The sequence below is a fragment of the Chaetodon trifascialis genome, chromosome 21 (genome assembly GCF_039877785.1).
Source record: "Chaetodon trifascialis isolate fChaTrf1 chromosome 21, fChaTrf1.hap1, whole genome shotgun sequence".
Lineage (NCBI taxonomy): Eukaryota > Metazoa > Chordata > Actinopteri > Chaetodontiformes > Chaetodontidae > Chaetodon > Chaetodon trifascialis.
This window is the reverse complement of record NC_092076.1, coordinates 17,152,121-17,296,299: the sequence shown is the minus strand read 5'-3', so window position 1 is coordinate 17,296,299 and position 144,179 is coordinate 17,152,121. Positions and strand designations below refer to the sequence as shown.

The window sequence follows — 144,179 nt, the reverse complement described above, 5'->3', positions numbered from 1 at the left end:
CTGGCTCCTTTCAAACAAATAAGATGGCTATGTTTCCTCACACAAGGCTCAAGTTAGTCTGAATCCAGCCTTAACATTCGGCCAGCAGTCTTGACTGCAAATGTCAGTGTGCTGCTCGGCCATATGATACAAGCAAATCTGTATATTGTTGTTGCTTCAGTTTGTAGTAGATTCCTGACCATCAGCATCACTGATGTTGCGAGAGTGAGACCGATCTACTACTCTTGTGAGATCAGGATCAGGATTAATCACACTTAATTGACTCCTTTCTTTAAAAAAGCAAACATGTCTGTAAATGTCAAACTACCCTTCCAATTTTTAAAAAATAACATTAATAATACATCTTTCTGTTAAAATCTTCAACAAAAACTTCTATCTATGGCTCCAGGCTCCGCTGCAGAGGTCACTGTATATCTGTAAATTCAGCCATATGTGCAGTCCACCGTCATCTATCCTCAGCCGGTGAAGCTCTGCACAAATGTACGTCAGAGGGCTTCCCTTTAAGTCTATCTGTGATCAGCACATGGTCAGTGTAAACATTTGAGGACACCCCACACCCACCAGCTGTCTCATATACAGTACGTTCAAGTGCCAGATGTCACACATACGTACAGTACACATGTGCAGAGGAGCACAATCCCATACATGACAGGAAGAAGCACAGCCAGCTGACCACTCATTCAGCTCTGCTGCTCTTCACTGGAGGTAATGGCTTCCTGCGCATCTCATTTCCTGACTTCAGCAGGAAATTTAAATTTAAAGAAAGGTGCACCACCCCAAAAGAAAGCACACAACATACTACAAATAGTTTTTCATTCCCTGATGTTAGTTATTAGAATTTGATTAATCTCATATCATAATACTCTCTGTAACCGTGTTTTTCTCCCCAATTAACAAAGTTGAAAGTGTGATCTCTGCTTTTGACAATAACAAAGGACATGATACAGAAATACAGATACAGAAATGCACACCAATATGAAGATGTGTTCAAATCCAATCATCATTTGATCTCCTGGTATCTTGTTTACAGTGTTATCATCTATCCTGTGGTTTATCCGACAGTGTGGCCTGGCTGACACTAGAAAGGGGCCCTTTCTATGGGGCTTTAAAACGTGAGTAATGGCCCCTAATTGAGGGGATCATCATTCCTGCGTAATGGCCATGATTTTGATTAACAATAGGGGAGAGACCGGGCTATTGATCAGCGCAACGACCTTGGGAATTTGATCCCTGTTGTTCCAGCTGATTGATTAGAGATCATCTCGGATTCATCTTAACGGAGGAATAAACGTGTCGCGCTGATTTCGGTGTTAACTCTGAGTCACTGTTCAAACAGTGCGGAAGGAGGGGAGGGGGGCGCGATGACGGGCTGCGTTTTGTGGAAATGTTGCGCATGAACAAGCAGCTTTTGAAAACGCGCTTCATTTGCGTCACGGCTCGGCTGTTCGTTTGCTCTCTTGCAACTGGCCTCATACTGATAACAGCCGAGAAGCACATGATGTGGAGCACCGGCGACAAAACATCATAATGGGATAACTTTATTTGGTTGGCTTGCTAATTGGCCCCTATTAGAGAGCAGCGGTTATTATGCAGTAAAGAAAACAAAGTTTCCTTTCTTTCATACTGAATATTCATTCAATTCATATATTAACATCAACATCGATTATTGGCGCAATGGCTACATATTTTATTGATGTATTTATTCATTGTCAAAGGTTTTTATGAGGTCAAACGGGTTATTTCGACACACTGTTTTATAGGCTGGTAGTTTCTATGGCGACTCCTATCAGAAGGATTTATCATTTTTTCAATGATCTTTAAACAGCCTGCAGTAATGACTTAGAAAACCTTCCACATCTCTGCAAACATGCCTCTGCCTCCTGATAAAAGTATGTTTGGTTGACTGGGTCAAATAAGCTAAATGACGTTTAACCTACTGTAAACTGGACATACAAATTAAGGGTAATTAGTCATTTATTTATTTTTATCTTTATAGCCGACTCTCGGGCCATTTTCACTCTTCTTTGTGTTTTCCCCTCGCCATCATCAATCACGGCCCAATCATCTCTTGGTGTTAGGTGAATACAGGGCCAGCCTGTCATCAAAGGCAGCGGGGTCGCCCTTATCACCCGCCGTCCCGCAGGTGTAGAGCTCAGTCCTCTCTCTCTTTCTAAAATGACAGCAGGAGCTCTGCGCCTCTGGTTCGTCCTAGCTATGCAGATCAGATGGGTCACCCTGCTCGCTATCCGACAGGGCGGTTTGGATGCGACGAAGACGGCGAACGAGAAGCTAGACGCTTTGGTCCATCTGAAGGATTTACCTCGGGGTCCAGTGGTGGCTCCTCACAAGAAGGCGCCTCAGTTTATGTTGGATCTTTTTAACGCGGTGTCCGTCTCCGATGGGACCCCGAAAAGCCAAAAGGAGATTCTGGAGGGAAACATAGTGCGGAGTTTCGAGGATAAAGGTGAGTAAAATCTATCAAAATGGCATTAACTCACCAACTACAATTGTTTTGCGAGAGTGCTTGTTGGAAAATATATTGAGTAAACTGCTGGCAATACATCAGCACTATTTGATCAGAGTGCGTAATTGTTATCCAAACGTACAATTACGCACGATTACGCGCGGCTAGCGTTCCTCTTAAACAGATCATTTGTGACATTTCTTTATCAAAACATAATTTGAACGTGTCACTAAAGATGTGTTTGACACTTTTCTACACGCAGGTCATGCTGGAGAGAGGTTTCACTTCTTCAATCTGTCGTCTTTCGGCAGAGACGAGAGAATGATCAAAGCGGAGTTCCGTTGGTTCAGAAAGAAACAGAAGTTTTACCTGGGAAAGTCATATGGGCCTCATTTCTATAAGGTAAAATCTCTTCTGTGTGACATTATTTAATCTGTGGCCATGTAGGCATTTAATTAATGAGTAGCCTAAATTAGAACTTGTGCAAAGTGCAGATACCATCAGAGACCAGAGAGCAATAGGACAGATAATGTCATTTTTCTGAGCAGTATTTTTGTGTAGTTTCACACTGAACAAATAACTCTTGCTTTAGTGTTTGCAATAACTAACCCAGTAAGCCTTTAACTTGATGGGGAAGTGCTGGGACCCAGTTTATTGCACTAACAGCTTCATGTTGTGACTGCTCAGGTGGATCTGTATGAGGTGCTGGACAGCCGAGTGAAGCCATGGAGAGGAAACCTCATCACCTCCAGACTGGTGCCCCTTTACACACAGGGATGGGAAGTCTTCAATGTCACTCAAACGGTCACCATCTCCCTATTTTTTGTTTAACTTGTTGTATTCTTCTATCTTCTGCTCATTTCAGTGCCTTTATACATAAATGTGTTTGAGCTGTGTTTCATCGGAGTGAAGGTTATTCATTTCTCAGCTAAAGTGTTTAACCTGTTCAATCGTGCTCTGAATCTCAGGTGTCAAAGTGGATCTGCAACAGTCAGGAGAACAACGGCATCCTTGTGGTGACCACACTTCCTTCTGGTAACTGGATGGAGTCAGTGACAGACACCAGTGCCTACCTGGTCATATTTTCAGATGATGGGAGAACAGGAGCATCAAACCAGTCCTACCTGGGTAAGGTGATGGCTGTGGTATGAGTGTATTATATAGGGTGGAAGATACTGAGCATGGGCAGGAGAGGGGAGTTTATCTGTCTTTAGTTTCCATTTCAGTACAATAGTCATTATTTGCATGGAACCCCATCTTCTCATTACATGAATTAGTATCATGTCACTTCTATGTGTCTTGTTCTTCTCGTAGTATAATTAACTTTAGACTGAAGTTTTGTTGCTGCTATTAACATTTTATAAATATATTACAGAAACCAAAAAGCCTGAAAATGAAATACTTTGTATTCATGATGCTATTCTAATCTATGATCATCTTCCTCTTTCGATAGGACAAGGCCAACCTGCAGCAGCAGCAGCAGCAGCAGCAGCAGCAGCAGCAGCAGCAGCAGCAGCAGCGGCAGCGGCAACACCTGAGCTCCACAACCACCGCAGCAGGAGACGACGTGCATCTCCAGGTCTCTTGCCCCACAGCCGCTCCCAGTCCTGCCAGCGGGTGCCCCTCTTCGTTGACTTCGAGGAGATTGGCTGGTCTGGCTGGATCATCTCTCCCAGGGGATACAACGCCTACCACTGCAAAGGCTCCTGCCCATTCCCCCTGGGGGGAAACCTCAGAGCAACCAACCACGCCACAGTGCGCTCCATCATGCACGCGCTCAAGCTCTCCAGCGATGAGGTAGGAGTGCCCTGCTGTGTTCCAGACAGACTCCAATCCATCAGTTTGTTATATTTTGATGATGAAGAGAACGTGGTTTTGAAGCAGTATGACGACATGGTGGCGTTAAGCTGCGGCTGTCACTGACTGGCTGTGCACCTCCTGCACTTTTAACACTGGGACAATGAGAGATGGGGAGATGATGGTTTGCTTGAGTTGATTAAAACACTGTATTTCCGTGCATATGTTTAAATATTGTATTATTTTGAGAAATAAAACAGCTATCCCTCAACTATGAATCAGTGCACTTTTGTCTAGCTTAGTTCTTGGATTCCAAAACTTCTCATGAAAGGATGCTTAAATTTACCATAGACTTGTGATGAAAAAATACTGATTTAACAATCCTGAAGCCACAAGTTAACAGAGTGGTGAAAGGTAAAATTAAGAAAGCCTGAAATAAACTGAAATGTAAATAGAATGTTTAAAATATACAGGCTGTGTATTTGTGTATTTGTAATATAGGTGAGAAATAGTGTTAAATGTTCATATTTTATTACTTGAATCATCAAAGCCAGAGCAGTTTGATGCAAACCTCTATAATTTAGTTTCATCTTGACAGACTCTGCTTTTTGTTTCAAAGTTCTAATTTGTGTAATACTGCAGCTGAGTAAATGAAGCCAGCATCCAGGCTCTTATTCACTTTCATCATCTCACTCAATCCTGTCACTATGGTAACTGACCAACAGATGGTGATACAGAGTCTTAGTTAAAGACTTCAAACCTAGATCATAATGAAACTCTGCAGCATCTGTATCAGGTTGGGATGACATTTTGATACACACACAAATAAAATGTGGGCACTTATAGAACCACTTTAAAGCTGTTCCAAAATGGAAACCATCCTTGTAGAGTAATTGTTCACTCATAAATTTAGAATTTTTTTTTTGTTAATCAGCGAGTGAATTGCCAAATGCTAACAAATGTTTGTGAACATGTGGCGTGTTCATTGCTTGCTGAGAGCACTGTACAAAAAAAAAAAAAAAATGTCACCGTTATCTGTAAATTAATGATTATTGAATCACCAGTCATAACTGTTCTAATCATTCATTTAAAAAAAAAAAGTGCTTCAGTAGTTTGGAATATAATTTGTTTAGACGTATTTTACATGAAGAATGACACTGAAGTGAAATTAAAAACACCAGTACAAGTCTGTAACAAACAGTTGTTTTTTTATTGGAATGGATCACAGACACAATATAGCCCTGCTTTATTCTAGTTTAGAAAAGTTCAAATGCAACAAGCTTGCAAAACCAATTCTCCACCATGTCCTCTGCATATTAAAAAACATGAATTGCAATAATGCCAGTTCAGGCTTTGAGACAGTATAAATTAAACGTGTGTTGTATTAAACACGTGGTGGAACTGTTTCAACTTCAGCATGCAAAAGGTTTTCAAAATGTAGTTTTGTGGACGTGATCAGTTGAAAACAATATCATATAAATCAATGGCATATTTTTGAATGAACACTATTTGTTTCAAGTACTACTGAGAGCTTAAGTGACTGCAAACTGTGGTGAAAAAAGAAATCTCAAGGCGAGAAACTTTGCAGGTAATAAAACAAAAAGCCACAATACCCGAAAAGCAGTGGAGACTTCAATACCACTGTCGATGTATGTAACAACCTGACAGCATTTACAATAAATACTCCACATTTACATTCAAGCTAACCCTCTCTGTTTACACTTAAATACATTATGTACATGGATCATCCATGTCCCTTTCATCTCTCTCACAATTGCACATTATGTTACACAAATCCGTCAACCCAGCATACAACTATCATCAATTCACAAATTCATTATCTGATGCCAGTTCAAACTCAAGTCGAACTCGCTCCTCCTCACAAAACTGATTGGGGCATCAGTCGTTTCACAAAGCCCCCACAGTGTCTCATGTAAGTTAAGGCAAGTAAAGCAAAACAAGGATCAGACACTTGAAGGAAAAATCCACCCAAACACTTCAACTCTGTTCAAAATCAAACAGATGTTGGCAATGTACCTTGCATTTCTGGGTCCATTTTGTTGCTCATGGTGTATTTCTTATTCAGTATACAATAGGCCAAACATCCTGTTAAAATATCTCTACTGCAGCTACAATGGTATTTAACATTAGAAGATATTTGAGAGCTTCTTTCGAGAGTTGTCACCTTGCACCGACAATTCAACAATCAAACGGGGAGAAATTCATGAATGAACATTAATTAATGTTGCTTTCTTAAAATCCTTGTGTCAAATGTAAGATATGACTAACTAAGAGTCAGAGTAGACAAGGCAGCAGGTGTGGGAACACCCAAAATAAAAACTTGAAAACACATGAACATAAAATAATCCCTGGAATGCAATGACTGTCACATTTTAAAGAATGATACAAAACAGCACAAGCAGAGGGGGGATTTTTCCTTTCAAACCTCATGTCCTATCAGCTTGGACAGTCTAGCTCCTCAGTGCCGAGAAACTCCCCTAACATGTGCTCGTGTTGAGCGTAGACAGGCTCTAAATATGGATGTCTCTCCTTACAGTGCATTTGCCTTGACCTCTCCAGGTGTCTCTGCTCAAACTCCTCCTGTGTTATGTGAGGGGCTTGGATGGTAGCTTTCTGAGCCATGGGAGACAGAGGCACCGGTACAAAGCCATGGTAAACTACCAGAGGTGGGGTCAAAACCTCCAAGGGGGATGCCTGAGGAACAGCACCCTCTGGTGGCTGGACCGGCAGCTGTACGTAACTTCCCGTTTCAGGATCAAAGAAAGTTTTCGTCTTGACTTGCACGGGCATGTCTACAAAGAAGTACTGCCCTGAGTCGGGATCCTGTAGGAGCTTACGTTGGGTCATAGGAAAGGACTGCGTAACAATGGTGTGCTCAATGCTCGACTGGCGAGAAAGCTGGCTGGTGTGGCTTGATTGGCGGGACAGGTTTGAAGGATGAGATAGTTCAGTGCTGTACGCATCAATACTGTGACTCCTTCTCAATGCGTTGTCTCTGCTCGCCTTGTCTCTGGTTCGGCCTCTCTGCTGAAGTTCGTCCATGATGGATTTCTCAATGCGCTGGGTCCTCGGATCAAGCTTCTCATTGACTGACAAATCGGCACTGAGCCTGCGCTCCACTTTATCTCCTAAATGCCTATCGATGCTTTGTGACCGGTGGAATGCCCTGTCCGACGTGGGTTTCTCACTGATGTGAGCTTTGTACACAGGTACATTACTGATGATGCTATCACTGCTGTAGTGCCTGTGCTCTGGCTTATCTCGAACATGTCTGCTGCTGCTGCGCCCTTGCCTTTCTGTTGCACTCCTGGGTAGTGCTTCACTGTTCTGGTTATTGCTTTCCACTGAATCATGGCTCTGTCTCCGAGTCTCGTGGCCCATGTCTGCCCTGTTGTGATGGCGGTTTTCACTGTCCTGGCTTCTTCTTTCATAGACTAGTTGTTCACCTTGGTTGTTGTTGTTTTTACCATGGCTTTCACTGCGACTGTGATCATCTTCAGTCTTTTCTCTGTGTTTTTTCTCGCTGCTTTTGCTTCTTTTACTGCTGCTGCTGCCTCTGTGCTCAGATTTGTCACTCTTGTGCCTATCCGCTCTCTGTTTGCTGCTGCTTTGAGATGATTTGTGAGAGGTCTTCTGGGCCTCCTCCTTCTTCATCCTTCTATTTGTCAGCTTCATGGCTTTGAGTACAGCCTTTTCTGATTTGGGTAAGACCACTGGTGGTTTGGGCAGCCCTGTTTGGCTTTCATTACCACTGCAGGTGGACCCAGATCGTTCGCTAGGAACCTTTGGAATATCACGGTTTTCCGGCACTTCAACATTCAAGCCCGACTCATCAGCTGTGTCACCTGTGCTGGTTGCAAAGCTCTCCACACCTTCAGATGATGGACTCACCCCAGACAATCTGTCTTCCTCCTGTGGGACAGTGAGGAACGCTCCACATTGTGGCCTCTTCGGGTTGTCACTTTGCAGACTTGAAGGAGACTGCAGCAGGGGAGGTGAACTGTTTGACAAAATCTCTTTAGGTTTGAAGATTTCATGTGGGATTGGTGTGTTACCACTGGTGGCAGGTTCCTGAACCAGAGGGAATTCTGGATGTTGCTTTACTTGATGTAACTCCTCCTCCCCCCTCTCTGAGCCACTCAGACTCCCTCTTGGTGACCAGGGTTGTACAGTTTTCTTCAACTTATTGCTGAAAGTGTTATCTTTGACCTTAAATAAGGCCGGGATCCCCATAGGTGGTGAGAAAGTGTTGGAGGGTGACATTGGTGTCTGATTCTTTTCTTCATGTGTTAAACTTTGATCTGAGGTGGTATTTTCTCTGTCTTTGTTGTCCTTATACTGTATTTGTGCCTCTTTTGGAGGAGATTTTATCGGTCGCTTTATAACCTCCGGCTCACTTTCATGATCACTTAAAGAATAATATTCCACTTCCATCCTGTATGAATCCTGTTGTGCATTTTGTGAAATATTCCGCATCACCTCATCAACCTCCTCCACCTCCCCAATCAAGTTCTCCATGGAGTGGTAAGCATTTGAGTCGCTCTCAGTGTTTCTGTGCAGTGCACTTTCCACAGAGAAGTAGGATGATTTTGAGGACAAGCTGGCGTGATCAGGTGGGCTCTGATCGATGCTAATACCATTTACCAATAGTAAGGGTGATATTATATTCCTGGGGATTTCACTGAGAGCCTCTGCATTCTCATTTTTTTCCTCACTAGCCCTGTTCATTTTGCCCGATTCTTCTGCCACTAAATTGTTCGTTACATTGTCATGCGATGTGTTTAAGTTGTCTGGTCTTAAAGGAGCCTTCCGCTTTACCCTGTACGTTTCCTGTGCCTTGTCATTGTTTTCAAATGTGGCTTCCGTAGTGGGGCTGCTATCTGTTTTCAAGTTATTTGACTTATTTTCATTTCCTCTAAGCCTTGGTGAAAAACACAATCCATTTTCAGATTGTGGGCACCTGTCTTTATCAGCACTGGTTTCATTTCGACTGAGCACAGATTCGTTTGTGAACAGATCACTAGCTACTTCTTGTTTTTCTGAGCCTGTACTCTTCCTGTCTTTTAAGTGTTCTTTTCCATTTTCATGTTTTCCATCTTTGTTAAAAATATCCTCTTCTACTGCATCTTTTAAACTATCTGTCTCCATAGTAACACTGCCATCTCTTCTGTTCCCTCCCTTTTTGATCCTAGGAGGAACTGGAGGAGCATCCCCCTTTTTGCTTTCTCCACTCTCTTCAGATAATTGTCTCACTATATTTCTTAAATTCACCTCTTCTGATTCAGAGCTAGGATTATGTGTTAGTTTATCGTTAACATGTTTAGCTTTACTTTTTAGGAGCATGTTTAGCTCATTACCAGTCTTGTCCATGCCAGGTAGCATCATCCCACCACCTGATACGTGAGCCTCACCAAGTCCAGGCTCAGTTTGCGACAGGATCTGTCTCATGTGATTGTGGTCTCTCAGATCACCTAACCTCTCTTTTAAATCATTTTCTTTTTGTGTAAGAGTGCTGCCATTTTGCTTTTTCCTGGCCTCCATTATAGAATCTTTCATAGCTTTGCTACTTTGCTGTGCCTTTGTTGCATAACTTTCATCTCCGCCGTTCTCATCAAATACTGGACTTGCATCCTGCTCTGAGAATTTATTCCTTCTCCTTTGCCTTTCTGAGATAATCTCTTCAAGAGCCATTTTTGCTTTGTCATAATTGTCATTGAAAAGTGCTTTGTTTACTATGACATTATTGTCTATCTTTGTGAAAGCCTCCTGCTTATTCAGCTCCTTGGCTTTATTTGCAAATAGTTCTCTCTTAGCCGATGTGTTCCCTCTCATAGAAAGTATACCCTTCTTGATATTCCTCAGCTCCCTCGAGATCAAATCATTCTTAGTCCTCGTCTCCTCATCTATGTTTTTTGCACCATTGAGAATAAGATCACCAAGTCTTGCTCTCTCCAGCTCTTTCAAAGCATGCAAATCATTAATTATATGCTCACTGTCTCTCATTTCTCTGAGTGACATCATCTCCTCATCCACCTCTATACTTGTGTTCACTTTCACATTGCCTTCCTCAAACTCCTCCCCTTGTTCATCATCTGTCACTGAATGTCTCTGACATTTTATGTAATTGTTCAGTCTGGCTGAGAATATATGTTTTCCCTGCTTCTGAACAGGTTCATTTTCATTTGATGGTAAATCTAAGTTTGCAACCGTCAAATCACCATTAGTAAGCTTGTCAGCATTATTATGTGTTTGGTTTTTCTCAAGAGGAAGCTGAATATCAGATTTAGCAAAGTTTCTCTTCGGAACCGGTGGGGGCTCTTTCTTGATATGACCTTTTGTGCAAACAGGTTTTGCAGCAGTTGCTTCATTTCCTCTGTGACATGAGACGTTGTTTTCTGGTACTGAACTCTCCCTCTTGCTGCTAAATATTTCTTTTGAACAGGCAACCTTCTTATCTGTTTCCTTCTCCCTCAGTTCTTCTATGTCTGAATCGGGTTTATTGCTGCTATCTGACTGAGCTGCAGATAAGGCTCTATTTTTGGCTGCATTAATAGCTTCTCGTGCTGCTCTGATCACATCCATTGTACTCATGGCTTGGCCATTAGTATCTTTTTCTTTAGAACTAACAGGCTGTGCTCCAAAGTATTTTTCTTTTATCTCTTTTGCAGGTTGTTTTGCTTTGTCTGGTACATTTGGCGGCCGTTTTGCTGCTGATACATTTGATGACAAGCCTTCTTTCTCAAGTGCATGAGGTGAAATTATGGGTGAATAATCTTTGTTGATATTTAAAGTATTTGGTGATAGCCCTGTGTTTGTTGGCAGTGCTTTTGGAGAGAGACCTTTGTTTAGCATGAGTGCTGAAAGTTCATTTGTCTCAGTTGGTTGGTCTGTGTGTATGGGAGCACCAGTGCTCAGAGGGACTTGAAGATATTTCATATCACTGTCTACAGGGCTGGCTTTCTTGTACAAATTCAGGGAAGGGTAATTTTGCTTTTTAGCCATGGGACTCTTGGTCTTTTTTAAGTGTGCAAAGGGGGAGATGGGATTTTCCTCACCAAGGCTACCTGCAGCCTCCCTTTTGGTTTGCAGTAGATTTGATAACAAATAATCACCTGAAAGAGGTCTATCAGTATCTTGCTTAGTAACATCTGTTGCCATGCTGTTAGATTCCAAAACAGGACTGCAAACTGTCTGCCCATCTTTTAAAATTGCAGGAGTGCTAAAGCCAGATCCGTTCCCCTCAGAGCCGGCTTGTGGATGTTTCAGATAATCTGATTGTGGAGATTGGGTGCCACCCCCAGGCACTTCTAAATTTTTAAATTTAGGTGGACTGTAACGGCTTTTCACCCTCTTCCTGTTGTCTTTGAGGTTGAAAAGGATGCTAGAGGCGAGTGATTTGTAGTTGTCCCGCTTGACTGGGGGTTCAGGGGTCAGTTTGGCCTCAGAGTGTGGTCTCAGTGGAAGGTCAAGGGCAGAGGGCGAAAGGACCCCTTGAAGGATTTCTGATGTTTCTGTCGGTTGTCTGGAGGGAATGAGGGGAGTCATGAGCTGGCAGATGCTGAATGGGGTAGATGCCAAAGAGCTGACTTCCTCAATTGCTTTCACCTCCACAGATCTGACTTCCTTTTTAACCAAAATAACACTTTCATCCGCTATTTTTGAACTATTTTCCTGAGGTGGTATCCCAGGCTGATTGACTGGAATCACACTTTTTGCCCTGGACCTGTTGCGTCTCCAGGGGGCAGCACTCCCATCCCCTCCATCTGATGAGCACCTCTTCTCAGCTGGAGTAGCTAAGGGCTTTGGCAGGACCTTTGGTGGAGGGGAGGGAGGGATGGGTTTGGGAGCAGTGGGAGGAGGGGGCTCCACTGCCACTTTGTGGCATGAGTGCACCTCCTCTGTATCCAGAGTCTCTTTTCTGTGTGCCTCAGTCAGTTCCTTGTAAAAACTCATGTCATACCATTTCGGGATATTATCTGTGGGGAGAACTGTGTCCTCTTGGCCAAAGGGGAACCGGTTAAAATCTCTCCATGTTTGGAAAGGGCTAAACTCACTGTGGAGGAAAAAGTTTTTGATGTTAAGTTTCCTTAGTTTGACAGTGGATTTCCCATTTTTGATCTTTGAGGATTTTCCTGAGGGAAGGCCAACATCTTTGACCTTTTTGTTTGATGATCCATCGCCAGAGTGATGTTTTTGATGGTTCTTGTAATGTTCATCTGTGAGATTGGTTTGATAATCCGAGGAGAATTCCGATAGCTCTCTTTGGATGCTGCGGAGAGCAGACTTATCCCAAGATTCCCCCTTAGAGTCTGTTATGCCTCCATTTTTGATTAACATGCCCTCACAGCTTTCCTCCGTGGCACTTAATGCCTTGAGGAAAGACGACATTTGGGATATGTTCTTATGTTGCTGTTTCCAAGGCTGAGCATAATTGTTGCCATTTTTGTTTTGCGCCTGCTTTTTAGATTCCTTATGATGAGTCTTTTTAAGAGGCTCCCCCGCCAAAGGTTTGTGGCAGCTGAAAGGCGAATATCCATACAAGAACTCATCATTGTAAACTGCGTCATCTCCAACGCAGAGACTTCGAAAGGCACGATCGGTGAGAGTGCTGACCTCGCGATCAGTCTCGTCCATGAACAAGTCTGTGAAGCCGTTGGGGAAGCGATGGTGGAGCATGCTCCCCACCCGATGGCTCATGTGTCGCTTTTCCACACAGCTCATGATGTCGACAACTTTCTTTCTGTCTCGTGCATCACCTGTTTTGCCTCTACAGTTGTTGCAGCTCTGCAGGTCCTTTGCTTTTCCTCCAGCTCAAATGGACAATAGGGAAGTGGTGGGATGTGTGAACTTCCTAAAGAAAGACAGTGTAATCAATGTCATTGTTTAAAGTTGTGGTTTTAAACCAGTCTACATACTCAGACATTGTAAGCAGCTCTAATTTCACCACCTTCACACAAAAAGGTTGTTTGATTAATATGATTACTATAAAAGGTTGTGAACTCTGTTGCACTGATGACCTTTATGTATTCAACATGTGCCGGCTTCTGCCATGCTGTCAGGCAACAGACAAACACTTCATACCATGTGCTTGGTTATTTTAAGAACTGTATGGTGCCTTAACCTGTGAGCACTAAGCATACTATTGGTGGCTATGAGTTGCATCAATGCAGTTTGAAGCTGTTTGGTGACTCCTAGTCCATTTATGGGAACATTATTAGAAAAGATAAACATTTCATTTCCATTGCTCATGTGTACATTTCAAAGGAAAGACTCTCACATCACACTGGTCCCTTTCAAATCATATCTTTTTTCACATTTAATGAATTCATTGGGTTAGTATAAAGACAGTTCTTCTGCACAGCTCTAGAACAATATGCATGTGAGCAAGTTTACACTATAGGGTGCAGGAAATGTATGTAAATCATCACAGCTCTTCAGCAGCAGCTGCTCTACTGTAGCTTACTTTAGCTATCTGGGTGAGGTCTTAGAATAGCTCATTAACCCATTTATATGCCCTGACCTGGGAGCATAGCCACTGGCAGATAACTCAACTCTTCAGCTATCTGCAAAACCATGACTCTCCTTATAAGCAGATGAGGTTCATTGAGACAAATATACACAGACATTCAATGATTCAGTAATGTCTTTGCTTGTACCTGTACATTAAAACTGTGTAACTGGGAACCAATCTCAGTTGTCATGAACCAGTCGTGTTAACAGTCAAGGATGATCTGAAGAAAGGTAGATGAGTTTGCATCAGCCAATAAGACAAATCATTATTAATGTTATTATTATAGTTATTGTTATTAGAGCCTAACAACTCTGGTAAAATTACTGGAACTGAGTGATTTTACTGTATCTTGAATATGTCTTACAGAATGTTTTGGCTTTTCAGAAGACTTTGGTCGCCAACAGTCTTCTAGCTCTTATAACCAGAGATCAGTTAGCAACCACGGTACTTTCCCCGCATCTGCTTGTGTATTTATAACCAAAGAATGAGGTGGGCCAGTTAGTTATACTGTACAAAGCTGCAACCATTGGAAAATAATTAATTTTCTCACAGATGTGTGATTATTAGTGAAAATCACATAATCGTAAGTAATGATTTTATAGCAATAAAATGCAGGCATGAGCCATTGTGTTTTAAGTCTGTTTGGGCAGTAATATTTACTTCAGACCTAAAACTCAAATAATCTTATAATTCATCTGGCCATCAGTATTTTTCTTGTCTTTGTAAACATCCATATAATCACACTGCTCCCTCACCTTGGTGATGGATCTTTCATGCTGAGTGTAACCATCCACTCTACACAGTGGTATCAAACACAAATCCTCAATGAAGAATCAAATAATCCACTGCAGAATCACCTGCCAAGAGCAAATTCTAGTTAGTTGTAGTCATTCATGGCAAACAAACTTTTTCTCTTGAAACTGAAGAAACAAAGAAAACTCACCAAAGTGAGTCAAGCCTTCAGATCCATGTTCAAATGCACTGGCGTGACCAGGGTCCTGATAGCGAGCTCAGAAGATACCAAAATAGATGCACAAGTCGGTGTGGCCAAACTGAGCAGCAACACAGCACGCAGCTAGCTAGCTCTCATTGGAATAACCAGTGGGTGTCAAGTGGCAGAGCAAGACGGGCCAGCAGGATGAAATGGACACTGTCATTGGTTATTTTTGTAACTAAGCTGTGAGGGCCAATAGGCTCCCACATGGGCCCTCTCTTTACTGCTAGGCACCTTTGAAAAGATGACAGGGCCTTCATGTCAATGAATCATTTGGGTCTTAGTGGAGACAATACAGAGGGTTGGGATGGATGTAACATTTAGTGTGTGTCTCATTTTGCCTCTGTCACCCAGGGAAACAAGCTTTCTGATATAGCCCATTGCATCACACAACTCCAAATTCGCGTGACAGTCCCTGAAGTGGAGACTGGTGGCTGGAGGCATATGTCTGCTGACTGATATGACTGTGGCAGGGCTGGCCTAATTCTTGTTGTTCAAGCTCTGTTTACAAGGCCGTGTTGTGGACATGAAGGTGTGTGACTGGGTAGTCTAGATTTAGGACCAATGCAGCTGTTGTTGCTGCGAGATTAGGCTGAAATGGAGGGGGGCATTTTGTTGACTTGACGTTGTGAGTCAGAGGAAGTCAATGGACGAGGTCACATGTGAAGGCTGACCCTGTGCATTCCTTAAATGGAGAAAGTGGAGTGTTTACAAAATACTGTGTGGCTCAATTTGGTTTTATATGTAAGAGAACAGTTTATGTAACCTACTGCCTGTATATTTACAGTTAATGCTCACATTTGTTGTGCTTCGAGAATAGGCCAGAACATGCTCTGCTGAGCCTTCCTTGGCCCCAACGACCACTCCATGATTCCATGGCCCCAGCATCCACAGGACTCCATCAAGGTGCCATATTTAAGCCAGTCTATTTCTGTCATGTTGTATTTCATAAGGTAACAGCCTGCCTCTCTGCTGACTGCACCTTCCACACTTCAGCTTATCAGCCAAATGCTAACTTTGCACATGTTTTCATTTGCACAAATGCTGTACACTTGCACAATGTCTCAGTCAAAGTGCACAACTCGAAGGTCGCTTTTAAACTGTTCTCCCTTGATGCAATGGATATAAACATTTATACAAATCATATTTCATTAGCTTTTTGTATTCCAAAGCATGTAATTATTGCACCAGGTGATCATGTACTGTGTCCATTTTTAACCGAGAAAACTCCCTGCATTGTTTTGGGGGGATAGACTTACTTGCTCAGCAGTGTTGGAATATCATGTTGTGAGCAGTGATGGTGTATGTGAGAGCTTTCCCATGTTACTGTCTGCATTCATCTCTTGCCCGGAATAAGACCTCACATGGGCCAACCCCCATCTTCTCCTTGCACACCAAACGTCTTCTTCAAGCCTGTTTCTCACCTTTCTGTTTGCCTCTAGCAAAGCTAATTAGACTCAGTGCTTGTGCCAGCTACCTAGTTATTCCCTGTGTCTTAGACAAAAAGCTAACACATGCTATTATGGGAGTTGTAGTTAAATTCAGACCAATAATCTAACTTTATATATAGTGTATATACTGTATGTTTATTCAGGGATTTTCATGTCACGTATTTGTGCTGTTATGGTTGTTGAAAATGACACTCACTTATTCTCTCACTTCCACACCTGCTTCTTCAGTGCTGCCACTTTTCTTTAACAAGAAGTTTCACCCAAAAGTTTTAATGGGCATAAATTCAGATAAAAGACTACAGTATATCCACAATGCAAATTAATTTAGAGAACACAGATAATAAAGCCAAAGCAGAAAGAAACCTGCCAACATGGTAACAGCAGTCTGCGCCATAGCCAATGAAAGCTCAGACTGAGCAACAGATACCTATTTCACTACAGGTCCATCATCACCACTGTAAGTACATATAAGCTGTAACCAGATCCACACATACTGATATAATGCTAACTAGGGGGAGGCGGGAAGCAGTTATACTCAAGTGTAGGATTTTCACGTCTGTCTAACGTCTGTTTGCAAGACTCCATGAGGAATCATTATCTCTCTCCAAGTTCACTTCCTGGGTCCTCTCTGCCTCCACTGCAATGACCATAGATCACAAGTCACGACTAGCTCTTGATTCAGAAAGCTGAAGACTGAGGGATGGCTGCTAACTTTAACAAACTGTCTTTGCAAAGCAAACTTTCAAATGCAGTTACATGAGTACACACATGATGAGTCTGAATGTTATGGATGGCACCTATGATGGTCTGGTCTGAGTAATAGATAGAATGTAATGAGTGATATTACAAATTACATCTTCTGCTGAGTAATTACTAAAGTAATGTACATTTTTAATGATTAATAATCAGCAGTCAGCTTGATTTTGTGCAAGTGCATACGTTTGTTTTTACATGGAGTCAATCAGTGAGCTTCAATAGAACAAATATGTCCCATAGACTTACTCTGAGGCAAGTTCATAATTTAGGTTGGCCAATGAGTGATCAGGAATAGAGCAGCTCTGACCAATGAAAAAATGCTAAAGTTTACAGCTAACAGTTAGCATGTAGAATACCTGCACAGGGGCATACAGTAAATATAAACAATAAACAGTTATTTCATTGCTTGTCACATTCATGAAAAATTCCCCTACATTTCTGAATGCTGTGACTCTCATATAACTGTGATGCAAAGAGAACAAAAACTGCTTTAAAAGCAGTGAGCAGACAGAAACAGAAATGGGACAACAGACACCAAAGAATGAAGTCCAGTCTGACAGGGTCTGGATTCAGTCTTTGTTTATGCCATTATGACTGACACCCACATGTGTTCTTGCTGGCTGTGAAACCACGGGGAGCTAGCAAGCAGCCTGGCTCATGCTCCTTCATGCCTGCTGAGAAATGGAACCGACAGGCAGATGGAGGAGCTGGCCTTCAGGACTGACAGGCTAGTAAACCCAGGTATGGTATAACTCCAGGACAGCTGAGGCAGATCATGTAGAAGAAATAAGGATTTAGTGACAGTAACACTGTAACTTACTGCACAAATTTTATTCCTATAAAAATATTTTCTGGTGCTAATGTATCTTGATTGCTATAATCATACACAGAGGCAATGTGTTATGATGGTGAGATAACTTCATGAAGATCTTTTGTGTTATATGTCACCTTTATTACTTTTTCTTTGACAACAAAAACTCCTAAAAATTACATATCTTTTCCTGTGCAAAGTGAAATAAAAGTGTCAAATATGTCCTCGTAGAAATGAAGCACAGATGCTACATTATTTTAAAGATGAAACAGGTGTTTCCTCACATGATTTACTTTTGGCGATGATGCACAGGTAGTAAATGTGTTTCCATGTGTTTGGAGGAAATACGTTTTTCCAATTTCAGATATGTAAAAACTACAGACAGCCAGGTCTTAAGCCAACAGGTCCACACAGCTTTTATCACACAGCCAGGCGTTATTTGCCTTGTGTGAGGGGAGTGATGACAGGCCTGCAATAACTGATACCCTCAAGGGCTGGCACCACAGGCAGTTGACCAATCAGAGGAGAGTGTTAGCGTGCTGCAAATGCAGTTACAACATCATCTCATGAAGAAGTCAAGATGTTAAACATGGTTGAAAACCAACTGCCAAGGTATCTCTAAAAAGCCCGAACCCACCGGGTAGTCTGAGCCGAGACCTTGACCTATGATATTTTCTTGGCAGTGATAAATGTAAGGAATCTGCGGTAGCAACATCTGGCCCAGAAATCTTTCCACTGAAGCAACAATATCAGTAGCCTGCACCCAATAGTCTATATCAACAGGCATCAGTGCCAACCACTCACTGCTGCTCGTGAGTCAAGAGGTGCAAACTGAAAATACATGAAATAAATACGTAAAACTTAAATGCTGTGATGTTCAAAATCTGCAGAGATTTATGCTGTGGTTGAAAATATGAATGTATAATAGATACAAAGGAAAAGAGATACAGCTTCAAACTGTGTTGATGCAACTATTTGTGAAGTTCTTGAAACACATTTTCACTTATTGACATTTAACTAAGTTTGAGAACCATGAAACCCAACGCTTCCTTTCCCGGGAAAGAACGACCATACAGCAAGCCAAGTAAAAGCTTTCATGAAGAGGATTGTGGGAGAATCACTGCTGGAATTAGATGATAGAGAAGTGAACCAAACAAAATGTGTTTATCTAAATAAAAAATAGCACTGACCAATACTTGAATAAGAATTTCTCACGAGTTCTGTAGGTCAAAAACTGTGGCTAATAGTCACCAAGAAATGTGAGGAGCCTTGCATTATAGCAACTTGGGGGATATTCAAGATAAGTCAAAGATGTAATCTCTTTATCAAAAAGGCTCGAGCTCAGGAAATTGCTCGTCATTATGCACCAGAGAAGGCGCACAGCACTCACAGGAAGTCAGTAAACTGTGGAGAGACAAGAGAGATGAGAGCATTTCTGATGCGTGGGTGTCCGTCAGCTCTTATCAGGGCTACTCTCATCATTGGTGAGTACGATGGACTTCTGTATGTTGCAGCAAATAATAAACAATATTCCTGGACCTTATGTAGACATGATGTGTTGTGATGACAAATCATGTAGAGTGAGTACAGCAGGCTGTGCAGTGTTGCTGTATGGGCAGGGGTCTAAAAATGAGTTGTGAGCTTTTTGACTGCTTGCAGTGATGATAGTAAAGATCATTCAGTGTCAGCAAGCTCACACTGACAGCTGTTAGTAGAAACGTAAACTATACTAGAAAGCCAAAACATAATGAGTAAAAAAAATTAGTTAAGACAGAAATCTGACTCAGAAAAACCTCACTAACTTCACTCTGGGTTAAGCAGTCTTACTTAATGTTGCTGCAGCAGCTAAAACAGATAGCCAAGGCTGGCCTTGGTGAAAGCCAAAGGTAGAATTGCTTGGCTTCACCCCAGCTGTTAAAAATAATACATTTTTGATGGAGTGAGATCTTGTACCTAGCGTTTGCTTAAACAAATAATGGGACCAGAATCTATCCAACGTCCAGCTAAAACCAGGTCTCAGGAGCTGTAAATCAGTTTGCTAGGGTTAAACTCCCTTTCATGGTCTTAAGGAGTTACATGGAAAAAAGTGTCTTCCCCATTTCCTGAAGAGCCAAAGGTAAAGAGCAGTTTTGCATTTTTTGGAAATAAAAAATGGTACAATAATCAGTCTTAAAGACATAACGTGAAGTCATCACAACCTTCTGTCTGTTGGACAGTTTGCTTTCCAACCTGAAAACCTGAATCTCTTTTTTCTTTCTTCACTGCTTCTGAAATCACTGCTCTCTGTCTTTGCAGACTTTTGACATTCAACAAATCACTGCTTTATTTCCATTTTTTCTGTTGCTTGCTGCTCAATCTTTGTGCAAAATCACAGCAACGCTGATGTGGTATCTGCTGCAAGAGTCACGTTGTCTGCAAGACGTTATTTATATTTGTATCTTGTGAGTTAAAACCTGCAGGGAGCTGTCAGACTTCATGGTCTGGACGTGACACATTATGTAAGAGGTCGGCCGCTGGTCACTGGAAACTTTATCTCCCCCACACTCAAGACACATTAAGCTAAAAAGACCATAGACTGATACATAACACATAGACTGACCCATGACTAGTCACAGGTCCAAACCCTGCAACAGCCAACACTTTACCCTCCAGCTTGTGACCTTCAGCATGGCACTTAACCTGTTCCTGCACTGTCTCTGCCCCTACAAGAAAACATCAGTAAAATGAAATCCTGCAGTATGTTGACTGATAAATGGCCGCTGAAAAGGTCACAGGTTATTCAGCGTCCTTGTTGATTGATAAGACGATCTCTGCTGAGGATGCATTTGCTTTTCCCATTCGGGATCTCATACACAGTCACAACAGGTCCCAGAGCTGCCAGAGGAATGTGACTGGTGGCTTTAATATGGAAGATAGCCATTTGCTGAGCATGTATGCTCTGTTTCAGCAACACCCTGCTCCACTCTCAGTTACAGTCATACCTCAAAACCCACAGTGCTGTCTTACATCAGAATGTATCTGTGGACTTCTGTTCAGTTTCATGTAAAATCTACCACAGGGGTCATAGGTGTCATTACCAAAGAGCCCATTTCCCATAAACTCAACTCAGTTTTGTTCTGTACGAAACATTATAGTTTTCTCTGTCTCTTAATTCAATTTCTGCTCATTTTTTCTGTTGCGTTTTGCTTAAAAAAGGTAAGGCATGCCATCAGCATGCCTGCCAGCAGGCACGTGTCCAGCCAGGTCTAAAATAAGCATGTGAACTGTATGTGTGCACCTATGACTGTGCGTGCGTGCGTGCGTGCGTGCGTGCGTGCGTGCGTGCGTGCGTGCGTGCGTGTGTGTGTTTTAGAAGAAGCACATCTTCTGTCTGTAAGTACTGCTGTACATTTTGTTAATTGAATGAGTCCAGAATTGTGAATAGAGAACAATCTAGTTTAAAGCCCGTAATAGCACGAGTGTGATATTTGCTGTTCGGGCAGGGACCAGAAGTACTGCCAAGACTCCTGCCTGGGTGTCCTTGAGCAAGGCATTTACTTTCCACTGCTCCAGCAGCATTACAACAAAAGTACTGTTGAGTCGAAAGCACATCATGATTGCTGGGTGTTGTGCAACTGTTATTGCACTGAGCTCAGCCTTATCTGATACACAAGAACACTGTGGTCTTACCTCCTTCCTGTTTGTGTGAATGGCCTCTTTTGTTACCTGAAAATGATTTATTGAAAACGATGTGTTTCAGAGTGTCTGCTGAGAAGCGTGCGAGGAGATGGAGCAGACTCTGAAGAAAAACTAGGTGGGTCAGCAGGTTACACTAAACATACAACAGTTTGAAGGTAGATTTCAAGTTGTAACACTGACAACACGGCACATATAATCTAATGGTAGCTTCCACAGTAGCACCAATCATTAAACAAATACATCCACAATAATTTCCTTTATGCTTGTCATTACAATCTGTGCACAGTTTTTTAGATTTTAGAGCAAACCCCCAAAGAATCTGTTTAAATTACAAAAAGATGTTAAATTATTTAACCCAAGTTTTATCTAGCCATTCAGACCTGGTGGGGATTTCTGGGTATAAGGTCTTCTAATCGACTTGGTGTCTGACAAATGCAATGAATATTGATGTTCAGTCATTTTTCAACCTTTGTGGCAGAGCGGCCACAGGGGTCCGCAAGACACATTTTCAAGCTCACAAGATAATTAAAAGAGAGGAAAGCAGAAAAAAACGAATTATCTGTTGCACAAAGTTATTTTCATCTCCTTCTTCTAAAATTTGGTTCAGTCGAACTGGTCAAGTAGACTTTGGTGTGAGAGGTCTAAGGGGCTTTAAAATGAAAATGCTTCATTTGTATAAGGGACTGCCAGTGTTTTACCAAAGAAGTCATCTCTCATGAGAGCATTGGCTCACACTGACCAGCAGTAACCTCCTCAGTGTTTCCTAGACGTTCAGGATTCAAACCGCAAACACTGGTGATGCAATTCAGTTTGTGGGAAAGGGAATGAAACCATGACTGAGACTTTGATCTTCCACAGAGTAAACAAGTTGTGAAATCAAACATCCCCCCCCCCCCCCCCCCCCCCACCCTTCGTGTCCAGCATGTCAGGAGGGCATTTCCCAAACTCATGATCTGTTCTGTCACAGGTGTTACATTGCATCTTGTTTGTTAATGGCTGAATGATGTCAAATGGTTGTTTTTACTCCAGAAATTAAGTATGTTTTGATTGGAAGCGGGATTGGCCTGCTCATGGTCGCTGGATTCTTTATTGTCATAGTCTGCATCATCAGGAAGCAGGTCCAACATAACAGCACAGGTGAGGTGATGTTTAGATTCCTCTGAATTTGTCTTATATCTACAGTAAATCACACGAAAGTGAGCAGGTTGGAGAAAATATGACAGTGTGCTTTGTGTGAAATCTAAACATCATGGTTTACTGAAGAGGTCAAACCGTTCTTCCCAACAGGTGATAGAGTGAAGACACGTTCACAGGTGAGACGTTACCAACACTGACAGAAACAGAAATTTAGTTCTTGTATTTTATGAATTGAAGGAACATGTATGTTTCAGAAGGTACAGGTTTCCATAAACCTTATTTACTCTCGACCACAGCCTCACGAGCACGTTTTGAGCACTCTCGGCCAATCAGAACCTCCCGTGGCGGCGGTGTCCAATGGCATGTGATGTTAAAGGTCAGACAGTGATTTGAGGGGAGCGTGAACCCTGCAAAGGTGGCATCTGGGTGGAAGGTCAACCAGGCGTCACGCTGTCACCTCACGTTTTGTTGCACGCACGTCATTGCAGATCTGTTTTACCTCCTATGATTCTCCCTCCATGACATGTATCATTGTCATTTTCATAATAAATGTCTGAAGTAATAATGCCTTTTGACTTGGCTGTGCAGAGTTGTGTCATTTGAGAAGCTTAATGAGCTACATTTCAGCCATTTCAGAGCCTGATGTGTATTGTATTTAGTTTCACTCCCCAATATCCAACCGTTCTACTGACATGCATACTGTACAGAGATTATTTAGCACCACTCAGCAGAAAGTATCTGCGCTAATAAGCATTTCATACACTTACCACAAGAGGGCGATGTTTACCTCCAAGAAACAAAAAACCTTAAGACTAACAGAGGTCCGGCTTCACATCTGAGCACCTGGGGAAACTTTTAAAATAAAGTCTTTGTACCTTCATCAGTTGTATTTAATCATTGAATCACATGTGAGCAGTGACAGTGTTTTTCCTTCATGCAACATTCTCAAGTTCCATACAAAATATGTGACTTCAAAAATCCTTTCTGCTGTACCTTAGTCTCAGCTCTTGCTTTTTGTAGCACTCTTCCCACTTGGAGGGTCTTTTTGTTTTTTAAAGAATTGGAATTAGCTCTGTTAGCATTGGACTGTGGTTGACGGTGTTGCGGTCCTTCCCATCAGGCATTTCATAGATGCATACAGTACAGAGGGAAGTCAAGTTTACTGTCAGCCCAGTTAAGCATGATGCAGCATCATTCTATGACACAGTTAAACAACATATTAAACCAAAGTTTAGTATAAATATATGTTCATATAAAAACTGATTTCTTTATAACATACTTTTCAAAGTCAAAACATCTGCTGTGTTGCAAGACGAGTTGGTGTCATGTAATTTTGTTCATCTAGAAATCAAAGTCATTATACTATTACACTTAATGCAAGAGCATTTCGTGCTCGGGCTACAGATGCAGTGTTTAGGCACCATATTATCTACAGTGTATCATTCCAATTAGGAGTCTGAGTCCACTGCCAGCTTTGTGAGACTGGCTCCTCCAGCCCACAGACGAATGAAGAAGAACCAGTAAAAAAAGATCTCATCTAATATCCTGGAAACCCAATATGCAAACAGAGAATAATAACTAACAGATGTAGGCATTGTTGAATTCTTACTGCTTACTGTACAGTCGATGAACTACTGCTGCGCTTTCCTCCAGACAAAACCCATCGAAGAATCTATTTGTAGCTATAAGACTCTCCGGAGAACGATGTTGTAATGACATGACTGATTCCAGCTGTTACTTCACCTATTTATTCATCACTGTGCGCTCAGCTGCAGCTTACTTTGTTACGTTTACTGCCTGCTTGCTAAGCGAATGTTCTACAGTGTCTCCATCCTCCAAATGGCAGACAGCCAAGGTTAGCAACTATCTACAGTGTTAGCAGCTAGCTACAGCACCAAAACAAAGTTTACGGAGAGGGAATATTGCACATAGGTTCATTTTACTCACCTTCTGGCCAATGGTGTGAACTTGCTGGTTTTCCTTCATCAAAGAAATGCAAAGTTTCATCTTTGCTGCTGCACACCATTAAGCACAGAGCTGTGCATGAGCAAGGACTCCTGCACTGTGTTTAGAGCCCATGTTTGGTGAACCCCTCACCACATTTTGCACTGAATGCTGGAGGTTAAAGGGCTTTGGTAAAGCGGGGCCTTCTTTGTCGCCAGACTAGAAGCACTTAGGAGGCCCCACAGGCCGTCTCCTCCATTATCTGTAAATCAAAAGTGTTCCAGATCTCCACAGCGCCACTCTCTGAGGTTTGATAAAAGCCAGCAAAGTGCCCCAAAAACCCCAAGCTGACAGACTGCAGTACAAAGATTCACTGTGGGATCCTGTTACATGAGCCACGAGATGAGGGGAGATAGATGGACAGACACACAGGCCTATGCAGACACAACAATTTAACTAATATTGGGTCTGAGGACCAATTTTGAAAGCAGGATGTGCAACCACGCTGGTTTAACACTGGATAACTCTGGGATAAATTAGAAACTTTAAATGCTGAATTGACCTGCGTTGAATGTTTTTCTCCATCATTTCATCGGGAACAGAGATGCTCACGCACAAAGACAGACAGCAACCTTTGTCAGCATGTGTGTGTGTGTTCCAAAATAAAAGCCCTGACTTTGGTCTGCGCCCGCTGTCCTCCACAGCTGGAAGTGTGATTTGGTCAGCGTCAATCTCAACAACACACCCCTCCCTCTCCTCCATCCTGCACAGGAAATTATCTTTCCCACTCACTCGCCAGAAGCAGAGGTGTGTGTGTGTGTGTGTGTGCGTGTGTGCGTGTGTGCGTGCGTGCGTGCGTGTGTGCGTGCGTGCGTGCGTGCGTGCGTGCGTGCGTGTGTGTGTCTCCTCACACATGCTCACCTGTCTGTTTCTGTCTGCCCTGCGTGCATGTGCATATGTTTGTGTGTGGGCACATGAGTCTGCCAAATGTGTGTGTTTTCACTGTGTGACAAGAGGGGGGAGGGGCAGAGGGAGGTTCTGAGTAGAAACAGAGTGTCCAATGTTTCATATTACACTCCTCGGCTGGGGAAAAAAAAGGAGAAGAAGAAGAAGAGGAGGAGGAGGAGGAAACCTGGGGCTTCTTTTCTTCAGAGGCATTTAACTGGGAGTTTATGGAGGCTGCAGCTGTGGAAAATGAAGATCTCCTCTGTGGTCTTCGCTCTCTTCACTCGAGCACTGCTTGGAGGTAGGAAAAGTTTATTTTGCTTCATACCAAAGAAGATGTGGTGGAGACAAAATGTTTTCCACTATTTTTCAGAGGGGCTTTGCAGAAAACATCTGAGAAGCAGACAGGATGTTGGTGTGATGGTTGAGGAGATGGTAGCTAAGATGGTTTGTGAAGTGAAACCTCTTTATACACTGTCCAGTGTCTGCTGGAGTTCATTTACTTTGGATGACAGTGTATGTTGACAACAAAATAACAAGTTTATCAAAGTTGCATGTGTTTGCAGAGATGAGAGGGGCTTCCAAAGTGAAAATTGGTGGTTTTCCTGAGCGTGTTTGAAAGTAAAACAGAGCCTGCAGTCTCACTTCTACATTAATTTATGGTGATTTCAGTGAACCTCTGTCAAAACAGCTTCTTACATTTAACGGTTAGAGAGCTCAACATCAACATGCAACACTAAAACAACACTTTTCAGCTACTTAACTATATTTTCCCTGTTTTGTTCTGTCACTCAAAGCTAAATGAATGACAAAATTGTGAAAATGGCACAGATTATCATTACGTGCAGAGCTGAAAGCATCAGCGTGTCATGGAAAGTGTGGATTATGAAATTGGCTATTGTTGGAAAAACTGATGTGTGATGTATTGTCATGCAACGCACTTCACGGTACACTTAGTTCCTCTAAATTCATGCAACGAATGCTGGCACATTGCCAAAAACAACCGGGCTGTCAGGAAAAAAAGTCATTTGAGCAACATCAAACTCACCAGAGATGAGGACTATGTGGATTTCTGAACCTTTCACTATATTTGTTGTGCCGATTCTGAGTCCGTCATGCTGCTTTGGTGAGCAGATTTGACACCAATATATTTGTCTGAGCAGATTTTAGGTGTTTTGTAGCAATATTGAAATCACAGTTTGAACAGGTCAGTGATTCTTGCCTTTGGAACAGCAGTTGAGTAAACAAACCCCCCCTCAGTCGTCTTACTCACCGCTCTGGAGCTCTTGACTGTATCACTCACTGTCTCCAATAGCAGATGATGTTAGCTCAGCTGTTGTGGAAGTGGAGATGTTCAAACTTGACATTATTTTCATTGTCTAAGTTTTGCCAACTGCTTTTGTCAAGGTGAAGAACGATCTGTTCATTGCTACTGTTCAACTTTGAATGAAGGCTTTATTTCAAACATGTGAGAGTAATACAAAAAATAGCCAACATGGAGACAAAGTCCTAAAAGTAAGACAAAGGGAGGACGGATTTACTCCTGGATCCACCATGTGTTCATGCACTTCAGATTAGCTTAAACCCCTGTGTACGACACACATTTAATGAATTCAACTCTGGTATCATTTGCCATTTACTAAATTAGATTAGGATCATCAGTTTTAAACTTGAATCAACTTAAATTTTAAGGTCATCACATTTCAACCATTTCAGAACAAACCTGTTCAAACCGTGAGGTTTAAAATAATGAGCTCAATGAACATGCCACTGACTGTTCACTAACAAGATCGAAAGAAGATCATTAACAAACTGCTGAATTCTGCTACTTTAGAGCTGTATGATTCATAACATGTCTTTATGGGTGTGTTAATGTCCTTGTTATGGTGCATGAATCTGAATTTTCCAGTCCAGACAAGTGTTTTTAGGTCATGTATGCAAAAATCTTGTTTTCTTGCATATTATGTCCAATAATAATGAACTAATGATACCGGGTTAAATGTGGCTGAAAAAGCAATACTGGTCGTGTGTCGTATGTGTCATTTGACAATCCTTTTCCAGTGAACTCAGTTTTACCTTAAAACAACTAAATAACAATCCAAACAAAGTAAATAAAGTATTTTCTACTAGTTTCAGTGCTTAATTTGACATGATGGGTTTTTTTTGTTTGTTTTTTGTTTTGTTTTTTTACAGTGCAGCCAGTCATTTGTGGCATGGACAAAACAATGGAAAGTCAGGAAAACAACTGCATGTTTTAGAGAGATGCCTCAACTCTGTACTAATCAGAGGGTTGCTTTAACTAGCATGCAGTCAAAACAAGACAGGAGCATGGCTTCACATGTGTCTCATGTGTTTTGTTCAGACCTAGCCTGCATCCATGTCTCTGACATCTTTTTCAGACTGTGAGGGACCATCAGTCCCAACAAATCCAGAAATGATACGACATACTGCTCTGAATAAAGATTCTAAAATAGCATGTATAAATCTTTCTTCTCCAGATTTGTGTTTGGCCGTCAACGTCACAATCATCCCGTCCCCCTTCACAGTGGCCCAGGAGGGTCAAAATATCACACTCTCCTGTGTTGTGTCCCAGCGGCGCCGCAATGCCGCTCTACCAGTGGTGAAATGGACTTTCCTGCCAGCAGGCACAGACCGGCCAGAGGATGAACTCCTCATCGCACGTGTCAACATGAGGAAGGCCCGTTTCTATGGCAACTATACAAAGAGTTTCCCGTGGCCCAAGCTGAAGCTGACCGTGGTGAAGCAGGGGAAGATCTTTGACCTGCTGATCTTGAATGTGTCCAAGGGGGACCGGGGGCTCTACATGTGCCGGGTGCAGGAGTTTAAAAAGCACCAGGACCGCTGGAAGGCCTCGTCAAACTGCACCGCTGCTACTGAGCTCAGAGGTGAGGGCTGGATTCAGTGTTTTATTTAATCTTGTCCTTTTCTTATCACTGGACAGTTGGCCAAGTAAGCGCACTGTGAGCATCACCCTGCTTCACATTTGATGACCACATAAGTGGAGTCAAGACGGAGCCAGGAGAGAACAGAGGACACACCTTTGTAAATGTGCAATAACACTATAATAATGCTCATAAAGTTTCTTAATGGGATGTTTCATCCAAAGTCTTTTTAATGTGAGACATTTGAAAGAAAGCTGACTAAACAGTTTGCAGTTTGAGAGCAGAGGACATGGTTAGCCTGGATTCATTCATTCAAGCTTTTATGCCAGACAAAAATCCTTTAAAGAAATCCAGTTTTCCACTGTCCATACATCTGCTCCATATGTTCCAAACACTCATACAGTATTTTGCTAAATGACTAATCCTGGGCAGAGAGGTTCAGAGCAGTGGAAGAGCAGGACACAGGTTCTCTGAACCAACCACTTCAACTCACCAGTGTGGCAGTGTATCTCACCGAAGTTAGACAAAAAATATGATTCACTACTAAGTTAAAACAAACAAAAATGACAATTAACAACTCAAGAACAACTCATTAGACATCAGTCAGCACAGATTCACATATATCTCTGAACTAATCATTAGATTGTGGGTCATTAACATAATTTCTATCAAACATACCTACTGTTTAGGTCTCACTCCCACATTCTTCAGGAGCTACTTGTTAGCTAATCACTAATTAGCAGTTCCCTCCTGATTTATTCCAAGTATTCTCAGGAATTCGCATAAATTGTCAATGTTTCCAAAATGCTTCTTTAACTATAAGGACATCTTTTCCCAACCTTGGAGTAGGAGTCCCACAATGGTTGCCTAATATGCAAATGGAGTCGCAAGAAAGTTGATTAAAAAAAAATAGTCAGAACTAAAATTGAGGTCTTGAGCGAATAAAGGTGGGGGAGCCTCTGCATTCAGCCGATTCATTCTTGGAAGGAGAAACCAGTAGCTGTCGCCCAGTTTCTCACAGAATGACATCACTGCTTTTGGCGCCGCAGGGCGGAGAGTTAACAGCAATTTCTGCAACCACAACAGAGGCAACGACAAATGCTGTTTTGATAATAGTAAGGCCGCGAAAGGTTTGAGGCAGATGCCAGGTTTGTCTGCAGAGACCTTCCATAGCCCACAGCAAAAAACTGTGACTGCTGTTGAGGACCTCCCAGCTGTATACTTGAAACTGTTTGAGGCTGGAGCTGGACAAGCGTGGAAAAAGAGCCTGGATGCCCTGAGTCTCTCTGTCTCTCTCAGTAATTTAGACCTCAAAAATATGACTGGCTCTGAGGGAGAGGGGAGAGGCGTAACAACTCGTTGTGCCACCACATTTCTGTTCATAGTTCTGTCAAATGCCTCCGCATAGTAGTTTAAAACAAATGGAGCCATGTTTATATGCTTAGAGACCTAAACAGAAGCTCCAAGTAAACTAAACATGTGATAAGAGTGCACTGAAGATGGCAGAAAAAAAACATTTGTCCTGGGGGAGCAGATCTGAGTCTCCAGCAGTAGCATTTTCTCTGACCACAACTGGATGATGTAAGTCATCTGGCTGAGGAGGCAGTGAAGTAGGTTCACCAAGCAAAAGCACTGTCCTGCTTTTAATTTGGGGAGGGGAAATGTCATTGGTTCGGAGCGAGTCTGCAGATTAAAGGATCCTCTGTCTCAATAAGTTGTGGTTTTGACTGAGTGGATGATCTTGGAGAGAGAGCAGAGGCAGAGTGTGAGGTTTCAGCGCCGCTGCTGGCACATGGGACGTTCACACAATGGAATGGATGACAAATCCACTGGTACCAGATACTGCTCTGAAATTCACTTTCATAAAACCGCACACACACTTTAAAAGGCTTTGTAATTTTTTCCTCCCGACTTTTCATTCGTGTCAGATTTTGAATCAAATTCTCATGTTCACCAACAGGCTCGAGGAGCTTCCTGATTGTTTTAGTCTCAAACTTTGGTGCTAATTGACTGTTGACTAAGCCCCTTAGTTACTGTTGCTGTACCCATCAAAGTTTCTGTCCTTGCAGAATACGCACTCTACAATTATGGTTGGAAGAAACAATGCTTCCTCAATTTTAAACAGATGGACAAGAGCAGGCGTCTTTTTTCTAACCAAAGAAGCTTTGTTCTTGTACTGCAGTGTGGAGCTAGTTAGTCCTAGTATTATGATACTAAGACAAACCATCTACTCATCAAAGAAAAGTATGATAAGGTTAATGGAAGATGAGACTGTTATATAAAATTAGATTAGCTAATCCTTTGTTATCTGGACCTGAGTGAATTTGTCGCTTTGAGTGTGTGTGGTCCACCGGCAGCAGATTATAAGTTTGACAGCAGCATGAAGGAAGGATCTGCAGTATCTCACCTTCATACACTGAGGGAGTGAGGGAGGACTTTCAGGATGAGGCCAAACCAATCAGTTTGGCAAATCTGACACTATTTAGGGCAACACTGGCTGAGAGTGCTGGAATGAAACATAAAAAGCTAAAAAGCAGAGCTGCTAATGTTACCCTTAAGTTTGAGAACATCCAGGACCAGCTTCCACACGGAACAGAAATAATACACAATGAATGTGACTGTTTATTATCATTATTTATTTCTTTATTGTGTAACCTGTAATGTAAGTAATGTAATTGGTCAATGATAGCCTAAGGACTACAGTAATCCATGGAAAGCTGTTTCATCAGACACCTCTTTTGGCCAGTTAGGATCCTCCATTTCATCTCTACAGCTGACAAGAGCCAACAAGAGACCACATAGAAATGCCTTGTACTCTTCTTTGATCGAAAAACATGTAGAATATTCATTTTCTGTTGTATAGTTGTTGAACTTTGACGAGGGTGAGGCCTCATACTGTGCTCCCATTGTGTTTTCCAGCTAATAAGTCCAAGATACAGTCATCTGCAAGCATCTATTTGCAAAAACATATTCAGGAGGAAATTAAAAAAAACTTGACTTCTTCTTCTATCACTGAATGCCAGTAGCGCTTAGAGTGATTCTGACTGCTGGGGATAAAACTTCAGAGTGTTACTTTTCAAAAGAAACCACAACCATGATGTACTCCAAATGGTTTCAATTTACTAGGTATGCCTTGGATATGCAATTCAGGCTATTTTACAGCAGTGGTAAGAGGTTTTAATCCATCTTTTACACTTTTGCACGTATTCTAGAAAAATACCCACCACATTCCAAGCTCAGTAAATGCTAAATATCGACCTGTCATGCCTTGTCAGGGTTAATAAGATGACTGGACAATCAGAAAACTCGATTGCTTTGTCCTGTGTCTATATTTGTAAGTCAACAGGAGTGGGAAGTAGTGAGGCGTCCTCTTCCGTCTTTGCTTTTGTTAACTGAGCTATTGTTAATGGTGATGCCAATGCAAACTGTCCAGATATTCTTTTATTCACTGGATTTTCTGTGTGCTTCTGCTTCACAGAGAAAACACTAACAGACACCAAGCCTTTAGCAGCAAATGCAAAAACCTTCATGAAATGGCTGCAGGTTCAGTCAGTAAGGTGTCTCATCAAAGCAGAAAGCAGTTGAAGAGCTTTTATGTGAAATTGCTTGCTTTGAGAGTGGTTCATCTTAAGAATGAATGACTCACAAAGTTTCATCCTTGCAACAATCTAAAGAGAGTTCCTCTTATTTACGCTCACTGGTGAAGTACTGTCAGTGTTCAACAACACTAGAAGTTGCTCACCACATTTTCCATGGAAGCGTTCCTACAGGCTGTGACTTTCGGGGTGTCCACAGCCAAGTCTGGGCCCAGGCAGACACACAGTCCCTACCGAGAGCTGTTGACATTGGCCCTAACATGGAGTTTCCCTCCCAAAAGTAGAGTCAGAGTCCAGAGAGACTCAGCAGAAATGGAACAAGAGATAGTTGTGCTGAGGAAGGTAGAGTTCAAATGTTTGTCTGCAGTGACAGTCGAGTGGACAGCTGGCTCGTGTCTGGCTCTTAACTGTTCGTGGTCAAGGATGTGGGGAACTATTTTTATCCAAGGAAGCGCCAGTCCATTGTGGTTTCAGAGACCTTAATAAAAAAAAGCCTACGGAGACATTTTTGGATGGATTCTGCAATTATGACATGAATGGCAGTGCATGTAGAAAATAAAACTGCGTCATTTCTTTTGGATGTGAGAGGAAGCCCAGAGTTCTGGATGGGAGTAGAATACCTCTCTTGTTTGCTTCCAAACACAACTTCGCAGTCTCTTGCAATTTGGAAATTACACTTGTCACATACTGATTTAGATTTATTTTCTAGTTGGAACCCCACTTTGCTGCTTTGAGCATCACATTTGATTTAAGACCGTATTTTCCCCATATGCCTGTGTTAACAATTACGCTTACATTTGAGAACCTTAATGAAAATAAAAGTTAGATCTCAGTTTGTTAATCCAAATCCCAATCTGAGCCATCAGGATCTGGTTCTGAAAATCCACTATTCAATTCATTCTGTTGTTTATTGAGATCCACTTATTCTGTGTGACTTTGTGAAACTAAACATGTTATTTATTGTCAGATACTGTTCAAAAGAAAAAGAGGATAAGATCAATTGAAGTTCCTAGTGTGAGTTTTGCTCCAAAAATGCTGGACATTTCCCATAATGCAAGTGAATGGCATCCTTTATTAGACACTTCCTGCCAAGTAAATGGCTACATCTTACGAACTTCATACCCCTAGTTTGTCATGCAGGTTGTCATAAACTTGCTGCTTTAAGCCTTTCAAATTCAGGGAAACCAAAATTAAACCTAATGTAAACTAATATATTTCATCACCATTTGATTTATGAGTTCCTAATCCGTTGAAATACAGTCCACGATTTAGGCTGGGTAATTGTAATGGACAGGCTAAAGCTCTAACAACACAGAAAAACTGCACTATTTCTGCCCAGTGCAACAGCAGGGACTGATATTTCTTCCCCATATCCACATCAACGGTTGACAACCATGATAAACATCAGCTCCACATCTGAGGGCTTGAAACCCCTCTGGGACCATTTCTCCTGGTCTCCACTTCACATGAGGAACAGCAGATGACTGAGACTTTATGTGCACAAAAGTGTGTGTTTGTGACGTCAAACTGATGGAATTCCTGTGGTCAGATAACATTAGGTGCCCAGGTGTTTCCACAGTCCGTCTGACACACAAAACTCCCATTACTCTACTTCTTCTGCTATAATAAACACATCCAGAGAGGTCAGAGGGTTTGGTAGAAAAACACAGGGCAGAGCACAGTGTGGACACAGCCTCCTCTTGGCATAAACAAACTGAACTCTTAGGTATTTCTAAAAACACGTGTGGGCGACTGCAAGTTAACAAAGGGCACAGGGCACACGGATGTGGCATGAGTTTAAGTATAGTGACAGCAGGGAACTGTGGGTATTCTATTAGCAGCTTCACGAGGAAAAATGAAAATCAGAAATATCACAGTTCTAGGGTCACACAACAGCTCTGTTGGCATAAAAAAGCACATACAGCATGAATAAGAATCCAGCAAAATAAGCCTATGTTTGTCACCATAAGAGGAGCACAGTCAGCAAATAGAAAGATGCTAATTCTAAAAGGATGCAAAGAGAAAACAGGAAGTGAAAGGGTGGATTAGTCAAAGCTTTGTCAAGACACACAATGTTGCTGTGTGTTTACATTCATCTCTAGTCTTTTATAATACAGTAAATTAGAGCAGTGGCTGACTCAGTTGATGGTTAAGACACAGAGGATCATTATTCACTCCAGTCCAGTATGTGATGTTTACAGTGTTGGATTTGTTGGGGCACAAAAAAAGAGCCACAAATCTGGAATACAGTCAGCAAATGAATGCATCGTTGTGGCTCTGATGAACAAAAAGTAGTGTGTTTGAATGTTTCCACTGTTGTCCGATGAGCTCTTCAGCCTTTCAAAAGAAGACATTTTCTAGATGAGGATAAAAGCCAGTTTGATGGCATACAGTACGCCAGATTTATCCCATTTCTAATTATTCCAACATGTACAGCTGCCACACTGACAGAGCGACACAGAACCTGAGGGGAAAACACTACATGAATGTCACAAATGTTATCAAGATTGACCCTGTGAATGATTTACTGTGAAGAACGTGTGGCTCTTTAATTAATTCAGCTGGCTTTTTAAATTAGCAGGAGAAAGTCTGTTTTTAATCATATTTCATCCTGCAGCCTGCACTTAGACAGTGTTTGTGCCATGAACAAAAAAAGATTATGCACAGTAAATAGCTTCTATACACGTAAATCAGCACAGTCATGCTAATGCCCAGTCTTGCTAGCTATAGTTAGCTTGATTAGCAACAATGCAAAAGAGCCAAACAAACAAAGAAACTTTTTGTGCTGAGTAAAGCAAACTGAGATGTGTAGTAAAATGAAAGTAGTGAAATCTTTCGACATTTCTAATTCCTGTGCTCACTTTAAGTTTGCTGTCAACTCCTTGGATGACAAAGCAAACTATTTGACAAAATATATCCTAGCTAGTAACAAGGTATAAACGAATATGACTCTGGGGCTGCTCCTCACTCTCTACCACAACACCTTTAAAGGCACTCAATCCCCTGTTTTGTTTTCTATTTTTGATTGGTGGCGAATTTTGAAAGTCTGGAAAGCCCAAGCATCATGTCGAGGGGGTGAGAAAATCTGATACTCTGTGTTTTCACTTCACATTTGAACTACGATTTTGCTTTGATTTGGCACCATCTTCCCTTCAAACCTACTCAAATTTAAATAAACATCTGTCAAAAAACGTAATAATCTACAACCAAGATCTTTATTGTCTATCTTCCCTTTAAAAATGACTTAGACCAATGTTTCCAAACAGCAGAATGTAGGTCACATATGGTCAGTGAAGGGTTAGTGGTTTCACAGATGGGGGCCAAATCTAAAGGCATGTTCCCAACAGAGAACCGTCTGAGGACTGGTGGGTCCATAAAAGCCTTTCAACCAACAGTTTTAAGGATAGTATTAAAGTAAAGTGAAAATGTCAATTTATCAAGTTGAGGTTTGAAACAAACTGAGACTGAATTAGAAGCAGCTCATCTTAGTGGAAGTCAAAAGAAAATCCACCTCCTCTGTTGCTGATGTCAGTAGGAGTTGGTAACAGTGCTGCTTAGTGCATGTCATTCTCTAAACTGGCATTGCTGGATGCACTGGCCTGTGAACTGGTGAAGGACGTGTGCGGCCGGCTGGTTTTTGTATATACCCGATTATTGCTGGCCTTGTCATGACATTTAGTTTTAATAAATGTTATCCTAAAACAGAATGAGTAGTTTGACACTAGCCTCATAAGCATGATGCAGCACTTTGTAGAACTCTTCCTTCTCTAGGATTTAATCTTAGTCTTCTCAGAGCTGCAGGCTTGCCAGTAAACACCCCACTGCATTATGTGATGTTTGGCAGTTTAATTCACGCTTAGGCTGTTCTGCACAGCGTTATGCCACCAGTTGTGATTGGTGTTGAGTTAACGCTGATCTTAGAATCAAGCCTTGCTTTACTCAGCTGTCACTCGGAAGGTTCTGGTTACTAAGTGCTATGCTTTTTTAGAGTTCTAAGTTTGGAATTGCTTTGTACACAAAGAAGTCTATAGTAATAATGCAGGCTCAATGCATGCAGGGAGGATCCATGTAATATCTCCAACTGTGTTGATGTGTTTTGGAATCATGAAGCTTGCTTACTGCAACTTTGTCAGTCAGTCAGCTCGTAGCACAGCCAGTCTGCCTGTGGGAAAGTCTCCAGCCGGCGTGGCGAGCCTGCCTGTCGTCAGCTGTTGGTGGTTTTGGGTATTTCAAGATGCTCTGGTGGGTGTCGCTTCACGAGCTTCCTACCACCAGCTCAGCAAGAGTACAGCGGTGTTAAGACTACTGTGGTCAGATGGGGTGGAGAAATGACTGAGTGTGTGGGGCGAAATTTCAGGTTGACGATGGGAAACATATTTTCTCAGTCATTTTGGACACAAGCAGCACGTAGCTGGGATTCTCATTACGGATGAGGGCTGCATTTATAGGCCTTTGATTCCCCACTCGTCTTCTGCTCATATATCGTGAGGTGTAACGTTATCTAGTTTGCACTGGTATGTCTAGTAAACCATATCTATCAAGACACAGTGACGCTGAAAAGGCAGTTCAAGTCACATCTATTTTCCTCCTCACTTTTATTATGATGTGTGCTTTCACACTGTCTGAGCTGACTTTTTTATTTTTTTTTTTCAGTAATACTTGAGCTAATTAACTTTATGCTAAATACAAAAACAAGCCATGCCCATGTCTCAAACAGCAATCATTACCTAAGGATGCTAACTTTTTTGCTGTTAGCTTACATCTGTCCTGCAGCATAACAGCTGGGTTATCAAATTTGACTGTAACCATCAAATGTATTTTGCATATGCATATTTTAGGGTTATAAATTTATCTGAGCCAGCTAAGACATTAAAAAGTAAAATCAAGACTGAGTTTTTAGCCAAAGACAGATATCTAAATCGCCTACATCGATGGTAGCCAATTGAAAATGAGATGCATGCTTTTGTCTTCCTGTCTCAAGTCAAGGGCCCATTGTTCCACAGTGCCCTGTTAGCCTTAATGGTCACCAAACCATTTGATTCCTGGCCAGGGGACCCTTCATCACATGTCATTCCTCTCTCTCACTTTATTTCCTGCTCCCTCTCTCTCTACGCTGTGACTAAGTCATGATGCATAACGCTTAACTGAGTTCATTAAGCTATTCATCCTTTTTCACCTAGTAAAGGTTAAGGTTGAGACAGTGATTCAGAGACAGGATCAGGCAGGGAGGAGACCAACCTCGACTCGTTGTCTTCCTACAATTAGCTTTATTTAAACTCCAGCCAGCATGTAATCAGGCGGCAGAGAGGCCACAGTGATGACTATGGACTTTACATGGTTCTCTCTTCCTCTCTCCATCTAGTGCATGTTCTGCCGGCCACCAAGGCCAAAGAAAGCCTGTGGAGCTTGTTTGAAGGTAAGTCAACATATTTGTGTGTGTGTGTGTGTGTGTGTGTGTGTGTGTGTGTGTGTGTGTGTGTGTGTGTTTGTGGTGGGCTGGCACTGTATCGTCCTTGGCAGGCAAAAATAGGCCAACCCAAAGGATATAGTACAGCGCCTTAAATAGCTCAGCAAAACATGTACTTCTTTTTTTCCTTTAGATTTTTGTATAACTTCAAGCACTAGGCTTTAGGCCGGTCCACTGATGAGCTAATGTATATGTTTTTGTGTTTCAGATGTGTACCTGTGTGCAGTGCTGATCTGCTCAGTGGGACTGCTGTGTATGTGCATGTTCACAGTCACAGTAACCTGCCAGTACATACAAAGGAAGCAGAGGTTAAAAGGTTAGCAGCAGAATACCTCTTCACTCTACAACTCAGCAAACTCAGCTTTGTATAGACTTGGAGCTTGCATTTTAATAAATTACAGTAACCTTGGTCCTCACCCCACATATTTCTTACTGTGTTATATCTCTGCAGATAATTACCACTTGGTCAAAAGCCCTCAAAACAGGTGAGATTTTAGAGCGACACAACACAAACGCACACACACACACACACGCACACACACACACACACACACACACACACACACACACACACACACACAAACAGAGACACAAAGATGTTCTCAACTGCACTGACCTTGTGGAAATCTGGTCTCAATTTAGCTCAGGAGAGACGGTCACCAGCTTGGTCAGTGTGTCTCCTGCTCTGCCTAAGAAAGAGAGGAGGTACAGGAAGAAAAGGAGCAGAGACTACCAAGAGGAGGTACCACCAGAGATACCTGCAAAAGGTAAAGCAAGAGTGTCAGGGCACATTTAGACCTACAGTTTTGTCTAAAACATGCTGAAAACATTTTTGTTTTGGGTATGTTTAGATGTTAACTGCAATCACAAGTGAGCCACACCTTGTCAACATAAGACACGACTCACAAGTAGCTCATTTACTGTTTAACTTAAATAGCTGTTCTGCTTGACTTTCCAAACATGAATATGTGCTGGCATGAGAGGTTCACATCCACCCCTTCCGAATATAATTTTTTAGTTATGGGGTGGCATGTTGAATGTGTGATTTGAAAAGAAAAAAAAAAAAAAACATATTTGGGATATAGTTATTTTGGGATCAGTACAGTCTTCATGGTCATCGTGTTGTGGTAGAGCTCCCAAATTTCCCCCCAGCTCACGATCAATGTATAAAAATTTTAGTGAGAACTGTGCTGACAAGAAAATACTGTTGTTTGAGGATTTTGAAGCATTGTAGACCATGATCATTGCTGTTTCATGGAACGAATGTTAAGTTTTGAAGTAGTATCAAGTGAATTATTGTTGGCAATTTAGGGCCAGCAGAACAATCTGTAAACACAGCGTTGACAGAAAGAAACCTTAGGATTCATTAGCATTATGAAGCTCACTATTTAACACATTATATCTTGTTTGTTTAATTAGTTCAAAAACCTGTGTACCAGTTTGCCGTTTTAAGGGCCTTGAAAATGTCCTATTATAATAAGAACTGTGTAAACACTATGTGAAGGTAAGCATATGTCAAGTTTGTGGTTATGATGGGGAGGTCTAGTCCTTGTCATGCACATAGATAAGGATAATAGGTCTCTACAAAACTACTAATATTTCTCTTGTCCCTGCAGCTCCCATTGGAGACAAAACACGGAAACCCAAACTTTTAAAACCACAGCCAAGGAAAGTAGTGTTGGTGAGTACCATACATTTGAAGGTTACCATTATGTGCTATATGTGTCATTTTGGAAAAATCTCAAATTTGTATTGGTACCTTTTGCCTAAAACTGCCAAGAAAGGCACAGTGACAGTCTACCATTGTTACGCTGCCAAATACAGTGGAGAACAACCAACATGTGACAGGAATGTCTGCAAGCAAAAGGGCCAAACAATGTCATAAAATATGCCACATAATCCAAGTTTAATTTTGTAATTGTCACTGCAATGAAGTGGCTCTGTGGCAGCTTGGCATTTTAATGGCACAGAATGTGGCAAGTGGTAATTGAATTTTGGCAACTTGAACCCATGAATCCTGTCAGGTGACGTCTGCACACAGTCTCTCACATTTACCAAACCAAGGCTGTAAAGCAGAGGGAAACCAAGGAGATGGGAGAGGAACGCATTTAACTTTTAGGAGTATTCCTTTCTCTGCACAAAATGCATCCTGACTGCTGTTCAGGGACTCAGTTTTAACTCAGTATAGAATATGTCTTGACTCTATTCATATATCCTCACAAGAAAACTTGAGATTAATGATGGAGTTTGACATGAAAATCTTTCCTAACCTCTCTGCTCATTTTCTAACCACCGATACCACTTCCCTCCCGTTCCATCTCCCTCTCCTCCATCATTATGTTGCTCCGCCCTCTCTCTCTTCCATGTCCACATCTCCAGCCGAAGATAGTGGAGGAGAATCTGACCTACGCAGAGCTGGATCTGGTGAAGCCAATTCCAGAGACCAAAGCATCATGTAGCGGCACTGTGTATGCTCAGATACTCTTCGAAGAGCAGCAGCTATGAGAGAAACACATACACCACTAGTAACTGTGTCTTATGTAAAAAGTACTTTTCTATTTATAGTCTGTGTTATTTTGTATTCTGGTGATTTGTGAATGACAAAAACAGTTATTGTACATATGATTTTATATTTCTTTGATATAACATTCTTTTATGAGACCAAGATGCAAAAGGAGATGTTTTATATACTGGACTAATTCATATAGAATTTTTCTTTAGCACCCATGTTTGAATTCTGTGTAGCTTAAACTGGGAACACAATAGAAGACTATGGTGCTGATTTAGACCAGGTTTGTCCATCAAGACAATCGGAGGAGAGATTGGATGTTTGAACATGCAGGCTAATCTACATATTCATATCAAACAGGTTTCATCAGCAGGTTTGTGGTTATCACAGCCGTTGAGAGTCAAGCTTATATGGGGCGAGGTGAAATGAGATCGATAGATTAGGCAGTTGATGCCAGTCTGATGTCTGTGCATTAAGTATGGCGCTAGAAACATGAGCTGAAAGCATAGCTTAGCAAAAAGAGTGAAAGCAGGGCAAAACAGCTAGCCTGGCTCTAGCTAGCTAGCTGGCTAACATGGCTAGGGGGAAGTTACACACTAGTTAGCTGGCTGACTAACATGGGAGGGGAAAGCTACACACTAGTTAGCTGGCTGGCTAATCTGGCTAGGGGAAAGTTATACACTAGTTACAGTAGTTGGCTGGCTAACACGGCTACGGGGAAGTTACATGCTAGTTAGCTAGTTGGCTAATATGACTAAGGGAAAGTTACTCACTAGTTAACTAGCTGGCTAATATGGCTAAATAAAGTTGCACACTAGTTAGTTAGTTTCTAGACATGTCTCACAGTTTGCAGTGAACAAAAGCATGTACGTAACTCCCTGTAAAACCACAGATGAGATTTCAGCATCTGTATATATAGAACAAAGGAGATACAATGTGCTAATTAGTGAGCTTTAGAGGTGTTATTTTTGAACTTTGGAGAAAACCTGTTGTTTTCCCATTTCCAGAGCTAAACTGCGTCATGACTTAAGCTTCACACTTAATGTACAGACATGAGAGAGGTATAGAGCTTCTCATCTCAGCTTTTTCCAAAAATGTCAAACTATAATTCAGAAATACACATTATTCCAGATGCAGACATTTTAATAATATGAAATAGGCTCTGCATCTAAGAAACAAAAAGTCACATGATATATATTGTTTCCTGTGAGATCCTTATGTCTTAATGTTTCTTAAGCCAGCCACTTGAACTCTTACACAGTGAATTGTGGGAAACCCCATCCTGACTAAGCCGATTTATGAGGGTGAGACAAAGTAAATTAAAGACATCCACTGATATTGGTTGTGAATTTTGAAATGTGATTCAACTCTAGTGTGTTCCCAGCATTATCTGCCTCTCAGCATCTGTGTTCAGTCAGATTTTGTGTGTCAGACTGCAGCTTATAATGGCCACAACTCCACAGAGTTGATATTAAAGTAGCGATTAGCCCCCGACCTCCCCTGACAGGCAAGTATGTGTGACCATGCAAGCCCTTTCATCTGGCGCCAACATCAACTAAACAGGCCGTTAGCAACACACACAGACATATACTGTACATACATACAAGGGTGGAGTTGCATGTAGGCCAAACCCTTCAATGTTCAAACACACAAAGGCAAACACTATAAGTACAAGAGGCTTCAAACAACTGTGACACCTGATCTGCAAACGGAGACCAACTAAGATCAGTTTGGACTCTTGCACATTAATGCAGAAAAGTCACAGTTTTCTTCAAATCTTCAGGTGGTTTTGTTATTTGAGATGAGCTATGAGCCAGAAGCCATATCAGCTGTGGTCCTACATACCTTTGTCTCGTTGCCTTCTCACTCCCCATGAGTCTGAGTGTGAAAGTGTTTAGACCTCTTTTTCCATTTAATGATCCTCTGGATTCAGAAATGGAAAAGCAAAGGGGAGTTTTTTTAAGCAGTGAACTTGAAACCCAGACACAAAGGCACCGGATTCCCTCCCTTTCCCTAAGACTTCCACTTCTTCAGTGGAGTTATCCATGAAGCTGGAGCAGTGCTGGACGAAGTACTCAGATCTTTTACTGAAGAAAAGGTACCAATACGACAATGTTAAAGTACCTTATTACGCATAAAAGTACTGCATTCCAGATCCTACCCAAGTAATAGAAAAGATCTATTAGCAGCACAATGTGATTAAAGTCTCAAAGTAAAAGCACTTGTTTGACAGGAAAATGGCCCCTGGGGGTGTATTATTATATATTACATTATTAGCTGTTGTTACAGATGTGTCAGTGTGTAAGAAGTCGGGCTTTAATCCATTTTTTTTGCTTTGGACAATTCAACCTCTCTGGGGTTCAAACAGTTCTTTGAATCAAACCAGGTTTAGAGGGAAATGTTTCTTTTATAGTCCTTCAAACAGTTGATACACATCTGAAAGATGACAAGAGGCCCCAGCCACACACTGATGTTTTCTAAGGGGTCACAACACGTTTGGGAACCTTTGGCGTGTTCTTTGATAATGTGTTATATTTCGTAAGCGTATTAGATATTTCTTGTGTAAAATCTTTTTTATCTGGTAAGAAGTAACTAAAAACTGTCAGATAAACACGGAGGAGTAAAGAGGATGTTATGTCCCTCTGAAATGGATTTGTGTGAAATGTAGCAGCAAAACAAAAACTCATAGTACAAGTACCTCAGAACTGCACTCAAATACAGTACTTGATTAAATGTAATAATATCCGCCACTGAGATGGATCGCCTCACTTGCACACCTGCTGTTTTGCCCACTTTTTCATCAAATGTTAGCTAAACCGGCAATTCATCTGTATTGAGTAACTTGATCAAAATGATTTGACTAAAAAACTTGCATGTCTGTTTGAAAATGTCACAAAAGTCACGTTAGATGACCGCCACAAATCTATAAAGCATTTTGACAGTAAGCTGGTCGTTGTGGACTTACAGTAAATGCTTTGTTCCTCTGCATATATATCACATCTGAATCCAAACCACTATCGACCTCCATATGGCACCTTTTCCATTGTTGTTCTCATGTGTAAAGTTCAGTTGCACAGTGTGTATTGTCCATATATGAAATGCCTGAAAGTGACCTTTCAGTTGCAGGCAGAAGTGTCTTAAACTGTGAAATGTAAAGTTTGTTCCAGACCACATTGTCCTTAATGGGAGTCCACTAACTAGAACCATGTGTGTGAACTGTGTCTCTCTGCTCTCTCCCTCTCTCCTTTCCCTCTCTCTGCCCACCACTGACCTCTGCATTCATCAACATTCCAGCATTTCAGCTCTTGTTCATTTTGTTCATGTCATCTGTACGCTGTGTATCAGTAAGTGAAATAAATATAAAAGTGGATGTGAGAAGAGGTGTTTTTAGCCATGCTTGTAGCTTCGTACTTGACATTGGATGGTGATGTCGGTCTGTCTGTCAGTCTACCACTTCAGTCCAGACTTAAATATCTATTGGATGGCCATAAAATATTTTATAGAGACATTTATGTTCCCCTCAGAGAATGAAGCCTTCTTTGGCGATCCACTGACGTTTCCTCTAGCATCACCAGGAGGGGAACATTTGTCATTTGTCATGTGAAATAACTGAAGATCTACCGGGTGAATTAGCACAAAATGTTGTCCACACATTCCAAGATGATGTGTCCTCATGGTGATGTTTGTCCTCTGACTTTTTTTTTTTTATTGTTCCTTCAGAACAAATAGAGATATAGAGACTTCTCACCTTGAGCTTACATCAGGTCAAAACTTACATTGTGACAAAACTTTAGCAAATGCCTGCAAAAGTAAAGACATTGCCATCTGCCTTATCTCTACTTGAGCATAATGCCAAATTAAGGTGAACATGACAAATATTATGTCTGCTAGATATAAGCTTGACCCACACCAATAATCTGAACTGTATAGAGGCACTGCAGTTAACGTGTCATATTTAACCTGTGGAAATGATTGTGCGTGACTAATATGAGACAAACATGGAACTATTTTTTCAATGTAGTAAAGTTTAGACATAAATTTATGATGTTCTCTGTCAGGCACATGTCATCTGGCTGAAATATATCTAATTTAACTGACCTCAAGCAGATTCTCTCTTGTACTATTAAGTTAAGGAGCTTGGCTCTTGTCGAAGTGAAAGGAAGCTCATAAACTATGCTTTGTTTTGGTTTGTTTTTTTTAACATATAGGGCTTGGGTGTGCTTGTACCATGTCCCATTGACTCTGTGAAAGCTGAATGGTCCTAGTTCAACCACTGAAAACATTTTGAATGATCTAATGGATTGGATTAAAGCATGCTCTGAAGTGATGATCCAACTAAACTGTGATCGTCAAGCTTCCACATGCTATTAATATGCATTCACTGTTAGTCATCAGATATATCTATACTGTGATACAAGCTCAGACTCTCCTGCTCCTGTTTTTTTTTTTTTTTTTCACCTCCATGTTGACATAAAGAGGAGACATGAGAGGGGTGCAGCCGTTAGCAGCCTGGATGGGTGTCAGCAGCTCTTGTGGTGATGGAGGCGCTGTAATGAGAGAGGGGCGGGTCAAAATGTTAGGTTTAGCAACCTCCAAATTATTTTTGAAATGAAAAGAGTGTGTGTGGGACAAAAGGAACCCCAGAGGTCTTTTAAAAATGTCTCACCCACAAAGAAAACACAGTTGACAATAAAAATGCAGATCAGTGGATGAGTTTGGAGGAAAGTGGTTCAGTAGCAATTAAATATGATCAGTGTGGTACAATACAAATGGTTTAGTGAGTATAAAGAGGATGGATTAAAAAAGGAGAGGTAAAAGACATTCCACCCTTGCATGGGAGAAGATAGACTTGGAGGTGTGGGACAGACTGATGCCAGTTTCTGGGCTGAGAACAAATAGCAGGCTTTGCAGCCGCTCCCTTAAAAAGAAACAACTGATGTCATCCGTAAAACAGCAAAACAGAACCTGTTGTTAAAGACGAATCCCCTGCCTGCGTGTGTCTGTGCTTGCTCTGTCCCAGGCATCATCTCAGTCCATAGAAATACAATGCATAGTAAACACAGTCTACAACCAACATATCCTGTGTGGTTACAGTAATACATAGCTACACTGACCTCGAGGCAAAAAGGAGCTTATAATGAAAGACTGCAGCAAGTGCAAATCGCAGGAAGTAGGAGTAAGATTAAGGCTCAGAACTGGATGTCCTGTAAGCTACTCAGATCCAATATCCAGTGCTGAATGGTCAGTGCATGTTGGAAGAGCGACCTCTTCCTCCTTGATGTCTTCTGTAAGTATACAGCACTGCTCTAAGGTCATGTGTACACAAACATACAGTTAAGGTCTTCAACCAGCACCAGTTGGACGTTGCCCATAAGCCTCCAAACCAAGTGGGTTTCTGGCTGTTGCGTCTGCTGTGAAACACAATGGAATCCACAGGCAGAGTGTGGGAGAAACAAACTGCTGCCTTAAAGGAAGTGATCAACTGGCCAGTGCAGCTAGAGTACACTAAAAACATCCAGAGAGTTTAAAAATACACATTGTCTTAGTCCTGTTGTAAATTTTGAGGGAGAGGACTTGTTTTTAGAGGAAGACTAGGAGAGATCACACCAGGAAAAACACCAGGCTTACAGCTTATATTTGGATGATAACACACAAAAGAACTCTGAAAATTCCCCTTTGCGTCTTACTGAAACTACTGGTGGATGACGATGAGCTGCTCTTGTTGTTTTGAATCCAGCAGCTTTTCTCATTCGTCTCACACCTAGATGTGTGATGTGTTTGACAGACACACAGTAACTGATGAGGCATTTCACTCCAGGATTTATTAGTCTGCAGCAAGGGCGACTGTCATCTCTCAGTGCTGCGGTATGATTGACTGTATGGAACTGCAGGCCAAGCAGAACTAATGAGAAACATCTTGTCTCAGGCTCAGCGGCTGGCTGCCTTTCACCCCTCTGCTTCTTAAAATGACGACATTAGAATACAATGGCTTTCGCGATAGTTAACAGGCAGTGAGGACAGCGGCGCGGGTGCAGAGTTGTAAGTGATTTTTGCAGTGCAGCTCCCCTCACTAGTGACTGAAAGAACCGTTTTCAGCTCAGCTGTGATTCACAGCTACTGCCTCGCTCGTTCAGTACGGGTAGGAGCAGTGATGCGTTCACTTACTGTTGTGCACACAACTACAATGTGTAAACTGAACAGAGCAAAACCATTTGAATCAGCAAAGTGAGGTGTTGTATACACCATTCATTTCATTAATGTCATGCTTTAAGCCATTTAAACGCAGAGGTTTTGAGCTATACCAGACAAAAACTGTCAGTCCTAATGGTCCTATATCAAACTGTGAGGCTGTCTTTTGAGGCTATTGTAGAGCTCTGGCAACCAGAGACGGACCAAATTCTCACAATGCATTTCTCTGATGGATGGATGGATGGATGGATGGATGGATGGATGGATGGATGGATGGATGGATGGATGGATGGATGGATGACCCGAGCTGATGATGTGTCACAGTGCTACAATTTACCAGGCATGTGGCATCTGATTCCCAAAAAGTGATATTGTGCAGCAGGAGTAATCAACTAGACAGTCTAAGGGCCAGACTTTAAAATAAAATAAAATAATTTAGGCCTAGTTCGCCTTTTAGTGCTTTAGGTTTTCGTTTTCTTAAAAAATCAGTGTGAATAGACTTTTGAAAAATGAAAAATCCATCACAATAGTCAGATACTTAACTAGAAAATGCTTTCGAACTTCCACTAAGGGGGCAGTCAGTGCTCAATACAAAACCCGCAGTTGAACTACTAAACAATGAGTCTTCACTTAGCAAAAAAAACTCCTTGTCAGGATCCCAGGAAGCAAACAAAAACACTCCGTTTGAGACTCAATACAACAGTTGGCCAAAAAAAATAAACCCGTGACGCCTCTTGCCTCTAATGGACAAGCTCAGGGATTCTCTCCAGAGTTCCCTCCTGTAGTCCAGCCAGTGCTGCTGTGGGCTCCTGGGAATGACCATCATGGGTGCCAAACAGTTTGACTATGGTTCCACAGAGCAGAGAGGATGAAGCTGGAGAATAATCTGATTCTGTAGAACAGGTGAACTATGTTTTATGGACAGCACGATAATCAACAATCACTCTCAGGACAGACTGGGCCTCTTCCACTGGTGAGTAATGTGAGATGTGCCCATGTTCTGAATTCACTAATGTTCTTCATGTTTCCTGTGTGCAATGATTTATTCGCTGAGTCTGTCTCCATTGTACTTTGCGGCCCTTTGCTTGTATTGACACTAACTGTTAACTGTTCAATTCTTCAATTCATCACTGTTGACAGCTTAATTTGGTTTGGCCAGTTTAGCATTAACAAAAGTGTGGTCAAATCAAATAATGAGGAATGAATGAAGATAGCTAACAGCTAATAAAAAGGGAAAGGAAACAGGATGCTGTGCAGTACATGTAAATGGCTGCTTATATTAAAGTTTGAACAAATTTGTTTTTAGTTACTGTTAATGTACACACAGCTAAATTAATTTGGCAAGTTAGTGGAAACCTTTAGGAGCGCTCACGATGACTGATCACTTCACGTCTTCTAATGAGGCTCTGAAACAGTCAAAGGCATTTCTGTACACTGACTCTCACCAGATTAATCCTGACCCAGTCATTACTTTCATCGCATGCAAACAACTCCCACATGACCCACCCACCCAAACGCACTTTCTCAACTGCCCAGCGAATATTATGTCAAGTCCACCTTCAGCTTTCCTGAATGAAACGTGGACAAACATTTAGAAAAATGAAAGGCGCTCTTTGAACTTCCAGGCCTGAAGCAAAGCCAACACAACAGTCACATAGTTAGAGGAAGGAAAGCCACATCCATTCAGAGCTTAGATAAACACATGAACCTCTCTGCCCCCGTGGTGCCAGCTATCCTAAACATGTCTAACTAGCCATCACTCATCTCTGCACAAAAGCAGCTTCACTCTTGTTTCGTACTGAAGGTTTGAACAATAGTTCTTGAAGAATGCCTCACATAAGGTTGTTGCGTATGTTCACACACTGAGCAGCTCTGCGAAAGAGGCGCTGCAGCTCTGAACTTACCTTACTTTGTTTTGCAGTTTCTGGTTCCCTCTGGTAATCAGAAATTGTCTGAGCAAAGCAGTTTAAAAGGGAAGTGAGAGCATGACACAGGAAAAAAACTAGACTGTGACATATTGCCCATCATGTATGGCATGTGATCCTTTGGATGTATTTGCTGTGTGTTGCATTTTGTGTCAAAACACTGATGCAAGGGATGTGTGTTTTAAGAATCTGGTTCAGTAATCAGTTTTCTATGATAGCATTTTTCTATTTCCCAAATCAAATATTTTTCTCAGGAGCACTTCAGCAGTGCTCAGATCACCGCAGTGACAATGTATCTGACCAGGAAAGTAACACGAATACAAAAATATAAGCAGGAAAGCGCTTCAACATTCTGTCAAGAAGCTGTGAAAGAAGACCGGAAGGAAGGAAATGAGTGAGTGAAAGAAAGGAAATGGTTGCTGGCAAGTTAGTAAATGAAATACAAGGATGGTGACGTACATGACGCCAGTGCTGGGTCTGTCTCCATTATTATTTCTATAGCTCTTTGATTTTCTGCTACTGTTTCTGTTTCTGTGTGTTTGATTAAGACCCGATTATGCCCTGAATTCATGAAATAGGATTGCCTGTCACTCAGTTGTTATTTGTTCAGGAAACAATAATTTTTGAGAAGCACGGGGAGACAAATATACTGGTCTATACTGGGATAGGGGATACTCAAGATTATGTTGATAGAGGCTTTAGGAGGTACCATATTGTTTTTTTTATAATCATACTTTTACTTTAGTAAAGATGATTTTCAGTCCTCTACCCACCACACAGCAACAGTTTTAAACAAATTTTCTTCCTTTTTCGTCTCTCTCTCTCTCTCTCTCTCTCTCTCTCTCTCTCTCTCTCTCTCTCTCTCTCTCTCTGCCATGCTCAAAAATGCTTAGATGTGCATGCATGCACATGTACACACACGCCCCTACTTTCTCCTTGTGTTCACATTTCTAATCATTAGACGTAATCTGAACCGTTGTGTTCACCACCTCATTCAATTAGGTCAGCACCATTTCCTCCAGTGTGACCTGCATATCTCCTGACCTGTATTTCACACTGCTGAGGGAAATGACTCAGGCTTATAGATCATATTATACCACTGCCTGCTCTTTCAGGAGAATTAAAAATAATGAATAAAAGAGAAAATCCAACAGCAACAAATGGGCAGAGGTGGGTGAAAGACATAGGCAACAAGAAGGAAGTAAAAAGTTTGTCTGTAGTTTAAGATTTCAGAACATACGGCATCTTGTGGCTGCGTTTTCCCTCCTCTACATGACGTACCGTGACTGCTTATGCTCTGACAGCCACAGTGGAATCAAACCCCTAATCCAAACAGATTCTCGTCTTTCTCTGGGATTATTATTCACTGCCATGATTCAAGTGTGTGTTTACATGCATATGATACCCCCTTCTTAATGTGGTTCCATAAATGATCAGATTCAGGTTGGTGGAGCATGCAGACCTAAAAATATAGGCAGGTTTGAGTAATTAGTGAGCCTCGAGATCGGATGTTGAGATTTTGAATTAATCAGCCACTGTACTTACTGTACTAATTTTGGGTTTAAACAAACTTAATGCCTTGCAGAGTTTTCTAACAATAGCACTAGTTATGCTATTCTGTAGCTCGACTATTAAAAATAACAGCGAGCTGACCTGATTTCATGCAGCTGGTGCATAACCTGAGTGTATAAAGGCCTGTGACATGTTTAAGTTTTCTTTTCACATCTGTGAACAAGAGCACCCAGCTGGTGTCAATTATTTTAGCATGTACACGTGCTTTTCCTGTTCTGTGACATGTCAAAATGCCCTCCATGAAGGAAAGCTCATTGTGTTCCTTCAAACCAGCCACATTAGTTAGAAGTTAGTGGAGTCATTCTGCATCTCTTTTTCCGTTCTCTGATTGGTCATTAATGGAACTTCAGAGGAAGAAACTAGTCATGAAGTTGATGGTCACAATGGCCACATAAATGAAACCGTTACTCCAGTCCAGTCACCTTTTCTATGTGGAAATAAGTTAGCCTTGTTGGGCATCTCAAGAGCTTTTTTTTTTTTATTTAGCAGTTTGTGTTTCTTTATCTTGCCATCAAGCACCTGATGCCACTTCCTGGTAAACCTGGAAATGCTCAATGTAACCTGAATAAGACCTTGTCAGACTATGACCAGGGCGTGGTTGCATGACTCTCTGCACCTTTTCTCATCACAAACAGTAGAATTCACTTGATGTCCATTTAGTTCACAAAAACAATTTCACACAAATTTTTAACCTTAACCCTTTAACAACAGTAAGCAATCTGATCGCAGAGGTCTGTCACCTCGCAGCAAATCAGGGATATCTGACTGCGATCTGTGCTGATTTCAGGGTGGAGTGCCATGGTACTGTGATTTATATAAAAGCAGCACCACCTACTGGCAGGAAGTAGGTACTGTGGGGCTTTTATATCAAGTGAAAGTGCATCATATGAAATGAACCAGGCTAAATTTAGACAGGTCACAGCTGAGTAATGTCTGAGGTGCGACTACAGTATGTGATACATCAACTGCTGACAGCGTGTGTGATTGTGTGTGTGTGTGTGTGTATGTGTGTTCATGCATGCATGTATCTGTGTGAGAGAGAGCTCGTTGCAGAGATGTGAGTGCTGTATCATATCACAGCTTGGGAAAAAGGTCTGACTGGAAACTATTTACAAACGGCAGAGTTAAGCATGTCAGTACTGAATACTTTAATTGTAATTCATCATTTATTTTTAATATATCTATTTTAGAGTGGAACTGCAATGATTAATGTTTTGCTTTGAGGTAGAGATAAATACCAAGGATACAAAACACACTTTCTACTGTTGGACCAAGTCTGAATTTTCCAGTGATACCTTCCAGTGGAGCTCATATAAAGCTTACATGTGATCAACACTGACCTATTCTATCAGCGAACACACACACACACACACACACACACACACACACACACACACACACACACACACACACACACACACACACACACACACACAGAACACTCTCAGTATTTTTATTTGAAACAGAGTAATGCCAGAAACAGACACAGTTACTGCAATCTTTTAAAATGTCCTCCCCTAAACAGCGTAGCGCCCTGCTGTAGCTGCTGAAAGCCATAAAGTCTACTGAGAGCAAACAGCAGTTGCCTGGGAACAAAAGCAAACAAATCCCATGTCTGGCCAAGTGAGTCCATGAGCTGACAGACTTTGCACAACATGTCCACTCTTTCCTCGTCTAACTACAACAGTCTGACTAGTTTTTTGTGTACGACAATCTTTGATGGCATCTTGATGTAGAGTGTAATTCTCAGGCTGGAGAAATCAAATGACACTCAAACTGCACAACGTGTCTGGAGTCGTATTCCCATCGTCTCTTTCCTGGTATTCAGTGTGCTGGATCTGAGGAAGCGGAAGCGTTCATGCTGGTGAGAAATCAAAGATTTTTCATTATAAAATGATTTGCATGAAGTGAGTTTAAAACAGCTAATGAACCACTGACTTTAATCTTAAACAATTTTTCTTCTCTTTTTTTATCATATTTTGCAGTAGGATTGCAATGTTATTCAGTGTCAGACAGTAAAGTCAATCTTCTTAACAAGCTACTCTGCACTGTACACTGAATCCAAACTGTAACTACACCAGAATAAAGCAGCAGTGTTAGTTTATTTGCTTTGTCATGGAACAATGGTGTTAATGTCACAGATATTTTATTTAAGGAGGAAGGAAGAACTCACTTTTGTCTTCTATTTCAGCTGGCTGAACTGTGCTCAGTAATATAATCTTGCAGACCAGTTCCACTGTCAGCTCCTCTGTCTCAGCGCATTACCGAGTACTGTTAAGTACAGTCCCTGTCACCGTCCTGCATCTCCCTGCAGCAGCATGGCCAAGGGAAAGAAAGCCAGGCAGGCTCAAAGTAAGACAATCACCTTGAAAATGGCTCTGAACTGCATGGAGTTGACGCTGGACGGTAAACGCTGTCTGAACCTCAGTTTCAAGGAGATCACCGCGGTGCCAAAGTGCATCCAGAAGCTGTCCGACATGGATGAACTGGACCTGAGCAGGAACCGTATCAGAAAGGTCCCAGACTTTATTGACCATTTCATCAGCATCTGTGTTCTGGATCTGCACAGCAACTATGTGAGTATGACAGAAAAGATGCTTCAAGAAGTGTCTTTAGTTTATTTGACTATTAGCCAACGCTTGATGCAAAATACTGTTGCAATACTGACTCGGTCTTAACAAAAGAAAAACACAGGTTTGCATACATGCTATGACAACCTTTAAGGTTGCCCCTGTCCTTTAAGGGGCATCCCACCAATTTTTACTCACAAGTTTAGTTTATTTGTCATGAGGAAAGTTGTTCAGCAGGTTAAAACAGCTGTTTAATACGTTCTTTGGCACTGAAGGAGGGGTCTAAGGTAATAACCCCTACGATGTCATCAGAGTTACCTTGACTTGAGATTGGAGTCAACAGATTACTAACCACAAGCCTGCACTGAGGTTGTATTACAGAATGTGTTTTCATTGCAGCTGGAGCAGCTCCCTGTGACTATCGGTCGACTCCAGAACCTGCTGACTCTGAACCTGTGCAACAACCGTCTGACCAGCCTCCCCAGCGAGCTCGGCCTGCTGAAGAAACTCCACACACTCAACCTGGGTCTCAACCAGCTGGAAGCTCTTCCTGCCTCCATCGGTGCGTTGAAGGAGCTCCGCCACCTCGGCCTCTCTGACAACCGTTTCACTCGGGTCCCTCGCTGCCTCTCGAAGCTGGACAAGCTGGAGAGGGTCAACCTGGACAGGAACCCCATCCTCACTGAGCAGGCGCCCAGCCACCAGGCATTCATGATAACAGAGAGGCTTTACCTGGTCAAGGAGAGCTTCCTGTGTGAGGGCTGCCTGAATAAGTGCCGGACTGAGAAGAAGAAGCTGGAGGATGTGGCAACAGGGATGGAGCACAAATCAGTGTGTATGCCCATCAGGCAGGTGTAGAGATCCGTTTCACTTTCAAAAAAACATTCACAGAAGGAAATCCCTAATCGTTATTAATTACTTCTCATATTTATCCTCACTATAAACTCAAGCATGAGATCATTTCATACTGTAGTTACTCTCAACTGGAAAATGGTTTCAACTTGCACTACAGCGCCATCTGCTGTCTGTCTTGGAATGTACAGTAAGGGGCCGAACATAACCTCCACAAGATAATGATGCACATGATGCACCAACATAGTTATGACCTGACTCTTAATATCCAGTGGGCGACTTTGGTGACAGAAATCTAATCTGTGATTGTCTCACTTGTGGTTTATAGAGTAAAAATATAATTCTCAAACAGCATAGATCAAATTTGACGCAGTGATGAATAATAAACTGTACTGTTATGTATAAACTGTGTAATTGTGACCCACTTTCAGATTTTAGCTGCATGGAAATTAACAAATGAGTGCACTGTAAAAACGATGTATTGTACTGAATGTGGCTGCACGGTGGCGCAGCAGGTAGTGCGCGTGCCTCACAGCAAGAAGGTTGCCGGTTCGATCCCCGGGTCAGGCGGGGCCTTTCTGTGTGAACTTTGCATGTTCTTCCCGTGCATGCGTGGGTTCTCTCCGGGTACTCCAGCTTCCTCCCACAGACCAAAAACATGCTCGTTAGGTTAATTGATGACTCTAGGTGTAGGTGTGAGTGTGAGCGTGTATGGCTGTTTGTCCTTGCATGTGGCCCTGCAATCGGCTGGCGACCGGCTCAGGGTGTACCCCGCCTCTCGCCCATTGTAGCTGGGATAGGCTCCAGCCCCCCGCAACCCCGAAAGGGATAGGCGGTATAGATAATGGATGAATGTACTGAATGTGTCCACGATCTCTTTGGCCTAGAGGGCAGCAAACGCTCACTGAGTACCAACACTTTTATCAAACAGTCTTAGCTTCTGACTGTTTCAACAAGCAATACATTATGTGACATTCATAACAGTGAAAGTATTCTGTCAATACACTTTAAAAACTGTAAAAAGACAATGTTGACTGCTGCACATCATCACAGCAGTGTGATGCTGAATTTAAAGCAGAAGTGTAATGATGACTCATGATGACCCCAGTGACAAAGTGTATTTTTATAGCACGATTGTCCTTTAAATAACCATAAATCCAAGTTTGATGACTTTCTTGTTTAAATTAAACTTGTTGGCTTAACTGTACTCTGGGCTTTTGAAACCAATAAATTTAAACTTACACTGCAATCAGACTCAAAAAGCATGTTGTTGATCCTGCTAAGCTGACACCAGGGAGATTTGAGGTTCTTATCATTATCTTGTTGATTTTTATTTTTCCAATTAAGTCAGTATAAACATCAAAATACACACCTAGACCTAATGACAGAAGAGTAAAGATAAACATTACTCATGAAGTTTATATTGTTCTATGTCTCAATGGATCCAGTGCATAAAGGGTCACTAGACCCACTGACTCAACTCTACTCAAGTCTGCTTAGCTACTGTATATTTAGAAAAAAGTTCTAAAACTCCCCTGTCCACGACCTGTCCAGCACCACAAATCAGCAGCTAAAGCTAGCAACCAGCTAGTGAACATAGCAGTTAAAAAGCCACAGCCAAATTCACACAATAGTCCTCCATTTTCAGGCGTTATCGCGAGTCATGGACCTAAGAGTCTGGCTAAGACCACCTTGACGGACACCCTGCTGCCTGTTTTTCATTAAAAATTGCCACATAACACAGCTTCAAGAGGCTGGAGGCCATAGCCCCCATCCTCTGTTTATTCCTCTCCATCCCATTCCCTTATTATTATTCTCCTTTACACCTCATTCTCACTGTCCTCACTATGTCCGCACAAACAATCAATGCAATCTGAAAACAGCAAATAACCTCAGAGGCCCTTGTCACCCACCTTTTACCACATCGCTGATCTGAAGAGTGCTGAGTAGACTGGATTAAGATCTCAGCAGATAGGCTCATTAAGCGATGGGGAGCCCATATTGACTCAGTCGTATTGTGAGACTGAGTGATGCTACAGTGAAACAGGAGGGAAATACAATAGAAGACTGAAAACTAGAATCCTCAGAACTACCAGAACATTTCAATGATAGACATGTAATTCCTTATAATGGCAAAAGCCATGAGTGAGTTCATATCTGTGTATTTATTTTAGGTATCTATGGTTCATCATTGCATCGTGGCTTCCTTGTGTGTGTTGTAGCTCGAGGTCCGTTACAGCTGAACAGTCCGGTGCTCTTTGAGCACCACTCCACTCCACACACACACACACACACACACACACACACACACACACACACACACACACACACACACACACACACACACACACACACACACACACACACACACACACACTCTCAGGCTCTGTCAGTGCTATTGAAAATCAATTCACACACATTCGTATGTGCTGCCTTTTTGTTTGCCCCTGCTTCTTTTTCCTCGGCCGTTCCATCAGTGTCTCCATCCCCCCAGTCTCTCTCGTACGTCAATCACCCAAACACACACAAGCAGGCAGAATGAATGAGACAGAGCTGCTGTAGAGGCAGAGCAATGTAGCCGCAAATAGAATGTAATTAATTTTGATTGCGTGGCCCTGGCTCTGTTATTGGCTGAGATAGAGAGCGCTTGGACATTATTACATTATAAGAAATGAAAGCAGGAACTTAAAAAGCCATTATGGGGCTTTCTATAAGCTGAAGATTCTTCTGCACATTGTGGATGTATGTGTCAAAGACACCACTTGCCACATTCATTTAAAGCCATCAGTTGGGCCTCTGCTGCATTGCTTTACAGACGTCCAGCTCAATTCAAAACCATGGTGACATTATTATAACACAGATTACTTTAACCTGCATTAATACACATCCAACAGACATGGAGCAACATCAGCATTCATTGAAGTTATATTCACGCTCCTCCCGGGCTGGTTTTGGTCTCCACCAACTCTTAAAATATGGGCAAGTTGAGTACAGACAGCTGATCAGAGCTTGTTTGCCTCCTACGTCTGGACATGAGGTTGAAGAGAGCAGTGAGACTGAATCATAGCAGTGAAGTTGTGGGCCGTCAAAACAAAATAAAAGCAAAACAAATAATAAAATAATAAGCTTTAATATGCCAATTAAGAGCACAGGGACTGTAGTGATCGCCGTGTTCGTTCATTTTATATTACAGCAGCACCTCTCATCTCTCTTGCACTTTGCTAAAGAGCGTGTCATGAAGTTCACTCTACTTTTTATAGACAGGGATCACTATTCTTCAAAACAAAAAATCCACTACCTTTAAGAGATTCTTTGGAGTTACGTTGTGGAGATAAACAGCTGGGGGCGCAACTTTCCCTGTCAGATACCATTAAACCATTGCAGGTAAAAAAAAAAAAAAGGTGCTGCTAGATGACATAATTAAATGAATGGCAGTCAAACCTCAAACACTGAAAAGCAACATACTGTAGAAAATACAGAAATATAGCATTTTATTTCCCTAATTTGACTTTTTTTTTTTTTTTTCTTACAATATTTCAAGATCATTTGGAATTGTCAGTGTGTCTACACAGGAGCTGCAGTTTTGCACTGCAAACCAATAAATGAGAGGATGCATTGAATTACAGTCAATGGCTAGAAGCTTGTGGAAAAGCAGCGAGCTGTGATTTGGCGTCATGACTGTCTATATATACCTCTAGTATTAACTTCCTGACTGTGGCTTTAACGTCAACTCATTTCATAAAGCCTTCAGAGCAGCTAGTCTTCTGGAAAATGCTTACACGCAGCAACGCTGACCTAACAAATGGACTGAGTGAGAGAATTCAGACAGACACACACGCAGTCAGACAGGCAGAAGGCTTCCATCCATATTGCATACGCCACAGTCTGCTGTGCTGTCAGCTCCTCTCATAACCATTAGTGGATGAAGTCATGGCCCTGTGCTAATTGTCAGTGACAGAGTAGTGAGGAGGGTAATGGGGGCAGAGAGAGACAGACAGAGGCAGACAGACAGACATAAAGACAGACAGACCTCAGGGGAAAACACCTGTCTGCTGTGTCTTCACTTAGTCACACTACTCTCTAAACGAGCTTCAAATTATATGATGAGGGGCTCTCTAATGAGCAAAATTTCCAAATCTCTTTGAGCAACGTTCTTGCTTCAGTGCATATTAATTGTACAATTAAAATTCCTCAGAGGCTTTAAGATTTCAATGTAAATTTAATAAAAGATTTCTACTTTAGCATTCGTCTGCTTACACATTATTATTTTGTTACTGCAAGTGGAACAGTTTACTTAATTAGATGTTTAGCAGAGTATATGGAGAATAATTTGCTGAGCAGGCTGAGATTTAAAAGCTTTCATTAAGCTTTTTAAGGTTTATTAAATTATGAAATGTGCAAATTTTAGTATTATTATGTCTAATGAAGGCAATCTCTTATTATGAGCCTCTCATCATAGCAGCATCGAGTATAAATTATGTCTGTCTTTTGAAATCTACTTTTTTATATGAATTTACTCAAAAATATTTAAACATTTTTAGTTATGACGCCATATATATTCAGCCTATTAATTGAGAAAATGCTTATAGATAAGATAAGACAGAAAGTACCTGATAAATATAGCTCCCTCATCATAGGAATGCAAAATCCATATAATCATCAGCATATGTCAGTATTACAGAATGGAAACATCTCAAAATTATCTTAAGATATTTATTGTCATATTACCCAAAATCCAGTCTGATTTATATAAAATGTCCAACGGAGATCAAACCTGATTGTAACAGCAGTTAGAGCCGCTGTTAATAGCACCCCTCTGTCATCACCAGTGAGTGATGCGGGCCATCGGTGGTGATCAATAAGTAATGCTAAGTCAACATTCACACCTTCAGCAGCCCACTGGTCTGCCTCAGCGCAGCCCCTCTCTCACTATGAAATTTTAATCATCTTCAGTATCAATATTTAACAAGGTTTTCTAAAATCTGTGGATCCAGAGGACTTGTTAGCATTCCGAGCATGGTTCATCCTCCGTGACATGATTTGACCTCAGTGGTGACTGATGGGACTGAGGAGATGATAAACACAGTTATGAAGAGAAACATCAGTGGTTGCATCTTCACAAGTTCCTTTTCTCTATGATGGGTTTTGTTGAGGTGCTGGAAGCTTGGTGACGTAATGATGCTCACAGGATCAGCTGGGAATATGCTCTGCAGCTTGCTAAATGTCGGCACACTCGCTCAGTTGCTAACCAGACAATAATATTCCCAGCAGAACAATATTGTCCAACAGAACAGGATGGTGCAACACACCTAGATTTGGTGGGACTAACAAAAATATAGAGAATATAGTACCTACCTGTAGCTGATACTAGAACAACACATTTCATGAGCTCTTGCTCTCCTGATGATTTTATTTTTTTCCCATTTCCATGTTGGTGTCAACATGTTTCTGTTCATCACATCAGCAAAAACATTTTTAACATCATCCCTTCTAACACAAAAGTGAAATTTGACACTGTGCTGATTAAAGAGAGATAAAGTAGAAGGACAAGCAGCTCCTCTTTATGGAAAAAACTAAGAGCTCTACTTTGAAATACAGCTACATCTGTCTGGACGGGATTTAAATTATGAATGACAAGCTAGTTCTCTGCAAAACAGGAGGTAACTAGGTGGGGTGGGGTGAAAGACAGGACCCAGATATGTGCTCCAAACAGGATTAAAATGACAGACCAGGTGATGTGAAACTCCTTTTGGTGGCTTTTCTGATGGTGATCTAACACCACGTCCGATCACACTCCATCACTGACTCATTCAAAAGCTGTCTCTGCAGTGCAGTGATAGGGAATGTCTGGCCCCCATGCTGTGTGAGACCCACTACACCATCTGATCCAGCCCACATGACAAATCAGAAATACAAAAAAAAAAAAGGCGTTTGGCCTGACTCTTTAACTTCAACTACACTCTACAAGTTGGATTTTTTAGGAAATCCATTACAAACAGGGTTATCAAAAACCCTTTATTTCACACATATTATCTGTATTTAATTAAGTTTAAAGAATTTAAATTGTTTTCAGTGATAACAGCAACATGACTGACAATCTTTCTTCTTTCAGAATGCTAATCGTTATATTAAAAAGAGGAACTATATTTAGTTCTGACTGTTAGTTGTCCACCTATAGTAATAATGACAAACTGTCAGTCGCATCCATGTTAAGGCTGAAGGCATCAGGTTTCATTTGAAGTGATCTCATCAACAGCTGTCAGGCTCACTTCGGCTGCTGAGCTAATGGCAGCTAATGTTATTTCCCAGACAGGCAGGGTAAGGTACAGCTCAGGCCTGAGCGTCTGGAGAGCCTGTTTCAGGTGATTAAGAGACTGATGTGCTTTGAATAACTTTTTTCAACACTGTCAGCATTCACAGGTATTTGTGGGCATGAAGGGCAGCCATTGTTGAGGACGTAGCTCTCTTACCACATCAGTTATCATTAGTTGAAGAGCTCCCTTCATATCCAAAACTCTTTACTCAACTTATCTGAAGTGACATACAGTGACACCCTGATACAGTTGCTGGGCCCCCACGCTAACGCTGTATAACAACATGCTGTACACACAACAATATTTTATGCTAACAAGGCTCACCAATAATTTGATCATCACTCAGTTTCCATTAGGGCGAGACTGGAGATAACCTGGCATTGATCACATTCACCCCCAGCACTTGTCAGCACTACAACAATTATAATACATATTACATTAGAGCCACAGCATGTAGTACGCTGACAGTCACACAGCAGTAAGACTTAAGTGTCCTCATTTTTTGTACATATTGTATATTTGAAGTTTTTTGTGAAAAAAGTGATATCCTTTTCTGCTTCCATTATTTGAGCAGGTGTTGTGTTTTTGTGTCTCCATTTATACAAATCTCTTCATCAAATGAAGCCAGCCGACTTCCCCTCTGCGTACTCCAGGATATCCTTTACAATCTGCAGTGAAAAAACGATATTTTCCTCAAATTAAACAAAGTCACTTTCACGTGAATAAATGTGTAATTTGTCTTGGGTAACAAGGTTTGTGAAACACAGCAAAAGATGTTTGTTGCAGACACACAATGGCTGAATATCTTAATATCTGAGTCAATACCATTTACTCTTCTTACCTTAGAGTGTTAAACATGTGGTGTGGTAAAACACAGGGATCACTGTCTCAGTGTCAGTGACCAGCATGGACTCTAGAACTGCAGAGTTTGGCACTTTAAACAACTTAATAGATAAAAACTGTAGCACAAAAGCCACTCTGAGAACTGTAAGAAATCAAAAACTTGGCTTGGCAGATGACCAACAGCAGGTATCACGAACCTCGCATTACTCCACCCTAAGCAGGCCTTACTCTGACACAAACTGTCTCCTTCACATCAAGCTCTGAAACAGGCGTGGAAGCTTGTATTATACTGTACAGCAGGGTCATGGTGCCAGTGAAGTGTACACAGAGTGCAGCCCAGTGGTTATGGCCAAACAAAAACAGGAAAGCTATGGTTGAGAGCCACTCTGATGGCTTGCAACTCTGCCACTTGTCTCGTTCTGTGGCTGGAAACGTCCAGCCTCTGACTCCATGTCCGCTCCTCTTCTTACCTTCCTGTCTCTTCCTCTTTTGTGCAACATCCCACTCTGTGATGACGGAACAAAAGCAGGATGATTCTGATGATAAATTCAGAGGGAAACAACACCCAGAGCCACACCCAGTATGGTGCGGCCACATCGCTTTCACCCAACCTCGCTCTTAAACCAAACACTGGCACTGAAGGCTGTTTATTGCTGTATCATTTTGGCTTCCTGGTGTTTTTGTGTATGTGTGTGTCACTCCTCCCTCACTCTGCTTCATCTTGGTTTCTTGTCAGTGTGTGTGTGTCCTCTTTCTCTCTGTTTCATTTAGCTTGTGTGACCTCTATCTCTGCTTCTGTCAGCCTCATTTTGGTTTGCTCCATGTATGTCTGCACAGTTGAGCTATCTTTGCATTTGCTGCTTCATTTTAACTGCTTGTTGGCCTGTGTGCACATATGTTATATGAGGGCACACACACACACACACCCACACACACTCCTCCACCCCCTCTGTGTCTCTCTCCCTCTTTGCTCTGTAATAAGAGCAGCTGTGGCTGACACGAGGCCAGCTCTGATTCAATTGCAGAGCAGGACTTAAGGCTATTATCCTCTGTACACTGGAGGAGGAGGGAAGCCCGGCTGCTGTACAGCTGCTAACCACAACGACAGGTCTGATGCTGCCGTCCAGAGATGACAGAGAGCAAGAGATTTCAACATCATGGTGAAAATGCAAAGAAAGAACCCTTAAAAATGGAATTTCATGCAGCCAACTCAAGCCTAAACTCTCTAAAACTACCATTAAAAACTGAATAAAAGCTTATTCTTGAGTGCTTTTCACCCCCTGACATAATATTATTTTGCCTTAAAAGCGGATCATCTTTGGTTATATCAATAAACACATGTAAAACTCTAAACTAGTAGAGGTGTGATAGCTGACATTTTTTTATCAAACTGTTGAAATGAATTATTAGTATTGATAATCCAGGATTTGGTGTCATCTAGTGTTTATCTTGTTAATAAATACTAAGACGACTAAGACCAAGTACAGGGCAACCTTTGTAAAATGCAACTGTGCATAAATATATGCATCTTTTTGTCAGCCAATGCAAGCTAAATAATAATGTGAAAGATGGGCAAATGGACAGATTGACGCATTAAAGTTTTATTCAACAACCTGTATGCATCTGTGAAATCACATATTGTGGATCCTAAGTGACATTTCCTAACCTTACCAGTTCTCAGCGGGAAAAAAGCAACAGAGAAGTAACCTTACAAAGGCACACAGCAAGTCATTGTGGGGGAAAATCAGATACTGTTTGGACAATCGACAGGACATGTGAGCTAGGCTAGTTAGCTTTTGGCAGGATTATTATCTGTGTTGCTTTAGCTACGCTCTTATTAATGTGCTAAAACAAACTCAGTTACTAAGATGTTGGAGTATCAAGCTTGATTTTTCAATTACAGGAAACATTTCTAGATTATAATCATTTTAATATGGTTAAAAGTCAGTTGCAGTTACTGCGTTTCAACTCTGAAGGACAGTATGGACTAAATCAATCTACAGACTCACTGAACATTAAAAGAAGTAGCAATGAAACCCTGCAGCCCAGCACGCCAACATTTATTAAGAAGTTAATACTAATTTTACATTATCAAAAGCTACAGATGTAGCATTACTGCTGCTTTCAGCCATCTTTTTTTTTTTTTCAACCATCCAAGTCTTCAAGTCCATGTTCAAATATCAAATATTTACTACGTTACTGTTCCCTGATATTTTAGCTGCTCGTCCCAGGCTAAACTCTCACAGTGAACAGTGTTTTGGTGATTGATCACACAGCTGCGGCAATGCTAAGTGAGCAGTTCAAACAGCCAAAGTTCTTGAAAAACAACTGAATTTAGAGAGAAAAAGTGAGTCCACTGTGTGTTTGCATTATCACAAATATAAGACTAAAGCTATCAAAAGTCGAATGACAAAAATGTGACGAAACTATGTATTTTTGTCAAAGGACTGAAACCACAGTGAAGACCGGTGACATGTTTCCTCTGAGCTATAAATTTCTCTCGCAATCGGTGCTCGCTCCTGCGCCCTTTCTTGTCTCAATTACAGGCCACTGTAGCTCAAGGCGACATGACATTGTCTATTCGGGGGGAACAGTGTTTATTCTCCCCTGGTTTTTCTGAGTTTTGCCACTGGAATTCCTGGAGGATGTAATTACGACCTACTGTACTGTACAAGCTGGGAATTTCCCACATCTGACTTTGAAGTGAAGGCAGCAGCGTTTTAAGACAGCCAAGAGTGGCAAGGACAAAAATGGTTAAGGAAGGTAATTAAGAGGAAACGAGAGTAGGGGCTGACATATTTAGAGTAGAATTAGAAAGGGACTGTGGCGAGAGAGGTGGGAGCAGAAGGAAAAGAAAAGATTAGAAAGGGGTGATCAAACATTGATAAAGCAAGAGAGAGGCATGCAGGAAGAAAATGAAAGAGAAATCAGAGGAAGGATGGGGGAAATGAGTGATTAAGGGAAGGAGGTGGAGACAAGCTGAGGACCTCTACATCTAATTAGATGCAGAAGGAGGAGACACCTGCCAGATGAGCACCCACCCCCCTCTCTTTTCCCCCCCTTCAAAAACGTGCAGGTCTTTATGGAAAAGCACTCGTTTCAGAAAATAACAACACTTAAAACCAAGCATCTGTCAGCCGCTCAGGTCCATGCTCTGCTGGTGGGAGACCCACCCCAAAAGCCTCCTCCTCCATCAACCCCAGGCGGATGCACTGCTATGAATAATGTAACAGGGAGCGGTGGAGGCCACTGGGCGTGTGCACAGAGAAAAAAAAAAGGACTAGCACCTCCTCCTCCTTCTCCTTCACCACCCCCTTCTCTTTCCACTCTCCTCCCCTCCTCCGTTCACCCAACCCCCAAGCTGCCGGCCGCACTGCAGAAGGTCAGAGAGAGAAGAAGAGGAGAGAGGCGAGGGGAGGCAGAGGGAGAGACAGGGGTGGAGTGCCTGGATGTACATGAACATGCCGAGAGGAGAGTGTGTGGACGAGCGATGACAGCCATGCTGAGCCCAAAGATCAGACAGACCAGGAGAGGTAGGACACTGTTTGTTTGTTGTGCCATCACAGATACACTACCTGCCAGCTGCTTATTCATCCCTAAGTCTGTAGTGACAAATCTGACAGGGGCTATGATGGATGTCAGAGCAGAGGATGTGTTATGGGTGATGCTTTATCTGGATGTTCAACTGCACTTTTAGAAATATGTCTCATTTTTAAAAAGTGCTTTTTCTCCTATTATGAGATTTTCCTTAAAAATATGACTGCAGAAACACTTTTTCTCCACTCCATCTATTCTCCTGCTGCAGTCACATATTTCTGAATGAAGCGGCAGGTCTGCCCACGCACAAAGATCTCATGTATATTAGCATTTTACTACAGCTGGCCGATGCTGCCAGTGTGAATTCTATTAAGAGGAGAGAGCGGCATCTCTAGTTTCATCCCTGCAACGCTCAGCACTATCAGGCTGCTGTCAGCTGCTGTGTGTGCGCGCTCACACTTGTGCATGTACAGTATGTGTGTGTGCACGCATGGATGGAAATATTAATATGTCCATGTGTGCCAGTGTGTGTGTGTGTGTCCTTCCTTCCTTCCCTGGCACTAATCTCCATGACTGCAATTATACAGCTGGATCTGATTAAGATTAAATGAATAGTTCCCAAGAATGGGAGAGTGATGTGTAAGTCCTCTGCCGGAGTGGCATGAAATTGGCAGGAAAGTGGATTAAATCCATGTCTGCATATATTAAGATGGCAGAACGGATTCAACTGGTTTGATGAGCAAGTGTGATTCAGTGTGTACGTCTTGTAAATTAGCAAATTGATCATATTTTAATTAATTTTAACAAACATGGTGGTTTAGCGCTGGTAGTATTAAGGTCAAATTTGGAGTTCAAAGAAGGCCCAAATATACAAAACATAATAAAAATGCAAAGTACAGCTTCTCACTACATGTAAGGTGTTAGATATACCACTCGTCGCTGCATGTCTGTTGAGACAGTGAAAGTCAAAAAGATTAAAGCCACTCTATGATTCGGCGTGAGAAGCATTCTCTGCATACCCTCCATAGATCTGTGCTTCGCTGCTGACAGCATCACATTTGTTGCATGAAGCCCATGAATAAACAGGTATGTGACAGATGTGGCGGCGTCGTACAGCTGAGGTTAAAGTGGGTCAAGAAGGGGACGCAACACAAACCAGTGATTTAAAATGACTGAACTGTTGCTGACTGGCAAACCAGAATGTCAAAGAAGACATTCAAAATATGAATCAATAGCACAAATGTCATTGACTTTTTTTTATTGATTGTTCCTGGCTGCGACATTCATAATGCTAGAAGGTCAGTTGGCAAGCTGTCTAGCATAGATGTGCTGTGTATAAGCTACGTCATGTTCTACTTTGGAAGATCAGTGCTAACTAGCTTAGACATGCTATATGTAAGATATGACTGATTTGAATGTGGAAGGTCAGTTGAGCTAACTTGCTTATGACTTTAAATTCAGGAGGTTAGCTTGTCGTCTCACTTGGCTCTTTATCCGCTAGCTCCACTTAAAGAATAGTTTCACATTTTGGGAAAATATTCACTTTGTTGGTAAGAGAAGATTGACACAGTCTGAAGGCTAAATATGAAGCTAGAGTCAGGAGACAGTAAGCTTATCTTATTTTAGCTTAGCTTATCTTAGTTTATGTTGTGTTGTATCTTGTTTGTGGGCTGCACGGTGGCACAGCAGGTAGTGCGCGTGCCTCACAGCAAGAAGGTTGCCGGTTCGATTCCCGGGTCGGGCCTTTGCATGTTCTTCCCATGCATGCGTGGGTTCTCCCCGGGTACTCCGGCTTCCTCCCACAGACCAGAAATGCTCATGCTCATTAGGTTGATAGGTGATTCTAAATTGCCCCGAGGTGTGAGTGTGAGTGTGAATGGTTGTGTGTTTGTGCCCTGCGATCGGCTGGCGACCGGTCCAGGGTGTACCCCGCCTCCCGCCCGTTGACAGCCGAGCCCCCCCGCAATCCTGAAAAGGCATAAGTGGCATAGAAAATGGATGGATGGATCTTGTTTGTTTACTGTGTAGAAAAATTGAAATATAAAAACAATGAACTGGTTTTAGGCTAATTGTTAACTCCATTTTTTCCAACGAGCTAAGCTAGTTTCTCCCTGCTTGCTGTCTTTGCTCTAATCTAAGGTTATCCTCTACTGGCTCTACCCTCAAATTTAGCATACACACTGGCATCACTTTTCTCAATTTACCAAGAAAGCAAATATGCAAATTTCCCAAAATGTTGAACCAACAGTATTGATCCAACTCATTATTTGATCTGCCTCTAATTAAATCAGTGTGATTATGCCTTACTTTTAGTGCATTAATTGGAAATGCTTCTGTCAGGAAAAAACTAATTTGATACGATTCTAGGATGCCAGCAGACAGACATCTCTTCCAGGGAATCTATTCATCAACATCAAAAAATCTGACTGCTGTATTTCACTAACTGCTGCAACCAAGGACATGTTCAAACTGTGATCAGATTCTATATGGGGTGCTTTTTTTCTTTGGCTGGCACCAGAAACCTAGCAGCAGCTTTAATTGCCCACATATCAGCTGCTTCATTCTTTGCTGCATCTTTTTGATCTGTGTTACCATGGTTTTATGATCAAAGTCCTGCAACGTAGCAACACCCTGACATGCTGCCTTTCTAAGACACATGAATGAACACCCTCACCACTAGATACTGTGAGCAAGAACATGCTGCACAGATAAAAACCTCACACACTGACACATTCAGAAAAGGAGCCTGTGGAGATGATAACATGCACAGAAATGCACACACACACACACATACACACACACACACCCGCTACTGCAGATCAGTTCAGCTCCACTGCAGCTTTCACATATGGGCTGTATATTAGTGGCCACACCTCCGACTTGTCAAGAGAGGCTGCTACACACACACACACACACACACACACGCACACACACACTCACACACACATAATGGTTAACACATTAATCAACAGTGATAGGCTAACTGGAAGTTACGCATTGATGCACATGTAACTCTCTTTGCCATTTTCCACCAGCCATAAATCACTATACAACAACTAGATTAATGAAATTGAATTCCTCCAACATCCCTGCCTGTGTGCTTGTGTGTATGTGTGAGTGTGTACGTGATTTAGTCATCAGTGTAGTATTTTCTAGCTATCGTGGAGTACCCACCTAGCCATGCTAATGGATAGACTCCTCTGTGATGTGCATGAGAGCCATATATTCATTTCCTGCTGATGGTAAATATACGACTCCAAACTGCATTAAATGACATCATGGGAGCCTGTGTGTGTGTGTGTGTGTGTGTGTGTGTGTGTGTGTGTGTGTGTGTGTGTGTGTGTGTGTGTGTGTGTGTGTGTGTGTGTGTTGGGGATAAAGTATGCATCCTAACCTATTGTATTGTCATACAATAGGTTAGGATGTTAGGATGGTGCAGACAATAGCCACCATTAGCTCCTACTGGTTAAAGCTGTGGCCTCACCAGAAAGTAAGTGGCATAGTGAAATTCAGCTGCTTGTCTTTGTAAAATAGGGGCGCTACAGACTTATTCACATACTGGCAGGGCAAGCTGATGAACAGCTATAGATGACAAGCAGTTTACGTTGATCAGCCACAACATTGAAACTGCTACTATTGTGTATGGTTCCCCTCCTGCTGCCAAAACAGCTGACTGGTGGAGGCATGGACACTGAGGTATCTGGCACTAAGACGTCAGCAGCAGATCCTTTAAGTCCTGTTGTGAGGTGGGGCATCCGTGGATCGGACTACCTGCACATCCCACAGATTCTCAATTGGGTTGAGATCTGGGGAATTTGGAGACCAAGTCAACACCTTGAAGTTCAAGGTTGGAATGGTTTGCGGAACAATTTTTGCACTGTGGCAGGACGCATTATACTGCAGAAAGAGGCCACTGCCATCAGGGATTGCCATGAAGGGGGTCTGCAACAATGTTTAGGTAGGTGGTTCATGCCAAAGTAACATCCACATGAGTGCCAGACACAAGGTTTCCCAGCAGAACAGTGCATTTAAATGAGATGATCAGTGTTATTTGTTTCAGCTATCAGTGTTTTTAATGTTGTGTCTGATCAGTGTGCAGAGGAGACAAAATCAATATGAATAATGCAACACAGCTAATAAGCTACGATAGCATCATCTATTTTGGACTCTGCAGCTCTCTGGTCGCTTAAAAACCAGGATTGTCAAGATGGCTTGTTGTCGATACAATGCTGAACCAAAGTTGAGAATGTTGAACAATTTGCACAGATTTCAGCTGTTTAACAGCTGAGGTGACCAGGCTTAACTCAGAAGTCTGTCTATCCTTTTGCTGTAAATCATAGCTGAGATCTGAGTTTTATAAAATGGCCCATGGCATACAGCCTGCTTAGCACACCCCTCCCCATCAACACACACACGTTCATGATATCATGTATGAGCTCATGACTGCATGAGTCGCCAGTCCATCTGGTATTCCTGGATATTCAGTTCCATACCCAGAATTATTCATCCATGACCCTGAAATAACATGACACACGGACCAATTTACATACATTATCACTGAGGTATGTCACAATAAACAAATGTGGGCAAACTCCACATCTGCACACAGAGTCAGGCTCGATGTTGAGTGCCTATTATTTGACTCAGCCCTTCCTTAACTACTATCTACTGTGAATGAATGAGCCACAATTACGCTCTGTGTTTCAGTGAATTGCAGTGCCTATATGCATAGACTGCACTTTTACAGTAAAACAGCCTCTTTTCAGCAACATAGTTGATAGCTGTAGAAGTGACCACAGAACAGCTCCACCCAAGCCAAGGAAGGTCTGAATCACTCCGAGCAGAAGGTCCAAATTGGCACAGTGGGTAGTCGTGCTTGGCACACACACACGCTCACACACTCAAAAATCAGTTGTTGTGACTCAGGCGTGAATCATCGGCCAGTGTGTGTTCCACTAAGTCCCTGATCCAGACAGCTGAAGTGTTAAACAGTGGTGCTCTTTCATGCTAACATTGGCAGAGCAGGGAAGGATGGAAAGACATAAAGGATGTGATGTGGTGAGGAAAAACAGAGAGGTGAAGGAGGACAGGGAAGGTGAGTGCCACTTTTAGCTGCTAATATGATGGAAAGAGTGAGACGTCTAGTCAGGGTTTTTAGGTTAATTTCACACTGCTGTTGATCACACGTGATCACTTTGTGTCCATGATGTTAGCACCACCAAATAATTTGTACGTGGTTACTGTCCTCACAGGAGAAGGTATGTCTGACTGTATGAAGGAGTGAATTTAAAGATACAGGAAAGGGGAAGCTGTTGGAAAACCCAGGTCACAAAACCCACCGTGTTAATGTCATGATACAGTATGTGATATTACAGCATCCATAAGTATGATTGTAGTGTGATTATCAGTCATTTTCATGATCCATGCCAATATGATCAGTATAGGTGGGATGGAGGCACGAGAGCTGCGGAGACAAAAGAAAAAAAAAATGGACTGATTTGTTTTCCCTTGAAAACTGAACACTAAATTTAGAGCTTTAATACTGTTTTTATTTAAACATCCGGCTGTGTTGCAAAAAGCAATTCAGACGGCTCAAAAGCAAATGGATATAATTATAAGAGCTAATTAAAATGTGCTGCAAATCCAAGAACTCATTTATTGGACAAATTAGGTGCGAGTGGTGAGAACAAGGATCCTCTTTTGTGTGTGTCCTCTCAGTAATAACAGAGCTTTGATTCAGCGGGACCAGCAGCGCTGATCGTAAGGAGCGAGAGACGAATCAGAGCGAGTCAAAGTAAGAGAAATGAAGGGAGACAGGGCCGGGGGGGGGGGGGTACAGAGCAGGATTGGACAGGAATTAACACAAGATGGATAAATGAGAAAAGCCAAGGAGGCCACGGTACGTAGAGAAAGAGAGCAGAGAGGGGAAATAAAAGGAAGGAAACGTTGTCCCATCAGATGTTTGATCTTAAAGAAAGGCACCTTTTGTCTTGTTTGGTTGTTTGGCAGGTCTTTAACAGAGCTCAATTACCCAATTTCCACAGTGTTGCTCAAGTTTTAGGTGCACTGAGTGGAAGCCCAAACTCAACCTGACACATCAAAAAGTACTTTTTGAAACCAACAGAGGACAGCATGAGCTATTCTCAAAAGGGTTTTGACTGTATATGCACACACTCAACATGGCCTTAAAGCAGTGTTTCTCGGGGCCCAGTGCTCTGCCTGTTAGATGTTTCCTGCTCCAGCACACCTGATTCAAATGAGTGGCTCGTTATCAGGCCACTGCAGAGCTCGATGACGAGCTGATCATTTGAATCAGGTGTGGTGGAGGAGGAAACATCTAAAACAGGCAGGGCAGAGGGGCCTGAGGACCGGAATTGAGAAACACTGCCTTAAAGGATTAAGTCCATTTATTACAGTGAGCGACTGCACATTTACAGAAACTAGTATCATTCTATGGATTCCACAGTGAACACATTAGAGACTGCTGGGTCTGTGGAGATTTAGTGACACTTTAAAGCTGCACCAAAAAATATTTTTATATTGCAATGTATACGTGGTTACTCATATTGATGGACAGATCTCCTCAGCTTTACAGAGCATTTCAGTATCTTTAAATCTTGTTTCAGTTTGACACTTTTACTGTTTGGTTGAGTCTCACCACTTTCATCATGTTTCCAGATGTATCAAGCAGCTGTGTTCAGCAACAAGCTCTGATAAACCCACTGTAAGCTGGCCAGACTACCTTGTGAAGATGCAGCGCTGAGCAGCTAAAGAGACCAATATTTCCCTCAGGGGTTGGTAGAGACCAAACAGAGATAAAAGGAGAGTGACCATAGACCTAAAGTGACCCAAACATTTAATACTGTTTTAAGGTGATTTGTTTAATAACCTTAGATGTCGGATGTGAGTAGAATGGAAGGTGGAAACCTACTAATGTCACACTGGGACCAAAGAATAAAATACAGGTAAAAGACACCTATCAATTATTACATGAAATAAAATGTTCACTTGAAATGTTCACGATTATAAATCCTACATAAAAATCCTCTGAATTAATATGTAGGTAGATCACTAAAACTTGCCACTTTGGCAGCATGGTCAAAAAAAAATCTTCACCTTTTCTAGAAATAATGAGTCCATCTGCCGTTCAACACATGTCTGAGGATCAACAGGCTTTACCGGCTGCCAGTAACGGCTGTGACATGAAATAAAAATGAAGTGAGCTATATGCATGCTGACCAGAGAGAAAGGACAACAGAAAAGAATAAACATTGATTTTCTTCCCCCTCTCCCTTCATCCGTCCCCTTCTTCCCTCTGTGCCATCTGAACATTGATCATTTCTGTGCGTGTGTGTGTGGCACGGAACGCACACCAGCAGGGAGGATGTCTGCGCAATTGATTTCTATAAATTATACATGATCATCAAATAACAGTGCCTTGTTTGCCAGACCAGAATATAGCTTTCATCTTAGCTCGGTGACCTCCTTGAAACCTTCAGCCATTTTTGTAAATGTGTAACAGAATTTATCCTCAGCTGATGACACATAAAAAGACACTGACACATCCTTCTTCCCCTTTGAATCACATGTTTCTCCAATATTCCCTCTCTTTCTTCAGATTTCACCTGGTGGATCATAACACAGAGTAACAGTCCACAAGTCATGCTTCAGTGTCAGCTGGTGTAATATTACGATCAAACATTGTCAAAAATGATACACATCACCCTCCTAAATCTGTGTTTTCCACTGCTGATGTCATACAAGGACAATATGAGTAGCACAGTGGGGAGAAACCTGATGTCACATTGAGACACACAGCCATAAAGCTGCCATCCCCATCCTTTTAAAGGTGTCCTTGACTGAGTTCAGGTTACACACGTTTGTTGAGACTGATTCAGTCTGTCTGTCCCATGTGGTCCTATTATCTCAGCTCAAAAGCCTCTGCTATTGGGTTATGGCAACACACAATAAGTCTCTTCCAAGGACCTCTGAAATAGAAGGGGGGGATCCCTGTCACCCGAGGCAGTGTGTGTGTGCATGTGTGTGTATGTATGTGTGTGTATTCCCCCTCCACAGTCTCTATTTTATCTGCTTTCTGTTATTATTTGTGCCTGCTCTCTGCAGCCCCCCTTTCAATTCATCTACAGGCGCTGCAGCCCGGGGCAGAAGGTTGTGTGTGTTCATGACTGAAGAGCCTGGCAGAGCATGCGTGTGCATACAGCATACAGAATGAGGGATAACACAAGCTTCTATTAGAGAGAAAATGAAAAGACGCCAGCCAAAGAAATGGGAGAAGTATAGCAAATCAAGCAGAACGACCAGTTCAATCCCCTTTAATCCACCCAGCTCCTCACTTTCTGCCTGCTTGTGTAAACACAACGTAAAAATGCTTTGTGTGTGTGTGTTTGCAGCCAGGTCCAAGAGCATGGTGATGGGCGAGGTGTCGCGGGGCTCATGCAGGCCGGCTTCCCCCAGCCTCCAGGAGGGGGCGCTGAAGGCTGGCTGGCTGAAGAAGCAGCGCAGCATCATGAAGAACTGGCAGCTCCGCTGGTTTGTGCTGCGCTCAGACCAGCTCTTCTTCTACAAAGACGAGGAGGAAACCAAACCACAGGTAATGCTTCAGCCATGTGGACACAAGCTCACTCACTGTTCATTGGCTATCTTTGTCCCAGTGGAGCAGATTCCCACTCTCTGGACGACTGCTGGACTTTTACAGGCTAATGAGTCAGATAGCACTAAAAATGCTTCTTTATGTTAATGTAAGGGTTAGGGTTAGGAAAATATGGGGGCAGGGGACATTTAAAGAGTTGTTTCATCTGATGAATCTGCGTACTTTGACTTTTTTCTACCGAATCCCTTTCTGTCTATGGGAAAAGGAGTCTGTAATTACAGTTAAAGTGGGAGTTTACAGGTCTTGGGTCTGATAAATGTCCTCAAGTGATGTGTCACGCTAGGCTACATTAGCCACTACTAGCATAGCTCATCCAAATCTCTGACTGAAGCTTCGACCTTTGAGTTGCACTGTGGGTAATGTAGGCTTTGACAAGATGAAAGCATGGAATAAAAAAGATGATATTTCTGGCTCTGCTGCATTTCTTTTGACCCTTTTTTTAATGGTCCATCATGAATGTTACAACATTGTGCTGCAGATGCGAGACACTAAATTGGCTAAGTACTCCTTTAAGAAATGTCATTTGGTTTCTAACATTTTTGTTTGCCCTCTGTTGCTCTGAAAATACACAGATGTGGTTTTTACTGGCCTTAATATTTCAATAATTTATTGTTTTAGAAACACTGTCTCATAAATACTGAACATTCTCAGCGTCACTTTTGCTCAGAGGAAAAGACGTCCTCGCAGGTTTCTCGTACCGTGCAACCGACATTTTGACTTGCCTCTGGAGGAAAAGCACAGCTGTTTCTGATAACATGTTTCTGGCCTGAAACTGAAGCAGCTAAATGGAATGCAGCCATCATTAACTTTATTATTTACACCTTAACATTTCCTTCTCTGACATGTCAAAAATTCCATGAGATACGCCTATTAAAGAGAGCTAAAGCAGCTTACTTCTAGTGGCCACAGGCAGCACAATGTAACAAACTGAAGCCGTGTAAAGGGACAATAACCGTACAGTGTTAATACATTACCTGAGGTGGCACACAAATATTGTAAACAATAATAATAATAATAATAATAATAATAATAATATTGTTTAGAAAAGCCACACTTTCCACTTATATGTCAATCAACTGTGGAGTCCAAATCCCATGTCCCACATCTGCAGTTCTGCAGGACATCAGCCCCTCATTCATTCTTGTCCAATGTGAAAAGCACTGAAGTCATGTGGACATGTATATTAGCCATGACACGCATCGCAGCAATGATCCTCGATGAGGAGGCGTGGAGTAAACAGACTAACTACAAATAACAACAGCAATGCTCTTTAAGCAAACTCGACCAGCCATACTACTGTACATGCTTTATTTATGACAACGGATGGAAATACACAGCAATAATGATGAGTCACTACACTCATGGTGCTTTAGTACAAAAGCGTGTGACGCCTGGTTTCCTCGTCCATTAGTGCACCATCATAAAAATATTTACAGAGTAAACCCCTAATCGATCCCATCACTTCTTTGATGAGGGACGTCTTTTGTGGCCAGGTGCTGACTCACTTTTTCCCATTTTCATTCTTAGTGAAGAGTTCACAAGCAGTTCTGTAGCTGGCCTGGACTGACCTCTCTCTGTCTCTCTCTCTCTCTCTCTCTCTCTCTCACACACACACACACACACACACACACACACACACACACACACACACACACACACACACACACAAACACACACACACGGTAATATAAACAATGTTGGGATGGACGGTCATTATAGCTGACGCGCTTACATAGCCGTAACATGAGGCGATGATGTAATCTAACAACAAAAGACAGCAGGGGCAGGTTTGTGACACACACACACACACACACACACACACACACACACACACACACAAGGGCACGGCCTTTAGAGATAACAATCATCTCTTTACATTCCTGCTTGAAATCTCAACACTTTTATTGATTTCTTCCGTCTTCACTCTGCTGTTCCTTCAACGTTGGCAGCAGCCGTCTGCCATCAGTGTCTTTCATTGTCAGCGTACACACACACACACACATTCACACACACACTACATACATATACACACAGAGTGACGTCTCTCCTCCTCGCAGTCTCCACTCAGCAGGGAACAACTGACTGAAGGCTCTGACACATTGTCTTTAATCAGAGCTTGCCAATACCCATCCAGCCTATATTGATTTGCAACTCCCAGTGGATTTGAGTCACACACATGGTTGAATGCACACACACATATACACTCAGAGGAACGCACACTCTCACACACACAGCACACAGGTCCTCCCCCTCTGAGAGAAGGATGTTTGAGAAAGTGTCACCTTTTTTTTCCCCTCTCTCATCTTCTAATCGATAGGAAATTTGAGACTGGGAGTGGTGGGGGTTATGGGAGGGAGGGGACTAAATTGCTGCAATAGAACAAGAAAACACCCCCACCCACACCACCATCACCACCACCACCAAGATGAAAAGATGTGATAATTGGTTGAAGGGAAGGCAATACTGACGCAGGATCTGTACAGGTTTCCTTTTCATCATGGTGGGATAAATCCACGTCAGGACAAATGGACTTCAGTTATCGGACAATAGATTTCTGTTGCTACAAGACAAACACATCGGGGGTGGTGGTGGAGGTGGAGGAGGGGATCATTAGTGTGCCGAATACAAAATGAGCCTTCTGCTGAAATTCATTACACACAAACCAAGAGAAAAGGTCATTTTTTTAAAGGGTGAGACAAGAGGAGCTTGTTGTGCCTCCGTCTTTATTTCGAATGTGAGGTTTAGATGTAGAGACCACCTGTCAATCAAACAGCGTGGGCAGGACCATGGTGTCTTTTCAATTATCCCTTTAATTATCTGCTGATGGAGCTTTAGTTCAGCGGCACAGTGTTCTTGTTGAGCAGTGGTGGCTGACGCGGTTCATAGGAACTACTCAGTTCTTTCTCTGTGAATACAAAAGAACTGAAAATGTGCTCTGGAAAGGTACGAGGAACCTCTGGCAGCCAGATGTGGAAACATAAATATGTCTAATTTTAAAAACTGAGAAAAAAATATTTTGGCTTTATGGCTCAATTTGAAACCTACACACAGTATCAGTCATTAGCAGTGTGTGGCACTTGTGGCACTGGTGGGGGACCCTGCCAAAGTGAGATGGGAATGAGAAGGAGTTGTCAGGGGCCCGGGCTGGTGTTCTGGTCCAGGATGATGATTGGCATTTATGTGCACCGTGTGCATCCACATCTGTTTGTGGCTTTTTGAAGGCAACCCAGTTTCATACTGATTGTGATAAAACAGGAGCTTTATTCAAAGTCTTGTGTCTTCCAGGTAAGACTAGAAAAGGACGAACTGTGCTGTCTGTCCTCCATTTTCATCTTGTACTGCTTGACTGCGTGATTTGTGTTCTCGGGTGACGTGTTGCCTCTTCTTATTCATTCATCCCCGGCCAGCTACTCGTGTTATTCCGAGCACATAGCACCCTTGGGAGCCCCCCCCCCAGTTCCTGCCCTGCCCCTGTGCTCCATCCATCCACTGCTCCCACCCCTTCCATTTGTTGCCATGACGACTAATGTTGGCGGCAGCCCGGCCCTCCGGTGGAAGCGCTTTGGCAGACCCCTCTCCCCGTTTGATGGAGGATGCCAGTGTGCAGATTAACGTGGGCCGACCTACAGACGCTGGCATCTCTTCACAGCTCACTAGGCCTCTGTTCTCAGGGCTAAATGGGTATTGATCTGGATAATGTATTCTCATAATCTGTGTGGGTCCCTGTTCAATCACAGGAGTAGCTGCTTAAAATATAGGGGGGTTGAGACCAGAATGATAGGAAGGAAGGACAAGAGGAAGAAGTGAAGGAAGAAAGGAAGGCCAGAAGGCATATAGGAAGGACACGAAGTTAGGAGGATGGCAGGAGGGGGGGAAATTTCTATATAAATGGATTGTTCAGTCGGCACAATTTAATGATACAGTAAAAAGAATAGAAGGAAGAGGCTATGATAAAAAGACAGAAGCTAAAAAGAAGAAGACAGACATGAGTGGTAAAAAAAAAAATGCATCTATTTCAGCCCAGTGTCTGAATGTCTCTCTCTCTGTTTCAGGGCTGTATACCTCTGCAGGGATGCCAAGTCAACGAGCTCACAGCTAATCCGGACGAACCAGGAAGACACCTTTTTGAGATTGTACCAGGTGAGATCGACACCCGCTCCTCCTATCCTTCCTCCACCGCCTTAACCTCTGAACTCTGGTTCACTTCACATCTCCCTCAAAACATTTGACTTTTTTCTTGTAGCTTGCTTTTGGTGGTGCGCTTCGACTATGGCTATTATGCTCCTCTCACTGCTGTAGTATGCATTACATTCTCCCTGCTCTGGGGGGTGGGCTTGTTTTTGCCTGCACAACTTTAAAATCATGTTAAACAGACAGTATAAACTGTGCAGTATCCATTCTCTGGCTGCTATCCTGCATTCAGACAGCAGAGAGCACTATTAGCCAAGGATTCGTGACTGCTGTGGTCAGCCTCATGTCACACGACCTCAAGGCTTACATTTCTAAGTACTATAAAATAAATAGAAAAGAAATGGGCCTCTCCATCATCTCAAGCTGCTCCGTGCCTGCAGATGTCAGGACTGTTAGAGAGCCGTCACGCTCCGCATCTTGGCACCCATACAGGAGGTTTGCCTGCGGCTGAACACTCTGCTTTACACTGCCCTCACACAGTCTTTCAAGTTTTTACTCGATCAATATGACATTTATTCTGAGGTGTGTGTGTGTAGATGTGATGTTTTCAAGTGTTGGGGCTTTTGCCACGACAACCGTGCAATTACAACTTCAAAATCCAGCCCTACAATCGAAACTACAAGGCTTCAGCTGAGCTCAGAGGTGGTATAGTCCGCCCCTCTGGCGCCATATATCACTCTGTCATTCTGGGAGTGTTTGCACAGAGGTCTCTCCTTGTGTTTAGAATGGACGACAGGCTTGTGAGTCTCTGTGTGTTTTGTTTACGGCCAGTCAACATAGCAGAGGGGTGAGAACCCGAGTGGCCTGCAGGCCGGCACCCCGAGGGTCAGCTGGGATGGGGATGGGAAGGAAGGGCCGATGGACATGCAGAAAGCCAAAGAGGAAAGCAGGCAGGTGGATGATGCAAAGAGGCAGCTAGGACCAAGATAAGGAGGCGGGTCAGCAGAAATGCTTGGCATGATGTTTGTAGATAAATATAATAAGGAAAATATTTATGTAACGCATTTGATTTGGACGCTAATGAAGACACTGATGAAGGCTTCAGGGTTGAAATGTCACATCAAATAACTTGTTAACAGAAGGGCTGCTCTCCAGATCAACAGTTAGAGTCTGATTGGATTTCAGTATGATCCAAATCAGTCGGTACGAGTTACATTCCTCCTCTTTTCCATCCCAGTGCCGACGACGTCTTCTGTTTATTCGATTTGTTGGCTCCTTGGGGAGAAACACATGAATCACTCTGCTTTCTCCTCACTCTGTAATCGGCTTAGAGTGATGAAGGCTTTTTTTTTCACTCCTGTTGTATGAAATGAATAGACCGAACAGATTTTAGACTTCACGTCGTGTTCGAGGTAATGCTTCACCGGGGACAGCCCTTCCTCACGTCTTTAAAACATCATTATGGTGTCCAGTCATGTCTGCAGAGACAGAACAAAGACAGAAGCTTGTTGGTAAAAAAAAAAAAAAAAAAAAAAAAATCACCTGATGAAGCATGAAGACTCTCAGCTCACTCTGGCAAAACAGTAATCAACAATGAGCTCAATAAGCACTTATGTTGTTTTACACAATGTTTCATGCTTCTATTCAGCCCTTAAAGGAAAGCAAAGTAAAGACTATAGTGAGTGTTTACTGTTGGCCGCTGGAAAAACTGCCACTTGAGGATGCCTCAGCCATCATTGATAAGGGAAGAGTGTCTCTGAAGGGTTCTTTGATGAGTCCTTAACCCGTCATGGTTTAATAAACACAGGATCTCACAGGGTTTGATCCCAGGCTCCTCCTTTCCATATGTTCTTGGAAAAGACACATTTTGTTTCAGCACGATGCTGCAATTATGGCCAAAATATAAGCTTGAATTTTAATTTCTTGCCAGAAGGTCTGAGAAACACATTTCTTTCCCAGACAGGCTTATCATTCAGTGTGTAGCGCACCGTATGTGGCTGCGACAGGGGATCATGAGCAGTGGTGGCTTCGCCTTTGCCGCTATACAAATGGTAGAAAGGCACACATCTAATGGGCAGGACTGATTAGGACTCCCAGACTGATAAACCCCAATTTGAGGTCAGACCAGCCCAGAGATGAAGCTGCTGGGTTTCTCTCACTTGCAGCTCCTTTGTCCACTGTAAATAGCCTTGTCCTTCAAAAGGGCTGTTAATCTGGGGCATGTCAGTGACTGATAGAGTTTTTGTTCAACAGAGTGTGTGTGTGCGGGTGTGTGTGTCCAGCCACAGGGTAAATCCATTGGTCATGTCTATTGTGGATATATGGAGTACCCTGTTGCAAAAGGTAGATACAAGACATATAACAGCTGCAAGATGGTGAACCCCTGACACACACACACACACACAGACAGTGTTTAATGCTGTGAGAGTTAAACGTCTCCTGTGCACAGTGCGCGTCTTTATCCATGGCTTTACATACAGACATTGTCTTTGTTTATAGAAGCAGATTGTGGACACTTTCTCATAAATTGACTCATGACATCATGGGAAAGAAAAGCATCCTGGAAAATAAGCAGCGGCTCAATGTTTTCATGGGTTGAAAAGCGCGAAATTATCATTCAATGCAAATGTCTTATGGGTACTGTACACCATCTTGGGGTCATAGTCTGCGTCAAAATCTCCATCTGTACATTTGTCCTGCATCAACACATTCAACACAATACGGCAATCCCTGGCTGTCAGTTCTTCCTTCAGCGTTGGTCAGTGGAAGCAAAAGAAACACAAAACTGGGGCTGCTCCTACTTGTAACTTCCTCTTGGCATATGAGTGAAAAAACAGCAGTAGTCCAGCATGCAAGCAATTAAAAACTGGACTCCGACCATGTCTCTTTTTTTTTTTTATCTGTATGTACACCAGACAGAGGGAGCAGTGCACCCACACAAAGCGGATTCAACAATCATGTGCCTGAGTCTGAACTGAGCTCGTCTCAAAGCCTGTAGGCATGAAGGAAATGGGCAAATAACTGGATATTTAAAATATTCTTTGTATTTAACGGCTGACTCAAGGCTATAAGCCCTCTGTTGTGGTGGTGTGAAGCAATTAAGCCATCTGGAAAACAGCGCGCACACACACACAAAACACACTCATGCCTGTGCAAACGTGACAGCTTCTGCTAATTCATTATTGTGGACTGGCAGTTTAGGCAGCCCGTCCATGTGTGCACAAACACAGGGGATTTTTTGGTGTCTTAGAAATGTCTTTGTACCAAGACATAACAATAAACCCACATTAGAGTTCAGAGTCCACATGGGAACTGTTTCATCTCTGTACCATTAAAGGGTACTTAGCCATAGCGTACTAGGTAATACACTGACTAGTCTGTATTCCTATGGATGCTGCACACTGTATTATGCTGCAGTTCAGCTGTTTGGGTCAAAGTTCATTTTCAATGCAAGAAAAACAGCAACGTCAAAATGCCATTCACTGTGGAGACAAGAGGATACACTTACTGTATGAACAGGGACGAACTTATACAGATGGACACTGAAAGGGTCAGAGGAGAGGGAGGGAACCCAGAAAGAGCCCACGCTACCTGGTGGTGCATGTGGACAAACTCAGTGGAGAGCTCCTGCTGCCATGAGTGGGACTTATTGCACCACAATGGACGGGTGTTTTTGAGTGAAAGTCTACGTCAGAATGCAGAATTTCAACAGTTGAGAAAATGTAGTGCAGTTTTCTGATGGCAAGGAAAAGTGGTGAAACTCTTCTAAATATAGCATACACTTCAACTGATATTGATTTTTCTAGGTGGGCCTTTTTTGAGGTGGATAAATTATGTGTCGCTGCTGCCCCTGTCCACACATTTGCTTAGCTTCTGTACTGCTTCTCCAAACTTGGGGCATGGCAGCTGCCATCTGCTGTAGCTAATACACCGACTATAGATAAGTACCTCATACAACCTCACTTCAAAAGATCCAAACTAATCCCTTGGCAAATGTCAATATATGTTAATCCTTGTGTCTCATATTTAGTCAGGTTTTCATGCGTGCCTTTCAGGTAGCGTTGTAAGATGCACACAGGGACAAAAAGGAGAAGAAGAAGAGTAAACCATCACATCGGATATCATGAATTTCAGATGGACCAAAGGGGAAAGTGACTTTTGGACAAAGCAAATGGTTTAACAATTAAGAGAAACACTCTTATTCACTTTCTTTTCCAGAGCTCTGAAAGTCTGTGTGCTAAATATGAAGCAAGAGTAAACAGGCAGTTAGCTTAGCTTGGCATAAAGTGAGCAAACAGGGAGAACAGTTAGCATTACATTTATGTCTGTGTATGAATGAAACAAAGAAGATTTAACATATTAATAATTGCAGTTTAGAGATGGAGGCAGGTACTTTTTTATTTTAATTTGCCTGTCTTTGTGCTAAACTAAGCTAATAGCATGCTGGATAGCTCTAGCTTCATATATATCATAGAGAAATGAGAGTGGTATCAATCCTTTCAACTAACTGCCAGCAAGAAAGAAGCAAATACACACAAGTCTTACAATGTCAAACTATATCACTGTAACTAATTTCTTGATTTAACAAGTTTCCCTCAGCCCACCTTAACCTCGCCAGTTAGTGACTCCATCATTCACCAGGAGCCTTTCTTCATCACACATGTGGGTGTGAAATTGTTGCATTCAGCTTAGGATTGTCTTTGGAAGAGAAATGGTGACGAGACAGTGAAGTAGAAATGGGGAAATTTTGCGGTCAAGAAACACAGCTCGCCTTGTTGCACTACTTTTTGTTTGTAGCTGTGTGTAGAAGTCTAATAGGTCCAAACATTTGTGCCAAACCCAAAAAGATGTGGAAATGTGCTACCCAGAACCACACCAGATCCATGTATTATCTGAAAGCCAGGACCCGGACCCATGCAGAACCAAGAAATGTTGGACCCAAACCTGTGAGACATAAACCAGAACTGCACCAATTTCACACTGATTGCTATTAACAAGTTAACGTTAATTTACAAGCTGTCAAAACAGAACTTTGTGTCATGCCTTGCAGAGCCTTTGGTAGCCTTTTCCCCTGAGCACGCTTGTGATGCATAATCCATCATCCTTGTCAAGAACGTTAGTGAAATGCATCCAGGTTATTCCTCTGTTGCTGATTGAAACAGCACGGCTAATCCACCTGTTATTTCACCTTAAAACTCCACTCGCTGTCGCAGTGACGGATGACAAACTGCGATCTTAGCACTGCTAACTTGTTACCATCTTTGTTCTCAGAGATGAGGCACCTTATTTCCTAGCTGCACTTTTGCATCCTAATGTTGTAAGTTACAATACGCACACACACACACACACACACACACACACACACACACACACACACACACACACACACACACACACACACACAGACACAGCATCCCCATCATGATGATTTTTTTTTTTTTTTTTTTTTTGCAGTGTATGCACACTGACAGTCGTGCTTTAACCACCTGTAGCCTTACACTCCAAATATGGGTTAGAGGGATAATAAACAACTGTACTGTAAATACAGCAAGAGTGTTATGTACACTGTTTAATGTACACACTGCAGATTCTCGTGAACATGTTACACCAAACTAAAAATCTAGTGAAGTCACATAGATCTTTTACTTATCTTTATCTTTGACTTACAGTCTGCATAAGAGATGCTTGATATATCTCAACATATTACTGCATGTGAAAATTTTGTTCTGTATTTGATTTAGCCTCCATCTTTTTGATCATTGCTCGGGTGTTTGGTAACGCAGCACTGGCTTTTCTTGCAACTTTATAGGTGGAACACACAGAATATCTTTGTTTGTCCAGGTTTGCTGGATAAAAAAAAATAGAAAAATATCTTTCATTGTTGAATTTGCTAAGAATGACTAAGTATACAGTATATTTCCATGTGAGATTATTTAAAAGGAACCAATTACAACCTCAAACAGCTGCTTCTGATTGGTTAATATTTATAGAAAAGATGATAAAGCTATGAAGCCCAGAGCATGCACCTTAACTGTGTTTCCTGTGTTGGAGCACAGAGTTACACTGAAGCACACATCAACTGCATGCTTAGTGATATTCTCAAGACACAGATCGAGCCACACTTACATGGGAACCACAGCATTCTACCTTGCCAGATGTATTTAGATCAGAGTTTTCATGAAGTGGTTAGAAGCTGAGTCACTTTTTGATTGAAGCAATCAGTGACATTTGCATGATCCTGGAACAAGTCTGACTTACAGAAGAATCCAAAGTCTGTGCAGTCTGTATCTCAGAGAGATTGATTGGCATTGTCTGCTTTCTCTATGTGTGTGTGCGTGTGTGTGTGTGTGTGTGTGTGTGTGTGTGTGCGTGTGCGTGCGTGCGTGTGTGTGTGTGTGTGTGTGTGTGTGTGTGTGTGTGTGTGTGTGTGTGTGTGTGTGTGTGTGTACTAGTTTGTTTGGCAAAGACTGGAGGACAGCCCATCTCCCTGCCACTGCACACACACTCACTCAGACAGAGAGAGAGGGAAGGACAGAGGGAGAGAGAGAGCCTTGTTACACTCCTCCTCAGGGATTTGCTTCTCCCCAGGGGTGCTGAGGGAACGGACCTGCTGCCCATGCTGCTGAATGAAAGAAACAGGAAGAAAAGAGTGAATGAATGGACAGAATAAATAGTGAAGGGCAAGTAGTGGGACTCGTTTGACGGGTTTTGTTTCCGCTGGCATCGAGCATGCCTCACTGGCAGGTTCTGGCCGTCAGTGCTACCTGCGTGCTGATCTGCCTCCAAGCAGACTTAGTGGTGACGGAGAAGCTGCTTCATGTTGCAGCTTTAGGCCAGAGCCAGTTCCAGCTCCAGCCTGCGCCACTCACTCAGACATGGGGCCGGTCTGCTGCAAGCCGGACAGACTGAAGGAACATCTCCAAGGTAACAGGAAACAGATGCTGGAGATTTTAACTAGTGTTGTGGAGCGCTTGAGTAGCTTTGAGGCTGGTGGAAGCTCAAATATGCAGTATGTATGCCTTTTTTGCATAGCATTAACAGGTACTGACCTCTGCTCCTGACATTAGCTCATGGTTGTCTGCAAGATGCTTCATTATATTGTGGGGTTTTTTTATGGGTCAGCAAGTCAAAGACAGACAGCAGAGTGACTTCATGTGCAAAGTTCTGCAGCAAAATGAGTTTTGCCAGTAACTCACTACTTCTGCAACATTTTTCAATGCAAAAGTGGAGGAATTGTTGCCTAGCATAAAGAAATGTAAAGTATTCAGTTGAATTATTTTAGTCCCCTGCTTTGATCTTGGTATCTAATTAGCCAGGCAGGAAGCATGTCGATATGGAAACGAATATAACCCCATGACCTGCAGAATTGTATAAAGCAGCTCAGAACTCCTTTTGTTGGCGGTTGCTGTAGTTGCATGATTGACAGGTCAGCTGCGCACAGTTACTGATACAGTGTGACTGTGGTTCACTGTCTACTGTACTGTGGGAGCCTGTTGTGTCCACAGCAGTGCATGCTGGATGAAAAACACGAGGCCAGAGGCCAGCGGTTGTAAAATGAGGAGGAAATGCAGCTCTGGTTGTGATTTTGTATTTGTGCACTCACTGGGAGGTTATCCACAAGTATCTTTAGTTTGGACAGTATTGTATGTCTATTTTTCATTGTTTCTCTCCTTCTTTTATTGTTCCTTGCAGAGCTTATAGCTCTATAATCATGCATTCTGCTAAACTAACCCCATCTAGATGATGCTAGAATTACATTTTGTTGAGATAAATGTAATAGTGAGCTGTGAGCTTGAGTATTTAAGTGTTAAAATGGCTTGTCATGCTGCTTGGTAAAAACAAGCAATTGTTAGATAAGATGGTGTGTATTTGAAAATTGTGAGCAGAGGGTTCAGCATGCCGAGTGTAAATCCTGAAATGTTGACTGTCTTTTAACTGGCAACACAAAGTAGCAACAACATCTGAATTCTCCCAGACACACAACAGAAGAGCTGACCAAACACGAGGCTGAACACGTATAGGAACATCATCATGTAGTCAGCAGGGACTGCATGCTTCAGCTAGCAGGACCTGTGTTGTAAGCTATTTTCTGCTGGGATGTCTCTGTCTGTCCTGTCTGTCCGTCTCTCACTTATTCACCTGTTTGTTAACTTGCTCTGTCTCTATCTTTGTCTCTCTCTCTCTCTCTCTCTCTCTCTCTCTCTCTCTCTCTCTCTCTCTGTCTCTCTCATGCATAATACCAATAATAAGGTCATATAAAGTTAATCTCCAACCAGTTCATAGCGCCCAATCATCAGTCACATTATTAATAGAGGGCATGGGCTGAGGGACAACACACACCAAACAGTGTATAAACTGCATGACCTCTGTGAGGCCAGAACAGTGTTTGGAGACACTGCAGCCTGTGTTTGAGTGGTTTCTGTGTGGCTGGTCCACCAACATGAATACTTGTCAACACTGAAAAAGAGGAGCTCGGAGTAGAATGATTTTGGCGCAGAAGCAGGAAAGATTTTCCATCACCATTTGTTTGTTCGTTTACGTTCTTGTTCCCAGAAGTCATCCCTCATAAAATCAACAAGTTTTGCAGGGGTGCTCGACTGTTTCTTGGCCGGGCTAAGCTAGGTTCGCTGTTATCCTCTGCTCACAGTCTTTATCTTGAACATACATATTAGAGTGGACTTGATCTTCTCATCTAACTATGAAAGCAAATAAGAAATCAGCTAATTGGAGACCAGGAAAAGTGGAGGTGAGAATCACCCAGACTGATACTGTTAGTGTCTAAAGGTGCATCACATCACCTGACTCTCTTCTCATGCTGAGTGCAGTTATCTCTCTCCATACTGCCGGTTTAAAAAGCTCGCACCGTGACACCAGAAAGGATTCCAGCTTTTCCTCACATCTCCCATTCAGTAGCGTCTGCAAGCAGTCCGATATTTAAGAACTGAAGTTCAAACTGAGATGAATCACAGCTTCAGTTCTGAAATGTCAGACACGCTAAAGGCATAAGCTCCCAAAGCTATAAACATTCAACTGCCTCGCGGGCACAAATATCAGCCTCCGTCTGATGATCGCCTCCTCGAAATCAAATTCACACTGAGGCGCTGAGAGGAAAACTCAGTGTGTCTCCATAAACCCTGCAGCCAGTCTTATCTCAGCTGGCTCCAAAAGGGATCTTTGTACTCCTTATCCATCCAGGCTTGGATTCTCCAATAGTTTTTGTGTCTGTTGGCTAATTTGAAATTGATTTTAAGTGTCTCCTCATGTGTGTGTGTGTCTTATAGGGGAAGTGTTCGATAAGCCAAGGCTCCTTAACGTCTGAGTCTCCTCTCTGTATTTTTTAATCAGACTTTTAATGCAGTAATGAGGGCAAAATATCAATTTAGCTCCTTATTTCCAAGGCACTGGAGCACATGTGAAGACAGGCTGCAGTGTGCTGTTCATCATGACAGTGTGAGTTTGCAAAGCTGGGTGACAATGGCACTTAGCTTTATGGCACCGCTGTTTATATTTGGATTCCCTTCTCACAGCTAAATGACTGCGACAGCAATGACTGTGACTGTGGCAACAACACCATCCAACAATAATGGCTCAGACAAATGGGAAACAGATGACTTGTTCTCCAGATTATTTAAATGTTGTATATACATAGAGATAAGAAGATATATTTGCAGTCTATGGTTTTAATATTTATGCCGCAGCTGGTCATATTTTGCACTATGTTGTTGCTGCAAAAGAAAAAGATGTCCAGTATTCTTATCTCAACCAAACATCGTTCATTATGCATTTTAATTCCAGAGTTGCTGACAAGTTAACGCGAAGGGGATGCATAACGAGACAATTGTGCCATCTAGTGGTGAAAATCCTTTATAGCACATTGGTTTTAACCTGGTCTCAACCTCACATGACTAATAGAGGTGGATTTATTCTAAATTTTATTTTTAATTATTCATTCATTTTGCTCTGAAAGCATTTATTACACATTAATTGAAAGTGAAAATGAGTGCTCCCAAACTGAATGACTCATTAGTGTGCAGCATTATGTGCACTAATCTGCTTTAGAGACTAACAGAGTCATTCTCTCTGCCTTTCTATAGTGGATTTTCCAACTCTTTTCCTAATGTCTTCTCTAAAATACCTGCTGGCTCATGTTCTGTCAGCACTGTCCAGCCCAGGTCAATATCTGCATGCTGCCACAGTGGAATCCTGCAGGAGGGAGCAAATAGTGTGCTTCAGTCCTTTTTTTTTTTTCTTGGAAGTTTGCTGTCCTTGTTGTGAGAAGCAGCTGATTCAGCTGCATATTGCTGAGAGATGCTGGAAGAAGTGCATGTAAAAACAATACTTGGCCACTAATCAACATACAGCTTTCTTAGTTCTATGATAAACTCCAGTGTTCTTGAGGAAAAATAAATATTTGCGATCTCTGCTGTTCTCACCCTTTTTCTCTCCTCTCCTTCCTCCCCCTCATTTGTCCATGCAGGTGGGACAGGGGAGAAGGACCGTGCACCGATCAGCCATGAATCCTTCCTGCTCATGGCAAACTCCCAGACCGATATGGATGACTGGGTCAAAGCCATACGGCGGGTCATCTGGGCACCGTTTGGAGGAGGTAAAGCCAAAACCTTTGGACTGAAACATGACAGACATGATGGTTTTAAAAAACACAGATTTTAATCCTGAAATTCAAGGACGATCTAATGCAAACATTGGATATAAATTAACTACAAAATGTAAAATTGAGACATGAAGAAACGTAAAGTTTCAGCATATCCATGGTTCGCAGAAACGTACAATGTCAACATTTATTCTGCCCATTGGGTGGCCCACAACACTTCTTGAAACAAGATATTGGTGCTGAAATGGGAAAGGCCTTCAGTCCACGTCTCTGGTGTTTCTGTATCACACTGTGTGTTATACACTGACCCCAGCCATGAAAAATACCACTTGTTTCTGGTGTCCAGCTACTGTATCTGACTGGGGAAATGTGAGTTTGCTGTTTACCTAGTCCACTTCAGCGTTGCTTTAAACTCAGAAACAGAGGACGGGGTGCTTCTGCTGGGTTTCTTGCAGCACTGTGGTGAGTAACAAGCTCAGCAGAGCATACATGTGCAGGATGCAGTTAAGCTTGTTAATTTGAATCCAGTCAAGCTGAGGTTGTTTTACTCATGGGAGGACTAATTTCGGTGTCCCGCAGTGAGCCTGTGGTTCGTTCTCACCCTGTCTGCTCTGGACCGCTCGTCTAACTAGTGTACTTGACAGGAGGCCAGAAATATAATCAGGCCTGTCTGGGTGTGAACTGGGACACAGGGAGCAGCTGAACAGCCCGGTGTTGGGTTACAAAAGAGCGTTATATTAATAGGGGGATAAATGTAGAATAACACTGATGATAGTGTATGTCTAACATCACTGGTCTCATTTTAAACTTCATCTTTAATGAGCCTGGCTGTAGCTCTGCTGGCAGTGAGGAACAGAGCTGATCATCAGTATTTCATTCTACCAAAGTGAGGTCTTCATGTTGTTTCTTACGTCTGACAATTACATAAAACAGAAAGGCAATCAATTGTCGTGTTAAGATGGCACCAACTCATTTTCTGTTGATCAGCTAACCGATTAATAGAGAAGTAGAACTTCAAGGAGAGAGCCAATCCCTAAAGTGAGGTCCTCATATTTAATATTTACTTAATATACACTTTGTGTACTTTGATTTTAAGTCTTTTTTTTAGTAAACTGTTTTGGTATCAGGATGCATTTAGTTATTGGTCGTCACAGATGTGCCTCTCATGTATTATTACCATTAACACCTTTCATACACACACCCAGATATATTTTTCTTTAGTCATACAACACAACACAGCTTATAATTATATAATTCATTTTGCATCCTTTGACAGTTGTGTTTAAGAGATTTACACACTGAACATACAGTTACACATATGACACTCTTCATAGGCGTACATGTCAACAGTCATGACAGTTGCCCATATCACATTGCAGTGTATGCTCCGGATTCAGATCTCACACTGATTTTGGATTAGCAGCAGGGTAGACTAATGTATGAAAGAGTTCTTGTCGTGGAAGGACTCTCGTGCTATGACTTTAAAGGACAGGTTGTTGTGTTATAGTGTTGTAGTGTTATTTCATGCTTAAAATGCAAACAACCGCAAATAAATTGTGGTGATCTTATCACTTCTGGTCCAGCTGTTGCGCATATGGAGGGGGATGCAAGGGGGTGGGGGACGAGGGTGTGTGGGGCCCCTAAATTCTATCTACACCCCTGTTCACATGTGCAACACGTTTTCTCTCAGAGAGGGAGAGCAGCATCAAAACGAAAATATATAAAGGGTGATAGCAGTGGTAATGGGGTTACTTCATGCTAGCTGTGTCCTATGTCCAGCCTCCCTCTCAGATTCACAGGGTAGGGGGTATCTGTCTCTCAGTTCCCAGTCCAGAATAGACCTGTCGCCAACTTATAGACCCGTGGTTAACAGCAGCACTGCAGTCACAGCATGCTGACCGTTTGTGTGAACTCCACCTCAGTTCCTCCAACTGTAGCTCATCTGTGCCGTGCAGGAGTCTGTAAATGCAGGATTAATCTACCAGTGCAGTCAAATGCCTGAACCGAAATGGACGAAGTTGGTGAAGTGTGGGTTTGGGGTGTATGAGAAGCGTTCTCTGCTGCTGTGCAGCTCCTGTTCGGTGAATTACTTTGATTACTGGGAGCTGTCAGCCAGCTGCGACTGCTGCAGCCAATCACCAGGTAACAATCAACAGTGATTCACTAACCAATTAACCATGTTAAGTCGCTCTGCTACGCCATTGTTTTCCACTTCTTTTGAATGCTTATCTATGCTTTGAACCAACAGGTTCAGAGGGGTTACGCACTCTGAAAACTTGGACTGGGTCTCTAAAGCATTACATTTAATGATGGTGCTTGTGATGTTTGTGACTGCGGTCAGTGTACAGTACAGTATAATAGGCTTTTTTTTGAAACTTTCAGACGCACTCAGGACATTCAAGATTCAAGTTGTTCATATATGAAGTATGCATTAGATCTACATTTTATACACATCCAGTATGTCTGAAATCTAATTTCACTATTCATTCCAAACCTCATAACAGCCCAATATAACTCAGTGGATAGATGAATGAATATCCTGATGGACCTACAGTACAAAAAATTGACTACATTTCCACCGTCTGTCCCCAGGGATATTTGGTCAGCGTTTAGAAGACACGGTGCAGTATGAGAAGAAATTTGGCCCCCGGCTGGCCCCCCTGCTGGTGGAGCAGTGTGTGGATTTCATCAGGGAGAGGGGTTTGGATGAGGAGGGTCTCTTTCGGATGCCAGGACAGGCCAACCTGGTCAAAGAGCTGCAGGAGTCCTTTGACTGTGGCGACAAGCCTCTGTTTGACAGGTAGTTAATAGAGCACACCACGTTTTTGATGATTACATGATGGAACATGCAGCAGGCAGCTTTTATCTGTTGTCCTTTGCAGTAATACAGACGTCCACACGGTGGCATCCTTGCTAAAGCTGTACCTGCGAGAGCTGCCTGAACCAGTCATCCCCTTCTCTAAATATGAGGACTTTCTAACCTGTGCACAGCTTTTGGCCAAAGATGAGGAGGAGGTATGTGTAGTATACCATGTGTGTGATTATGTGTGTATGAGTGTGTGTGCATGTGTCTGACAATTGTTCAATCTGACTTTTATCAGGGGGTCCAGGAGCTTGGAAGGCAAGTTAGCACTCTACCTCTGCCGAACTACAATCTCCTCAAGTACATATGCAAGTAAGTCCACTGCCATTTGTTTGGCCATGATGTTTCATATCATCAGTTGTCAAGAATAATCTCAATTTCTGCTTTAGTTTTTAACTTAGTTATCTCTCCTTAGATTCCTTGATGAGGTCCAGTCCCACTGTACTGAAAACAAGATGAGTGTCCAGAACCTCGCCACAGTATTTGGACCAAACATCCTTCGACCCAAGATGGAGGATCCAGTCACTATCATGGAAGGTACAGACCAAGTTCACTGAAGTACTGAATCAATTCATTCATACATATATATATGAATTGAATTCATTCATATATATATATATATATATGGGTGTGTGTGTGTGTGTGTGTGTGTGTGTGTGTGTGTGTGTGTGTGTGTGTGTGTGTGTGTGTGTGTGTGACATATATTATACATATATATACATACATACATACATTCTTGTGTGTGTGTAAACTGAAATTATTTTACTGTAAATCAATGAAATTCTACCTGACTGTGATCCATAGGTACTTCTCTGGTCCAGCATCTGATGACAATCCTCATTAGGGAACACATCCGTTTGTACTCAGGGAGGGACCAGGAGGGACCCACCACAACGCAACCAGACCTCCCTGTTCAGGGGCATCAGCTCCAGCACAGAAGCCTGGGAGCCTGGATCTCAGAGGAAGACCTCCAGAGTTGTCCTGTCTCCAACCCCGACCAAGAACTGCACAGCAGTGCCTCATCTCTGGATGCCAAACTGTGTGCAGCCGTTACTCCCACCCAGACCCCAAACCTGAACCCTGGACCCAAACTGGGTTCTTCATCAGGGAAAGGAGAGACGCTAGTCAGCCCGAGTAAACAAGCCAAGAGCATACCTTCCTGGAAATACTCTTTCAAAAGCTCCTCGACGCCTCGTTCCCAGACACAAGCCAAGCAAAGCAGCAGCGGCAGTTCTGTCGCTGATATCACTAGTGTATCTTCTGGTGGGGGAGGAGGTGGAAGTGGAGGTGGAGGTAACTGGCTCATGAATGGTCTGTCTTCCCTGAGAGGACACCGGCGCACATCATCAGGCGAGCGGTCTGCCCGTGATCGTGAGTCCACTGGCTCTTCTCAGAGACTGTCAACTTACGACAACGTCACATCGTCTTCTAGCATGGGGAGTGTTCCAAGTGTAGCCAGCACACCTTGGTCCACTTCCTCCTGCGAAATCTCCGTCCCTGACTCGGGAAGTGAGCCCTCAGCAAACCAGAACTGTGGAGTGGGGGGTGAAAGTGAGGAAAAAGGGGAATGGATGGAGAGCCAGGGGGAGATTGACAGAGGAAGGGATGGAGGGATGACAACAGACCCGAACTCTGAGCAGGACAGTTGTGAGGCCATGGAGCTGTGCAGCAGCAGTGCAGCGTGCAGCGAGAATGGAAACATGGCCATGGCAGCCGGAGTGCCGTCTATTGTCATGTCCGAGGATGGAGACGGGACAAATCTAACACTGAGCAGCTTGGTGGAAGGACTGAAGGACGAGTTGAGGAAGCAGAAGACTTCATACGAGGCCAGAATCCAAAAGTAAGTCTGGGTTGCATTCCTATGGGGAAAAACATGCCTTGTGCAGCATTAAGTTTTTGTCTTAATACCACCAAAGCATTTCATGATGTAGCCACGGATTAAAGGTGAATGTTAATGACTTGTCTGTCTGCCTCCCCTCAGACTGGAGGAGTCCAGTGCTGCTCTTTGTGCACAGATGGAGCGTTTGGAACAAGAGATGGAGCAGGAAAGGAAGAAGCAACGCATGCTGGAGATCAAACTACGAAACTCTGAGAGGGCACGGGAGGACGCAGAGAACCGCAACCGACTTCTAGAGAAGGAGATGGAGGATTTCTTTTCCACACTGGGAGATCTGGCCCTTGGTGCAAGGACTAGTGACATTTGATTTGGCAAGGCCACTCATCTGTCTGTGGCTCAAACTGTCCGGATTTCTATGGCAGGGTTGGGTGTCTTACCAGGGCCAACATCAGTACATCAGTATAACAAGAAACTAAAGGAACCGGCCATATTTGTGCACATTCAGGACAAACTCCAAGGAAACTGAAATATGGAGAAGTAAATTTTGCAGGATGCAGATATCAAATTGGGACTGACTGTGTCTCCATCCCCACTGAACACCAAGCGGTTTTGACTTTCTTATGCATGCTTGAAATGAACGTTAAGATAAGAAGGTGGCACTCTCATGATTACACTCCTTGATGAGTCCAGGGTTTGTCTTGTGAAGGCAGTATTTTAACAGTTCAGGTGCCACTATGTGACTGGTGGAAAATAATGTATTTTCTCTGACATTCTCTATACTGGAGAGCAGTGACTTCTTCAACCACTATTTTACACAGACATTACTGACCACTGACTGATGTCTGACCTTTATCTTTAAGGGGGAGTGCTACATTTTGGGAAATGCACTTGTTTGCTTTCTTGCCAAGAGTTAGATGAAGTCTGATACACTCTCATGTCTGCAGGATATAAATGAAGCTACTGCCTGAAGTGGATTAGCCTAGCTTAACATAAAGACAGAAAATGGCGGGAAAGAGCTAGCCTAAATCTAGATCTGCTTACCAACACATTTAAAGCTAACTAATTAACATGCTATATTTTGCTAAATTATTATAAAAACACAGTGTAACTACAAGCTGTGGTTTTACACGAAAAAATGCTAAGCTAACCGACTCCTGGATCTAGCTTGATATTTAACCTTGTGGGGGGGGGGGGGGTTGGCTAACTCTTCACCCTATTTTCTTTATTCATGTTTAACCAGCCTAAGTGGCAGCTTGCTGTAGCTCCATATTTATCCAACTCCAACACACATGAAAATAGTATCAATCTTTGCATCAAACTCACGTAGAAAACAAATAAATGTAAAATTTCAAGCTAGTCCTGTAACTGTGTGGTCAGGTCAAGCAAATTAAAAAAAAAAAAAAAAGAAAGAAAAAAACACATGAAAAACACGTTTTCTCACCTGCCTGTAGGTACTGATGCAAATTGCTTTCTTTTTGGCCAGGAGCAAAGAGTTCCAAGTTGGTGGCCAAAATCTCATAGACAGAAAACCAAAAACTTTATTTGCATGGCTAGACACCGCCAGGGGTAGCTGAGAAAATGTGCTGTTTTTTATGTCGTAATCTGAGTGAACTGACTGTTACGCTGTACAGTGGTACCTTTAGCAGAAGTTCCGCCACTTGCATTTATCCTCTCGTACTGTATTTGTTCTACAGGCTTTTTTTTTCTGGATGTTGAACTGTAGAATCAAATTTGTATATCGTAACATAAAGTCAGGTTTAGATAACTAGATTTTCCAGGAATAGATGGAACCTCTGCAATAGCTGCCTCTGTACTTTCTTGTCCTCAGGCCCTTCCAGTGCCTCTCTCGTCACCATGTCCATTTAATGTCAAAGCCTCAGTCTTCGGTTCACTCTGATCCTCACAGATGTCAATATACCTTTAATGTACAGATGATACAACAGGGACAATGAAATCAATTGTTCAAAGCCTTTCAGCTTAGCGCATGCTGCCTAGGACACAGGACACGCGGCTTAGTAGGTGAAGGCCATTGACATCACGCAGTAAATACCAAAGCTGGACCGCCTCAGCTGTTCGCTCACTAAAGATCAGAACGGCCTGCCTCGAAGCCATGTTGATTTTGGCACATGAAGCTCAACACTGCCCTCAAAGAAACAATGGAATTTCCTGGTTGTGCCTTCAGGGAAGTGTTATTGAATAGGAAAAACATAGTGTTGCTTGCTTGTCCAGAGATGTAGTGAATCTATTTGCGCATAGTACACACAGTGGCTGCATTTTTTTAAATTATATGGCAAAAAACTGCTGAAGATGAGTAACATGAGCTCCCTAGAAGGTGCCAATTCTTGTGAAAGTGAATTGTGAATTGAATGGAAGTTTTGGATTCAGAATGTATTCTTATCGTGAATGTAATGTGTTGTTGATGAAACCAGCCCTAAGAAGAAAATGTCAAGGAAAACCAGGGAAAAAAAAAAAAAGGAAAGAATCGTCAATGGTGTTCAGTTCATCCAGTTCTGCAACCCATTACTTTTACTTTGACTTCAACTCTTGGTCATGCTGGACAAGTGATGTATTACGGGATGCGTCACACAGACCTGCATCACATCAGGAAGCTGTGATTCATTGTGTGTGGATCTGGTCCCTTGAATTATGAACACTTAATTTTATGTTTTTCCAAAATGAAGAGTTGCAGATATCTCCTTTGTGAGAATTGCATGTGATCACATTGAAAATGATCAATCAGAAGAATGCCCAGATGTAGTTAAAGTGACACTTATTTCTTTAAGGGCCCAACAAACAGTATACTTACATGTGAAAGTGTGCTTTGTGTTGGACAATGTGACTGTATTTTTCCTTTTTCTTTTTCATACAGAAACATAGAGCTAATGTTATTACATTACTCTCCTTAATTTCACAGTAATTGTCCTTTAAGGCTTTTTGATGGAGCTCCTACGAACTACCACTATCACAGCTGAAGATATGATGGTCTACATCGATTTCAGGTTCTTTGATTCCAACAGATACATTTATTTCCCTTAATGTGTGTCTCATGACTAAGGCTAAATGTTTCTTATTGCTCTGCTATGGTGCTTATTTATTATGGATTTCCACGATTGTAATGAATGGACATGTATGGGAATAAAAGGTGACAAAGATCATCTGGGAGACATTGATGAATTGGTTTTAGTTCATTAGTTCTTGGAGGAGCTGATCTGAAAATCTAAGGGTTTCTTTTAGGTTTTTCTTTTCAAGTAAATTTGACAGCAGTTTTAAAAAATATATAAGTGAACACAGTAATGAGCAGTCTGCTGACATTGTTGTGAGCAGAGTGTCCCACAGTGGTGGTGGGGTTCCAGTATGTTCACATACATACACAATTTTATTGATGACAGTTAGAACACAGTGTGGTACCATGACAAGATCCTGAGGATCATGGTTGTGCCATCCGTCCATCCACCACCATCAGCTCATGTGCAGCTTGCAATCATCTCAATTTTTGCGCAGCCTGCACCAAACATGTGAAACTAAGCAAGTTTGGGATGCTGTACGTCAACTCGTATGACAGCTTTTACAGTCTTTAACTGTCTTTAAGTGTAATTTGTTAAAACAGCTGGACGCTGTAGGTTTTAGCAAAAGTAAATGCATGTGTTAGGGACTATTTTCAGCTGCAAACTGATACACATTTAGTGTTAAACTACAGTGCACACATACAATGTTCATTGTAATGACAACAGTAAGAGTATATCTCTCTGCTGTGTTTTTGAGCAGACTCTTTAAATGAGAGAATCACCTGCTGGTGCCACCAAAATGCAACTTATCTGTACTGGATGAGGCTGCCTGCAAAGCAACATGTTTGGCGACTTGTTATTACAGGAAAAAAAACACACATACAACCATAAATCAAAGTGTATTTCTTTTATTTGCAGTACATGTTTTTTTTGTTTTGTTTTGTTTTTTTAAGAGGTGGCATCATCAGATCCCAGTGCATGTATTCTAGTAGTGCACTTCTTTGTTGGTTGCGGTTTTTGGGACGCGCAGATCCAGGAATTCTTAAAACTACTTGCATGGCTGGATTCACTAGCAAACATTACAAACCAGCACCATACATATAATGATTTCTTGTAGGTATTTACTCATCTTTTTTTGTGTTTATTAACATTATTGTTCTTACCACATTCCAAATCAAAATCTGTTGGCCATGTTGTGACTCAAAGGACTTCCCGTCTCGGCATCAAACCTCGGCAGACAGATTTGTCAGATTTGGCGGGTAAGACTGATTACGTAACATCATGACTTAACAAGTCACAGAAATAAAAATTGATCTTATTCATAAAAAAGGAAAACATGGATTGACAGTACCAAACATTTTCTTTACCTTCAGGAGACAGCTAACAAAGGCTAGGCCCATCACATACTACTAGCACAGTTTACTGAAGGTATTGCACATTTAGTTTAAAAACCAAAAACAAACAAAAAAAAAAGAACAAAAAATACATATAACAATTCTCTTACTTCTAGGTGAAGTATACATAATGTACAAAACTAGAAGTCTGTTGAAACCAACAAATAGTACACTTTCAAATAAATAAATAATGGAATCTGTTATTCACACGTCTTCGATAGCTAATTCTGCAGGAGACTAAGTATATGCAAGAACTGGCAGAAATTCAGCGTGAGGTAGTTCATCAAAGCCAACTTAAATCAGAATGACATTGTTTGGAGAGATGCAGTAATTATATATAAAAAAAAGCAACAACAACCTAAGAAGAAGAAAGAAGAGAACGAGATACTCCAATTAAAGCCCCTCGTTGTGGGCTAAGAAAATTAAGAGCACTTCAGACAATTTTTTTTTCTGATTGATCATTTTAGCTAATATGACAAATGGGCTAATATGACTAATGGATACAGACCACCGATTTTCTCACAGATGTGACACTGCTTCAGTCCTAGTTTTTACTCCTTTTTAATCACAGTACTACTGCACATTTACTACTGGACTTTTTTGCTGTTGGAATCTATAATACCTGAACCTCCAATACCTAACAAATCTGGTTTAAATCCTCTAAAAAGAGAGCAGGGGGTCATGGCACCAGCTGTGCGTAAGTTCAAACTTCAAACGGGAAGTGGAGAATGTAGCATTACGAAATTAAAATGGGTTGCACCACATGAACCAGGTCGTGCTCAGAGATTATTTGTTCTGATTGTTAACACCCAGTAACTACCAGGTTTAACTGTTGCATAGCTAAGTGACAAAGCTAACATTAGTGTGCTAGTACGTTAAATGTTAGCTGTTTTGCAGCTAACTGGCAAAGCTAGCATTAATTTACAAATATATATATTAACTGTTATGCAGTTAACTGACAAAGCTATTATTAGCTTGCTAATATATCAAATGTTAACATGTAGCTCGGTGACAAAGCTCATGATTTTTTTTTGCAAATTTACTATATGTTGACTGTTGCACAGCACAGTGACGAAGCGAACGTTTACTTGCTAACATAATTAATGTTTACCGCTGCTTATCTCAAGCTGTTTGCTTGTTACCATGTTACCCGTTTAGACTGAAAAGTTGAGAAAAGTAGAATAGGCAATGTGTTACAGTCGATGCTCTGGCATATACTTGACAAAATGCTGCTCATTAATTACGTAAACTACGATTTAAAACAAATTCCACAAATATAACACAGAATACCTCAAATTACAAAACGCGCCAATAATTTTGGACTGAATTGAAAATATCTCTCACTTATTCTGAACTATATGGATACTACGAATTCTGAAACACACATCATTCTTTATTTATGCATATATAAATAAATAAAATCACAGCTACATTTCTAAAGGACTGGCTGTTACGTTTAACATATCATTTGGCCGACTAAAACTATCATTTCTGGAAGTTACTGTGTGTTACAGTTTATGATGCTACAATCAATTCCATTTGACATAGTTGACTAATTTTGGCTGACATAGCTACAGATGACTTCAAGCAACCAATTTAACCATTGCTAGGGTTTTTACTGGCTAAAACATTCCTTAATGGTGCAACCCAATTTACTAAATCACCAGTTACACACTAGCTCGTAGTAACTTAGAGAGAACACACGTGCAAACACTTAGGAAAGGATTTACGAATAGCTGGTGTGAGTCCAGAACTTGAAACGGAGTACAAGCCACAGTGCAGCAGTATGAGAAATCATGCCATTAAATCAATGGTTACGTCCATGTTTGGCAGACAATAACAAGTTTGTAAAGCAGAGCACAGCACAGAGCTTCAGCAGCATATGCTACAGCCTAAAGACAACCTTTCTCGCAACTTTGCTTTGAGGTTCCTAGAAAAACATCTTTATCACAAACCAAGACAGGTTCTAGACAGACACAGTAATGTTTGTGCCTCTGCTGTCAACATCCACAACACCTGCTCATGATCCATGACAGTACAATGCATCCTACCTCTGCCTCTTGCAGATAGGAAGTTTAGTAGCAAACGAGGCTACATGAAACCTCTAAACTGAAACTGAGGATATCATGGACTCTGATTCAGTTATGACAATGATATTCATGATCCTCAGAAGTCAACAAACCATGACACAACTTGCCTTGATAGCTTTATGCTACAATGGCTTGTTTCAACTGGAGTAACTACAGTTTTTTTCTGTTTAAGAACTTTAAAAATGAATCGGTCAGAAACACTGTGGTTGTTTGGCTCTGCCTCTCAGCGTGCCTTCCAACCACCACAAAATACTGACAATTCAGGCGCAGAGTTCACTCATTTAATTTGATCCAGTAGTTGGGTTTTAAAACATCCTGTTCATTTTCCTCTCCTTCAGTCATCCCATTGAATTAGTACTCAGAGAAAAGCCAAAAAACTGTTAATAACCTATATTTCGGTTGCTGTCACTGCAAAGAAACGCTTCTTTTTACTTTGATGAAAGACCTTGACAAAACTGCCTTTTCTTCTGAAATGACTCAAACACATGCTCAAGCATCTCAACGTATACGTCATCGCCTTCTTACCCTGCAAGACACCAAAGTCTCCCCCTCAAGGGTCAAAATTAAAACAAGTAGAAAAATATATGACACATTTGTGAAAACTACAGCCCCGTCATACATTACTGGTGTGATGTGGAAACTACTGTTGTTACCCAGACGTCATAAAACCCTACATACGATGAACACACTTCCTCCAGGTACTCAGGAATGAATGACTAACAACAGGCACTTTTCCCTCCAAAGTTAAACCAAACACACTCGAATAGGGCACAATTATTGCATACCCAAAGAATAACTCATTTCTTTTGACTCTGGTTGTTTGTGCTGCTGTTTAACATGCACCTTCTTTGAGTTTTATTCACAATTGCAGGCAAGTCTGGTACACAAAGAGATTGGCCAACTTTTAGAAAAATCACTTCCAAATTCACAAAAGCATATTAGTAAAAACAGGATCTGGTAGTAGGAAGTAGACATCTTTCCACACTGTTCCATCAGGCTGCAGAGTCACTTTCCCTCCAAAAACAACGAAAATCATCACCATCACATGCGTTCCCAATACCATAATTCCCTACTTGACTGAAGCGCATTCTAATTAAACCGTCACCAATTTAACGACACATCTCGCACAACATCTCGAAAAACCTCCCAAAGCACGACCCAACCAAAAAAAAAACACAAAAACATTCTCAAGTCCTGAACTGTTAGCAATACCTCACTGTCAAAGCAAGCCAGCGGAGAGCATGAAAGAGCTCCATGCATCCAGTCCTCCAAAGCAACTTCACCACTCCAGTTCCATAATGTTTCACAGCCTGTTGCAGACAAGAGGAAGAGGTACTTTAAAGCACTTAAAAATACAGAAAACAGTCATCAAAAAAGCTCCACGTTATCTTGCGGGACCTAACTGTGCCATTATCAATCCCATAGCTTAAATGTAGAAAGTAAAATGAATAACATGGCAGGTGAAAATCATTTTTGAAATCCCATCATGTCCAAGCAGGAAGTGAAGAATGAGCAAATTATAAAGCTTTCATTAAAATTTTACAAGGTGGGAAGTGGTAGTGACTCACAAGAAACGAACATTTTTACAAGTAAATCTACATCATCTCAGTTCAGATGAATGGAAATGTCATATGCGCGGAAAACAGTATCCATATTATGTGAGATAAAACAGAGGAGGGGAGTACTAAAAGCATACATTTGTCAATTCAATTATGTTTCAATGGCTCACTGCAAACTCGTATCGAAGATAAAACTACATCTACCATAAAATCTGTACAAACTCAGTCTACATTTATATGGCAAGTTGTAAAAGCAGTAGCTTACAAGTGAAACAAATGACTTTCAACAGAAAAATAGATCACATTAAAACATTTTACAGATATTCCTTTAAATTCTCACTGTCGGTTAATACAAACCGGAACATAGTGAAATCATAAAAATTCTCTTATCATCATCTTAGGTTTCTGAAAAATTAAGAAATGCCACAATAAATTACAGCTAGGACTCAAATGAAAAGAAATCCTAATTTAAAAAAAGACTATAACTGTAATAAAAAAAGAATAAAGATCTGTCCTTTCAGAAATCAAAATGTTTCTCAAACAGCTAGCTGGCTAATCGCTACACTACTGAAGACAAGCACAGAGAGGAGGCGGGAAGAGGCGAATGCGGGGGGCAGGGGCCAGTGTCGGGCTAGCGGTCTTGGATGTGACCAGGGGGCAGGCCCAGCCCAGGACCAGGAGGAGGTGTCGATGATAGTCATCTGCAGCAGCCCAGGGGGGCGCTGGCTGTAGCAGCAGCAGCGGAGGAGGTGGGGGCGGCGCTGGCGCTGGCCATCTCCAGGCTGCTGTCGGTGTCGGTCAGGGTCGGGTCGGTGGACGTGGAGGAGACGTCATTGGCGAAGGAGGACGTGGAGGTGCGGTGCTGGTGGTGCTGCTGGGGGCTGCTGCTCACTGTTGCACCTGTGCTATGAGGAACAGGAACAGGCCTGTGGTCAGCCATCGAAAAGTGAACGCCAGGGACTGTATATAAAGATGGACGACATGACAGCGGCCCAAAAGTGGAGCCGAAATGTCTCGATTGCCCGATATAATGTCTGAGCGTCATTCATCAGTATTGAAGTTGTTGTATCTGTTGTTGTATCTGTTGTTGTTGTTGTTGTCGTCTATGTCGACAGCTGACTATCAATCATCTAAAGAAGGTAAAATTTTAAAACAAAATACATAACGGGTTTTTTTGTTTTCTTTTTTAGTGAGGTTTCAGCTAACACATCATGCACTCCATCTTGATGGGCAGTGAGTCAATGTGTTGCATTTTCTCTGTGCCCTCGGTTCAGATTTGAGTGGGCACGTTTGCTCCAAAGACACTCTGCTTTGTCACAGCGCCACTTCACACCGCCACTTTTAATCCTCACAGACCTGGAACATGTGAGACATGCTGGTTTTGAACTGCCCGTCAGAAGAATGAACATGTTATGCTGTCACTGTCTATGCCACGTAAAATGACTTTTCTCTGACTCAGTTATTTCTGTCTCTCTCTCATGTGGCTGTTTCTACTGATGCTTATCAGAACACAGATTTGATTGGCTGAGGAGCATCAAATGAGGTGATTTACAACATGCAAGTACATTTAGGGTCTGTGGTCAAACCCACTTGCATGTCTTTGGACAACAGGAAAGCTGGAGAAACTATCTCTACACGTTTCTCCTGACAGTTTATTGTGCAAAACACTAGATTGATTTTTATGGTCTGTATGTCCTTTACAGAGCAGTACTAATGCCTCATTACATGCTGGATAAATGCACTGCGCTGGACTTCTAACACAGCCACCAGTTTACCTTGCTACGATTATCATTCTCCTTAATAATCCCGCATTACTTGTAGATTTGTGACCAACCTAAGCCGGGTCATAGCACAACATGTAATAACTAGACATATCAGTGTGCTAATTTAGTCACTCTCATGCCCACATGATTCCATAAGAGGAATTAGCGAAAGTTATTTTAAGTACAACGATAAGCTCAAGAGTGGGAAAAAGTCTTATCCCTGACAGAAAATCAGAACCAATGAAATGCAGAACAGTTTATGAGCATAGGTGTGCAGTACAGATAGCACAGTCTTTGAGGTATAAGCTCACGAAAACATGCAATGTCTCCCCACAAGAAACTCCACTAACCTATGGAAGCTGGCTGCCCCCTGATGACACCATTCTTTGTCCTCTCTTCCCAGTCCAACACTTCTTTGTATATCAATTCTGCAACAAAAAAAAACAATCATGTCATATGTAAAAAATAAAAAAGAGTGGAGGAGACAAAAGCCTCACAGTGACATGCATGCAAGATGTGCACCTGCTATTTCCAGAGTAAAATTAGGATTGCGCATCAGACATTAATGCATTCGTGGGGTCAGACGCTGCATGAAAACATGTGTGCCAGTGGGAGAATGAAGTTAAATGTCCCACAGGCAGTGAAGCACAGATGCACTAACCTTATGCAACACACTGCAAAAAGCACTCATGACAGCTTCTCTAAGAGGAGAGGATAGTTCCTACCTTTCCACTCCTCCACTGTGTGCTCTCTCTCATCCAGCTGCTTGTCTGTGATCACGGGCGGGGGCTGGAAAAAGACAGAGAAACGCACGTTTTGTATAGTTCAGTCGTCTAAACAGAAGCTCATTCTAATGACAGACCAACAAGTCCACACTCAAAGTATCTGAGAAGGTCTATACTGCATTCTTTTAGGGGGTACACTTTTGTTTGCGTGTTCCACATTGACCTTTATTTTTACATGCAAGCAAAAGAGTGTTGTCTTAAGACTGGATCCACACTGGGGATCAAACTCATGCGATTCAAGTTATAGCACAGTCTACAAACCAAGCCACCCTCACTCATACTGTCATTTACAGAGCTTACAGCCAGTTTCTAAGTCTGTCTGACTAGCAGACCTGAGGTTTTCTGTCATTTGTCACTGTGAGCTCATTTTTTTCCCGACTAAACAGTACAGCAGGTGAATGATGAGTGAACTGAGAGGGGAGACTCAGCTGCAGCAGCTGCCAGCTCAAACTGAAAACCTGCAGACTCAGCTAATTGATGGCACAAGATGGAAACCTGCTGCGTCTAACCTTCCTCACATCAAATCCACTTAATGCTGATTTCTTTCTGCTTATGAGTGCACACATACTTTAGCAGGAAGATACCACAAACGGCTGTAATCAGATTTATAGCACACGGTGAGCTGGAGCGCACCTCAAAGCCAGCTGTGGGACAGAGTTATCCATCCTCCCCACAGTCAACAGGAGATCTGAAGCATTTATGCTGTGTCAGAGGAAAATCTGTGCACAAATCTGCAACTTTCAAGGCCGTGCTGTCAGTTCTGAAGAGTCCTTTCGTGCCGGAGAGGCGAAGGGAGAGAGCAACAGTTCACCTCATCTCCCAGTTCACAGGTAAAATCAATCTGCACTGGCTGAGTTATTGTGTTTCCAAGGAGAGCGTGGTGGATTGCGACCAAACGCAGACAGACGGTGCATTTTACATGCACAGCGCACACGTTTTCAAGGAGAAGAGGAGATGGAGTTTTACAATTTGTAGTTCTTATAGCTCTGGTTTTTATTCTGACGACATTATTAACATTATTACTTTGTGTGAACAGACCTCTGTCAATCAAATCTGATCAAAGCACATGACTCTGAAGCCAAGTATTAAGGGCCTTTAAAACAGCTATGAATGAGTACTTACCGCCTCCACTTCGGTCGGGTCATACCACACGTTGATGTAAGGGTGCTGCAGAGCCTCGTCCACCGAGATCCGCTTTGACGCGTCTATTACCAGCATCTTGGATAACAGGTCTCGGGCTTGGCTCGCTGAAAATAAATTGTGGTGGAAGAGCAGAAGATGAAGAGCAAAGGTTATGGGATCCGCAGATCAATCGGCTCATTAGACGTAGGTATTCTGTTTGCTAATACTTCACTACAACTGAACTCCCACTCTTGCAGCAAGGGGCGTCCTGTCCTCCACATGACACACATCCACACACTGATTACACTGTGTATTTCAGTTGTCCTTCTACACTTAGTGTAGGCTACTTGTTGCATTGCTCCTTATGAGTCTTTGCTCTGCTGTGTTGATTAAACAGACTAAGTAAAAGCATGTTGTGGACAGATGAAGAAACCAACAGGATCATCTGTGTAGTGCTGCTGGGGTGGAGCACATGAATGGCACAGTGAATTAAATGATTTTTTCTCCAAGCTAATATTAACCAGTAAAGATGAAAAGGCAGCAAAACATCCCTTTATGCATCAAATGGTTTCCTCGTTTGTGATGCCTTTACAGGGGCACATTACAAAGCTAACCTGTTGAATTTGGCCACGTTGTGCTGCCTCCACATTACAGGAAATCAAAGCTTGCTTAGCTCAATTTTCACAGCCGATCAGATGAGCTTGACACTGCAACTTCTCCTCAGAACTGATGTTTTGAATGCATTATCATTTGCTCTGCACAAATAAGTAAATGAAATCACTCAAAACACAAACTACTGTGAACGTGTGTGTGTGTGTGTGTGTGTGTGTGTGTGTGTGTGTGTGTGTGTGTGTGTGTGTGTGTGTGTGTGTGTGTGTCCTCTTGCATTATACAAACCAAAAGGAGACATACTGATAAAAAATCACTACTCCACAGCACTACTAGTGGCCAAAACTACACAGGGCATCTTTAAACTGTGCCTTTCAAACAAACGCCACAGACAAACAGGTGCATCTGTTTCTGTGGCTGTATTTGGGTTTTCAGGACATCCACCTTGATTATCACATGCACTGTGAGGAGGATTGCCAGCGTGGGCCATCAGAGCTTTCAGAGCCAAACACAAACATCCAATGCATGCAGTCTAACAGGAGCACTTCAGGGGAATACACTGTTGTCACACATTCCTGCCTCTGTAAATTAATGAGGACAGAAAAAGATGAGCTCCCCTTTTTTTTTCCTGCGACATCTTGCAACAGCTCCACGGCGTTTGCTGTGAGTGTTCCTGTCATATTCTCTCCATTTACACATGAACACGCTCGAGGTAAATTCCTCTTCACAGTAAACAACTTGGTCCTGAACTGTCAGCTTCAGTAATAAGTGCTTAATCTAAGGCAGCCACTGAAAAGTGATTTGTCACATGGGCTTTGCCTTCAGTGGATGTTTGAAAGGCTTTAGAGGAGCGGTTCATCTTTCTGCTTTCCAAGTGCTTGGATACACACTCACTGAGCCAGCATGGACCCATTATATTAATCCTTCAATAAAATAATATAAAAAGTCACCTGTGATAACTAACAAAAAAAAAAAAGCTTTACCAGCTTCAAAAAGTCTTTTGTTCAAATTTCAAGCAGTAAAAATGTGGCATAAAACTCATGGCTGTACAAACACTGATGGCCTCATTATTCCTTGCACCGTCTGGCCTGTGATAAAACACCAATTTAAATTTTAGAAATGCTTCTCTTTCCAGCTGGACGATTTCACCTGGAATAGAGGCACCATGCAGCAGAATGCTTTTAACTCTTCGCAGTAAATTCACAGCCTCACACCAGTTTTCTCGCACGACACATCGAGACAACAGCATCGTTACCTTTCAGTTTGTTGTGTTCGGAGTCTGCAGGAAACAGGACGTCAGGGAAGAGCTTCTCGAAGCTGTAGCCAGCATACCGTGGCCTGTTCTCCACATAGGTCCTCACTGACTGGTTGAGCTTCATCAGGAACTCCTGAGACGGTGTCCCCAGCTGCTCGATGACCTTGTTCCACTGGTCAATATCTTATGGTTAGTGTTAAGAGAAGCGCCGGGCTGGGTTTGGACAGAAGGAGCAGCCATTCCAGAGTCATTTTGAGTAACATTTTGAGCTGATGAATAATAAAAGAGAGCCATCTGGAGTTGCTCAATCTTGTACTGCATTGTTCTGGCTTGGAAATATTCCTAAAATACTTGTTTAACTGCAACTGTGCTGCAAAAGAAAAGGTCAGCGCTGTTCCTGGATGGAGCACACACCAGACAGTAACCTCTTCGGGCTTAAGATAATAGAGTCTAATACTGGATGAAAATGGCTCAACTAAATTAAAATATTCAGTTTGATGAAAGGTTGTCTGGAGAGGGAAGTGTTTACATGTTCAGGCATTTTTTACTTGCAAGGAGAAGGTCATAAAACATTTAAATCCCATTGAAACGTGTGCAAAAACGATTTCAAACATCTGGAAGTTCGTAAACACTGCATGCTAGATGAGACAGATAATGCTCACCTCAAGTAGTCCAGATGCTGGAAGTACATATGAAACTGAAAACACACACACGCACGCACGCACGCACACAAATACAGATGTAACATGTACAGATCTAGCTAGAGGACACATACAGAAATGTCTTGTTCACATCTTTGTTCATCCATAAAACTGAATGAACAACAAGAGGGGAAGTGTAGTCTGTCACAGCAAAACCAGGAAAAGCTCAGTTTAACTGTACAAATTATGAACCAAGTGGTGTTTTACATCAGCTACAAACAGTTTCCTTCCAGGTTAGGGTTAAAAAAAAAAAAAAAAAACAACAAAAAAACAGAAAAGGGCTAACGTGGACAAGATGTCAGACCAAACAGAGGAGGAAAAAATGGCAATTCACTCTGAAAGCCAAGCTGACCATTTTTACTGAGAAATTGAATATTGATATTGAAGTTTACTTACATGAAAATATGATTACAATTAGACGTATGTCAAGTAACCAAATCATTGAGTCAACATTAACAATATTACTACAGTCCCGCCACATTTCAATCTCGCCTACTAAATGTTGTCATACTGCTTAGTTAAATGGTATCTTACTATATCAGATGGTAAAATTTAGGAATCTCATCAGTTTAACAAAAAAAAATAACACTAATTGTGAAGACTGCTGCTCTAAGAACAAAAAACTTGTGATCTGCTATATTATCCTTAGCTAAGTCTTCATGAAAAAGCACAGGTGTCATTAATTAACCTTGGTACTGAGCTTGTTAGCTCAGTATGGATCACTGGCTCACTTAAATGGAGCGGATCCATCATTCGGGTTGTTAACTACAGCTGCAATTTAGCTGCCATGAAAAAGATTTACTCCTCTTCAACTCAGCCACTGAAAGAAACTAACGGCAACACTGACACCATTAATGTCATCACTCATTAAGCAGACACAGCAACTTGGCAGATTTTCCCATAGCGTCCAAAGATGTGAACAAGACGTCAGACAAAAGATGAGACAGGACGGTATTTTGGGGGTTTGGATGGAGTTTCAACTTAAGGATACGATCAGTGCCTGGAAACAACACACTACCCCGGACCATTTCGGCCATGATGCAGCCAACAGACCAGACATCAACTGAAAAATGAAATGACAACCACCAAATTAGCATGCAGGACTGAAACACAAACTGAAAAACAACAAACCCGACAACAACAACAAGAACAACAACAACAAAAAAACTTCGAAAGAACAAAAGGGAAAAACATGACATGGTGCAAGGTGATGTGTGACACATGACAAAAATGAAGTGCATGCAGTTGAGTGCATTGTGAAACCTGGGTCAGCATCGCACAGGGAAATGATTAGTGTTCTTTTAGGCCAGAATAAACTGTATGTTCTGCAAATGTCTGTGAGAACAGCAGTATTACTGATCAAAGAATCATTTCTGCTTCACTGAAGAGTGAATCAGAAGCTTTGAGAAGACAGACTTTCAAGGTCTTCTGAATTTTTTTTGCAGAAATGCATCAAAACACCCTCAGCGTCCTCACTGCAATTCACATTGTCTGTGTTAAACTGCAATATTGTGATCTATAGGGCCAGAAATGTAGTTTTAGCTTGTTTTTTATTGTAGATTCAGAGCCCCACAAATATTACTGCAGCAGAGCACCAAATTATTCAGTAACATATTGTGGAGCCAAACCTGACAATTCATCTTTTTGCCTGATTGCCGCTATGGCGCCTACAAACACATCTGCAGAGCAGTTTGAGGACAGATGAGGGCATTCCTTTGCAGTTTCATTCTCGCCGATGGAAGAGCAAACTATTAAATTCTATTTCGTGTTTTTGTGTGACTGTCGTGCTCGAAGCAGCAGCTCTCCTGCTTCGGTGAGTGAAGAGGCCGTCATGTGAGATCGTGCATGTGTAGGAAGAGCAGGTGGGTGGTTGCAAGTCGACGTGTCAGGCAAATCCAAGAAATAGCATTTCTGTAGTTGCTCGCAGGGTGTGATCTTGGTGCGATGCATCTGATGTAGCTAATGCTTTGAAGAGACCAGAGACGTCTGTGTGCTGTGTTTTGTTTCACAAGAAGTGCCAGACACTGCTGCAAGCAGCTCAAGGATACAATCCCTTCCTGGAAAAAGGATTTTGTGGCGAACCATTTCTGCCATAATGCAGCCCACAGCCCATATATCCACTACGTATGTGCAGCATAAAAGGAGGGAGAAGAGAATAAGCAACCAAAAAAAAAAGTGCAACAAGTCAGCAGTAAAAAATTAGGGTCAATGAGGGTTAAGGATGAGTATTAGTATTAACAGGATTGTCCTCAGTTTTGCAATAGGGAGGGTATTATCGCTATATAGCCACTTCCTGATGTCTGTACAAATGGGAACGGTGTTTTAAAAACCCCAAAATCAAGATGTGCTAAACAGTCTGCTATGCATCTGAATTTATATCTAAAAGTCTAACTGTCTGCTACGCTAACGGAGCCCCAGCTCTGTTAAAGAAATGCTTTAACATTCAGGGAAGTACGCTTAATAGCTTTCTTGCCAAGATTTAGATGGAAAGATCAATACCACTCTTGTGCCTCTATGGTAAGTATGAAGCAAGAAAGTTAGCTTAGCTTAGCATAAAGACTGGAAACAGGGAACAGGCAGCCTGGCACCACTGACGCTCACTAATTGCCGCATTATATTCCCTGGAGACCCCCACCAAGAAACCATCCCATACATAACCCCAGTACATGCTACCAGACTTCATTGGAAGATAACTAGGGCTCTCTCTCCATATTTAACAGATGGATATGACAGTGTTAACAATCTTCCCATCTAACACTCAAATAAGAATATTTCCCAAAATGTTGAACTATTCCTTTCAGACTGTCTTGCAGAAACTGTGATACGTTCCAAGCAGGAGCACCGAGTGAAACTGTTGAAGCATGCACAAGTGCTTGTATTCAGGCCGGCGTTTAGAGCCAGGCTGGAAGGAGCTCAGGACAGGCAACCTCTTAATAAAACATCAAACGCATGCTAAAGTACTGCTGGGAACTGGAGTCCCCAGACAGGAAGTTTCCCACAAAGCACCGATGCCCCACATGCCAACTTCCCCCCTGAGTGTGACCTTTACAGGAACAGAGAGAGTGTGTGTGTGGGAGTGTGTGTGTGTGTGTGTGTGTGTGTGTGTGTGTGTGTGTGTGTGTGTGTGTGTGTGTGTGTGTGTGTGTGTGTGTGTGTGTTTGGGAGGTGCTGTCGAAAAAACATCCAGGAGGGAGGGCCATGCGGCAAGCAGGCCAGGCAGCAGCTTAGGAGCTCCTCATTGGCCAGTCGCTTTCAAGAGGCTGCTTTCCTCCACTCACCATTGGCCTGGTAGCCCATGCCCAGGATGACTTCAGGGGCGCGGTAGTAGCGGGTGACCACGTAGGGTGTCATGAGGAGGCCAGTGGCAGCTGTCCTGGCCAGGCCAAAGTCCAGGATCTTCAGTGTGCAGTCAGACTTCACCACAATATTGCTGGGCTTCAGGTCCTGTACACAAAACACACACAAGCCTGATTCAGCCTGATTCATTCTGTTACTGACTTATGGCATTGAATAATGGACAGAGAAGTGTTTTTGAAGAACATAATGATGCCACGGTGAAGCTGACCTTTGACGTTTTGGTCAAACAAAACATATAAAAACTTTTTTTTTTTCATGTGTGATTCCTGTCCACTATGAAAAACAATTAAAGAAGATGTTGTATCACAGTGAACACAGTGTTTGTTCTGTTTGGTCCAACAAACCCGTTTCCTAACTTCAGCGTGGTCATATCAGTGCATTGCAGTGCACTGCATTATGTGCTATGTTGCTTTATCTAGAGAGAGAAATAAGACAGATAATGAGACACATCATAAGCTGTAACTCTTATTGTCACGGGTCGTCTCCTCTCACGAGCTTCTGACATGGTTTGACTCTCAGAGAAAGCTTTTTCACCACTTCTTATCCTGATAAAATAAACTGACATCATTGCCTCTCCAGCTCTTCAAATTTCCATCCAGCGAGCGTCTTGTCATGTCATAAACCTCTGCCTGTGGCTCCAATCTTCTGATGGCCATCTAGCAATTCATTTATTACAAAAACTCATTTGCTCGCCGTGACAGGCTGGCTGACCAGTTGGCATTGAGCATAATTTACATAGCAACAAACTGGACACTTCATCTGTCATTTCATACCAATCACTTTTGTCTTTGCTGTTGCTGATTTGGATGAAGGGGGCAGCTAACGTGCACACAGGACAGCACTAATTCAAGGACATCTTAAATGCATGACAGGTACAAATCCTCAGGATCATAATCAACATTATAACTTCTTGACAATGAGACCATCAGACTGAAGGACCAGAGCACAAAGAGTCGATGGGCTGCCTCAAGAGGTAGGACAGTGTGGTCTGGAGGAATCGCTTAGCAACTCTGAGCATCTTAAGGGACGAGAAAGCTCCCGTCACAGCGACAAAGCCCACAAGAACAACAGAATCTTTGCCGTTCCATGACTCATACTGCATCTGTTCACCTTATGAAAGCTTTGCGTGCCGAGCCGTGCTGATGCGAGCGGGGCCGGTTAGCTCCGCCTGTGGCTCAATTAGTTCTGGCTGGCAGAGCAAGAGGAGCTCCGCTAATCTACTGCTGCGTCTTTCGCTGAGAGTGATTGACAGAGTGCCGTCACTCTGTGTGTGTTGGTGTGTGTGTGTGCGCGCATACAAGAGGGATCCTTTGTATGTTGCTGCCAGCGCTTCAGGGTGTGTGTGTGTGTGTGTCATCCTGTGTCTATCGTAGACAACTACCTGATTGTGTGCATGTGTGCGTGTGTATGTGTGTGTCTCCTCTGCATGACAACCTGTTTAGTTTGGCTGTATCTGGTGATTTCATTTATTAATAAGGTATCATTAAATAGAAATGAGATTGTGCCAGCTCCCAAAATTGAAAGGAACAGTTCACAATCTCTCGAGAGTCAGATGAGTAGATGATATCACACTCAGGTCTGCATGGTAAATATGAGCTAAGCAGTTAGCTTAGCTTTGTATAAAACCTGGAGACAGGAGAGAAAGGCCAGCCTGGTTCTGTCTGAGGGCAACAAGGTCTGCCTGCCAGCACCTCTAAAGTTCATCAATGAACACCTTACAAGCTTTGTGGCAGTGGCAAGCAGCACTCTGACTAGATTTCCTGACCTTGAGTTTGGCTTTGCCAATCTGTGTAGTATTATGGTGGCGAGCACAGAGCGCACAGGTGAGAGGGGGGGGCGTTCATTCAAATGAGGCGAGACAAAGAGAGCTGTGGTATTTTGGAGGAAAATGAGTCAATCTGCTGCCACTTCGCTGATTTTGTCGACAAAAGTAAACCAAATCTCAGAGCAAATGCACCGCAAAACAGAATAATGCTTAAACATAAATAAATGCATTTAATTAAACACTTTGCATGTAGTGGATGTTGAGAAATACTGTTTAATGACATTAAAGCATGAATGTCAGTAAATTGTTCTGAATCCACCTATAATCATATAATCTGTTGTCCACAGCTGTGTTCTACTGTGTCCAGTTCACTCATTCCCTGCAGCCATCTGAAGGCAGCAGGACGGACAAGCTGCCTCTGATTGGAGGAGATCCGTGCCAGAGCTGAGCGCCATTACGCCTGACCTTTCACTGTGTTTACTTTCATTTAATCACCTGAAAATGACACCAGGCTGCTGGGAAATAAGCACACGCACCTCTACATGCGTCACACTATTAAGTTCTAAGTCGACATTCTGCCTGTTTACGTGAGAGACGTCGGACGACTGCAGCTCGTTAATCCCGTGCATCACAGCCTCCTCTCTGTGTTATTATGGAAATACATTACACAGCAAACACTGCTGTATCACATTTAAAACAGAATCTCCTGAGCTGAACTCATACAGCACTAACTAACCCTAACCTTTGTAAAAACGACAAGTTGTGGTTTTACGAGGGGGTTTGGGCCAGACTATTCCTTTGGTCCTGCAACTCTGAGTAAGTAAGTGTATTTCCTAATATGCCCAACTATCCCTTCAGCTTTTAAAAGCTGGAAACATTACACACGATCTCTTTGTTGCTGCTCAGTTGGCTTACGCTGCCTTTTCAATGCCATATTTTTCTAGCTAACAGCTGCCAGCCACATTCGAACATTTTGCAGAATTTTATTAACATATCAATGTTGGCAGCCTTTCATTGCTGTTTCCTCTAAATGTCTGATGCTGAGAGATTTGGGGGCTGCTCAGTCATAAAATGTTAATCACTGAGACCTGCTTATCTGGAGCGGATGCATGCGCACACTGCATCGCTGTGCCTCACCCTGTGTATGATGCCGGCGGAGTGCAGGTGTTTGATTCCGCACAACATCTGGTAGAGCAGGTAGGACAGCCTCTCGTGGTCCAGCTCCATCTGAATCACCTGGCAGAGGTTGGCATCCATCAGCTCCATCACTAGATACCTGCAGGGAGACCACAGAGAGTTAAGAATCATGCACACAGGCAGGTGGACACGCACACAGAGGATCCTACTTCACAGAGCTCATCTCAATAAAGAAAACCATAAACTCCATCATCAAGCCATAAGTATAATAACAACTTGCAGAAGTCTACTTAAAACTTCATTTTGAGCTCTCATGTCTTCGCCCACGCAGCACTTGTTTTGCGTGGCATTTAGGAAGTGACACTAAGGGTCCTCTTTCTCAAAACAGTGATGATGTTATGTTATCTGGCAGCTGTTACATCATCAGTCCCTACAATCTTCCTACATGGAGTACAGACGTTCTGACAGATTGTTAAACAAAAGGCAACATCTTGGCGACAGAGCGTGCAGCTTCAGACTGTACAAAGCAGGACTTGTGCTTTGATGATATCCATGTTTTAATACAATGTGTAGTAAACTGAAAAAGGGTGTAATTCACTGCCAGAGAATGTTTCTGTGAAAGGTTGAAATATGTAGATGCTGAAATCCATATTTTAGAGATTGGTATAATTCACCGTCTGCTGCTCTGTAATACAAGTACGCTTTCAGGTACACAAGCACACAGGCAGATGGAGAGTTCAGCCTCCATCCTTTAGCTGTGTGTTTGCCCTGCAACCCTCTGGCTATGATTTGTCCAGTTTCCTTTTTAGCTCCAATCAGGCAGACACAGCGCTGCAGACTCTCTCTCACACTCACTCACACTCACACACACACACACACACACATAAACAGAGCTCCAAGAGGATGGCATTAATCACGTTTGTTCCCGTCATACTCAGCGAAACCATCACTTCCCCCCACATCTCAGTTTAGTCCTCCTCTCTCTGCGAGTCCACAGCCACTTTCCACTCGCATGGGCATCTTGCCGACTTCGAAGCACATCCAGGACGCTGCCTAATATGCCCAAATGTTAATCTTATTAAAGGCAGCGTCCACCAAAATGTAGAATTTCGAAACGTTTCAGGAATAAAATTTAGGGCAGATTGCAGCGTGCACTCCACCAGAAACACCAGAGTTACTTGGTCATTTGAATGCTGATGACGTTGACATCCAATATTTCATTGTCGGCATTCGTAGTCATTTACAGTTTTTCTCAGTCGCTTTGGTACATTTCTCAGATCAGAACTGAAATTGTCAAAACTACTTGTTCAATCTTGACATTATTGTGTCACTTGTGCACATCAAAAAAGCAGTTTCTCATTCCTTTGAACAAGTTCTAAATGCTTTGGTACATCCATGCAAATGATAATGCACAATTCTCTGCTGTTTCCTACATTATCAGTTGCTTATGTTGATCAAAATGTATTATAATGGCTCTCTGTTGAATAGTCTCACCCCCCACAACATTCAGGCATTGTTCATCACATAAGTCTTTACATGCAAAATGGTTGAACAAGTTGTCATAATATGTAAAGCTTATTTCTATACATTTCCATTAGACTTATTTTCTAAATCTGTCCTGAATTGGTAAATTGAATCTTGACCTTCTCTAATGAAGGGAAGTTTGTGGAACGTCTGGAAGTAAAGGAAGACTGCACTGCAATTCCTACAGCGCTGCATGTACAGATTGTCCCATGTTCACATTTCTGCTTGTGTTTTTGTTTTTTACAGTACAAACAGTAAAAGCGTAAATGTGAATCTTGTCCAGTCTCTTGCAATCAATCTCCCTCATACACTAAGGCGTAACTCACACTTACAATAATTGTCATTGACAACATGACTAAGCAATTTGACTGTCTTATCCGTACACACTGACACAAAGACTTGTCATTCTGAGGGCACTGACACGTTCACTGACACAGACATTTACTTTTGAGAGATGAACTAAGGATTTTGAGCAAGTAACTGCCTTTTGCAGGTAATCCATGGTGTTCTGCTATTTGTACAAATTGTTTTGAGAAATGCACTTACTGTTTTCCAAATGTCAAGGATGATTCAAGAAATGTACCAAAGTGACTGAGAAAAACTGTAAGATGCAGCTTACATCCTTCCACCTGATAATCACTTACTGTGATCACAGGCATTAGAATTATATGTATTCTTTGAAATACACCTTTCTGTTGTGTACCTGCAGTAAAGCAGGATAACACACGAACCACCAGCCCCTAAAAGCCAGGAAAGGTAATCCAAGCCCCCAGCTTGCTCCATCCTGTATTGATTTTGCAAACACGCAGCGAGCAGATGTTATTTAGCTCAGCAGTACTCACACATCTTGGAATTCTTCCAGTGTCTTCTGTGGTGTGAATACATTTAATAGGCCGATTATCTGCCAAAGAACAAAAAAAGCATTGTTATTATTCCGCAAGTCCGGTGGGGAGATGAAGGGTTGCAATGAATGACATCATCGCCGCCGCCGCCACCACCTCTGCATCCCTGAACCAGCAGCGGCCGGGGCATCAATAATGAATAACGACAGGACGTTCCCCAATTCTCACACACCGTCCGAAAAAAAAACATGTTGCAGCAGCAGGAAGAAGCACTATGGTAATCCACAAGCTTCCTGTTTTCAAGATCACCTGTCAATCATTCGGACTCTGTGGATCACTACGACAGGAATAAGAATCAGGCAAGCTTTGCTCCATCTAACGGTCTTCTGTTACTTCTATTGAGAATTCACTGCTCCCATATGTGTGTTCATCACTTCAAGTGCATCAGAGTAAAGGTGTCACAGCTCAACATCTACCATCCCTAATGGTAAAACTGGTGCACAGTAACATAAAAAGAAACATGCTGGAAAAGAGAGAAAGGTCCCAAAGCCCTTACGTTCTTGTGGTTGACACATTTCATGAGCACCAGTTCTCTGTAGGCCCGCTTTGCATGAGTCTGATTCTGAAACGGCCGGCTGAGCTTCTTGATGGCGACGTTCCTCTCCAAGTTGTGGTCATACGCTGAACTGGGGTGAAGAACGAAAGCTTAATCAGCAATGATGTATCTCAAAAAGCCCGAGAGCAACGCTTCTATGAGGACAACAGAAATATTTTTCACACACTGATACTTTAAAAATGTTGAAATGCATTGAGGATACAATGTAAAAACAGTGTCTGGCTGTGAGGCAGCGTCACCGTCAGTCTGCATTATAGTCTGACTGCTTGTATGTCCAAAGAAAACTTAAGAAAGGAAAGTTTAAGCCATGGTTTAACTGCACTATAGTACTAGTTTACAATGATGTGCACTTTGTAACTTTATTTACTTGTATCACCCTGTTTTGATCCCTTAGAAAGGGTTGTTGAAGGGGCTTTTTTGTAACGAAGTATTTATTTTTTGTCATCTGTTTATTGACAGTGTTAAATTGTGTGAGATTTGATTCATTCAAATGTGAATGACTGCTCAAAATGAGAATATTAGTGTGAAATATAACACTACACGTTGCTGTTTTCAATAAAAAACATTTGCATAAAGCAAGCCTATCCACTTTTCCACGTTGATACCAGTATTAAAATGATAATTCATGGGACATTCAGAATAGATAAAAATATGCAATTAATTTGTGATTAATCGCGAGTTAACTATGACATTCATGAGATTAATCGCGATTAAATATTTTAATCGATTGACAGCACTAATTAAAAGTCAAGTATTCACTCTTCAGCTGCTAAATGTTCCACTATGTTCATCAGTCACTCAATTTGTCTGTCACCTGCACTTTATCATGATACTGCTTTGGACTGAATTACATTGACGGATGTTTTTAATATTTTGTATATATGCATCTGCCAAAAGATCTGATTTTCCAGACAGACAGCTAGACAGTCAGCTCTCTAATGTGAGGGAACTGTGAGCAGATGTGACCTGAGATTTAAAGCTTAAAAAAAGACAGGAAAGAAAAAGAAAAAGCTTATAAAAAATCATGAGGATCCTGTGCAGGATCCAAGTCTTGACTGATGCTCATGTGCATCAATTTGTTGGCGTTCGTCCCCCGTTTGAGGACCAGAGAATGTTAATGACAGCAAAGAACTTAGATTGAGACCCTCATGCTTAGCTTATGTTACAAGAACTGGGACTGGATTACTTTGGACTTCACCTTTTGGACATTGATTAAAAATCTGACAGTCTAATCAATCAACCACCAGAATGATGGAGATGTAAAGCATGGCAGCATGGCACAAGTGCTGATACGATAGAATATCATACTGAAATCCACAGGGAACACAATACCACGCTGTGCTGTCAACAATACTACAGTCTGCATCAATTTCTGTCTGCAGCCGATGTTACAACATCTGATCTTTCACAGCCAAAAGCCTGCAAAGACTGAGCTCTGCATCAGTAGCTTCCATCAAATGTCGGCTCACCTGACATGCCTCACTTCCCATGAACAGTTCTGCAGCTTCTACCCATCTGACTGATGGAGAAAAGAAGGTGTTTTTTAAATAATTAGATTTTATTTTCCTTGGACTCACCAGACAATTCCCTGTGCTCCGGATCCGATGGGTCTGAGGTTCTGGTAGCGCTTTAAAACCATAAAAGTCGAATCGCCCACATCTATACTATAGTACTCCTTTTCACGCTTGTTCCGGTTCATGGTGAAGCCTTGGACAAACGCTGTGACTGGGCATCCACGTGGAGTTCCCCTCTTAAGACCTGCAGTGCATGAAGAGGAAAGAGGAAAAAATTTTCACCCATTTTCAACCTTCACGCTTTTTCTTCCAGCAGCAAAAACATTCACACTGAATTCTCATGGATAAAAGTGGTGTGATTCCATCAAAAGATTAAGATGAACCACTGCGTGTCAATGTAGGATAATACCTTTCATTGTGTTTCTATCATGAGGGTAACTTTTTTCCAAATAAATCATTGAATGAATGGTCATGCGATTTGCATTTTCACACGTTAGTCTGGACTGAGATCATTTCTGGTAGGATGCTAAGACGCTCTTTTGGACAGAGATTGTCGAGTCACAAGGAGTGATCAACCCCACTGAGGAGCAGCTACATTTATATGTTGGGTGGTGCAGCATAAATCTTATTTTACTGCCTGTTTAATCTAATAAAAAAAAAAAAACTCGCTGAAAAAAATTCCTTGATATCAGAAGCTCAAACCAGCCATGCCTCCAATCCCCAAGTGGGGCTCATCAATTACAGTGACTACTACATAAAACCCAGAGGTCTGGGCAAGAGAGCGGTGATCTGGGTGGAGGGAGGCAGAGAGGAAGCTGGAAGCTGGGCTTCATGCTGGCTCTGAAGACGACAAATCATTAGTGGAATTTGGAACATCACGCTGATGAGGTCGGCTTTGTGATGATAGCTGTACGTTCCACGGCCCATGACCTGACCTCTGGATTTCTCAGACTGCCGCTAAGCCATCCACCCTTGCTTTCAGTATCAGTTATTCTTGGGTACGCGGTTCTTCAAGCCTTCGCTCTGTTCTTCTTTCTCTTCTATTTGCAGGGCGGCAATCAAGACCACCGGAGTTAAATCAGAGACCCGGTTCAATCAGGTTTAAACCAGGGGACAGTAGAAACCAAGTAGAGACCAACTCAAGGCCAAGGCAATAGAAATCCTATTCAAGGATCAATGAACACATCAATTGCTTGCACTATAATGAAGATAAAGCAATTAGAAACAGTTTTTTTTTTCTTCAGAAATTCTAACTAGCTGAAATCGAGACAGAAAAGCGATCTTTCCATTGAACTCAAATGCTGCTCGTGTTTTTTCCTCCTCCTCCCCTCCTACAATGATGTTTTATCCTTTCTGCTTCTTCTCATCTTTATCTCTTCTCCTTACTCCTGCCTTCTTCGCTCTGACTCTGATCTCCCGTCTCCACCTGAAGAACCTTGTCTACAGTCTGCAGCTGAGCCACAGGCTGCAGAGGTACAGGGACGAATGAATGAAAGGCTCGCAAAAGAGCCCTAATTTAATTATTTCACCTTACAGCAGGAGACGCGCTGCCAAATGTGTGGCAAAAGGAACGTATGCTTGAACAAACAGGTTCCTACAGAGAAAAAAGAAACATATAGATGACGCTTCTCTAGAATCAAAAGCTGACTAAAAAAAAAGAACAGATTCATTCAGCCTTGTGATGACGGCAGCCATTGTTACGTGGCACTATGCATGCATATGCAGCCTGTGCAGACCTGAGGTGACAGCAAACAAAATACCACACGTACCACCAGCATGGTCAATAGTACAGAGTGATGAAAACACATTTCACACAGCTTGTCCCAGCTGAATCCAAACAGCTTCTGTAGTGTCTTGGCCAAGACAAGCTGTAAAAAGATGAAGTTAATGTTCGGAGCTTCTCCACCACCTGATGCTGTTTGATTACCACCTGAAGGAGATGTCACATCAGGTTTCACTGGCCTTAAAAACACAGCACGCCAGCACAATCACACGGAGCTGTGTCACTGTCGTAAACAGATATGTTTGAAGGAAGTCTTCGCTATGTTTAGGTTTGTAGTTCCTGATGAAGGACTACTGGGCCCAGTATGTTTCTTGATTCCACCAATAGAAGTAAATTCAGTGCATTAAATTTCCTTTTATTAACTTTTGCTTATTGATAGACACCCGCACCTCTCAGAATATAACTTAAACCCTTTTTCCAAAATCTTTAGACTGATCCACCCAGCAGCTTAGTTTGCCAGCAGTATCTAGCTGCAAAGAGACCAGAAATAACATGCAAACCATTTCTAACATGCTTTTCAGAAAATGTCATTTGGTAAATCAAATATAGGCCACATCGAGAGAGAGTGTGTACTCGTGTCATGTTCTACCAGCTACAGGAAGGCCTATTAAAACACTTCAGAATATGTCTAAGCTGAAGTTAAGCTTCAGCGTGTGGTGCGACATGATTTTCTCTCCCATTTGAAGACAGAACGGCACATTCAGTATCACGGTTACTGTGAGAAGGGAGGATCTGTGGCTGCATGCGAAAATGGGGCTGAGCGATATGACAGCGTGTGTCAGGCTGTCAACCCAATTCAACTGTTTATCACACAGTGTTCTACAGCTAGGGTTGCATGTGAACGAATGAGTGAAAGCTGTTAGCTTAGTGATCAAGGGTGTTTTGTTGGTTTATGCATAGACAACATACCAAAAGACAGGCCTATGAGTTCACTTAATCTGTCTGGCCACATGACCCCCTCAGGGGTCAAGGATCATTCAGATCTATTGATAATCCTTCTATAATGCTCCTGCTGTAACATACATGCACATATTGAGGTATGAAGCTGCAGCTTTAGCACAGATTTCCCACCAAACTTCAGTTGACATAGTTATTGCCATCCACTTAAAATCAGTGGCTGTGAGGACACAACATCTCTGACAACCAGACAGAAGAGAAGAGATCACTGTGTCAAACAGTCAGATATGTGTGGCTTTGCACAGGTGAACACACATTCGCCTTGGCAGTCCTGTCCAGATTTGTCCTGGCCTCTCCCCCACAGCTGCCCATCACAACATCTCTCCTGGGAGTTGATCTGTCTCTCATTGGCTGTTACAGGTCTGCTCTTGTTCACTCTGAATGCAGTGATTTTACTGTCCAGATTCTTGCAAATATCAAAGAGGTTTGAGCTACTTGGGGAGTGCTTTGAATTGCTCACATTCAGCCAAAGTAACGGCTGCTGATGAGAGCTCATATGTGCATATTCTGTGTCAAATATCTGTACAAAAACAGCACTGAACCACACTTCTTTTCTGATGGCCTGGAGGGGCAATTTGGGGGTACTGCAGCTCAGACTTTCTATACTATGAGCCCAGCCTCAGTTAATGTGCAAATCATAAAAGTAAACATTTGAATTTATCTAACAAAATAAATCCAGACATGCAATCAGCCATTTTTCTACTGTTGCCAGGAGCTGAGGGCCTCAAATATGACCACTAGAGGTCAGGATATTTGGGCTTGCCATGGGTGCAAACAAAGTCCAAAAGCATCTCACATGCTCTGCAATAATCAGAAGCATGCATGCAAATTAAGCGGTTACATGCTTTAATGGCAATAGCAATCCACTAAATTAGGGCGATATGCACCATATAAGCACTGATCATCATCATCCAATAAAGCACGCAAACACCAGTAAATACATCCATTCTCTGGAGCAGCAGAGCGCCTAGAGAAACACCCCCATGGCAAACGGTAAAATTAATATATGCTTTAAGCCTGGTTAAACACCTCACACACACAGCTGCTTTTCTAAATGGCAAAAGGTATGGTGCCGTCACGCTAGGAGGGCGAAAACGAGGGATTTTAACAGACAGATGTGACTGACCGTGGCTGTAAATGTTTCACACAGGATTACATCGGCTGCTACAAAACAAATCAATACAAAAACTTTTATCTTATCATCCAGGTGTACACTTAATAATACCGATAAGGCTTATTTGTACAGCCACTGCACTCGAGGCCCAAAACACTTTCGCACAAGGGGCAAAACAACAACAACAAATGAAACATCACCTCTTGCAGAGGAGAATCTGCACGTGATCCAAAGGTGTGCAGAGACATGAGAGAGCGGTGATTCTTTGTCAAGCAAACTGTCTTTGCCCTCAACCATGACTGCTTGAACTGTGGCATGCTGTTGTTTTATTTGCGTCAGGGCTGGTCTGGGCCTCCAGGTTAGAGCAGAACAACCAGCACATGCCACAGCATGGCCTGTCTTTAGATCAAATATTGACTCCACCTAACTGGGCAAATTATGGCATTAGGGCACACAGTCCATTCAACTCCAGCATTTAACAGTTAACCCACATACTGTTAACACTGTGGTTCAACCATTGAGAAGAAATGTAAGCGATCTAATATTCACAAGTCAACAGGCCCAAAATCTGTCAGTATCAACCAACAGGACCTCCAGATATGAACATGAGCTCATCATCTGTTCGCCAGGACTCATAATGCCATCTCTGCAGGCTGCCTTTCCTTTTGGTGCAGGAATCAGATTTCTTGGTGCTTTTGGCTGACCGCTGCTGTTCTCTTGGCAGCTTATTTAGAAAACCTCGCTAGCAATGTGCAGTGCAGACTGGGAGCTACACCACCCAAATATGACTACAGGAACATGTTAGACAGATAGCATAACCAAGATGCATTCACGAAGGGTACACACACAAGCTGCAACCTGTGACAACCTCAGCCCAACCTACCTTTGATCAGACAACTCTAGTAAACCAGATCAAGTCATTGATATCGCGGATGGATTACAACACTTTCTATCAGATCCCCTGGTCTGATAAGATATCTGACTTAATTGTGAGCAAACTATAACATTATGCAAATCCAAGGGAAGAATAATCGCATCCACCTTGTGAATTAGCAGGTCAGTGAGGCCATGAACACATCACGTAAATCACATAAACACATAAATTGTAGCCTTGCATACAGCAGACTAAAGGTATCCCATCTACTCAGTGTTGTTAGTGAATTCACAGACAAGCGGATTCGGTGTGATAACCATTATAAACGCACCTATGCTCAGTTTACGGTGCAGGAAATGAGTTTTCCCACCTTTTAAGCTAACATACAGGCATGAGATCCTATCAGAGCGGTAATAACAGCAAACTGATGCGAGCTAAAACAGGGTGTATTCAAAGGCGTCAGTAAGTGACTTCTGTTTACATGGACGATGTTACCGTCTTTAGGTGACCACAGGCTGGAGGTCGCAGCGTTTAAGTTGAACCTTTCACCACCTCTATGACTGGCAACACCACCCGGTTCACAGTTCCAGTGTGAGCGGTGCTAACGTGCGTGCAGCGCTGACATGGAGAGGTTACAGTAGTGCGCTTCCCAATGTAGCCACTCTGTCTGGTTGCCTTTTACCAGTTAGGCCAGACCTGTGCTGCCTGCTGTGGTGGTCACCATGTATATTGTACTAACACCTATGTACAGTAACGTGTGGGACCCACATTAGTTTCTTCCCATCCCCCAACGGTTGACAATAGCACGTCAAACATGTCTCATAGGAAGAAAAATCCGTATATCGTGCTCACCACTCTCCGGTTAATTCCAACAGTGTCGACCCGCAGTCGCCGTTTGCTGCCTACTGGAGACACAACCCGGGCGTTTTTTCTTTCTTTTTTTTTTGTTTTTTGTTTTTGGAGAAAAACCGCTCTTAAATCCCTTTTTCCACCGGATACACTCCCGTTTCCCTCACACTAGCAGGCCAGGAACATCGCAAAATAGATGTGTAGCTTCAACGTAACCAAATCTTTGTGCTTCCGTGACACAAGCAGTTTCTGCCATTTCATACCAACGTCGTCGAAACCTTGCGATGTTTCCTCGGCTGCACAATGAGGACTAGGGGGATGTTCAAGACCGCCTGCGCGTTCCCGGCAGCCGCACCGGGGAAGCGGAAGCGACGGTTTCGCAACGTTTCCAAATGACACTGCATACCACCGGAGTATAGTGATACTTTACACATATTTAGAGGCGTATTTTCACAGATCCTTAAAAATGCATACAATACATTCAAAAAATACACATAAATACATGTATAAAAACTTTATGTAACCGATATAGCAACCGAGGTAATTTAAGAGAGCATGTGTAGGTTTATTTTTACTACTTCCTGTTAGTAGTCTGTGGTAACTGCCGAATACAATTAGGCTTTCAAATTCTTAAACATTTATTTGAATAAGTTAAGGCTGGCTAATATAGCCTAAAAGCACAATAACAAGGTTTTAAGATGCAGGTTTTGTTAAAACTGTTGCAGAGAGGCATTGGTTAAATGTTATGGATTGTATTGCCTTATACTGACTGGTGTTTCTAATATTCACTCGACACTCATTGATATAAATGAAGTGGACAAAATATTAGAAACACTTCTGTATCTGTCAAATCGTCCATAAAATCATCATCACCAGAAGAGCTGGTTTCACCAAAACTAAAGCTGTATAACCTGTATCCTGCCGGAAGACCCTGCAGCACACAGTAAGAGCAGCTGAGAGGATCATTGGTGCCCCCTCCCCTCCCTCCAGGACATTTACAGCACACGCCTGGCCCGCAAAGCACTCAGCATTGTGAGTGACTCCACCTTTCCCACCTACTGCCTCTTCAGCCTCCTGCCCTCCAGGAGGAGAATGAGGAGCCTACGAGCCAGAACCAGCAGACTAAGAGACAGCTTCATTCACCAGGCCATCAGGATGCTGAACAACTCCCCCCACCACCACCACCCCACCCCTTTTATATTTTTTTATTTTATGTTTTCTATTACATTTTATATTTCATGTTTATTGTTCGTACCAGGGATTTGAGGGAAACGATATTTCAATTCTGTTAATGTCCTGTACATATAGCAGCATTGAAAATAAAGTTGACTGATTAAGTAGAACACAACATTAAATCATAAACCATTACTCAGTCATAGAAATTAACCATTTATTCATGACAGAACATTAAGCACAAATAACTATCTCTGTGGTGGCTTTTATTCATGATTATCCCTTTCATCGAGCATCTGGACAACTTTTAAATCCATATTCCAAATCCAAATATTGTAATTGTAAGCATTTACAGTCAATGTCAGGCTATTTCTTTTTCACAGCGGTGGAGAGAAATTAGGCTCAGTCATTCAAGTAGGCTACAACAAATACAATGCATTGTTAAAAGAAAGTTGGACTTTTACTTCAAACTTTGATAAATCATTTAAGCAGTGTGGGCCTGATGGTGAGTTTCTGCTTCAGCACCCAGAGAAGCATATCCTACTAGAGTTGGTGTGTTTAACTACTGTATGATCACAGGTGTCATAGTTGTCCCTTAAGAAAGCTCATGCTGGTGGCAGGAGGCCACACACAGGCATCACCTTGAAATGTCTTCCACAGGTCAGTGTGTTAATTATTCCTTTGGCAGTAAAGGACAGAGACATAAATCCTGACTGAAGCACTAGGCCTGTCTTCATGACGTTGAGTAGGATGAAGTGGTGGGTAAGCATATCCTGCATAGTGATCATATGCACCAGAAGACACTATTAAATTGCAAATGATTGGCATTGGCATAATTGATGTCACTTTTTACTTCTTGTCTCTCAATCTGTGTGACAGTTGTACTTATTACTTTGTATGTTTGTAACGTTTCCTAGTTGACCTAGTTATACTAATCTATGCAAGATAAACAATGTCACGTCACATAACATCTAGCACGTTCTTCAGAATAGTATTTTTACCACAAATACTTAATTACAGTGCATTTGATATTAATATGGTACTTTTAAATCTACATAGGCCTTTTTTAATGGAGGACTTCAGAGTATTTCTACATGTTTCTCAATTCTCATTAAATAACATTTTGCATGCTTTTTTAAGCACCCAGCCAAGTGGAAGGATATATGCAGCAGGACTGTAGCATGTCCCATAATATAATGAAGTAATAGAAAGCAGGACAATTAATGTGTCACTTCCAGTGGAAACATCAGATTAACACAGTGCCGCCTACAATGGATTGGCCCTTTGCTGCCCCATCTGCTGTTAGCTTGCCCTGCAAATCCAATTATGTTCTTATGGTCCCTCATCTAAAAATAGTTGAAAATGAAGGAAAACGCAAAAACAGCACGTCAGTAGTTGTGAGTGCAGAGCAAATTACGTTATGGAGCTGATGTGTCCTCTCTGTGGAGACAATCGATCTGATGTAAGGAAATGAGAGTGTGCAGCACGCGGACGAGGGAGAGATGGGTGCAATGGCAGCGGGGGATGCATAAGAGGAAGAAGGATTAGGTTCAGAGTGGTGGAGGTCTGAAGGAAGTTAATAAGAATCTCTTCAGGTACCGGATGAAATAAGGTAGGGTACACAATGTGTCATAATCAAGTTAGCATGTTTCCTGTTGGCTTAGAAGTGTGTGTTTTTGCAGACACAGCGCTGGCTGGATGGTGAGGTACGGTGTTCTTTATGTACACTGCTGCTATAACAAGATAATTTCTGTGTGGGGTCAACAATGTAGAAAACTGAATGAAAGTGAATGAGACTTAAAGCGCTCCTGTGTCAAACTACTTACTAAGACTCACACAGAGTAAGACAGAAGCAACAGGTAACAAAAACCACAAAGGAACAAACACTTGCACCTGCCCAATAACACTTAAAAGGTTGCAATAGAATGGCTTTTTTTTTAATCTCGTGGGTAAGAAAAAACTGTCATGTTATTAAAGCACACAGTTCTTCCAATCACTTTTCATATCTTCGTATGTTAAAGGCTGTTTAACTAGCTTTTATTCACCTACTTAGTTTCCAAATTAGCTGTTATACTTTGGTACAATTCCTTGCATTTCCATGCCCACTGATTTGATTATATGTGATAAAAATAACACATTAAAATAGGCCTTTTTCATTAAATACATGTCATATTAGGAAAGGCACAGGTGTAACTAATAAAATGAGAGGTCGCTGAATTCCATTTAGCTGCTTTGGTTTCGGGATCCTGGTATTGTGCACGGTGTCTCGGTGTCACACTGTCATGGCTCAGTGGAATAGATCAAGGCCATCATTAATGTTATTAGTAACTCCTGTGCTTTTCTTACTATGAAGTCAAAATGTCTGAAACTGGTCTTTGTGAACATCATATAGAGCTCGGGTTTTCTTGGTTGAAGTGAATCAGTGCACATAACCTGATTAACAGAGCTGAGTTACTTGGCGATCTATCTCGTCACCTGGCATGACACAGTAAGCATGTCTGCTTTCTGTCACTGTTTTAATTCTCTTTGAGTGTCAAAAAGGTCACAGAGTGACATGCATGTATGCATGAGCGTCCTCACGGTGTCTAAAGTAAAACTACCAGCAGCATTTGAAATAGTGGATTCAATTAAAGTCAAACAGTCAGTTAAAGAAGTAAAGTTATCAGGACGGAAAACAAAAACCACCAACACCATTCTTCTGTCTTCATCCTCTTGTCCTCTACGAGAAGGAATAAGATGATTATAATAAGATGCTTCCTGTAAGCCACCACACCAACATCTGGACGTTAATCTGATTGCCAGACAAATAATGAAAAACTCAGGATACTGAGAACTATGTTAATACCTCAGAGTGTTCTGTTAATCTGGTTATTCACAGCAATCATTATCTCATGTCAGTGTTCTTGACCCCCCGCCCAAATGCCTGAAGAGCAACTGGAGGAACAGCACGACCTTGTCTTGTTCCTCATGACAGTAAGACAAAAATGCATATAATCAGGAGGAACAAGTGCTGCTTTATTGTCGGCAAACCACATGACCTTCAGTTTCACCCGAACTAGTATTGTGATGTCATATCCAGATATTTGCCACAATTACCAGAAGCTTCTCAAGGTAATTTTCCATTTCAAAAATCCTTCGACATGAGCACATAGGTGCTCAACACCAGGCTCAACTGACCAGACTGAAATGATACAAGCTGAGGCAGTAAAAGGAATCTGAACAAATAAGATCCAATTTAACAAACTTCAAAAAAGCTTCCTGATCTTAGATTCAGTGAAGTAGCTGAACCATTCTGAAACTAAATGTGGTCATTTTATTCTGAGAGGAAACGTAAGAAAGCACCGAACAGAAGCGTTCGATTTGTCTTCAATTAGATCTATTTCCACTAAATCCTGAGCTTGTCTGTCTCAAACGCCGACCTCTGACCTCTAGACGTTGACTGTGTCTGACGTACTCTTCGGTGGGATCCTAGTCCGTGAGGACATTCAGCCTGTTTGTCAAGAATCACTTCATGAAAACCTCCCACTTTCCAGAACTCCTCCTGAAATGTATTATATTTTAGTATAAGATTTTTGTGTCAGTCACCTAAACTATTATTTAAATTTGTATTATTTTATTCTAAAAGATATCTAACAGGAGAGACAGAGCATTAGATTATATTAATCTTCCGAATAGCACCCTCTTTTCTGGAGACGCTGGCTGTCTCCTGTTTATTGGACTTCTGATGCTGAAACAAATGTACGTTGCAGGAGAACATGACCTTTTCCCCATACATAATTCACCAGTATACTTCATTGATCTTTGAATGTGTGCTTCTCTCAAGCAGGATGGGAACATTTGTGACCCTGGCAGAAGTGTTGGAGGCCCGGGGTTCACCGCTGGATGAGGATGAGGTCTGGTGTCTGCTGCTTGCCACCACGGAGGCCTTACTGGACATTTCCAAAAAAGGTAATCGCTCATCAGTTCTCAGTTCCTCAATAAATACACCTGTTGTCTGGGCTCTCTTCACACGCAGCATCCGAGAGCATCCAGATCAGACTCATTTTGAAACTATGTGCTCTCCCAGAAAGCACAAGAGAAAGTTATCAAACTCTGTGAGTGGGTGCATGCCACCGGTTTCTGTTCTGCTCTCTGTTCAGGTTCAGGTAACATGTGCAGCATGCTGAGCCCGGGCTCCGTGCTACTGTCAGCCAATGGGAGTCTGGCCTTCAAGAGCTGTGCCCGGTATGAAGACGTGGCCTCCTTCACAGCTCCCGAGGTCCAGCAGGGCCACATCGCCTCCACCAGGACTGCAGCCGAGAAGGTCGGACATCTACTACAAAATATCATGATGTAAACATGTCATTCTAAACCTGGGGGTCGATAAATCTGAGGGGATGATTAATGAGATAGGAAACATTCAAAAACATGAAACTGTGGTTACTTTTCAGTCTTTTCTATATGCATCGCTGCTTTTTTTGTTTTGAAATACTGGGTAGTTTTATTGCTTCAGACTTCTAAAAAAATCTTCAAATCAAATTATCTAACTGGGGAAACACTTACAGGTTGATACATAACATTTTAAACCACTGACAATACAAGGGTTTAAATGGAGAAAATGCTTTTTTTAAGACACAAGTTCATACGGTTGAGAACCAGACCATCATGAAACAGCAGGTTCATGAACTTGCCTTTTTTAATTATGCAATGTTTTTTATTTTGACTTTTTAAACTATCTGTCTGTCTGATTTTTAATTAATCACTAAAGACACATGATTAGTCCGTGAACAGCATGAGTGTCACACATACAGTACAGGAAAACAAATAACAGGCCTTCAGAAAAAGCGTGTTAATATGAGCAGAAATGAATGTATCCTTTCCTCTGTCTTCAGATGGTTGTGTATTCACTGGGGATGACTCTTTACTGGTGCATTGATTATCATCTACCTCAAAACCAGGTAACCACTCTTCTGCCTCTCGCTCAAGCGCATTCTTGCATAGTCTTCGTGTTTGCATGTCGTCCACTTTGCCGTCGCCTGTTTCCTCCTAGCCGGTCCATCTGAGTGCAGAGCTGGAGGGTTTGCTGCTGAGCATGTGTGAGGACATGATGGTTCGGCGGACGGACCTGCTGACTGTGCTAGAGGCCTGTGAGCTTCACCACAAGGCCTCGATGCTGCCTCCTGCTGAACGGCTCATCAGGCAGCTGGTAGAAGATGTCTTCAGAAACTCAGTGAGTGTTTGTTGGCCTTGGTTTCCGCTGGTTATGTGAGGTCATGTCTAGTTTTGAGTGGCTTTAGTTTCTTTTGTTTTTGAGGTTACTTATAGCACCAACTCTCTGCTTGTTTCCTTGAGCTGGACAGTGATGTCTTTGCAGGTTGATCACGTGTCCATGGCTGAAAATGGATCCCAGCTAACAGACCGCAGTCAAATGGTCAGAGACAGATTACACAGTAAGAAACTGATCCCTTTTGTCAGATTTAAAGTCCACCTGAAATTAAATTACATATTCTGTCTGCTACAGCATTCATGTGTGAAGAAGAGAAAAAAAAATTAAACCTTAAAGAAATACTTTGTCATTTTAGGAAATACTCTTGTTCACTCTCTTGCTAAACATTAGATGAGAGGAGTCTGTACAGCAAATATGAGGCTACCGCCAGCTAGTTAGCTTAGCTTAGCATAAAGACAAGAAGCTACACAAGAGCGTTAATTAAACAACTAGTCTAGCTCTATCCTAGAATAATTTAACACTGCTTATTAAAAAAACATGTTTTATCAATAATAATCGTACAAAATGTTTAATTTGATGAGATTTACTGGTCCTGGTAGATGGATTTTGTTACTTGTTGGCAGAGTTAAGACTAGACGCAGGGGCAGCTAGGCTGGCTATGTCCATAGCCTAGGTAACTATGTCCACACCTCTAAAACTCACTAATTAACACCTTACATATTGTTTAGTTAATCAGCACACGAACAGAAATGCAAAAACAACACTGCTGCTGACTGTGGCTGAACAGTAGTGGCTGAACAATTGGCTGGAAGCAGTGAAAAAGCTAGCTTGGCTCTGTCCATGGCTGACAAAATCCACCTACCAGCACCTATAAAGCTCAAGAATGAATTCTTAATTTTTTTTTTTTTTTTTTACTAATTTATAAAAAAGGATAAAATGTGTTTATCAGAACCATGTTAATTTCGTCACATTTGGACGGAGCCAGTCCAGTAATTTCCCCCTGCTTCTGGCCTTTATGCTAAGCTAAACCAACTGACTGCTAGATGTAGCTTCAGATTGACTGTACAGACATGAGAGTGGCAGCAATCATCACCTCTAACTCCCAACAAGAAAGAGAATAAGTATATTTTCCAAAAAGTCAAACATATTGCTTTTAGACATGTTACATTACCAAATGTGTAAGTTGCAATATTGGTACATGAGAATAACATGCCAAGTTGTTTTTCAGGAGCCTCTTTTAGTAATTCAACATGGGTGCTGAGGAAGAAGATTTCTAGAACATTCTCTGGAGCATCTTATGCATGCGATGCCACAGGGTATGACATCTGTGTCCCAACACATTTTACACAGTTTGTAACAGAGTTTTTTAACACATAATACATCATTGTTTGCCCATTTACAGTAAAAACATTTGTTCTTTTCTTCAAATTCACCAAATTCAAGCAAAGTTTGATTAGTTTCTTCAATGATAAAAACAATGATGAAAAAGAGACGAGTAAAAAGACAGTGCTAGGAAGACAAAAGCCCAGAGGAGACATCTGGCATGAAATGAGCGATGTTTGTTTGAGCCATATTGTCATGAGTGACAGATCTCGCCTCCCATCAGACTGAGAATGGAAAACTCATTTTCCCAGGATTCCCCCAGGAGGTCGGCACAGGGAGAGTTACTGCAGCTGGCAGCAGCTGAACCGCAGCCCCTGCAGCCCGTACATGGATGGCAATCGAAACGCCAACTCTAGATCCCTCGCACAGTTTGAGTCAACAATGAGCCTGAATGACAAGAAAGTGAAGGTCAGATAATTATATCATGTTACATAATATAATGTAATGATAACATAATATCACGTTTCATCAAACATCATGAGGGATGAGCTGACAATATATTTTCTTTTGCCTTGTCCCCCATTGTAGGACATGGGTCCTGAGTTTATTAGGATATTAGATGAGCCGTTGGTCGTCTTGGAGCTGGCTGGATCCATCGTGGTGAGTTCTGGAAAGAAGAAATGCAATCCTGTTTACACTGTGCTTTCTGCATATAGAATAAAGCATCATTCTGCAAATGCATGGGTAATTTCTCATCCTGAACAAGAGAATAGCCACTGAGCAAAGTGGCAGGTGTGTCCAAAGTTCATACTGATGTATTAATACAGGCGGAACACGTAAAAGTGCATATGCTAAGATTCTGCATCATTGACTTGCATCTTAAGTCTGTGCCTATTAATTCATAAAATATTATGAGCATTACCATCCAAATATACTTAGAACACCAAAGGTAAGAGTACTGCTTTTGCAAAATGGCTATTTTCAGAAAAATGTTTAGTACATGATTGTATCATAATTATAGCCGAATTAATGGTTGCATGCCTTTATGTACTGCTGGGTAGCTTCTGAATTTTCCCTGAAGGGATCAAAATCTTATCTAATCTTTACTTATGAAAATAGTTCAGAATGTATTTGTTGATTATATTACATATTATATCATTAATCTCAATCTGCATACTGGAAAATAAAGCCATGTAATAAATGTGGTGGAGTTAAAAGTACAATATTTGCTTCTTGAATTTTAGTGGAGTAAAAGTATTGTTTCAGAAAATGGAAATACTCAAGTAAAGTACCTCGACATTGTACTTAAGTACAGTACTTCAGTAAATGTACCACTTACTTTGCACTACCTGCCACTAACAGTTGATAAGGTTGCTCCCATCAGTTTGTTTTATTCTGTCCTCAAACTTCTTCTTATCCCTCCTGCAGTCAAAGAAAGGCAAATCTCCAACCACTCAGAGAGAGCTGAGCGTGGTGATGCCAAACGGTCAGAGCATCCTGGTCAAGTGTGAGGTGAAATCCAGAGGACGAGACGTCTTTGACATGATTGTGGCTCACTCCAACCTGATCGAACATTTCTACTTTGGCCTTGCTTATATTGACGGTAATTAGGTTTAAAAAAGAATGAGTGAGTGAGTGAGTGAGTGAGTGAGTGAGTGAGTGAGTGAGTGAGTGAGTGAGTGAGTGAGTGAGTGAGTGAGTGAGTCGTAACCAGAGAAAATGCAGATGAGGTTAAAACTGTGAATAGGTGGGATGAGTAAATCAGTTTATTTATTCAGACGATGTTATTTGTTGGTTATTTACATCCTGGTAGGAGAACATGCACACACCAAAAGCCTGAAAATGTGACATTCACTCTCCTAAAAAACTGTGTTATTTTTTTTTTTTTTGTTCTGTGCAAAACACTCAAAAATATTTCACATAAAAAAGGTCATGAGTGTCTTTAGTTCAATTTGTTTTGGTAAAATGCCAAGCAAAACTACCAACAACAAAAAAACAGAATACAGTCAAATGGGACCATGGAACAAGGTCAGCGACCGCACCCATCGTCAGGAGTTTTGCGTGGTGTGGGTTGATTAGAAGTCGTATGTATTTGTGTGAACTCACAGTTTTTCTCTCTTCTCTGGTCAGATAATGAGTTTTTCTTTGTGGACAATGACACCAAGATTTCCAAAGTTGCTCCAGACAGCTGGAAGAAAGTGCCTACCACCACCTTTGTCCTTTTCCTTAGGGTCAAATTCTTTGTCAATGACATTTCTCTTCTTTTGTAAGTATCTCTCTTTCTTGTGCAAAAAAAAAAAAAACACAAAATGTGTCTCGTGAGGTCGGGTCGAATCCTTTAAATGTGTAATGTTTTTCTTCTCTAACAGGCACAAACAGACCCGCCACCAGTTTTACCTCCAGCTCAGGAGAGACCTTTTGGAGGACAGGCTGTCCTGCCATGAGGAGACGGCTCTGTACCTGGGAGCTCTGGCCCTGCAGACAGAGTGTGGAGACTGCATGCCTGAGGTTGTGCACCATGAATTTGCCTCTCCAGGCAATGATGAAACCCCTAAAAACTCAGAATTAGATGAACAGATGTAACTCTATGCCTTTGCCTTCATGTACTATGCACATCTATCCCCACCCAACCCTCTACTGCTCACCTGCAATTCATCAAACGCACAAACCTCAGCAGCAGCTTTGGACAAAATGTTCTGAGAAACATTTGCCATAACTTTCTACATCAATACCCTCAAGCCATATAAAATGTTCTGTCAGCGTTTGACATGAATCATCACATAACTTGGCAGGCTAAAGTTGGCTAGCATCATGTAGCGCACTGCAGATTTGTTTGGACACGGTCAACGAAGAAAACACAAGAAAAATAAACTTACCCACATACTGGCTCATACTGGCTGTATCCCTCTAATACATAGCTACACCTGGCTTCTCCTCTGATACACCTCATTTCACCGTAGCCCCACCTGCAAGCTGACATGATTGCTTCCTTGGGTATGTTACGTATGAAACAGTGGAAACAGTCAGTTTCTAGTCCATAAATGGCGCTCCTCTCCTGTGATCTGTCATGTTTAGGTGTACGGTAGAAACTACTACCGCCCTGACCAGTACGTCTCCAAGAGCGTGATGGAGAAACGTGCCTTGCCTTACATTCAGGGAGAGCTGCTACGACTTCACACCAACAACGCTCAGATGCTCACTGACGAATCAGAGCTTGAGTTCCTCAAGGTAGCAAAACAGTCAAATTTTGCCAAATTTTAGTAAAATTCAACTGGACTTGACTGTAAAAATCTTGAAACTACGTTGGATAACAATGACGACCATTAGTATCACCTGAAGCACAGCTGCTGCTCTCTCTTTGTGCCTTTAGGTGTGTCAGCAGCTGCCTGAATATGGGATATTGTTCCACCGTGTGATGCGTGAGAAGAAGCCTCTCGAAGGAGAGATCGTCCTCGGGGTTTGTGCCAAAGGAGTCATCGTCTATGAGGTTAAAGATGGCTGTCGATCCACCAGTCAGAGTTTCTACTGGAGAGACACAGCAATGATCTCCTCTAGTGTGAGCAGAGTGATGGTTTTCTCATTTACTTCCTTTTCTAGGTGAAATTCATTCTTTTTTGCTGTGTGTGTTGGGATCTAAAAACATTTTCTCCATGCTCCTGCAGAGGTGCAAATTTATAGTAGAGAGCCGGAAGAAGAAATACACCTTCATCACAGAGAGGTCCAACATAGCCAAATATCTGTGTAACCTCTGTTCAGCCCAACACAAGTTCAGCAATGAGATGAGCTCTCGCCAGCTCACCCACAGCCTGGTCTCAGGTCAGTTACAGCACCATGACCATTACCATTACCAACTCTAGCTTTCGGGTTATAGAACTCATCAAGTATTGTTGTGATTTTCTGTGGCTCTCAGAAGACATTAGTGACTCTGCTGTTTGGCGACTTCTCTTGCTATTTCCTCACCAGAGGATAACATTGTACAGTATGCAGCAGTCTGTCGTGCTCAGAGCAGCCGGCTCAAGTCCTTCTCCTGTTCAGAAACACCACAAGATGACAGCGGTTTGACCACGCCTCAAGATGAGACCCTGACCAAGCTGTGCGATGATGTCGCAGCCAGGATCGAGGCCCGCATTAAACAGCAGCGCCAGAGCCTCAATGAGCACAGGTAATCAGCTACAGGTTCTCACATATACGTACACATATTTGCACTTTCAACCTTCAACACAAAATCTGTATCTCTCCACACAATATCAAAAGGTGAAAAATTTGTCCATCCGTCAAGGTGAGCTCATGCTCACTTCAGCTATTTCTTCTACTGCTTATTCCAAACAAACCACTACTGCAGAAAAAGCACTTCCTGTTCTCACAGTACAGGATTGTGCAATGACAGTACAACTGTCATCACAATGGTTTTCTGTGTTTCTTGTGCAGTACCTGCTCCAGCAGCCAGCGCAGCAGCACTGGTATGCGTTCCCCATCCTGCTCTCAGAGGAGCGGATCTGAAGCTCCTTCTGGCTCCCCGGCAGCCAGAGGTACGACCAAGAATACCGCTCGTTATTTCTACCTGACGGGTCACACGGGATGGATGTTGTGTCACAAGTCCACCACTCAGCAAGTAGCTCCATCATAAAGTAGCTTAACAAAGATGACGTTAGCGCTACTGGGTGCTTTTACCACGAGCTGACCTCTTTTCAATTCAGTGAAAAGACGCCCACTGGTCAACTTTTTTGTTATTTCTTTATAGATTTTGTTTCATGAATAATTCAGTGTTGACAATAGCAGCAGGATTATGCACTCGAAAATGTCACTGCTATAAAACAATGAGCATTTAATTGCATTAAATGTGGACAGATGCATCTTCTTCTCGATTGGTGGCTGCACCAAACAAGCTTACTTTTGAATACCTTAAGGTTTATGTGTCATTCTTTCTTGCCTCTTACAGAAACCCCAACAAAACTAGGGTCATCTTCAGAGAGAGAAGTTTTATGTGTTTCTTTAAAGAAAGACCCAAAGCTTGGCCTGGGTAAGATCATCACCTTTAATACACATCAACGGATTGCTTTCATGTATTTTTTGGCAGCAAGAAGATTAAGGTTTGAATTTTATTGGATGTTTTTTTTTTTTTATGAATAGCCTTGTAACAACTGCTGTTACTAATGCCATCTGTACATAGTGCACATTCATGCTGCTATATGTGTTTGAATGACATGTATATGCCATTTTCCTGGAAACTTTCCAAACTACATGAACAGAACTGATAAATGTTTAGATCGTATTAGCACTCTTACAGGGCGACAGAGGGATTTTATTAAGTCTTTTCTTGGCACATGTGCTCTGTGTTCATACAGGTATAGTGATAGTGGGAGAGGACACAGTGGGGCATTATGACTTGGGCATCTTTGTTGCCTCCGTTGTGCCTAATGGACCTGCTGATAAGGATGGACGCATCCGACCAGGTGGAGAATCATGTGGACATTTTTACTTCACCTTTAGCAACACTGTGTACAAAGTGTTGCTGAATTTGCCTTTGCTTTCCCATTTAAAAATCAAACTTTGTCCTGATCAGTTATGTTTTTGTTTTTTTCCCGAAAAATACAGCTAATGCTGCTCTGTACTGTCAATTATTTTTGCAAGTGAAGGTGTCCCTTTGTCAGATGGTGGACAACTCATTTTGGTGCAGACTCCACATATATATTAATTTAATTAGGCAATATTTATTTTTCTTTTGAATTCCTCCAGTGTCTTCCTCTGTTTTACGAGAATGGATGCAGAGAATATGTGGTAGGAAAGAGCAGAGGAGAACAAAGAGTGTATGGGAGGCGTCTGTGGGGTTCAATCAGGCTTGTGGGGTCACATGGGGGTTCAGAGGTGGCGGTGAGGTCTTCCAACACATTGTTACTCGACACCAGCAACATTTCACTGTGACCTTTGCCTGCAGGTGGTCGTCTGATCTCTCTGAACCACATCAGCCTAGAGGGCGTCACCTTCAGTGAGGCAGCAGAGGTCATGCAGAGCAGCCCTGAGGAGGTGCAGCTCATTATCTCACAACCAAAAGGTGTGTGTGTGTGTGTGTGTATGTGTGTGTGTGTGTGTGTGTGTGTGTGTGTGTGTGTGTGTGTGTGTGTGTGTGTGTGTGTGTGTGTGTGTGTGTGTGTGTGAGGGATACTTTGGCTGTGACCCTTGCCCTCCTCTGTTTGTGTGTGATGTTGGTGATTTAGTAATTAGCCTATTCGACTGATGCACCTGCCCTGAATTACTAACGTGTTGTAAAAATTTGTTTCTTTTCTTTGTAGTTTTAGCATGTGTCACTGGGCGTACTGTTTAGCTGTCTTTTGTCATATGAAATATGTCAAAAATGTTTTTATCATCCCACTTGTTTGTCTTGGAGCAAAATGTCAGTTTCTGATGACTCTTCTTGCTCTCAGTGGCAAAAACAAAATCCATCCTTTACCTTTTATCATAATGTCAAATTCTGCTGTTGAACACAATACAGTGTCAGAAACATGTTCTCTCTATCTGTCATTCCTTTACATTTTAAATACAATAACAGCATATATCACAATGATTTTGAGTATCACTCAGGCAGTATAATGTAGCTTAATGGGTATTTAGATAAAATACACTTATTCACATTCTTGCAGGAAGTTATATGAGAAGATTGATGCCCCTCTTGTGTCTCTTCATTAAATACAAGGTTACAGCCAGCAGCTGTTAGTTAGTAGGTGAAACAACTGGCTGTTTCCTTCTGTTTTCCATCTTTGTGCTAAGCTAAGCTAAGCTAACTGGCTCTAGCTTCTTAAGGGGGCAGTGTTACATTTTGACAGGATTAGGACTCAATAACAGACATGCAGACAGGGAGCAAGAGTAAAACTAGTAGCTGGGAAGTCCTGGGAATAGCAGGTGAAGCACAAGGCGAGGTGGAGAGCAGTTCATGGATAAGCTGGAGGGCACACAGCTCAGGTGGTGTGAGGACTTGCATGGAGGGCACGTCGCGATGGAGGCACAGGTGAAACTAGATGGTGATGGTTGTGGACGTGAGGCTAGAGGCAGGGCAGTGTGGTGGCAGAGATGCTGGAGCTGGAGAACTCACTGAGCACAAAGAAAAAGACACAAGAGATCAAGTACCAGTGATCGACACGAGAGAAACAAAGACTAGCACTAGCAAAGCGGTCAACTCTACCACTAGGCAGTGGAAACAATCTGGTAACAAGTCCTCTGCAGTCCACAGTCTTTATGCTGAGCTTGATTGTGATGAGTCCCAGCTGAGTAGGAGCCAGCTCTCAGCCACCTGGAGAACCACACCCATCCTCTGCCAACAAAGGAAGCACAGGAAGCAAAGCCCCACACCTCTCCACATTGCACAAGAAAATACCAGAATTTCCCAAACCACCACACCAGTAGACTATAGATTAATGGGTTGCACATCCAATCATTTTTGTAACTTTCCGAAAATGACGATCCAATAGGGTTCGGCTTAGACACCCACTTGACACTGTGACTTTGGACAGCTAGAGTTCAATTATTTCTGTCACTTTGTGAACGTGCAGCTGAGTGCAACACTATGAATGTCTTCCGATGGACTTTACCCAGCCCGTAGCCTTTCACTTTACTGTACAGAGACGACTGTGGTTTCCATCTTCTCATTGAACTCTTGGCAAAAGAGTGTATATGTATTTCCAAAAAATCTTGAACTATTCCTTTAAACCCTTCAAACATAAGAACCTGAGAACAATAGTATGATTCTGTTCCAGAAATATTTTCTATTTCAGTATTTTGAGATAACTGACTCTGACATTGTTTTAATCCACAGTCCTCCTCAGTCCCAATAGTGTGCGCTCATCCATGTTAAGGAATTACGAGTCCCAGACCACACTGATGGCAGACAGCCGATCAGGAGATGATAGCTTGGATGAGAGTGTTTCCGTCTTGATGACGCCAAAGACCGCCAACAGGCTTCACGTCCCCCAGGAGGTACGACTCCTCGTGCCACAGGTAAGTGTACCTGTTGAAGCAACTGTTTAATTGGTATGATCACTAATGAGTGACCACTGAGGTACTGACGTGCGGATCAGTGTAAGTGTATATGCAGTTGTGAGTTTATTTCTGTCTGTGTTGCTTTCAGGACAGCTGCTCTCTATTTCCCTCCTTAAACTGTGTGAGGAAGGAGGAGATCACTGTGGAGCTCAGAAAGATATCAGGAAGTCTAGGCATCAGCATCTCTGTGAGTTTATGGAATATTCTATAAAAGATGTGGTTGTGAATGGTAGAAGTCATCTCAAGGTTTGGTCAATTGTATATGTCTGTACTTACAATTACTGAAACAAAACAGTTTCTTTGCACAGTGTTTCCCCGTCTACCCCTCAGTTTATCCCAGCCATGGTCTGAATAAGTCTTTGTTATAATCATTCAGGGTGGGGTCAACACCAACCTTCCCAGTGGAGGACTCTATATAAGAAGCCTTGTTCCAGGAGGGGCTGCAGAGAGAGACGGACGTTTACATGCAGGTACCACAGCTAAACATCATTTCATTTGAAGTTTCCCCAGCGTGACCATTTATTGATTTCTTACAAAGATGAATTATGGGTAGCTCCTTCTTACAGTATGCAGATTTGCTGCAGACTTCACCTATATGGAAGGCTCCAGCTGTTCTCCTTAAGCACTCTCTGTCTGATAGTAAGACAGCTTTGAGCATAAATGCAAGATTATTTGCCTGCAGGATTATAGTCTATTCACCACCTAAAATTAAAAAGGGGGCAAATGTGTTGTTCCGATGGAAATCCACAGTAAAAGTTTCTAATGAAGCCTCTATACTCTTGAAGAGGAAAGGAAAACACGAGCAGGTAACAGGCAAGCAGCTGCAATAATGACATGTTACACATTACATTCACATTTTGAGCATCTTGCTGGGGGACATAACAACTCCTCAAGAGGATTAACAACATGTTTATCACTGCATCACTGAAATTCAACACTTTGGGTGTCACAATTTGGGTGTGTACATGGTGTGTTGTGTTGGTTTCTGTTTCTGGCAGGAACCAACACAAAGATCTCATATAAAGGTCTGAAACAAACCGAGATGGAAAATATGAGTGAGTGAAATATTATCTAATCTGTCCAAAATTGTCTCAATTACAGGTGACAGGCTGTTGGAGGTGGATGGGATTAGCTTCCAAGGCTTCACCTACCATCAGGCTGTGAGCTGTCTGAGTAAAACTGGGGAGGTAAAGGAAAACATGTGACTGATGATGATTATGTCAGAAGTGTATTAGAGACCAGTCATTGCCTATGATTGCTTGACAATGATGAGCTGTGTTTTAGCCATGCTAGTGGCTATGAAGGGCAGAAATTGAACCCAAACGCAGCATGGTCAACACACAGGAACCGCTCTTATAACAGGAAACCGGGGCAGTAGTGTACCGTGCTGAGTTAGCTTGAAACCCAGACAGATTTACTCTAGCAGTGCAGGCACTTGACCCGAAGCCAATGAAAGGCTTGAATTGAAGCGGACCACACACTGTGTAACAGATTATCTTTTTTTACCCGTGGTTGGTGAATTGGTCTGTACGCCGACAGACCAGAGGAGTCTGCAGGAGTCTGCAGGACTGCAACAGGCAGGTAGAGTCTGGAAGTAGAAAAATGGAGAGCAGAGCAGGTCAGGAACAGGCGAGGTCAAAACCAGGAGATCAGTTCAAAGGTGAGTGCTGGGAAGTCTCGCGTAACTGCAGAGAAACAATTTGACAAAGAATCAGTCAAACAGCAGAGCTTATATACTCACTTAAAGAATAAGGAGACACAGGTGTGCAGCTCAGGTGAGGGGAGGAGGGCGTGACTAGGAAGAGCAGGTGGCAGGTAAGGTGTGGAGTGGATGTGACAAGTGGCATCGCCACAGGGATGGTAATGTCAGTCTGCCCGGACTGGATTATCTCAACAACTATTGGATGGATTGCCATCAAACTGTGCACAGATATTCATGGTACCTAGAGGACGAATCCTCAGGACTCTGATGATTCCTTGACTTTAGGTTGATAATTGTGGGTTTTTTTAAGGGAAATGTCTCAACAATTACTGAATGTAATGCATTGCAACAGCCTCACAGAGCAGCTAGTAGCCTCGTCTTGTGTTTTCCTTCAATCCATCCTCTAGTTGCTCCATTCTTCTGAACCACACCCTCCTCGTCTCCTCTTTTATCCAATTCTCTTGTCCTCTTCCTCACCTTAAACCTTAATGTCTTATTTGTATTCCTCCTGATCATATTCTTGTCTTTTCGTCTCCTTCCTTCCTCTAGGTGGTAACCTTGGTTGTGGAGAGGGATATGATGAACCTGCCCAGGGTTTCTCTAAGTGCAGACATCAGCAGCAGTGTATCCAATCAGAGCATCGGTCCAGCTGTCCGACAGCAGAGGATCAACAGCTGCTCATCCGTCAGTACTTCTCCAAACATGAACGCTGAGCGGTCCAGGGACTACAGCTTTGTCACTGACGGTAGGAGCTTAGGTTTAGACCAATGAACTTCTAACACGAAATACATACAGTGTCCCAACAAATTAAGAAGGCCTCGGATCTCTTTCTCGAAACTACTATGAAATATTTGCAGAGAGCATTTGTGCTCATGCAAACTCCCCCAAAAGAGTGAAATTGCCAATAGATGAATTTGCAGTTCCCTCAGAGAGACAGAACGTTGTATCTCAACACCTTACACTGCCGAGGAAGAGCCTGCGTGAGAGAACGTGTCGACTCTAAGCTGTCGTGTGCTTTATTAGCCCACCAGGCTTGTCTGGCTGCTTCAAGGTGAACTTTCACACACTTCCTTCTCTTCATCCTGATCTTCCTTGCTGACCCTGACCCTCCTCTTCTTATCCCTCTGGCCTCCCTTATCCTTCGACCTGTCCTTCTATATCTGTCGCCCCTCATCTCTCCTCTTTCCTGTCACACAGGCAGGCGGATCACATGTTTTAGCACAATACAGAGTCAATTGTGTCCCTTTTAGAGGTTATCATCCAGGCAACCATTAACACAAGGCACGTGAGCCCAAAATAGGCAATGTCCAGTGACCTATCAACCTTCACAATATCCCTCCCAGCCGTGTCTGTACAGACCTGTACTGCTGCTCATTTTGTGAACAACTGAATTCATTTAATTCATTTCTCAGTTTAAGTCTCAACAGCAGAAAACTGAGTAAACCAAAAATCATTTAATTTTCTTAAACAAAAAAAGATAATCAGCTTTATCTTTTCTCTTCCTTTCCCTTCTCTTCTTCCATCCACCTCACCTTACCAATTCCTTCAAATCACCTGAACACCACACATCTACTCCATGTCTCACCTCCTCATTATCCCATTGCTGCATCGGCCCTCCCACCTTCAAACCCTCAGACAACACCCAAGAAGTGACTCTTACTAAGAGCGCCAACGGTCTGGGCTTCAGCTTCCTAATGTGTGAGCTGGATCCACCCACTCGGGACTTTGGCAGCCTTGTCCGGATAAAGCAGCTTTTCCCAGGCCAGCCGGCCCAGCAGAGCGGCAGGATCCAGGAGGGAGACATCCTGTTAGCCATCAATGGCCAGTCACTCAAGGAGCTGTCCTATCCAGTATGTGCAGATTTCAAATGACGTTTCTCCATTTGTGTTTATTGATCTCATTACTAATCACATATTGATGTCCTTATTGCCCTATAGCCAAATTTAGTGATTTTAAATTTGAATACTTGTGACAAATTGTAACATACACATTAATGCAGCAGTAATATTAATCCACACACATCAAATATAAAAGTAAAACACAGAGAGGAGCATTTTACTGTGTTAACTTTGATAATTTGATGACATTTGGCTGATGATTTCTACGTACTTTTACTTAAGGTTTTGAATGCAGGACTTTAAGCTTTACTGGAGTATTTTCACAATGTGGTATTAGTACTGTTACTCATGTAAAGGGTGTGAATACTTTCTGCAGAATCATTATGTGTATACAACCCTGTTAAAAGCTCTCTTTTCTTTCTGTAGAAGGTGCTCAAGCTGTTCAAGACTTCACCGCCGGAGGTTCGACTGACTCTCTGTCGGCCTGCACCAGGTACACCCCCCCCATACACACACACGTTCTAATATCCACATGTAAACACTTGCAGCCACCTAATTTCCCCACCTGCTTGTCTGTTCTCTGCAGGGATCCTTCCCTCCATTGATCAGTTTATCGGCACATGAGTCAAAGTGTTATACAGCAGCAGCATCAAAGGATGCTCAGAAACAACACTCTGCTTCCCGATCAGCCAGGACGTGGTGATGGAGACAGAATCGATGATAGCGGTGCTCCGATCAGTGCTTTAAGCAGATCTCATCAATGGACTCAACACTGCAGAGAGGTCAGAGACGCAGCGTGACATGATGTGATGTGATCTGACACAGCGTGTTGTGACTTCCTTGATGGCCAGCCAATAGGGGCTTTCTTTGAGTGTTGTCTAAGTCCAGAGGGATACACTGATGTTTTCAATCAAGTCAACACTGCAGGCAGACATTAATATAACATGAAGATCTCATGAAACAATGTCATTTCACATGATTTCACACATGTTGTGACATGACACAATGTCAGGGTCGAAGCATGACATGGTATTTGGCCAAACATGACAAGTAAATATCAGTTATCAACATGAATGTGACACTAAGCAAGTGTGAGAAACACTGTCTTTGGTGGGAATCAGATTGTGTCCCATGTCCTTTGGATCTGAATCAGTGCTTGCTCTTTTCTTTGTCTGGAGTTTTACCATAAAATTTCAAGCCAATTATGTAGCTTCTAACTAACAGTAAAGCTTTGTTTTGTCTGTTTTTCAGGCATAATGAGGAAAGAGTGACAGAATGCGAGGGCTGAGGGTTGAAGGCAGAGCGTGGATGGATTTGTGGAAGCAATAATTACATAAAAATGTGAGTACCTGGATAATGAGGTAGCAGGTGGGTGTGTACGAGGCAGCAATGAAAAGGACCCAAATGCAGACAGCAGGGGCAAACTGGAAGAGTCCAATGATTTATCAGGTAAAATTATGACACATACTCACAAGCAAAGGCAGCAAGTCTGAACAGAAGTAGCCGAGAATCCACAGGTAAACAGAAGTGGGGCAGAAAAAAGGGTGCAGGCAGGTAGGAACAGATTTGGGTTCAGTTTCAAGGTGAGGGCGGACAAGTTGATTGGCAGCTCAGAGGCACATTTTACAAGCAAATAATAATGATAATAATAATAAGTCAAAGTGGGATGTGGGCGTACTTTCATATCCTATAAGTAGCTTACAAGTATAAGGTTTTGTGCTTCAGTCAGTCTCTGCTGTAGGATGACACCAGTAAACAAAAGCTGCATCTCTCATATAAAAAAAAAAAACAATGGGGAAAGTGGAAGCACTTATCTGGTTTCTGATCATTTTCCCTCCAAAGAGACTCCACAGGATCTTCTACTAATTTAATGGTAATGCCTTTTTCTAAGACACGTGATTGGTCACTTTTATGTGCTCTTACCTGTTGATCTCTTATTTTGAACATTACATACTCAACAGCGAGTCAGGTGTGTAGCATAAATTACCATAACAAGAATCCTGAACACCCAGTGTAACCTGAAGTTATCTCACGGACGCCAAACCCCACATCATGGTGCAGGTTGAGGAGGAGATGGGCTGGTCTAAATACTGTGTATTTTTCTTGCAATTCTGACCCCTGAATGAAGAATTTACATTATTTTGTTTTGAAAATATTAACTTTTGCTCATGGAAACTGTTGCTGTGCTAAACCATATATCTTATGCACCATCTTGAGACAGTACTCTGCAGGTTTCACATGAACCAAACACAGAAGCTATTGATTTTACTGATTTGATCTTTGGTTCATGAACATATGGAAATCAATAAGATGTTGTGGCTGATTGTTTCTTGTTGATTCATGCCAATACATTACATGATCACAGCAAGTGTATTATATTATATATGAACT

At 42.2% G+C, this 144,179-nt stretch overlaps 6 protein-coding genes across 14 annotated transcripts; 5 read left to right on the top strand and 1 right to left on the bottom strand.

Moving 5' to 3' along the window:
- Window positions 1–2,175: 2,175 nt before the first annotated feature.
- LOC139350231 (bone morphogenetic protein 2-B-like) lies at window positions 2,176–4,387 on the top strand. Its single transcript, XM_070991478.1, has 5 exons — window positions 2,176–2,464; window positions 2,727–2,866; window positions 3,152–3,268; window positions 3,433–3,592; window positions 3,972–4,387. Exons 1-5 carry the CDS (start codon window positions 2,176–2,178, stop codon window positions 4,385–4,387), a joined length of 1,122 nt encoding a protein of 373 aa, XP_070847579.1.
- Window positions 4,388–25,726: 21,339 nt separating this feature from the next.
- On the top strand, window positions 25,727–43,358 carry vstm4b (V-set and transmembrane domain containing 4b). 2 transcript variants are annotated; one of them, XM_070989840.1, is made up of 8 exons: window positions 25,727–25,810; window positions 28,008–28,415; window positions 37,371–37,424; window positions 37,684–37,791; window positions 37,927–37,960; window positions 38,118–38,242; window positions 39,092–39,156; window positions 39,855–43,358. In XM_070989840.1, the coding sequence occupies exons 1-8, from the start codon at window positions 25,759–25,761 to the stop codon at window positions 39,978–39,980; spliced, it is 972 nt and encodes a 323-aa protein (XP_070845941.1). In that variant the 5' UTR covers window positions 25,727–25,758; the 3' UTR covers window positions 39,981–43,358. The 2 variants fall into 2 exon arrangements, with proteins under 2 accessions (XP_070845941.1, XP_070845940.1); XM_070989839.1 differs by lacking the exon at window positions 25,727–25,810 and adding an exon at window positions 26,566–26,635 and having other exon boundaries at window positions 39,855–40,077.
- An 8,510-nt stretch (window positions 43,359–51,868) lies between these two features.
- On the top strand, window positions 51,869–53,098 carry lrrc18b (leucine rich repeat containing 18b). The gene is made up of 2 exons (XM_070991140.1): window positions 51,869–52,246; window positions 52,640–53,098. The coding sequence occupies exons 1-2, from the start codon at window positions 51,989–51,991 to the stop codon at window positions 53,096–53,098; spliced, it is 717 nt and encodes a 238-aa protein (XP_070847241.1). The 5' UTR covers window positions 51,869–51,988.
- A 10,466-nt stretch (window positions 53,099–63,564) lies between these two features.
- arhgap22b (Rho GTPase activating protein 22b) lies at window positions 63,565–93,289 on the top strand. Its single transcript, XM_070991221.1, has 10 exons — window positions 63,565–63,782; window positions 72,198–72,397; window positions 76,510–76,597; window positions 87,066–87,194; window positions 89,793–90,000; window positions 90,083–90,215; window positions 90,302–90,375; window positions 90,479–90,600; window positions 90,868–91,903; window positions 92,045–93,289. The coding sequence occupies exons 1-10, from the start codon at window positions 63,740–63,742 to the stop codon at window positions 92,265–92,267; spliced, it is 2,256 nt and encodes a 751-aa protein (XP_070847322.1). The 5' UTR covers window positions 63,565–63,739; the 3' UTR covers window positions 92,268–93,289.
- Window positions 93,290–95,797: 2,508 nt separating this feature from the next.
- mapk8b (mitogen-activated protein kinase 8b) lies at window positions 95,798–122,820 on the bottom strand. Of its 5 annotated transcripts, none has more exons than XM_070991259.1 (12): window positions 122,519–122,820; window positions 117,002–117,182; window positions 115,365–115,494; window positions 114,809–114,867; window positions 112,443–112,581; window positions 109,462–109,627; window positions 108,232–108,303; window positions 105,483–105,665; window positions 103,619–103,743; window positions 102,437–102,500; window positions 102,062–102,139; window positions 95,798–100,853 (listed from the first exon to the last, which is right to left on the bottom strand). In XM_070991259.1, exons 2-12 carry the CDS (start codon window positions 117,121–117,123, stop codon window positions 100,837–100,839), a joined length of 1,155 nt encoding a protein of 384 aa, XP_070847360.1. In that variant the 5' UTR covers window positions 117,124–117,182; window positions 122,519–122,820; the 3' UTR covers window positions 95,798–100,836. The 5 variants fall into 5 exon arrangements, with proteins under 5 accessions (XP_070847360.1, XP_070847358.1, XP_070847359.1 ...); XM_070991257.1 differs by having other exon boundaries at window positions 95,798–100,848; window positions 122,519–122,809; XM_070991258.1 differs by lacking the exon at window positions 108,232–108,303 and adding an exon at window positions 107,175–107,246 and having other exon boundaries at window positions 122,519–122,809.
- A 2,240-nt stretch (window positions 122,821–125,060) lies between these two features.
- On the top strand, window positions 125,061–143,370 carry frmpd2 (FERM and PDZ domain containing 2). 4 transcript variants are annotated; one of them, XR_011603469.1, is made up of 29 exons: window positions 125,061–125,300; window positions 127,515–127,636; window positions 127,828–127,991; window positions 128,560–128,625; window positions 128,718–128,897; window positions 129,042–129,117; window positions 130,123–130,210; window positions 130,529–130,685; window positions 130,806–130,877; window positions 131,646–131,820; window positions 132,348–132,483; window positions 132,587–132,725; window positions 133,293–133,445; window positions 133,588–133,773; window positions 133,880–134,033; window positions 134,181–134,379; window positions 134,646–134,746; window positions 135,157–135,237; window positions 135,563–135,670; window positions 136,153–136,269; window positions 138,025–138,206; window positions 138,337–138,435; window positions 138,625–138,718; window positions 139,350–139,435; window positions 140,500–140,695; window positions 141,586–141,800; window positions 142,215–142,281; window positions 142,375–142,570; window positions 143,040–143,370. XR_011603469.1 is itself a non-coding variant. In XM_070990587.1 (28 exons), the coding sequence occupies exons 2-28, from the start codon at window positions 127,516–127,518 to the stop codon at window positions 143,057–143,059; spliced, it is 3,432 nt and encodes a 1,143-aa protein (XP_070846688.1). In that variant the 5' UTR covers window positions 125,061–125,300; window position 127,515; the 3' UTR covers window positions 143,060–143,370. The 4 variants fall into 4 exon arrangements, 1 of the variants encoding a protein (XP_070846688.1); XR_011603470.1 differs by having other exon boundaries at window positions 127,512–127,636; XM_070990587.1 differs by lacking the exon at window positions 142,375–142,570.
- Window positions 143,371–144,179: the final 809 nt, after the last annotated feature.

Bases quoted from the DNA above. Each gene is read 5' to 3' on its own strand.
- mapk8b (XM_070991257.1), bottom strand. From the start codon at position 117,123: ATGAACCGGAACAAGCGTGAAAAGGAGTACTATAGTATAGATGTGGGC. The intron at 114,868-115,364 runs GTAAGGGCTTTG...GTTCTTTGGCAG, and splicing joins AATGTGTCAACCACAAGAAC to ATAATCGGCCTATTAAATGT. The intron at 105,666-108,231 runs GTATCCTTGAGC...ACTAACCATAAG, and splicing joins CCTTTTTCCAGGAAGGGATT to ATATTGACCAGTGGAACAAG.
- lrrc18b (XM_070991140.1), top strand. From the start codon at position 51,989: ATGGCCAAGGGAAAGAAAGCCAGGCAGGCTCAAAGTAAGACAATCACC. The intron at 52,247-52,639 runs GTGAGTATGACA...TTTTCATTGCAG, and splicing joins TGGATCTGCACAGCAACTAT to CTGGAGCAGCTCCCTGTGAC.
- arhgap22b (XM_070991221.1), top strand. From the start codon at position 63,740: ATGACAGCCATGCTGAGCCCAAAGATCAGACAGACCAGGAGAG. The intron at 87,195-89,792 runs GTAAAGCCAAAA...GTCTGTCCCCAG, and splicing joins CTGGGCACCGTTTGGAGGAG to GGATATTTGGTCAGCGTTTA. The intron at 90,601-90,867 runs GTACAGACCAAG...TGTGATCCATAG, and splicing joins TCCAGTCACTATCATGGAAG to GTACTTCTCTGGTCCAGCAT.
- frmpd2 (XM_070990587.1), top strand. From the start codon at position 127,516: ATGGGAACATTTGTGACCCTGGCAGAAGTGTTGGAGGCCCGGGGTTCA. The intron at 132,726-133,292 runs GTTGTGCACCAT...TGTCATGTTTAG, and splicing joins GTGGAGACTGCATGCCTGAG to GTGTACGGTAGAAACTACTA. The intron at 134,034-134,180 runs GTCAGTTACAGC...TTTCCTCACCAG, and splicing joins CACCCACAGCCTGGTCTCAG to AGGATAACATTGTACAGTAT.
- LOC139350231 (XM_070991478.1), top strand. From the start codon at position 2,176: ATGACAGCAGGAGCTCTGCGCCTCTGGTTCGTCCTAGCTATGCAGATC. The intron at 2,867-3,151 runs GTAAAATCTCTT...GTGACTGCTCAG, and splicing joins ATGGGCCTCATTTCTATAAG to GTGGATCTGTATGAGGTGCT. The intron at 3,269-3,432 runs GTCACCATCTCC...TCTGAATCTCAG, and splicing joins TCTTCAATGTCACTCAAACG to GTGTCAAAGTGGATCTGCAA.
- vstm4b (XM_070989839.1), top strand. From the start codon at position 26,572: ATGTGGATTTCTGAACCTTTCACTATATTTGTTGTGCCGATTCTGAGT. The intron at 26,636-28,007 runs GTGAGCAGATTT...TTTCTTCTCCAG, and splicing joins GAGTCCGTCATGCTGCTTTG to ATTTGTGTTTGGCCGTCAAC. The intron at 37,961-38,117 runs GTGAGATTTTAG...GTCTCAATTTAG, and splicing joins GTCAAAAGCCCTCAAAACAG to CTCAGGAGAGACGGTCACCA.